The sequence below is a fragment of the Gouania willdenowi genome, chromosome 6 (genome assembly GCF_900634775.1).
Source record: "Gouania willdenowi chromosome 6, fGouWil2.1, whole genome shotgun sequence".
NCBI lineage: Eukaryota > Metazoa > Chordata > Actinopteri > Blenniiformes > Gobiesocidae > Gouania > Gouania willdenowi.
In genome coordinates, this window is record NC_041049.1 from 3,114,935 (window position 1) to 3,259,113 (window position 144,179).

Here is a 144,179-nt window from a genome sequence, read left to right on the forward strand (position 1 = left end):
TGTGTCTTTTTTTTTTTCATTTTCACTGTGTTTTCCCCTAAACGGCCTCCCTTAAAAAAATGAATAATTTAAAAAAACTTCCAAAAAAAATTATATTTATCCTTGCCATTGTTGTTCTGTTTATTTGTTTATTTATTTATTGTGGCTCCCTTTGTAAATACACTTATTGAATTTTTTTTTTTTTTTTTTTTGTATCTTGCACCACGGATCTTAATTTCATTGTACCTTGTATATAATGACACTAAAAACATTCTAATCTTTTCTAAAAATGTAAGTTTATACCTCTCAAATATTAATTTCTGCTCCTATTTATTTACATGTGTCTATAATCTTCTATCCATCCATTTTCCAACCTGTTTGCCCCTAATTTCAGTGCCATGGGGGTCTGCTGGTGCCTATCTCCAGCTGCCATCAGGCGTTAGACGGGGTACACCCCGGACAGGGCGCCAGTTCGTCCGTCGTATTTTTGTTTATTTATATCTGTGTATTTATAATTACAATATGTTCCTGATTTAATAATTAATTGAATAATTGTTCTGAATCACTTCTGAACAATATTTGTATACTAGTTTGTGTAGTTTTACTGTTTGAATTTTTTTTTTATTCACTAGATTTTGTTCTCATTAGATTACAACTTTAACTAATTTTTCTCCATCTGTAATAAAAAAAATATGTTCAAATCATTTTAATCAAAAGCTAAAAATGTTCTGAGTTCTTGCACAAATAAAGAGTTTATAAATTGTGTTTTTTTTTTTTTTGTAAATTCTGTTTCAATGATTTTAAAATGTTTATTAAAATTGACTGACACTGACGTGTTGGTACAGTTGTGTCCGTTTTTTATCTGATGAATTCAGTTGGAGGCTAAATAAATAATAAATACATAATATCAGCTATAGAATATCATAAGTGTAACATTATCAACAACGACTGTCAGCATTTACATTAATGTCCAAACTGAAATTCATACAAGAAATAACAAAGGATTTGTGTCTATTTCCATCTGTTGTGTGTTTTTCTTCCTTTCAGTCATTGTGGAGTCCTTTGTGTTTGTTCTTTTTGTGTAATTAGTGAGGATGCCAATACATCCTCACTATTGTATTCATTCCCCTTTATTATTCTTCTACGTCCGTATCCTCAAACACATCCCACAAATTTCAACTAAATTCAACAATTAAGATATCAAACTTTTCAGAAAATTCTGCACTTCTCTGCTGTGTTCCAGCTTTTTAAAAACTTTTCAACTTTTTGAGTTATTTCTCGTGGAACTTTTTGCTCTCTTCCACTTACATTGAAAGTTCCAACTTTTTTCCTCCTTATTGGAACTTTTAAGCCCTCATCGTCAGCCATTTTGTAACTGATCCAAACCATTCAATCTTTAACATGTTCAGCTACTACAACCAACCCATTACGACTTATTTCAACTTTTTCAACCTATTTCAACTTTTTTTAACCTATTTCAACTTTTTCAACCTATTTCAATTTTTTCAAAATTTTTCAACTTTTTCAACCTATTTCAATTTTTTCAAAATTTTTCAACGTTTTCAACCAATTTCCACCATTCAAACTTTGAAATGTTTAGAAAATTCAGCTCTTCATCACCAATACTTTTGTGTGTAGTTTGCAGGTTCTCATTTCACACTTACAAACTAAATTGTTTACTGCTCTGCCATTTTTTATGGATTTCCACCATTCAAACTTTGACATGTTTAGCTGTTTGATCACTTTCAGCTCAAACTAGGAATTTACATATACTACTGTATGAACTGGACTTCTAACTGGTTTGAATGGTTTTTCCTCTCCATACTAGTAATGTAACATATACTACTGTGTAAACTGGACTTCTAACTGGTTTGAATGGTTTTTCCCTCTAAACTGGGAATGTAACATATACTACTGTGTAAATTGGACTTCTAACTGGTTTAACTGGGTTTTCCTTCCATACTGGGATTTTAACACATAATACTGGTATAAACTGGACTTCTAACTGGTTTTAGCGATTATTGCTAAGTTATTACAATGTTAACGCTATTGCTAGGTTAATAATATGCTAATGCAGTGCGATGCGGGCCAGCACATGCATCCTCACTTGCATTTTCTTCAGGAAATGCAAATATTCTAGTTTCTGTTGTTGTTCGTACTCTTAGCGTCAATTTGACTATTTTTGTTATTTATGTTTTTTTAATCATTTCATAATTGTCATTTTGTGTGTGTGTTAATTTTTGTCAGCAGAAAAAATATACAAGAGAGCAAATTAAATCTCTGTACAATAATGTGGTTTATGAGAAAAAAACATGGAAATACAACATTTAGAAACTCACTGTAATGGATTATCTAATCCAGGATAACAGCCCCCAAGAAGAATCTGTTGAAATACAACAAATAACAACAACAACTGTTTTCCTTCATTATTGATCACAATCTGATTGATCGGGGAGAAAAAACTGAAGCTGATGAATAAACAGGAACATTTTTTTACAGGTGTGTGTGTGTGTGTGTGTACAAAATCATTTCAGTTTACAGAGTTCAGCATTATCTCCATTATAATGAACAATAAATCCAGCGTGTAGAGGTTCAGTGAAGGTGGTGATGACTCTGTGGAGGAGAGTCATTGTTTCAGAGACGCTGTAGAAGGACAGAATACCTGCTGTGTGATCCACGTACACTCCTATTCTGGAGGACTGAGGATCTGACACTGGAGACTCTATGCTGTTGTGATAAAATGTGTAACTGTTTGGAGAACAGAATAACATCCATGATTTGTTATTAAATCCAAATCCACATTCCTTCCCTCTCCCTGCTCTGCTGATACTCTTGTATGCGACTGATACGCCAACTCCTCCCCCTCCCACCGCCACTTCCCAGTAACAACGACCAGTCAGACTCTCTGTGCTCATGACCTGCCACCAATCAGTGAACCTGTCTGGATGACGAAATTGATACAGATCTACTAACATTCTCGTTACTTTTCTGTTTCCTTCCGATAATCTGAGACGTTTGTTAGCTGTCTTTGGATCCAGAGTGATTTCCTGTGAATACTCTAAAAATTCAGCTCTGCTCCTCGGCTCTGGTGGTAAAACATCTACTCTCTCCACATTGTGACAGACTTTGGTCCAGTTCTCCATCAGGGCTTTGTGGAGATGTTCTCTGAGCTCTGACACAGCTGCTCTCACCTCCTCAAAGCAGCTTCCAGGACCTCTGTGGATGATGGAGGAGTGTGTGGACACACTGAGCACTGACAGGGAGCTGTAGCTGAGGACAAACTGGATGTGATCCTCAGTGTGGGAGAGCTGCTGCAGCTCAGCGTCTCTCTTCTTCAGCTCACTGATCTCCTGCTTCAGCTTCTCCCGAAGCGCTTGGACTGCACTCACTTCAGTCTGCTGCTTGGATCTGACCTCCTTCTCCAGCTCAGAGCTTCTTTGGTGGAGGAGACGGATCAGCTCAGTGAACATCTCCTCGCTGTGCTCCACTGTCTGATCAGCAGAGAGGTTGATGGTCTTCTCTTTCTCTTTTAGCAGCTCCACATCTTTCTCTCTGTCCCGGATGTTCTTGTGGATGTCAGCTAGACTCTCCTGCAGCTCTCTCTGTTTCTCAGTCCTTTCTGCTGCAGCTGAAACTATGTTGTGGTCTTTATGTTCCTCCGTGGAGCAAAGAATACAGATACACTGCTGATCAGTGCGGCAAAACATCTTTATCACCTCATCATGGCAAGAGCAGATTGTGTCCTGGATCTTCTTGGAGGGATCCACCAGTTTGTGTCTCTTTAATGCAGCAGATTCATGATGAGGCTGAAGGTGTTTTTCACAATAAGAGGCCACACAGTTCAAACAGGACTTGAAGGCTTTCAGTTTCCTCCCAGTGCAGAAATCACAGGCCACATCTTCAGCTGCAGCAAATCTTTGATCATCAGGATCATCTTGAAGTCTGTTCTTCTTCAGCTCCTCCACTAACTCTGCTAACATGGTGCTTTTCCTCAGGACAGGCCTCTGTCTGAATGTCTCTCTACACTGAGGACAACTGTAGGTCTTCTTCTCCTCTTCTGCATCCCAGTGGTTGCTGATACAGGTTCTGCAGTAGCTGTGTCCACAGGAAGTGGTCACCGGCTCCTTCAGGAGGTCCAGACAGATGGCACAGGAGAAGGTTTCTGTCTGTAGCTCAGCTCCTTGCTGCTCCATTTCAGCAGTCTGTCACTGTCACTCTCTGAAACCAGTCTGAGTGCAGTTATTTTACAGCATGTGTCAGCGCTCAGCACTTCCTGGTTACACACACATACACACACTGTAGGTATGAGAGAGGAACAAAGAGCTGTGGGCTCAGAGCCAAGGAATCCAGGAGGTGAACTGGTTCGACAGATACTCAGAGTTTAACGTCAAGAATCACTGAATACTTTCTGCAAAGGTTTGGCGTTGAGGGGAATATTTTATAGTTGGATTCACCTTTTTTACTCCAACCAACAAGACAAAAAAACAAAAAAAAACAATGGCCTTGTATAAAGTAATTAAGGTATGAGACGAGACTGTTCTTTATCTCCTTTTTGGTTCACTTTTGCCATTGAGCCACTGGACGTGACTATTAGCAATCTCAATAACAGCTTCCATTAAGTTTATGTTAAAGCTGCTGGACACGATCATGTTATAATCAGCCTTTTCACACTCTGGAACTGCACATGCGCGACCTGGGGGTTCCCAAGTCGAGAGGGATATAAACAGGCTTGTTCACTCTGTTGATATATCCAACCTAACAGAGTATGTAATTTTATTCCAGAGATTTTAGTGTTTTAATAGTGTTTATATTATTAATATTACACACATTCAGACTCAGTGGGACCAGGGTTTTCCGCTGACGCCACTTTCGGCCGATCCGAGCACTTATATAAATCAATGGGAGCAGCTCAGCAGCAGTCCTCTCACTTCTACACAGGTGACCCGTGGTGGACGAAAACACAGACTACCTGGATCTCCAGCGGGCGGGATTCGGCCTTTACCCGGGAATGATGCACATATTGGTGCACTTTTCTGAACCGATGTTAGAAACAGTATCAAAGCGACAGATCTGCTTCCACACTCCTTCTCCCAAGCTTTTAACTTATGATTGCTCTGTATTTACCTATAATGTTGTTCATTTATTTTTGTGACTTGAGTAGTTGTTTTTACAACTGTAAAGTGTCTTTGAGTTTTTGAAAAGTGCTTATAAATAAAATGTATTATTATTATTGATGGTAAAGCAAGATTTCTGAGTGTGAAAAGCACAGTATGAGTTCTCACTTTGAAAAGATACATTTACAAGGAACACCATCCACTAACCAGGTCCATGATTATTTTTTATTAAGCTATTATTTTAATTAAATTTACAAATCTGAAGGAAGTGCACAAAGATGGACACTAAACAGGCTGATAAGTGAAACAGCACTGTTTAGCTGATTGGTCACCGTTTGAAAAGTCAGGAAAAATTTCAATTTTTAGCTCGTGTGCAGCATTAGCTTTAGCAGCTAACTCGGCCTTTCTACCTTGGAGACCGATACGTTCAAAAAATCTTTCAAGTAATCAATGCTCTAACAGGAAAAAAACTAGATCTCCATCAGACTCACTGCCTACACCGTCAGCCAAGGCAAGTTTATACCTCTTGACCTTTGACCTCAAGCGCGAGAACTGAATGAGAGCTAGATTTCCCAACGTGAAAAGGATTATAAGATAAAGACAGCGTAGGGCTTATTTTTGTTCTAGTTTTTCTCCTGTGATATCGCCTCAATGTCTGACCTACGAAAAGCTTCATAGCGTGCGACCCAAAGCAGCACCACCTGGCTTGTCTGTTTACCTATTTGAACGTTTCTTAAACCATACTGGCAGAACTGTTTTGTCCATACTGCCCAGAAAAGGCACCATCTCTCCGGACAACCCGACGCAGACGAGGATGCACCGTTTTCACATTGTTGACATGCTATCATGCTAGTTAGCCGCCTTCAAAGCAGCGACTCCACTGTCGCCGCCAACTGTCCCTGGAATAAATCCAGCTACTATTGTGTAAACGGAGAATCATAAATGTAGCACCTGCACACCACTCTATATGAAGCCCTTCTTGAGAATGGAGGGGTGCTAGGGTTCAGTTAAATTTGTAAAGATAGATACCACAAAAGTGTACCTCAAAAGTGTATGATCCCACCAATATACACAACTAATTCACTATATAATCCTAATCAATAACACTGAGATCCAGAGATGAAATATGTTTAAACAACTTTATATGAACTATATTTTAAGATGGATGAATAACAGTATACAAAGACACACACAATGGAATCCAACACGTAAAATCGTTAACCAGCAGTGGCCTCCTCCTCGTCCGCGGCTCTCTTCACCTGGTCCTGCACGGTACGACCCGTCCTCCGCTCTCCACGCTGAAGTCTGTCAAACTCGTCAAAACTCCTGCAAGCCTTCACTTAGCTTCACTCCGTCCCTACGTCTGTGTTTCTCCGGTCAGCAACACACCTCGCATCAAGTGATTTTTGATTGAATGAATGTCTTAGCAGCAGACTCAATGTCTATAGAAATACACTATTACATACAAAAATAATCATAAGCACAGTTCAAATGAACATTAAATTAGACAAGGCATTTGTTTCATTTACTATGTACTAGTACAGTGCCAGTCGGAAGTATACATTAACGTGGGAGCATAAGGGGTATAATTGCGGGTGCAAAATGTGGGTGCAATGTTCCTGGTTTAATTCTATGGGACATGTGCATGATAAATGTGTTTGTTGTTTGTTTTTTTTACTCACTTTTATATTTTTTTTGTTTGGTGTATTTTTCTGTAATGTATGTTTTTTGGAGTCATGTGTATTTTTGTATCTTTCTGTTGTGTTTTTGTGCATTTTTTGTACATTTATTGTTTTTGTTGCCATTGTAGTGTGATTCAGGAGTCATTTTTGTACACACTAAGAGAAGTACCACGAAAAATAAACGTTTTGCAACACAAAAGTCGCAATTCTCTCTAAATGGGTCTGTGTGATCCGCATCAGCCGTGTGTGTGTGCGTGCGTGCGTGCGTGTGTCTTTACATTGTAGCTGCTAGCATCCTTTCTTAGCACATAGAATAATATAAGAACACTTACCCTTGCGCAGAACAAACAATAATCAAAGTAGAGCCGTGTTGTGGGCCCACAAAAATGTTACATTCGTCTGTCTGAATAACCAGATAGTTTGTGATAAGGTCGACTAACGTCCGTCAGCACAGCCACAACTCACAGTCATGAGACGACGGAGGAAGTGAAGTCCGTGACCGGAGATTTAAAGGAAGTTTGGAATCACGGGAATAATATTGAATAATCATGAAATATTAACTTTAATGACTTTTAGCGGTACAAAAACGTTATTAATATTGACCTTTTTTTTTTTTTTAACCCAAACAACCTGCGACATGGTGGCGTCATGAACCCGGAACCGGAAGTAGCGCGCTGTTACCGAGGGAGCCGTAATTATAAAATTAATGTTTTCACCAAATTACTCCAAAATAACAGATGCACACACTCGGGGTATTTGGAACGTGGATGAATAGCAGTTGATTCACAGTTCATCTGTTTTGCCAAGACGGATGCCGGAAGTCGTCTCTCAACAGATGGTGCGCTAGCGCCCCTTCACACCCTGTGGTCAAAAGATGAATAGGTTTCATTTCGGGGCCGTCCAGAAGTGAAATAAAATTCAAATAAACATTTTGAAATGACCAAATTACTCCAAAATAACAGATACACACACTCGGGGTATTTGGAACCCGTCGACCGAGTTTCAGGTCGAACTCGCACTGTGTCGGGGAGATATTTGCTCCACACACACACACACACACAGACCTCCCTTGCTTTTATAAGTAGATTTATGCTGATATAACCTACAAGTGCAAGTCAGCTACTAGCAGTGTCCATAACACTGCTAGTAGCTGAATAAGAGTTTTAATTAATTTAAGTTCATGTCTAGCACAGACAAAAATCATATCACGATTTATTCTTTGTAAAATCACGATCACAATTTTTTTTCATTTAAATCAGTTAGACTATTTTAAAGTTATTTACTTATAAAACAAACCAATTCACCAACTTAAACTCATCGCCCTAAATGGAAAAAACTAATAAAAGATAATTTAAGACAAGGTATTTTTCAAATATTTTTTAAAATTGTATGTAAGCAATTTATCAAACTGGTTCCAAGTACAATTAACATCAAACAAAAGGGCTGATATGTTCTTTTAGTCACACACAGTCTTTTTACTTTGTTTAACTAAAGTGGTGTAGCATTAGCATTAGCAACACTTGCTACATAACAAGGCAGCATATCAATCTAGTGATTTCCATTTGCTTTTTAGGTAACACATTCATATTCATAAAATCCTACTTTAAGCAGTGTTTGAACACCTCATTTCACACAGTTTAGACAATCATATCCTTTACAGGATAAAACGTTACTGCTTTGGTTACATTAGGCCTGGGTGATATGGACCTATATTCATATCTCTATATTTTTTCCTGAAAATGGCAATAGGCGATATCAACCAAAAACAATAATGGGTCAAAGTCAGTGGACCCACAAAGACCCTTTTATTAATCACTAGCAGCACAATAACAACATTTTGGGTCACTTTTGACTTTTTTCTTCATTACTAACACAGAGGAAGCAGCTCAGCTAACTCTGTGTGAGTGAGAGAGAGACACACACACAAATTGTTAGTTTTTGAGATGAGTAAACAAACGCTATAACACACCAATATAAACAGTGAACAAAATTGGGTAGTTACATACCATCTCAGACGGCATCTGTCCTCTAGAAACTTTCTTTCTGAAAGCATGTCGACGAGTCGGTGCATATTGTGTGAGGTGTCGTTAGAGACTGCTCGTCAAGACCCACCTTACGTTGCTTCTGATTGGTTTATTATTGTGTGATGCCTGCCGTGGTTGTTAGATTTAGGCACAAGGAGACATGGATTGGTCTGGGATTGGTTATCTCCGTCAGTCAATCAGAGTTACCCGAGCTACGGCAAGCCGCGAGGACCAAAGTTCATTATCACGTAAAAATAAAATAAAGTATTGAATGGAGAAATATAAGTGTGAGAAATGTCAAGTGTGGCGTGTGGTGTGAGAATGGGTGAAATTACGGGGCTGCTACGCTGAAAGGGTGAGGCTTGGCAGCTCTGATTAGCATAACATTAGCATAGTCTTAGCATTAACCGAGCAATAGTATTAACCTAGAAATTAGCATTGATCTAGCATTAGCACTAACCTAGCATTATCATCAATTTAGAATTAGCATTTGCCTCGCAATAGCACTAACCTACCATTAGCATCAAACTAGCATTAACACTGACCTAGCATTAGCATTAGCATCAGCCTTGCATTAGCATCAACCTATCATTAGCATTAACCTAGCAATATTATTAACCTAGCATTAGCATTGATCTAGCAATAGCACCACTAGATTTGTTTTTATTAGATTACATTTTTTTGTAATCATTTTATTCAAAAGCTAAAAATGTTTGAGTACTTTGACAAATAAAGTGTTTATAATTTATTTTTATTTTTTTATTTTTTGTAAATTCTGTTTCAGTGATTTTACCCTGGCTGACAGTAACATCTTGGTACAGTTTTGTCTGTTTTTCCTTCAAAATTTTTTTTAATTAAAATTCAAACTTGTATTTGAAGTGATGAATTCAGTTTGAGGCTAAATAAATAATATCAGCTATATAATAACATCCAAGGGTCACATTTTCAACAACTTTGTTAATTAATGACCAAACTGAACATCATACAAGAAAAAACAAAGAGTTTGTGTCTATTTCCATCTGTTGTGTGTTTTTCTACTTTTCAGTGACTAGTACAGTACCCGTCGGAAGTATGTATTCATATAGTGGGAGCTTAAGTAGAGTTAATTATGACCAAATGAGTATGAGTATGTGTTTGAAGGTTGATTTCTGTTGTCATTTTACAGTATGTATTTTTTTTGTATAAATATTTAGCTTTGAGTATTTTGAGTCATTTTCATATTTTTGTGGTTGTTTGGTGTATTTTTCTGTAATGTGTGTTTTTTGGAGTCATTTTGAATATTTTTGTGCATTTCTGTTGTCATTCTGTGTACGGTTTGTATAAATATTGTTTAGTTTTTTGTTTTACGTCATTATGTGTATTTTTGTATATCTTTCAGTTGTGTTTTTGTGCATTTTATGTATAATTATTGTTTTTTGTTGCCATTTTAGTGTGATTCTGGAAACATTTGTGTATTTTTGTATATTTTTTAGTGAAGTTTTGTGCATTTCTGTTGTCATTTTGTGTATTTTTTGTATAAATATTTAGTTTTGAGTATTTTAAAATGTTGTTGTTGTTTTGTGTATGTGTGTGTATGTGAGACTCGCTACTCTGTGGCTCACACACGCATGCGCTTTCGCCGGCTGCTCAGACGCCCCTCTCCCATCTCTGGTCTAAACTATCTTCCTCTCTCACTCGTGTGTTTGCAGTCCGTGGCTGTGTCCAAAATGGGGCACTATGCACTATTCTCACTCATATTCAGTGCGTAGTGGTCCCAATTCGCTGGTCTGCACAGATTATGGCCGCCAGAAATACCCGGATGTACACTAGACTTGTAGTGCGTAGTGCGCCATTTCGGACACAGCCCGTGTCTGCTTGGCTGTGCGTGCAGCGATTGGCTCTGGTCGCACTCGGTGAGGAGCTGTGCAGTGAAATAAATATAGATGGTGCGCTAGCACCCCCTCACACACTGAGGTCAAAAGCTGAATAGGTTTCACTTCTGTGCCCTGAAGTGAAATAAAATTAAAATGAACATTTGAAAATGACCAAATTACACCAAAATAACGGATGCATAAATTTGGGGCATTTGGAAGCCGTCAACAAAGTTTTAGGTTGAACAGGCACCGCGATGGGGAGATATTTGCTACACACACACGCACACACACAGACCTTCCTTGCTTTTATTAGTAGACTAGTACAGTGCCCGTCGGAAGTATGTATCCATATAGTGGGAGCTTAAGTAAAGTTGGTTTCACTTCTGGGTGAACTTCAATGTGCCGTCAAGCCAAAATTAAATTAAAAAAAAACATTTGGAAATGACCAAATTACTCCAAATTAACGGATTCACACACTCCGGGTATTTGGAAGCAGTTTATAAGTTTTAGGTTCAACAAACACCGAGTCGGGGAGAAATTCACTCCACACACACGCACGCCCGCAGATCTCCTATGCTTTCATAGATAGATTGTCAAGTTCTTTGTTTTTGTCTAACTTTCGTTGTCGTTTGTACTCTCAGTGTCATTTTGTCTATTTTCATGTATGTTCATTTTAATATTTTTGTTTGACAGTAGCTAAAAATTTACAAAAAAGCAAAATAAATCTCAGTGCAATAATGTAGCTTATTAGAAAAAATAATAATTACATGAACATGAAACATGGCAATACAACATTTAGAAGCTCACTGTAATGGATTAACTAATCTAGGATAACAGATTATACTGGATATATCCCGTATCTAGGTTTTGTGAAATACCCCCAAGAAGAATCTGTTGAAGTACAACAACAACAACAACAACAACAACAAGCATTTTCCTTCATGATTGATCACAATTTGATTGTTTGGGAAAAAAACTGAAGCTGATGAATAAACAAAAACATATTTTACAGGTGCACGAGTGTGTGCGTGCATGTAAATACAGTCATTTCAATTACAGTTTGCAGAGTTCAGCACTACCTCCATAAACATAAATTCCAGCGTGTAGAGGTTCAGTGAAAGTCGTGTAGAGTCTGTAGAGGAGAGTCATTGTTTCAGAGACGCTGTAGAAGGACAGAATACCTGCTGTGTGATCCACGTACACTCCTATTCTGGAGGACTGAGGACCTGGGACTGGAGACTCTATGTTGTTGTGAATAAATGTGTAACTGTTTGAAGAACAGAATAACATCCATGATTTGTCATTAGCTCCAAAAAAACATTCCTCCCCTGCCCCTGCTCTGCTGATACTCTTGTATGCGACTGATACATAAACTCCTCTCCCTCTCACCTCCACCTCCCAGTAACAACGACCAGTCAGACTCTCTCTGCTCAGGACCTGAGGCCATTCAGTGAACCTGTCTGGATGATCAGGATGATGCTGATCTTTAAAAAGCATTGTTACTTTTCTGTTTCCTTTTGATAATCTGATCCATCTATGAGCTGTGTTTGGATCCAGAGTGATTTCCTGTGAATACTCTAATAATCCAGCTCTGCTCGTCGGCTCTGATGGTAGATCATCCACTCTCTCCAAAGTGTGACAGACTTTGGTCCAGTCCTCTATCAGAACTTTGTTGAGATGTTCTCTGAGCTCTAACACAGCTGCTGTCACCTCCTCAAAGCAGCTCTCAGGACCTCTGTGGATGATGGAGGAGTGTGTGGACACACTGAACGCTGACAGGGAGCTGTAGCTGAGGACAAACTGGATGTGATCCTCAGTGTGGGAGAGCTGCTGCAGCTCAGCGTCTCTCTTCTTCAGCTCACTGATCTCCTGCTCCAGCTTCTCCTGAAGCGCTCGGACTGCACTCACTTCAGTCTGCTGCTTGGATCGGACCTCCTTCTCCAGCTCAGAACTTCTTATGTGGAGGAGAAAGATCAGCTCACTGAAGATCTGCTCGCTGTGCTCCACTGTCTGATCAGCAGAGAGGTTGATGGTCTTCTCCTGCTCTTTAAGCAGCTCCACATCTTTCTCTCTGTCCTGGATGTTCTTGTAGATGTCAGCTCGACTCTCCTGCAGCTCTCTCTGTTTCTCAGTCCTTTCTGTTGCAGCTGAAACTGTGTTGTGGTCTTTATGTTCCTCCATGGAGCAGAGAATACAGATACACTGCTGATCAGTGCGGCAGAACATCTTCATCACCTCATCATGACGAGAGCAGATCATCTCCTGGATCTTCTTGGAAGGATCCACCAGTTTGTGTCTCTTGAATGCAGCAGATTCATGATGAGGCTGAAGGTGTTTTTCACAATAAGAGGCCACACAGTTCAAACAGGATTTGAAGGCTTTCAGTTTCCTCCCAGTGCAGGAATCACAGGCCACGTCTTCAGCTGCAGCAAATTTTTGAACATCAGAATCATCTTGAAGTCTGTTCTTCCTCAGCTCCTCCACTAACTCTGCTAAGGTGGTGTTTTTCTTTAGAACTGGCCTCCTCATGAATGTCTCTCTGCACTGAGGACAGGTGTAGATGCGCTTCTTCTTCTCTTCATCCCAGTGTTTGTTGATACACGTCCCACAGTAGCTGTGTCCACAGGAAGTGGTCACCGGCTCTTTCAGGAATTCCAGACAGATGGAACAAGACAAGGTTCCTTTCTGTAGCTCAGCTCCTTGCTGCTCCATTTCAGCAGTCTGTCACTGTCACTCCCTGAAAAGAGTCTAAGTGCAGAGTTACTTTACAGCGTGTATCAGTGCTCAGCACTTCCTGGTTACACCCACGCAGACACTGCCTGTCTGAGCGAGGAACAAAGAGCTAGAATCCAGGAGGTGAACTGGTTTGACAGATACTCAGAGTTTAATGTCAAGAATCATTGAATACTTTCACCTTTTTTACTCCAACCAACAAGACAAAAAAATAAACCAATGGCCTTGTATAAAAGATTGTTAAAATCAACTTAGGCATGAGACAAGGCTGTTCTTTATTTATTTTGTGGTACACTTTAGATATGACTATTAGCAATCTCAACAACAGGGATAACAATCAGAGATTCATAACATCATATTGGTTTTAACACAGAAAATGTATTATCGTTTGTTCAAACATAAAAAAAAAAAAAAAAAACGTCCAAACAAACTAACCTGATCCAAAAGGCCCTTTTGGTCTTTTTTTCCCCCAGAGTTATAAAATTATAAATAACAAGTCTGTTATGAATTCTGGATCTGAAAGGGAAGAAAAGTTTTCTGAAGGTCATCTACAATCATCAAACGAAGACATCTTGAGGACATTTGCTACATGTTTGATCAGCTGGCACACAGCCAATGGATCCTGATGATGCAGCAGAGGTGAAGATGGATGTGGACAGACAAAAAATGTTGATTGGTCGGTCAATTTACTCCCATTAATTTTACATTAAGGGCTTCTTTTTGTTTTAGTTTTTTCTTTGTGATATCGCTCAATGTCTGACCTATGGGGCACTTCACAGCGTGCGACCCAAAGCAGCACCACCTGGCTTGTCTGTTTACCTATTTTAACGTTTCTTAAACCGTATCGGCAGAACTGTTTTGTCCATACAGCCCAGAAAAGGCACCATCTCTCCGGACAACCCAACACAGACGAGGACGAACTGTTTCCCTCCATTCACATCACATTGTTGACATGCTCTCATGCTAGTTACTGTAGCTGCCTTCAAAGCAGCGACTCCACTGTCACCGCCTACTGTCCCTGGAATAAAGTCCAGCTGCTGTTGTGTAGATGGAGAGTCATAAAGTACTTTGGACGTGTAAGTGGGGTTTTCCTTTAGCTTGTAGCTGCTTTAGCTCAGACATAGTTCACATTTAATTACAATGTGCTCACCTTTGTCCTGTTCAAGAGAGAGAATGTAGGAACTGGTTTTGGAGGGTGTGGCCATGACAACACATTGTACAGCGTAAACAAACACGCACAATGTGTGAAAAAAAAAACAGGAAATAAGACATGGAACTGCGTTACAGACAAGAAATTATGAATTTACTAATCTATATAGAAATAACAATAACTTATGGCACGTTTCGGCTTTACTCTCTTTTTGCGCGTTTCCACTGGGAAAAAGTACATCCTCTGTGGTACCTGGTGCTGCTTTTTTTTTAGTATCTCCTTTGTTGAGGTTCCAAAAAAAGCATCCCTGGTCTGAAAATGTGACGTAGGCTCAAAGCAGACACTGATTGGTTCAGAGAATCATGGCAGCATATTCATCAACTCACGCACAGAGAGAAAGCATTTGGTCACCGTTGATTTTTGTTGGCGATCTTGTGAGGATGACAGCAAAAAAGTGCAATCCGTGGTGTCTGGCAGTTTCACGTGTCAGGTTGGTGCTCAATAGACCTTTTTCATGACAACCGGAAGTACCGCCTCCTGGTGCTGAGTAACTTCCTGTTATTGCGGGTCTAAGGGAAAATGGCTCTTAATTTTTCAACAGCGTTGCTGAACTTGCAAGCTTTTTCGTTCGCTGATGCCGAGGCAATCGCAGCGGCGAATACCAGAACAAATAAACTTGATAAGTGGTATAAGTTCTTCCATGAAGAATATATCAAGACAAGAAAAGAGGTAGCTTTGTGAACTAACTGCTATCTACAACCAGTGGCGTGCACAGGTAGACACTAGGTGGTGCGAAAGCACCTGCCCTTTGCCCTCTGGACCAAGGAAGTGCCCTTTTGAAAGTTTTTTTTTTTTTTTTGTGGCCCATGTTGACATGATCATCTGTAAGTGCTCGTCGATTAAAAGTGTGAGATAGTAGTGTTGTGGTAGTCGAGACCGGTCTTGGTCTCAAGACCAAATTTTAAAGGTCTTGGTCTTGTCTCGGACTCTGAAGCATTTTGACTCGGTCTTTTCCAGCACTAATTCCTGCTATTTTAAAACTTTTTTATAATGTGATGATAACAAGGAGAAGAACGGGATAAAACAATCCTTTATTCATTCTTTAATCCACCCCGTATAATGACAACAACCTTCCTTAATGTGACTGAGTGACGTGTGTGACACACTCGTACGTGTGTGTGGCTACGGTGTCAGTTTGGACCGCGGAGCGCAAGGGAGATATGAACTAATCACCGGTAAAAAAATCCCAGTAAAACTCCAGAAAACAATCACCGGTAATAAATATTATCTCCCTGGTAAAGACAGTAGCTTTAACAACTGGTAAAATGATAAACTGATGATATTACAGCCTGTGAAGGCTGGATGGGGACGCACTTACTCTGCTTCTGGGTCCTAGTGCCAGCCGAGCGGTGAAGCCTGTTCCGTTTACCGTGTTTACTGAGGTCCGTGTGTGTTTAATAAGTCCGTGTGTGTTTAATATGTCCGTGTGTATCCGTGTGAAAGTCTGCATGTTTATGCCTCTGTCCATCCACTCTTTTTATTATATCCATGTCTTTTAAAGGGGACATATCATGGTTTTAAATCCTTCCTTTTTACATATAAATCATACAGTTGTGGTCTATATAAAGCGGAACTGCAATGCTTGGGTCTGAATTCCTCATTATTATAGCTCCACCCCTTTTCTACCCCTTTTCTGATGTGCTTCTGAGAGCAACTCGTTTTGATGCTGTCTCTTTAAATGCAAATGAGACACTCCATACCCCGCCCCCTCTTCAGGTGACACTCGGTTCAACTCCACCCTGCTCGGCCATTTTTGTAGTTTGATAGAAGAGATACGGCTATGTAGCGGAGCATAAACTTTTTATTCAGAAGTTATTTACAAAATGTCAACAACAGAAGACTTGTCCATCCAGCCTTACATGTTCCAGCCAGAGTCTGACCCAGCGGAGCGAGATGAAAATGAAGATGATGAACCTGCAGAACCCTAACAAGTGAGCTAACACAAGCACCGAGCTAACGCTAGCGCCAAGCTAATGTCACGAAATGCATTTTAATACAGTCTTTTCAAAGACAAAAACGTCAAAATGAAATGACTAATAAAACTTTAGACTTAAATTAAACCACGTAGGCCATATCATCAAGGATCTAAAACGAGCACACAGCGCTAACATATGAAGTCTGAAGACGGTGCAACTGCTAATGCTAACAAAACAATGACAGGGACGTCTTATCATCACACTTTTTAGCGTTATTCACAGCTTACCGAAGTGCTCTGTTCGTCGTTTCCAAGATAGAAGGAATTGAACCCTCAATCAGACAAAGTCTTTCTGTAAATCCTTCTTTATACTGGTGGAGGTTGCTGAAGCAGTCATCATTGAAGTGCTTCACACACACAAAAATGACCTCAACCACAGATGTGGGTACATAAAATATAACTATAATATAAATAAACTATAAAAAATAAAACTCAACCAGGAACTTTAAAAAGGTTCTGATGCTGGGAGACGGTGTAATGAAGCGTGTGGGTTACTACATCCAACAACCCAACATTTTGACTTATCCTCTCGTAACTTCTGCATCCTTGAGCTTGGACTACAAAATAAAAGCGAGAAATAAAAATGGCGGATTGCTCGAAGTGTTGGACCTGGAGTTGTTGTCCTAATTTGGCAGTTCCGCTGCAAATACTGTGATGTAATAGTTCAAAAAACATAATAGAGAATAGAAAAATCAAAACAGATTGAATTTGATTTTTTCTGTACTTCTAAGCACTCTAAATATACAACAAAAAAAAAGTGGATTTAGCATGATATGTCCCCTTTAAGACTTTTATTACATAGTGTTGGCTGTAGTCCGGGCCGCCGCCATCTTGGATTATGTCGTCACCAGCGCGTCATCGCTTCAAGTTGCACATGCGCAGAATTACTCATATAACAGTAAAAAGGTCTTATATTAGTCTATTTTCTTTTTAAAGTGGTGTTTTTTTGTGGCTTTAGACTCCAATTACATTTATGTATATAATATGTTCCACACAATATAAACAGGTTCACAATGTAATTATTTTATAGTTTGTTTCCACTGTATCCAGAATAATATTAATATTTCAACAATAACTACAATAACTATTGATTGATTTGTCACATGACTGTTCCAGGGTTTGAGTTTGTTTTATTTAGTTTCACATCTATCTGTAGCTCTATGTTTTTTAGACTACTGACAACTTGTTTGTAGTTTTATTTCAGAAAGTTTTTTTTTTTTTTTTGTTTATTTGTTTTTTTGAGCAGTTAAAGTTCTGCTCAAAAGGAGTGGGCCGAAGCAAGAGCTTATAAGCGCCCACCCCCGAGATCATTACAATGAAAATAACATATCACAGTACAAGGGAACAAATTACAAGGAATAAAGTACGAGAGCACAGGAACACAGCATGCACACAACACACAACGGTTTGTGATTTAACCTTAGACATTATCAATGATACTTTTAGCACGTCATATTTTGATTGTGATTTTACCTCTTTAGCAAAAGAGAACCTGTTACACATCAAAGTGGCTGTTTTACCACGGACTACACTTACAGAGCACTGTTTAAAATGTTCATATAATTAACAGAAATTAACAGAAGCGAAGCACAACTACAACAACCGTCTCATTTCATGTACGATGTCTGTTACAAGGCAAGTGACAAAAGGCGATAATTTCTTACTTACGGATGGTTATCAATCAATGCCAAACATAGTGAACATTCGTGAAAGTCACTAGTTATGTGTTAAAAGAACATTAATATACATATTATCCGTGATCTTGCTACTTCCCAATTGTCATTTTCATCCTTGATATGGTATTGATTTGTGTACAATTTTGCTTTCTTTTTATTTTTTTCTTTTATTTTTTTTTAATGTACGATGAGTTATGTAATATGTAAGCCCTGCATAGTGTAGTGCATTAAAAAGCCAGGGTGTAGAGCGGGTCCCCTGAAGAGGGCAGTAGCTCAACAAACAAACCCCCACCCAGCTGCCCTAACTAGCTGATTTGGTAGATGATATTCCTATACTGTGTGGTGCATTTAAAGACAAGGTATACGAGTCCACTGGGAGGATCCCTCTGTTATGGTCATTTTTATATTCATCATCATATCCTCAAATGTATGTTCATGTGTACAATTTGTCATGTTTTAATACATGACGACTCCATTACTCTTTACACTTTTGAACAGCTGAATCATGATTAAACAGTACAGATCGTATTATTCTCAGTGCAGCACAGTCTCTGCTCACATGCAGATATACACTGACGCACACACTTATCAAGGACAGATAAAAGACTGGCACCAAACCTTCTCATAACATCTTCATCATCCTCCAACATTTCCACTATGGGCATCTGACTCCCTCCCTTTTGTCTCTCACTGCTGGGACCTTTTCTTATCTGTATAAAACCTTAAGCTGAAACTGTTAGAGGGCGCGGCACTTCCTTCGGACGTCCGCCTGGACGGACGCTAATTTTGTTCCATCTTGTACCTTTTTTCTTAGTTTAGAATAAACTATTTTTTATATAAAATCATCAATGCTTCTCCTGGACTCCATCATTCAACCAGAGCAATGAATCATGTCTTCAAATGAGGTCAACCGTAAATTCAGCCGTAACAATTGGCGTCACGAACAGGATCATCTTCTGTCCACCCCTCGGACAGAGACTGGATCACGAACCATCGGTTGAACCTCAAACACCAATTCGGACTAAGGTAAAGCTGCCTTTATAAATATATATATATATATATATATGTAAATTTTCATTTACATATATATATATTCGCTCTGTGTTGATTTTTTTTGGAACCAGTCAAGCATTGTATTGATTTTCAGCTTTGAGCTTTGATTTTGATCCTCAGCTGTTCTGTGTTCTGCCATGAGAAAGGCTCAAATGGTTGAGGTTCTGTGCTTTTTAATGCTGTAGGTTCCCTCTGTTTTTCTTCGGGCTCGGATATTTTGTTTAGGCATAAAATACGGCTGGTCATTATTTACTTTGGTTTTGTTCGGACACCCACAGACAGCCTGTGAGGTCCTGACCATAGATAGACGGGCAACCAAAGTTTCCAAAACATCCCAGCGGTGCCATGATCTGAGTTCACCTCTGTACCGAAAGCAAAATAGATTAAAACCCCGAACCTAACCTAAATTGTGTTTCTGTGAATCAAACAGATGAAGAATCCAATAAACAAATAATATATGCATACGCATATACAATCTTGGTATGATGTGAACTCAGATCATGCTTCAGTGAGTTTTACTTCTTCTTTTTTTTTTTTTTATCTTTGTTTTTATTTTGTTTAAACGTGAATCAGATTTTTCCCTTTGGGTGTTTGGCTTTAATGCTTTCATTTGGAAGAGTGTCAGCTTTTTGGCTTCTGTGCGCCTTGGTTTTTTCTCTCGCAAAGCCACACACACACACACACACACACACACACACACACACACACACACACACACACACAAACACACACACACACAAGACAGAGAGCGAGAGGGAAGCGCGCGCACGCACACGCACAGGCACGCGCACGCACAGAGAGCCACACCCAACAGAGAGAGAGAGAGAGGTGGCGCCCCTCACTGGCCAGTTTAGTGCACTACACACTTGTGACACAACATTGTGATTTCTCACCTTGCCCCCTGCCGATAGAATAGTGCCATTACACACAGACACTATTTTTATTTTTATTTTAAATTTTATTTTGATTTCATGTTTGATGGGTTCACTCTAAAATGAATATGCAACACACACTCAAACACACACACACAGATGAATACAGTATTTCATTTTATTTTATTTTAATATTACTGTTACCATCATTATCATTTTTTATTATTTAAATTGTTAGTTTCTGTTGGCTTTGTGGTTGCCCCCCTGAAGAAACGACATCTTCAATGAAAGAATGAAATCACCTTCAACTCTTATGCTAATGAAATGTCAACATCATTCAAAGGACCAAGCATCAGAAGGAAATGGACAATCAAAGGTCGGTGACCTTTCAGGACTCAAGGACTCAACTCCCATTCAGCAAAGCAATGCTGAAATAACTCGCTCAGTCCCAAGTCAACTCTTCATCGTCTATGAATGGGCCGCATGCCCCATCATCAAAGACTGAGAACCTGTGGGCGTCGGAGTGGACACTCCCCCACCAATGAGTTGCGAGTTAAACGCCACGACTACTGCCTGAACAATGGGCAGCAACTGCAGACTGGTCACACGTCTGATGGAATATCTTCACCAAAAAAGACACTGTTTCAAAAGCCACAAGGATACCAAGCCACAAGAAGTCCACCACAGCCTTTGGTGGTAGTGCTAAATCACTTTAGCCTTGAACTTTGGCATGGAGGGGGACAACTAGCAAATAGCCAACAAGCTTCTCCTTCGCACAATACTAACCCCTCTATCTTCTGACTGTGCACTAGATTATTTTGTTTTCGTTTATTCTCTCACACGCAGACAGACCAGACATACAGTCACACACCCACATTCATAACTATGAGAAACACAGGACCACCAGAACTTCACACAGAACCCTTCTGTTTGCCACATGAGATCAAGTGTGCCCATCATTTATCTTTGCTTTTATTCATTATGTTGCTCATTTATTTACACTGCTTTTGCCTTTATGAGAAAAGAACAAACAAAGGGGAAGAAAATAGTGTTACTGATAAGGTTGTTTTTGTTTGCTTTTCTTTCATTTATTTTCTTGATTGAGGGGAGGCCCCCCACAATGCAAGATATGGTTACATCTGCTGAAGAAAGAGCCCTCTGTTGCCTCAGCTTTTGGAGCTGAAGTTTTAATTTTTATTGGCCATGATTTTTTTGAGCTCACACATTTTTCTCCTTTGTTATTTCTGAACGATTCTTCTTTTTCTCTTTTGTTTTTACTCAATTTCAGGAAAATTGAGACAGAGATTGAGGACTGCAGCCTCAACCAAGTTTACATTTTGACATTTTTTGACCGATACCCTCGTAAACAATCTGTACCTTACCCTTTTTGAAGCTGCTTGCGACAGACAGCCTAGTTCAACATTCATTGTTTTCATTTTGCGCGCCTCCCCCTTACCGCGTCGTACTGTCTTGCCGGCCCAAAGCCACTCGACAGCAGGGGGGGGTACCAAATTTTTTCCTGAGAAAAAATGTCCCATTAGTTGCTATGAGTACATAGGCAATTACTTTTCAAACAAGAAGTCCTGGTTTAATGTGCAGAAAAAGGATAAACCTTGCTAGGGAAAGCGCTCTTTGGGGGATAGCGGTCCACCTGATTTGATACATGCTTGGTAACCGAATACCGTTCTGAACAAATTTCTACGTTCCCTTAGAGTGAGGGTTATTAGAGGTTGCGTGCTCCGTTCAATCTTAGAGGTGCCCAATAAAAGTCCTGACAGTTGTGCGAAATTTTACCTCGGTTTGGTACCGAGGTTGAGTTTATGTGTTTTCCTTCAGTTTGGTACTGAGGTTGTTTTCCTTCAGTTTGGTACTGAGGTTGAATTAATTCTCCCAAACTCTTATTTTCAAGAGCGGTGGTTGAGCCCTGCTGATTCAGAGATTCTTTTTTTACATTTCTGGAGACGGACGGCGGGTGAATTTCCCGCGGTTTGGTACCGCGGTTGAGTTTGTTGAGTTAGACACGGCTGTGCTATTCCTGCCTGATCAGCAGATGAGCAGACTGTCAGTACCACGGGCGATAATCTAAGACTCCGCCAAGGCGGAAGTAAAAAGGAGCGTACCTCTTAGTAATCAGACGATACCAGTAAAAAGCAATTAATTAACACTAAAAGGTTGCCAAGCATGGGGGGGCAATAAGAGCTCATTGACCCCGAGAGACGAGGTGGACTGGCTATCGCCATTGGTGGGTTAGATGAGACCTATATTCTACTTAGACACTATGCAACAAAACCTTGTGAATGCATGGACGTGAAAATTGAGGCATGAACGTGTGCGGTGCATGAGTGACTGAATGATGACACGTTACGTATGCCTGAGAGAACCGCGTTGTGAGTGCGAATGTGCCGTGGACGTGTCATTGAGTGATTGACCGATGAATGGCTGTTTGACTACACATGTTCCTCTGTTTCACCTTCCTTTCCTCCTGGGTTTTGATGCACTAGATCTTCTCCCTGTTTTTGCCAATTATGTAGTGGGGTGTTCAGAAAACACTGCTGCTTGTTAAAAGAACTATGGTTTTAGGCCTTGGGCCTTCTAAAAAGTTTACCAGGTTTTAAAGGTTTTTTTCTGGGTGTTTAAAAACACCAAACGACGTTTTTATATATGATACCACTTTCAGTGGATTGACTGGCTTTGACCTTGACTGACCTTACTGTTCATGTTCAGTGTCCATGTTTTTTGTTGTTTTATGTGTATACTCGTTGTTGTGTGCACTTGTCTATGTCTTCGTCTTAGTTGTTGTTATTGTGTAGCTTTTTCCAAAATACAGGTCGCTGGCTGTATACTCAAAGGAGACGAATCAGATCCAACTAAAGAAAAGAGATATTTTAAATTATTCATTTAAGTCTTAATGTTTTCCTCTCTTTCTGTTTCTGAGTGTTTCCTAACAGAAAATGCCACCGCCTTCTCGACTCCGATCCTACCTCTTCGCCGCCATGCCTGGTCACTGCTCTTATGATGAAGGATGAGAATTAAAGGGAAGTATTGTCCATAACTGTAACTGGGAAGCAAAGGGGAAATAGATTGAAATAGACACGTGACAATATGACATATTGTGGATGTTCTAACATAATATCTATTCCAGAGACTACAGAGACTTCCAATTCAACTGCAAAAGTGGGGACAGATCTTCAAATTTCCAAAGGGAGCGTACAGTTGACCCTGGCTTTGACCTTTTAAGGCTGAGGAGGAGGAGGTCGAGGAGGTTGGAGGGCACAAAGGCAGGCAGACACAAGAGAGAGGAAAACGGAGACACATCCAAAATGATCAGATAAGTGATTTTCCAATGATATTTATCATATGGTTTTAAGAATCCAAATGTATTCTTATGTAAAAAAGGGAAGGGAGGGACCAACGTCCCTCTGATTTTTGATTTATATTTTATCATAGGAAAATATACCTCAAACCCTTCAACCATTTTCTTCTTGTTCCAACAGCACTTAGCGTGCAAGACCATAAAACACCTTCACTGGGTGTAGACACTTTTAAGGGAAAAATTAAGTGTTCTCAACATTGGGTTGGTGGCCCAATCTGGGTCGCCTGAGATTTAAAAAGGGTCCTCCTGAAATTCTTGATAATTGATTGAAATAAGAGATAGTTTAAAGTTAAGTAACTTCCAAGCATTTAAGGAAGCTCTCCAAACCGTGCTGGGGCTCGTCACCCCTACGAATGGGATAAACACAGAGAGCAAAAGACAATATGATTGTTCGACTCAACTTAACTTTAATTCTGTCTAACCTTAAAGGGCCAATAATCTTGCTAAACTCTGGTTCAGACACAGAATAGGAGACACTTTTGCCACCAATTGACCTTCAAAATTAAGTAAATTACATCTCAAATAATAATTATGAGGGAAAATAATGAAATAAATGAACTGACAAATTCAGCTCTATAAAAGAATTAGGCTATGTAATTAGGTGTGGAGTGTTAACATTATTCAGAATAAATAAAGGATAGAATAAGATTTCTCCTTCACAAATAAGAGATAGCAAATAAAATAAACAAACAATTTAAATAAATAAATAACATTATTTATTTATTTGGTTAAACTCAGTTAGCTTTCTCACATCTCCATGTCTCCCAATTGTATGTATTCATCTTGAGAAGACATGTAATCACACTCCACACTTCTCCGTCTGACTTGCATGTCCTTCTCCGTCCGACTTGCATGTCCTTGTAAACAGTGGTTCTCAAATTGTTGCTTCTCACCAGGTAAGTAGACGTACCACAGATAATCACTGCAACTCCAGCTATGCTTCTTCTTACTCCAGGAAAAGAAAATCGAATTAATACTTCCTGCTTTTCTTTCAGCCTCATATTTTCCCACTCGCGTGCGAATGGGCTACAGAGCTAGCATGGCTAAAAGCTCACTAACCCACACCTAACCATTGTGTGATTGTGCAGCAGCACCTTTTAGGATCTGAAAAGCTCTCAGATCCTGACCTCTGACCTGTCTCTGCCTTCCTGGCCATACTAACTATTCATTTAGTTAGTTAACTAAACCTAACACCCCTAAACTTTTATTTTATTCTATTCTATTCTATTCTATTCTATTCTATTTTATTTTATTTTATTTTATTTTATTTTATTTCATTTCGTTTTATTTTATTTTGTTTTGTTCTGTTTTGTTTTTCCCCCCCCCCCCCCTTTTTTCTGTCCAGGTACCAGCTAAAGCCTACCAGGTACCAGGTACCAGCTAAAGCCTCAGTAGTGGGATCGCGCCTGTGTTCAGGTACCAGCCAATCCCAAGAGTTCTGTTTCGGTGTTTTTCCCCCTCTTCTGTTCAGGTACCTTCCGATCCCAAGAGAGGTTGCCAGGTGTGTGGAGACTACCCTTCCTCAGACAACAACCAATCATCTACAACGCCGACCGGAAACGAACGACCCACACGGCAGTGAAGGTCGCGGAGCAGGCAACATGGATCCAAGATGATTGCCGACACCAGCTGATGCTGAGACGGAGGCTGACCGAACAATGAAGGGGGAACCGACAAGGCCACTGAGACACACACAAGAAAACGCTCTAGAACAAGGGCCTAGCTTTGTTTATAAGCCACACCAAATGCTCATAGCTAGGTTGAGGGAGGACAACCTCACACCTAGCTGCAGGAATACAGTCATAAACCCTTCTGCTACGATTGAGGAAAATACTCAAGGTTCTTCACTCATGATGCTATTGGTTACCCCAGTTACCACTGAACTCAGCCGATGAAGACGAGTGATGTCCTTGATGCAAATGATGATTTTTGCTTATCTAGATGTAATAAAGGATGATTTTTGATGATTCATGCCATTGATAATAATGATGAAGTTTTTTTTTAAGGTTTATTTCCACATTTTTCTTGATATATCTGTGCCTCACAAAAAGAAGAATATATCCAATGTATGACAATAACGATGCTAATGGTTAACCCTGACAGACAGCAAAGGTGGAATATAATAATTTTGTTTCTTGATTTGGTCGTTGAGGCGACCAAAAGTGGGGAATGTTATGGTCATTTTTATATTCATCATCATATCCTCAAATGTATGTTCATGTGTACAATTTGTCATGTTTTAATACATGACGACTCCATTACTCTTTACACTTTTGAACAGCTGAATCATGATTAAACAGTACAGATCGTATTATTCTCAGTGCAGCACAGTCTCTGCTCACATGCAGATATACACTGACGCACACACTTATCAAGGACAGATAAAAGACTGGCACCAAACCTTCTCATAACATCTTCATCATCCTCCAACATTTCCACTATGGGCATCTGACTCCCTCCCTTTTGTCTCTTACTGCTGGGACCTTTTCTTATCTGTATAAAACCTTAAGCTGAAACTGTTAGAGGGCGCGGCACTTCCTTCGGACGTCCGCCTGGACGGACGCTAATTTTGTTCCATCTTGTACCTTTTTTCTTAGTTTAGAATAAACTATTTTTTATATAAAATCATCAATGCTTCTCCTGGACTCCATCATTCAACCAGAGCAATGAATCATGTCTTCAAATGAGGTCAACCGTAAATTCAGCCGTAACACCTCTCTACAGATTTGTAGCTCGCCTACTCTAAATCTCTATTTGCTATTTTGAGCAACAGAATGACAACCGTTAAGAGCAACAACACTCTTCCTTAATAAATAGAATAAAAATTGATCCTACTGCTCCCCCTAGTGACAACGCGTTTCTTCTTCTCTGTACTTTTCAAAAGCCTTTTGTTTGTATTTATATTTGAACAGGTTGATGTTTGGATATTGTTTCATCTCCATCTCCAAATTATTCCACAATTGTACCCCGTTAACTGTCGGGCTAAAACTTTTCAAAGTTGAGCTATGTTTCTGAATCCTAAAGTTCAATTCATCACGTAATTCATAACGACCAGTACGTTCTTGGAACCTTCTTTGTATTTGGCCTGGTAACAATTTGTATCTTGCTCTGTATAACATCTGTACAGTCTGGAACTCAACAATGTCGCAAAACTTCATGATCTTTGATCTTAAAAATAATGAGTTTGTGTGGTCCAAAAACCCAACTTTATGAATTACTTGAACAGCTCTTTTTTGCAGCATTCCTATTGGTTTTAATGTGTTTTTATAAGTACTACCCCAAACCACAGTACAATAATTCAAATAGGGCAAAATCAGAGAAAAGTATAAGATATGTAGAGCTTTGATATTTAAAATGTGCTTTGCTCTTGCTATTACTGCAATGCTTCTTGAAATCTTAGTAGTTATATATTTAATGTGAGATTTACAAGTAATTCTATCATCTATAATAACTCCAAGGAATTTAATTTCATGCACTCGCTCAATAACAACATCCTCTATTTGAATTGCTGCCTGGGCTTTGGAATTACAGCTGCCGAATATCATCATTTTGCTTTTACTCAGATTTAAAGATAGTTTGTTTTGTTTGAACCACTTATTGACACTTTTGAGTTCCAAGTTAACAATCTGACACAGTTGTTGTAAATCGTCTCCTGCTGCAAAAATATTTGTATCATCTGCAAACAAAATGAATCTGAGAATTTTTGACGTTTTACAAATGTCGTTTATATACATATTAAACAATTTTGGACCCAAAATGGAACCTTGAGGTAAACCACACACAATTTCTTGACAACTCGACTGATAATCACCTATTTTCACACATTGTTTTCTACTTTTTAAATAACTGGTGACCCACTGTAGCGCTATCCCCCTAATCCCATAGTGTTCTAGCTTATTAATTAATATGTCATAATTTATTGTGTTAAATGCCTTACTTACTGTAGGTCAAAAAATAACCCGATTGCATATTTCTTAGTGTCTACAGCATTAGTTATTTCATCAGTTCTATCAAAGAGCGCGTGTGAAGTTGAGTGATTATTCCTAAAACCAAACTGATTATCAGAGAGTAAGTTATTTTTTCGATAAAGCTGTCAAGTCTAGAGTTAAAAACCTTCTCTAAGATTTTGGAGAATTGCGGTAAAAGGGAAACAGGCCTGTAGTTGGTAAAGAGATGTTTATCTCCTGCCTTGAACAGAAGAATCACTTTTGCAACTTTCATACTGTCGGGAAATTGTCCAGTTTGCAACGATAAGTTACAAATATATGTTAACGGCTTAGAGATGCTGTCAATAACGGTTTTTAAAGTTTTCACATCCATGTCATAATAATCTGTCGAAGTTTTATTTTTACACCCTCTTACAATGTCCAGTATCTCCTTTTCCTCAACAGGTTTGAGGAACAAGGACTTAGGATTTGTGTCTATGAACTCACAACTGTATTTTTCAACGCTTGCAATTTTTGCAGCAAGGTTCGGGCCAACATCAACAAAGAATTTATTAAATGTATCGGCTACTTCATTCATATTATTAAGAGTTTTATCCTCATCTCTGAAATATAGAGGATACTTGATCATTCTCGGTTTATTTCTAATTAAACTACTTAAAATATTCCATAAGCCTTTAATATTATTCTTATTGCTATCTAATAATTTATTATAGTAATCCTGTTTACATTTTCTAATGACACCTGTCAATTTATTTTTATATTTATCCTCAGTTTCTTTTGTTCTGTTATTTATAAAGTTTTTGTAGAGATTATTTTTTTTTAGCAAACCCTTAGACATCGATGGGTTTTCTTTACACTTTCTGTTTTTATAATATTTCTTCATTGGGCAATTTTTGTCATTAACTTTTTGAAATACTTGCACAAACTCATCATATGCCTTATTAGTATCAATCTCTCTGTATACAATACTCCAGTCTTGAGCTAAAAGCTCCTTTTAAATGCATCAATAGTTTTCTCTGTTTTAAACCTTCTAAACCAATACATGTTTTCTTGTACCTTTCTTTGATGATTATTTTTATATAATACAAAAACTGGAAGGTGATCACTGATATCATTTATCATTAGTCCACTGACTGTATTACTTTCTATTTCATTAGAAAAAATATTATCAATTAAGGTGGCACTGTGGGTTGTAATTCTACTCGGTTTAGTTATTAGAGGAAACAAGCCTATACTAAATAAAGTATTTATAAATTCGTCCGTCTTTTTATGTTTATTTGGATTTAACAGATGGATATTAAGATCTCCTCCCACAAACATGACTTTCTGATTTGAGCTTGGAAAGTGCTCCTCCAACCAATTAGAAAAAACCTCTATATCAGAGCCAGGAGCTCAATAAATACAACTTACAATAATATTTTTCTTTTTCTCTCTTGTAAGTTCAACAGTAAGGCATTCAAGAATATCATCCACTACCATAGTCTTATTTTCTATCACTTTATAACTATAATTTGAGTCTACGAACATTTCACTTTTACAGTTACAGCTGGAAACCTTTGTTAATTGAATATCCTAGTTACATTACAGTAACCAAATGAAACTATATCAACTAAGTGAATTAATAAAAATAACCTGTGTAAAGGCTTTTTCAAACTAAAAAATTATCTTTTGAACTCTGTTGACCTGCACAACTCAAAGAATCAGAATCGAGAATCATTATTTCTTGGTAGAAATGCTTTTAAACACTTACTGTACATTCAGCTGACATAAAAATCTTGTTTTCAAATATGTAGAATAATTGTGAATTTATCAGTAGCAGTAGTAGTTTTAATATTTTAGTTAATTTTTTGCAGGCACCTTTTTTGTCCATCAAATGTATTTAAAAGAAACTAAAATTAAAGAGAGAATGTTATTTAACTGTTGAACCTTGTCATAATTGTATTTATTTATAGATTTTTTTAAATTGAAAAAAAAAAAATGTTTATGGTCTCGGTCTTGGTCTTGACTCGGTCTCGGCTCCCGAAAGTCTTGGTCTCGGTGCATTCTGGTCTCGGGCAAGTCTTGGTCTCGGACAGTGTGGTCTTGAACACAACACTATGAGATAATAATGCCCCAATAATTATTCTCTCCACCCCCACCCACCTCTGTTAACGTGAACGCGCAGAGCGGACATAAACATCTGCAGCCCAAACACACCTCCTCTCTGCCCACCAGCCAGGTAACACAGGTAGAGTTTGTCATTGGTATCCTACAGCATGTGAATCTATCAGTATACTTACTTAAGATGAATATTTAGTAGACTATTGTGTAGGTTTACATAATTAACACTTGTAGTAATTTATTTGCTAAATGACAAACAGAAAAAGTTACACACCACTTCCGGCATGAAATGCGGAAGTGTGAAAAAGGTCTATGGAAACGCTCCGGAAAAACAGTATCGGGTGCCGAAAGCGAGGAGTGTGGAGCCATTATCACCAATGGAAACGTGGCATAAGTTACTGTTTAAAGTTTAAACAATGATGTGTTACGTTGGAAGTTTACAACTGGTCAGATTACAAAAGCACAAGAAACACAGAAAAACAGGCTACTACATGTTTTACTCACAGAAACTTTGGGAAACACTTACCTTTTATAGTTTAGCATATGATCTTGACTAAGGTTCACTTGACTTAAATACATTTTAAAAACTTGTTGTTAGCAAACAACTATGATTATAAACCTCTGAATAAATTATTCACAACGTCTAAGTCGAAGTGTCCGAGCAGTTTTCCCCAAATCTACTATTTAAAAAAAAGACCTCATTGAAAAAAAAAAAAAAAGTATCAGCCTAACATTAGCATCAGCCTTGCAATAGCATTAACCTAGCATTAAAATGAACATCAACTAGCATTATCATTAGGGTACCATGTGCTGTGAATTTCACACATCTAGGATCTAAGAGGCCTTTGCACTGTCCCAGAGATGGCAGAGGAAGCTCGCGAGACCGAGGGTGAAAGTGCTAACCCCCAGCCGATCCTTGAAGCCATCAAAGAATTAAATACGGACTTCTGCAGCAGATTTGATGGAGTTTTGATGGCAATTGTCAGGAAAGAAGTTGGTGAATGTTGGGAACGAGTTAAGGGCACAGAAAATTGTATCTCCGAGGCAGAGGACACTGTTACTGGCCTAGTAACAAAGGTCCATAACCTCGAACACATAAACAAAGAAATGGCTGACAAGGTTGACGACCGAGAAGCAAGATCCAGACGACTAAACCTGAGGCTGGTAAACCTCTCCGAGGGCGCGGAGGGCAGCGACACCTGTTTTTTCCTTGAGGTGTGGATCCCAGAGACTCTGGGCATAGCTAAAAAGCTAACCATTGAAAGAGCCACCGAGTCGGGCCAAGAAAAGACCCGGCCACACCCCCAAGAACCTTAATCATTAAGTTTTTGTCTGACAGAGATAAAGTGTTGGTTCTGAAGGAGCTGCGGAACAAAAAGGAGATATTATTCAAGGACAGAGCAGTACAGTTTTATCCCGACTTGGCAACCAGGATGCATAAGAAACACAAGGCTTTTGACGGCATGAGACAGAAGCTTCGAAACATCGAGATCAGGAACGGAATACGGTTCCCTGAAAAGTTACTGCTGACCTACAAGGGCAACACACGGATTTTTGACAAGCCAGCGGATGTGGAGGACTTCATAAAAAGCATTCAAGACGAGGAAAGACAGACTGAGTAACTCGGACTGATGGATCAGCTAACTAGCATAACGTCTAGGCTGTCACTGACAGCCAGTGCTAATAAACAGAATGTGTGAAGTCAGGTAACCCCATAAACATTACTTTTAACAAAGCTATTCTTGAGATCCTTTGTACGAAATTTACCTCATAAGTCAGAATCTCATGATGGTGTATTTGTGAAAAGTTTAAAACGTGTTGCACTGTTTTCATAGGAAAGGGCACTTGTGTTGCCTGTAAACTAAAAGCTATTTAAAGATAGCCGTCAACCCATAGTTTAAAGTTTTTTTTATAATGAGACAACCAGTTTGGGTTTATTAACCTGCTTGTAAGTAACCAATTCATAAATGTTCGAAAGCATAATGTTACGTATACATTTCCTGACAAATGGCATTTCAGGGTTGATACAATTGTTATTTTAGTTTTTTTTTTCTGTGCATCTTTTTGAACAAACAATAATAAATTGTCTGCATTAGAGGCAATATGATGTTATGAGTCTCAGAGTGTTATCCCTGTTGTTGAGATTGCTAATAGTCATGTCCAGTGGCTCAATGGCAAAAGTGAACCATAAAGAACAGCCTCGTCACATACCTTAATTCTTTTATACAAGGCCATTGGTTTATTTTTTTGTCTTGGTTGGAGTAAAAAAGGTGAATCCAAATATAAAATATTTGAGTATCTGTTGAACCAGTTCACCTCCTGGATTCCTTGGCTCTGAGCCCACAGCTCTTAGTTCCTCTCTCATACCTACAGTGTGTGTGTGGGTGTAACCAGGAAGTACTGAGCGCTGACACATGCTATAAAGTAACTCTGCACTCAGACTGGTTTCAGGGAGTGACAGTGACAGACTGCTGAAATGGAGCAGCAAGGAGCTGAGCTACAGACAGGAAAATTATCCTGTCCCATCTGTCTGGACCTCCTGAAGGAGCCGGTGACTACTTCCTGTGGACACAGCTACTGCAGGACATGTATCAGCAACCACTGGGATGAAGAGGAGAAGAATCACATCTACACCTGTCCTCAGTGCAGAGAGAAGTTTATAAGGAGACCTGATCTAAAGAAAAACACCATGTTGGCAGAGTTAGTGGAGGAACTGAAGAAGAACAGACTTCAAGATGATCCTGATGATCAAAGATTTGCTGCAGCTGAAGACGTGGCCTGTGATTCCTGCACTGGGAGGAAACTGAAAGCCTTCAAGTCCTGTTTGAACTGTGTGGCCTCTTATTGTGAAAAACACCTTCAGCCTCATCATGAATCTGCTGCATTCAAGAGACACAAACTGGTGGATCCCTCCAAGAAGATCCAGGAGATGATCTGCTCTCATCATAATGAGGTGATGAAGATGTTCTGCCGCACTGATCAGCAGTGTATCTGTATTTTCTGCTCCATGGAGGAACATAAAGACCACAACACAGTTTCAGCTGCAGCAGAAAGGACTGAGAAACAGAGAGAGCTGCAGGAGAGTCTATCTGACATCTACAAGAACATCCAGGACAGACAGAAAGATGTGGAGCTGCTTAAAGAGCAAGAGAAGACCATCAACCTCTCTGCTGATCAGACAGTGGAGCACAGTGAGCAGATGTTCACTGAGCTGATCCGTCTCCTCCACCAAAGAAGCTCTGAGCTGGAGAAGGAGGTCCGATCCAAGCAGCAGACTGAAGTGAGTGCAGTCCGAGCGCTTCGGGAGAAGCTGGAGCAGGAGATCAGTGAGCTGAAGAAGAGAGACGCTGAGCTGCAGCAGCTCTCCCACACTGAGGATCACATCCAGTTTGTCCTCAACTACAGCTCCCTGTCAGCGTTCAGTGTGTCCACACACTCCTCCATCATCCACAGAGGTCCTGGAAGCTGCTTTGAGGAGGTCACAGAAGTTGTGTCAGCACTCAGAGAACATCTCGACAATGTCCTGTCAGAGCTCAGAGAACATCTCCACAAAGTCCTGATGGAGGACTGGACCAAAGTCTGTCACACAGTGGAGAGAGTAGATGTTTTACCATCAGAGCCGACGAGCAGAGCTGGATTCTTAAAGTATTCACAGAAAATCACTCTGGATCCAAACACAGCTCAGAGATGGCTCAGATTATCAGAAGGAAACAGAAAAGTAACAAAAATGGATGGTCTGTTTCTTATCCCATCACAATTGTCAGTAGATCTGAATCATCCAGACAGGTTCAGTGATTGGTATCAGGTCCTGAGCAGCGAGAGTCTGACTGGTCTTTGTTACTGGGAGGTGGAGTGGAGAGGGGTACGAGTTGGTGTATCAGTCGCATACAAGAGTATCAGCAGAGCAGGGAGAGGGAATGAATGTCGGTTTGGATTTAATAACAAATCATGGAGGTTAATCTGTTTTCCAAAAAGTTACACATTTATTCACAACAGCATAGAGTCTCCAGTCTCAGGTCCTCGGTCCTCCAGAATAGGAGTGTACGTGGATCACACAGCAGGTATTCTGTCCTTCTACAGCGTCTCTGAAACAATGACTCTCCTCCACAGAGTCATCACCACCTTCACTGAGCCTCTACATGCTGGATTTAGTGTTCATGGATGGCATGCAGGTAGTGCTGAACTCTGCAAACTGAAATGATTTTTCAGAATCAGAATCAGAAATGTTTTAATGGCCATGTACAGTTTTAAGGACTGTACAAGGAATTTGTCTTGGTAGTTGGTGCACAAAACAAAAACAAAGAAAAAACAAAGAACAATCCAGCAACAACAATAATAATAATAATAAATATAAAGGATGAGGGATAAATAAAGAATAGATAGAAAATAAAGGATAAATAGGATTAATATAAATATACATATATATATATATATATATATATATACAGTGCAGCAGATAATGTCATTATTGAGGTGGTGATCGGTTGGGGGGTGGGGTTCAGTGGGTGACTTGGGGTGTGTTCATGTGGATGGTGGCACAGGGAAAGAAGCTGTTTTTGTGTCTGGAGGTTCTGGTCCTGATGGACCTAAACCTCCTTCCAGAAGGGAGAGATTGAAACAGTTAATGACCGGGGTGGGAGGGGTCAGCCACAATCTTTCCTCCACAGTACTCCACAGAGCTCACTGTAGAGTCTCCCGGGGTGAGGGGGGTTGGGTTCTTCCTGAAGACACACACACACACACACGCAAGCACACACACACACACACACACACACACACACCCCCACCCAACCACACCCACCCACACACACACACACACACACACACACACACACACACACACCACACCTGTAACAATGTTCCTGTTTATTCATCAGCTTTAATTTTTTTACCAATTAATCAGATTGTGATCAATAATGAAGGAAAATGCTTGTTGTTGTTGTTTTTTAACAGATTCTTCTTGGGGGTATTTCACTAAACCTAGATACAGGATTTATCCAGTATAATCTGTTATCCTGGATTAGTTAATCCATTACAATGAGTTTCTAAATGTTGTATTTTCATGTTTCATGTTCATGTAATTTTTTTTCTCTCTAATAAACCACATTATTACAGAGATGTATTTTGTGCTTTTGTATATTTTTAGCTAGTGTCAAACAAAAATATTAAAATGAACAAACATAAAAATAGACAAAATGAAGCTAAGAATACAAACGACAACAAAAATTACACAAAAACTAAAAACCTGACAATCACTGAAAAGAAGAAAAACAGATGTAAATAGACACAAACTACACTTATTTCTTGTATAAATGTTCAGTTTGATCATTAATGTAAATGCTGACAAAGTTGTTGATAATGTGACCCTTAGATGTTATTATATAGCTGATATTATTATTCATTTATTTATTTATTTAGCCTCAAACTGAATTCATCACTTCAAATACAGGTTAGAAACAGAATTTACACACGAAAAAAAACATTGTAATCTAATAAGAACAAATCTAGTGAATAAATAGATGATAAATACTAAAAATTAAACAGTAAAACTACACAAACTAGTATACAAATATTGTTCAAAATTTATTCAGAACAATTATTCAATTAATTATTAAATCAGGATCATATTTTAATTGTATAAACAAAAATAAGATTACAGACGGACTGGTGTACCCACGTCTAACGCCTGATGACAGCTGGAGATAGGCACCAGCAGACCCCCATGGCCCTGAAAATAGGAGCAAACAGGTTGGAAAATGGATGGATGGAAGATTATAGACACATATAAATAAACAGGAGCAGAAATGAACATTTGAGAGATATAAACTTACATTTTTAGAAAAGATTAGAATGTTTTTAGTGCCATTATATGCAAAGTTCAACAGAATTAAGAGACAACCTGTGGTGAAAGATACAAAAAAACAAGTATTTATAAAGAGAACCACAATAAATACATAAACAGTGAGAACAACAATGGCAATGTTAAATATTTATTTTTTATCAGTTTCTTTGAGCTACAGATAATATTGTTATTACTGAACTTTAAAGTTTTATCGTAAACATTTGTGTTTCGGGCTGAAACACCTCAAATATCTCAACATAATTTCATTATTTATTTCATTTAAATAATTTTTTTTTTTAAATTAGAACACGTTTTAAAAAATACATAATTATGTTTTATTTCATTTAGATAATGTTTTTAAATTTAAATAACGTTTTTAAATTTAAACAATGTTTTTAAATTTAAACAATGTTTTTTTTTAACATAAATAATGTTTTCATAGCTGTCAAGTTTTGGACAGGTATGTACAATAAATCTAAAATAGCCACTTATCAACCACTCACTAAATACAATGATGTGATTAGAATCTGACAGGTCGACCTTTATTAACATTAAACTGCTGTGAATATTTTCTCAAAATGGTGATATATGATATAAATCTTGATAAATTTATCAAATAAAGTCTGACCAGAAAAACAATTCTGGGTTAAATTTGCTGATGCTAAAATGCTACACAGGGCCATCACTGTGGGATGATGAGCAAGTCCCTTAACCCCGAACAGCTCCCCAGGCGCCGCAAAATGGCTGCCCACTGCTCCTCAGGGGATGGTTAGTGAATTTCTCCATTGTGAGATAATAAAGTATACAAAAAAAATTAAAAATAAATAAATATTAACAAACAGATGATCAATATGTGTCACTCATTAATCATCTAACTGAGCTTTACATGTTGTTCTGAGAAGTAAAAGCAGCGACTCCTAAAACTAGTATTTTGATACATAATAAGCTATAATATAAATATATATTGAAAATAAGGGATATATATATATATATATATATATAAAATATTATAGTTTTCTATATCGCCAAAATAGAAAACTCGATACATCTTGAATCTTGATATATCTCCCAGCCCTAATTCATAAATGATAAAACAGCCTAAATAAAAACATAAATGTGTATATGAAGCACATGTGTTTATTTAATATACTTACAGTTTATATACAAGTCAACACGTTGAATATTTATTGTTAATTTCACATTGTTTGTCTTTAAGTTAGACATTAACATTTTATTTTATTATAATCTCATGTGGTTCTCTGGTATCCACTAATGACTTATTAAACACATTTATTACAGACTTTACATTATTTAACACTTTATAAACAGTGTATATTTGTGGAGCTTGTGATTGGATGATTTTTCATAGTGACTTAACGTGTTTCCTTCTGCTGTGGTAGACGTTAAAATATCAGTTATTAATCTAACAGAACGTGTAACTGTGTCACATCCTGATGGTCTTTATGAAGATAAACTCTGTCACATTTAACAACGTATTTACACCAGTTCTTTGTTTCACCAGAACGTCTTCATTCATCATCTCTGTTCTGAGTTGTTTCTGGGTTTGTTGCCGCTAATCTAATCTAATCTAATCTAATCTAATCTAATCTAATCTCGCGAGAACTGCCACTCAGACCATTTCAGGTGGCAGTTCTCGCGAGGCAAGGCAAGGCAAATTTATTTATATAGCGCATTTCATACTCAAGGCAACTCAATGTGCTTTACATGATAAAACAATCAATTGTTTAAAATCAATAAGAACATTTAAATCAATAAGAACAATTAAAATCATCAGTAAAATCAATTAAAATCATCAGTAAAATCATCATTACATCAACAACATGACAAAAAATCTCTCTCTCAATCATATGCAGTAGAGAAAAAAAGTGCCTTTAACTTTGATTTAAAAATGTTCACATTAGATACTGACTTCAGCTCTGCTGCAGTTTGTTCCACTTCTTTGCAGCATAACAACTAAAAGCAGCATCACCATGTTTACTGTGAACTCTGGGCTCCACTATCTGATCTGTGTCCATAGATCTGAGAGACCTGCTGGGTTCATACCTGACTAACATGTCACTGATGTATTCTGGACCAAACCCATTCACAGATTTATACACCAGCAGCAGAACTTTAAAGTCTATTCTGAGGCTGACTGGGAGCCAGTGTAAAGACTTTAAAACTGGAGTAATGTGTTCTGACCTCTTTGTTCTGGTTAAGACCCGAGCTGCAGCGTTCTGAACCAGCTGTAGCTGTTTGATGCTCTTTTGGGGGATTCCTGTCAGAAGACCATTACAATAGTCCAGTCTGCTGGAGATAAAAGCATGGACCAGTTTCTCCTGATCTTTCTGAGCCATTAAACCTTTCACTCTGGAGATGTTCTTTAGGTGGTAGAAGGCTGTTTTTGTGATAGATTTGATCTGACTGCTGAATGTAAGATCTGAGTCAATCAGAACACCAAGGTTTTTGACTTGGTCTTTAGCTTTTAAAGATCGAGACTCAAGATACTTGCTGACAGCAGTCCTCTTTTCCTTGTTACCAAAGACAATCACCTCCGTCTTGTCATGGTTTAGTTGAAGGAAGTTTTCACTCATCCAGCAGTTTACTTTTTCTAAGCAGTCACACAATACCTCAATGGGACCATGGTCATCTGGGTTCAGTGATAGATATAGTTGTGTGTCATCTGGCTAGTGACGACGTTCAGTTCAGTAAGGCATCTTTGCATTATTATTACATTAAAATACAGGATATTTACAGGAAAATACTAATACGGGACGATGGCGGGAAATAATAAAATATGGGAGTTTCCCAGGAAAACGGGATACTTGACAGGTATGTGTGAGGATGTCAGCAAAAAAGTGCAATCCGTGGTGTCTGGTTGTTTCACGTGTCAGGTTGGTGCTCAATGGAAACTCTCCTGAAAAACAGTATCGAGTCCCAAAAGCGAGGAGTGTGGAGCCAATATCACCAATGGAAACGTGCCATAAATTACTGTTTAAACAATGATGTGTTACGTTGGAAATTTACAACTGGTCAGATTACAAAAGCACAAGAAACACAGAAAAACAGGTGACTACATGTTTTGCTCACGGAAAATTTACACTTAACTAAAATTAGTGTTAGCAAACAATTATGATTATGATTATAAACCTCTGACTAAATTATTCACAACATCTGAGTTGAAAAGTCCAAGCAGTTTTCCCCAAACCTGCTATTCAAAAATAAAAGAAAGACCAGGTTACATTTTTTTTTTTTTTAAATAGCATCAGCAAACAACACTTTCATTATGATTATAAACCTTTGACTAACTAGAATATTTGTATTTCCTGAAGAAAATGCAAGAGAGGATACAGGTGCTGGCCTGCGTCACACTGCATTAGTTTTAGCTAGCATTAACATAAACCAGCATAAGCATAAACTAAAATTAAAGCGGACATATCATGGTAAATCCACTTTTTTAGCCCTTAAATGCATTTTGTGATTAGAAGTACAGAAAAAATCAAATTAGTCTCTTCAGGTTCTCCGTAGATATCTTTATATTCTGTTTTGCTCATATTTTTCAATCTGTTTCGATTTTTCTATTCTCTATTATGTTTTTTGAACAATAACGTCAGCTGAACTGCCAAATTAGTTCATCAACTCCAGGTCCAACACTTCGAGCAATCCGCCATTTTTACTTCTCGCTTTTATTTTGTAGTCCAAGCTCCAGGATGCAGAAGTTACGAGAGGATAAGTCAAAATGTTTGGTTGTTGGATGTAGTAACCCACACGCTTCATTACGTCTCCCAGCATCAGAACCTTTTCAAAGTGTCCGGTTGAGTTTTATTTTTTATAGAAATGTACCCACATATGTGGGTAAGGTCATTTTAGTGTGTGAAGCACTTCAATGATGACTGCTTCATCAACCTCCACCAGTATAAAGAAGGATTTACAGAAAGACTTTGTCTGATTGATGGTTCAATTCCTTCTATCTGTGGAGACAACGAACAGAGCACTTCAGTAAGCTGTAAATAACGCTAAAAAGTGTGATGATAAGACGTCCCTGTCATTGTTTTGTTAGCATTAGCAGTTGCACCGTCTTCATATGTTAGCGCTGTGTGTTTGTTTTAGATCCTTGATGATATGGCCTACGTGATTTAATTTAAGTCTAAAGTTTTCATTAGTCATTTCATTTTGCTGTTTTTGTCTTTGAAAAGACTGTATTAAAATACATTTCGTGACGTTAGCTTGGCGCTAGCTCGGTGCTTGTGTTAGCTCACTTGTTAGGGTTCTGCAGGTTTATCTTCATTTTCATCTCGCTCCGCTGGGTCCGACTGGCTGGAACATGTAAAGCTGGATGGACAAGTCTAACGTTGTTGACATTTTGTAAATAACGTGTGAATAAACTTTTTCTACGCCGCTACATAGCCGTATCTTTTCTATCAAACTACAAAAAGCAGGGTGGAGTTGAACCTGAAGAGGGGGCGGGGTATGAAGTGTCTCATTTGCATTTAAAGAGGCCTCACCAAAACGAGTTGCTCTCAGAAGCACATCAGAAAAGGGTAGAAAAGGGGTGGAGCTATAATAATGAGGAATTCAGACCCAAGCAGTGCAGTTCCGCTTTATATAGACCACAACTGTATGATTTATATGTAAAAAGGAAGGATTTAAAAGCATGATATGTCCCCTTTAAGATTAACTAGGATTACTATAGTATTAGCCTTAACATCAACCTAACATTAGCATCAGCAGAGCTGCCACGCTTTCAGAAAGGATGATCTAGAGATGGTATGTAACTACTCAATTTTGTTCACTGTTTATTGTGATTTTACAAAGAATAAATCATATGATTTTTATCCCCATATCGCCCACCCCTACGTGTGTCTGTGTTAGACATTAACTTAAATTAATTAAAACTTTTATTCAGCTACTAGCAGTGTTATGAACACAGTGTTTTAAGTGGGAGCCCCCTGCCTCTGACATCATCAACATCTGTGACAAACACCTACAACATGAGACATGTCCCCAGATAAATTATGGACAGTTGGTTGAAGTGAAATATTGACAAATAAATGTATTTTGTCAAAATTCTTGTTAGTTTTCATTTCTAATTTCTGGTTGATTAAAACTAGCATTAGGAGGCCACAGTGCAGGGAGAGCTGCTGTATGGAGGTGATGACATCATTCTGAAGGTAGAAATCAATGTTAAAACAGGACAAAACCATGTTAAAAAAAGAACACGTTTTTTTTCCCCCAGAACGCATCATGTCATTTAAGTCTCACTCGTCATTTTCTTAAACTTGGCAGCCCTGCATCAGGCTAGCATGAACACAAACTAGCATTACCATTAGCATAACATTAACAAAGTATTAGCATTAACATTGACTTGGCAATAGCATTGATCGAGCATTATCACTAACCTAACATTAGCATCAGCCTAGCATTAGCATTAACATTAACCTAGCGTTAGCTGCATCCTCACTAAATTATTCCCAACACGTAAGTGGAAGTGTCCCAGTAGTTTTCCTTAAACCAGCAGAACTCCAGACGCGTGTTTACAATAAAGAGTCGTGGGAACTTTTACAATGTACAAGTTTTATTTTTAATGAACTCTTCAGTGGTTGGTAGTCACAGCACAGCTTGCATGTTTTAAGCCACACCTATTTTACAAGATGATGGGAGGAATGGACAGAAAGGCTCTGCAGTGGAGGGGGCGGGGCTTCAGTAAAATGTGCTTAAAAAGGCCACTGAAATGCATAAAATGGGTTTCAGATGATGGGGATGACGTCACCACTCGTCACACGGCATCGACAGTGCATGTAGACTCAGTTAGCGACACCTAGCGAAGCTTCACTGTGGCTTCAGTTACTAAAGCTTTAACCACAACAACAGCACACAACCAAGGTGAAATGTAGCATTAGCTTCCTTTTTTCTCTCTCCCACCGTCGTCACACTTTGGAAAATGAAGCGGCGTTAAAAGGAAAGAAGTGAAAACAGTTTGACCTCTGGAGTTTGTATACTTTTTAATAGTAACAGACGGAAACCATAAACGCATGCCATGTGCTGCTCTCAAACAAATACGTACAGGTATATACAGCGTCACTCAGTACCTGCTAAAACAAAGTGAGAAATAACAGCGTATAAACCGACTACACTACAAACTTAAAACAAAAGAAGAAGAAGAAGAGGAGGAGGAGGAGGAGGAGGAAGGCCAGCGATGGAAGAAGCAGCGGTGGATAAGTGAACAATCCTACAGGTGATGGACATTAAAGCATTAAAAAAATAAAGAAAATAATGCATATTGCACATACAGTGAAAGCTTAAACTCCACCAAATCTGCCGCCAGAATGTTCCCTCTTGGAGGAAGACGAAGAAGAAGAAAGAAGGAGAGAGTGTTTGTGTTGATAAAATGTAACAAAAGCACACGACAGGACGAGAGGAAGAGGAAAAGAGAGCGTGGCACCATAAAAACCTGGGAGAGCTCCTTCTCTCTCTCTTCTATACATCTAAGGCTCGTGGGTTCAATAGTTGTCGCTTCTGTAAACAGCAGTGGTTTTAAAAAGTGGCGTCGTGAAGGATGGATGGAGCGAGAAAAGAAAGAGAGAGCGAGAGAGTGGGATTAAAGAGGAAAACGTGTGATGTCTGCTGCAATTAATGTCTAGATGTGCAATTCCATTAGTCACTGCCGTGGGGCGCTATAGAGGGGCGTGGCAGGGGGCGGAGTCTACTTGGAAAGCTTGCTAATGACTCGAATGAGCGCGCCGTTCTCGTCCTTTAGTCTCTGGTTGTCGGATTTCAAGTCTGGAAGCGTCTGAAAGGACAAGAAGGGACGGGAAGAGACGCTCAGGATTAGATCACACAAATACACACTAATATACACACATACATACGGACAGGTTTAGATCACACACGCACACACACACGTCTCACTTATAGACACATATACTGTGTATATATATATATACAGTATATATACACACACAGTTCATTCACATTCACACACACACACATAAACACATATGTATGGCATATGTGTTTATATATATATATACACACACACACTTATATATACACAGATACGAACAGAGAGGCTTTGAGGACCTGTCTCATCTTATATACACACAATATTGTATACACATATATATGTACACACAAATAAACACACATATACATACATACATACAGAAAGGCTTCGACCACACGTCTCAACTTATATAAATTATGTACAATGTGGCCAGACCAGCCTGTCATTGTCCAATCTGGTTAGATCTCTGAGGCTAAGCAGGTCTGGTTAGTAGTTGGATGGAGACCACTGAGAATTCCAGGGGCCACAGTGGGGGACAGTCATTGTAGTGGTATCTGTCATTGGCCACGTTTACATGGGAGCTTTAATTCCTCTTTAAAGTGGAATAAAAGTGAATTTCTCTTTAACCTGACCTTGTAAACACAGTAAACAGAACAGGCTTCACTGGACGGCTGGCTCTAGGACCCAGAGGTGGAGTAAATGTGTCCCCGTACTACATTCACAGGCTGTAATATCACCAGTTTATCATTTTACCAGTTGTTAGAGCTTCTATCTTTACCACGGAGCAAATATTTATTCCTGGTGGATGTTTTCCAGAGTTTTACTGGACTTTTTACCAGTGATTAGTTCATATCTCCTTCCGCTCCGCGATCCAAACTGACACTGTGTGTTATTGTCGAGCTGCTGCTTCAAAACTACAAAATAAATATTGTCGCCGACAATAAAAGGTTTGTTGTGTGTTTTTCCTGACGTCACATTCTCCCCCTGTCCAATCAGAGCCTTCCCAACCCCCAGACCTAAAGCAGAATTATCTAAAGCCAAATAAACCTGTTTTCCTTGTAAACACGAAGCAGAAGACTTTCATTCCAAATGATTTAATTCGGAATTAAAAAACATCATGTAATTGTGGCCAATATGTCCTTGGGCAAGACGATGGCAGCCTCGCTTCTGTCAGTCTGCCCCAGGGCAGCTGTGGCTACAGTAGTAGCTTACCACCACTAAATGTGGAGTGAAAGAATAATGCCTTAATTCTGTAAAGAGCTTTGAGTGTCTATGATAAAGCGCTATATAAAATCCAATACATTATTATTATTAAGGTCAGTTTAAAGAGGATTTAACTTTTATTTTGAATTAAAGAGGAATTAAAGCTTCAATGTAAACCATCCATTAAAAACCTCCCACTTTTCTATAGCAAGACATAATTCCTAAAGGCACTGCACTAGTTTATACACAATTATATAAACACAGAAATCACACTTATACACACACACACACACACACACACACACACACACACACACACCACACACACACACACACACACACACACACACACACACACACACACACCACACACACACACACACACACACACACACACACACACACAAACGTAAGCACGCACAAAAAACAAACAAGCACACGCACACAAACACTCTTGTAGAGAGTCACACTTATAAACACACACACACGGTTAATCTGATGGTCAAAGGTCAAAGGTCAGATACACTCAGCCATGCAGAGTCTCAAAGTGAGAATCCAGGAAGTGGTCACACATGCCTCACAATTAAAGGAAGAGGGAAGTGGGAGCACTTCCTGTTCTGCTCTGACTTCCACTTCCTGTGCTGATGAACAGCTGACGTACGCTGACTGAACTCCTGCTGATGGGAAGCTAAAGGCAGCGTCTGCGTGCATCTATCTATATATACATAGATCTATCTATCGTTTAAACAGGAGCTTCATGCAGAGGAAACAACGTTGGACGCTCTCCTTTTAAACGTTTAACACTCAAACCAAACCAGTCTGAGCACATTCATCTCATACTGGGAGGAACTGGTTTGATCAGCTACAGCAACTGTGACGGGACGCTGACAGCTCTCAATGTGTGCAGCACCCAAAACTTAATACACAGAGTAACTAAAATACACTCAAGGACAAAAAGAAACACATGAAATAACAAAAATACACTAAAGGACAACAAAATTAAATAGAAATACAGAAAATGAACCAAAAAAGTAGATGAAATGACTCCAAAATCATGCAAAAATTACAACAAAATACAAAAAATGATAAAATTACACAAAATGACTCCAAAAACACACAGAGACAAAAAATAAATACAAAAAAATGACAAAACACAACAAAATAGAAATACACAAAATAACAAAAAATACAGAAAATGACTCTAAAAAACACACAAAAAAACAAAACTGAAAGCTGATAATGTGACCCTCAGATCAGATAAAGTCACGTTTGTGTTTATAGTTTATAGTTAGTGTGAAGGGGCGGGGCATAGAGTTGAATGAGCCAATCAGAGGTGTAGGTAACTAAGACTAGAACTAATGAGAAATGCTACGACTGAAACTATGATTAGTGACAAATAAATGTTTTGTCTTATTTACAACAAAATTTATTTAACAAAACAAATTGATTAATTTGGAATAAAAATGTATTTATTTATTTATTTGATTTAACTTAAAAAAAAATGGAAACAAATGTGTTTTATTTTTATTTAAATGACATTAAATTGATAAACAAGGATAAATCCTTATTAATGAATAGATTAACATCTTTGTTTAGTTGTGGCTGAACTGTAGGAGGAGAGCGTCCCGTTGGGAAAAAAAGCACTTACAGGGTAAAAAAACTTCCCCAACCTTCAAAATAAAATAAAAAAGAGAAAGAGGAAGCAGAGGGACGCAGCACGGCTGAAACACCTGCCTGTCTACGATCACCGTGGAGCATGGAGGAGATGGAGAGAAAAGGAGGGACAACAGGGACCATGAAAACAGGGAGGAAAGGGGGAGGAGTCAGAGGGCGGGGGGCGGCCGGCTGCAGGCCGACTCAGAGAGCCTCTCCACCACTCGGGCCAGAGCTCGGTTCTCAGCCTGCAGCCGTTCTTTGAGCTGCCGCAGAGTCTGAACCTGCTTTACCTGAGGGAGGCTCTGCAGGGGACACACACACACACGCACACAAAGACAGACACACACACACACACACACACACACACACACACACACACACACACACGACGACAGGGTTCATGAAAGACACGAGGAGTGGAGGAAGTAAAACAGACAGAATAGGGAGACGTTAGCGATGAGCTGCTGATCAAAGCTTTCTACATACTGCACCACCACACTTTATCCCTCACTTCCTGTTACCGTCCCACCTCTGGACCAATCAGAAGACTGTGTGCACGCACGCTGAGTGAACGGCGTCCAAACATCCTGAAATAGTTCAAATGTGTCTCCAAATCCTTCTCTTCTAACATTTGGAACAGGAAATCTGAACTCTGATCATTAAGCGTTTGTACATGTGGGTGTTACGGTTTAACTAGTGATCGTGTTATGTAGTGGTGACTAGTGTCTATTGTTAAGGACAGATGTGTGAGTGTTAAGGAAAGCTGTCAGTGATACAGTTCGACTGGTGACCGTGTCATCTTGTGGCTGATTATAAAACCACATGTAGTAGAAACAGTTTTTATTGAATTGTGATGAACTTGTGCAGTGACTTGTCACCACTTATAACAATCACCATTTGAACCAATAAACCCCATATCTGAACATTTTTTCCCCTTTTCAACAAATTTACCTCCTCATGCTTCCAACATGTTGTTTTTCTCCATCACTTAAGACAGGGGTTCTCAACCTTGGTGTCAGGACTCCATTTGGGGTCATGAGACACTGGGAGGGGGTCACCAGATGCCTTCAAGAAACTAAGAATCTTTTTGAACAATTTGAGCCCATTTTTACTTATTTTTACCTTTTTTCTGAAACTACACCAAACTCACCATATTTTAACCTATTTTCATCACTTTTTCTTGCCATATTTTTGCTCCTTTTAAGGAATTTTTGCAAAATTTCTCACATTTCTGACACTTCCTTCTCAAATTTCAATGCCTACTCAGCACATTTTTTCAATTAGCATGTGTTGATCACATGATCATGTGTAATCAAATTCAAGTTACTTTTTGTAGCCTTTCATAAACATTAACTAAAAAAATCTTTATATAACATGAATAAATAAATGTGATTATCACAGATTCATAGAACAATGGACCATCATTTTGCTGACTTCAGTGATGGACCCCAGAAATGTCTCCCCTTTATTCCCCCTTATTGTCTCCACATGACTGTTCAACCACCTTCAGTGGGGGTCCCCCTCTCTGGAACCGTTATTTTGGGGGTCGCGGGCTGAAAAGGTTGAGAACCACTGACTTAAGACAAACGTTTGTTTGATCACCAACTAAACTACATAACCACCTTGTGCATTACACCGGTAGAAAGTCAGTTTTCATGAAGTATGTGGAAAGCTTGTGTTTAAATCTGTGCTTCTTTGTGAGGCTTGAACTTCAATGAGTGACAGACAGAGAAGATCAAACCTAAAACTAACACGTCATGGACACAAACCTCCAAACGTCTGAATCTACAGACAGCCACAACATTAGGAACACCTCCTGGAACATGTGTTCATGTAACTCATAATAATGTGATTGAAATATTAAGCATAAAAGATATAAACAAATAAATGATAGATTAAAACAGATAAATATATTACTAAATGAATAAATAAAAAAGATTACAGCTAATAAAAATTAAAAACAGATTAAAAAAAGATTACAAAATCAATAGATAAAAATAAAAACCGTATTAATAGATAAATAAAAAACATTGAAAACAAAAAAATGGATTACAAAATTAAAAAAAAGTTAATTACAAAATAAACTGCAAATAAAAACTACAAAAAATACAGAGGACAAAAAAAGAAAATAAATAATAAAAGGATAACATTATAACACGATATTGGAAAAAATGAATTGATTTCTAATATATAATAAACAGATTAAAGAAAAAGATAAATAAAAAAAACATTTACTAAAAAATAAATAAATCAAAAAATCTAAATTATAAAATAAACAAAACTAAAATAATGAAATAAATATATTATAAAATAAATATATAAGAAGGTGGAGCACCAACATCCACAGCTCTTTTACCTATTTATTTTTTAATAAATGGACACTAGAAGCAGTGAGAAAACTCTCGTCCTGCAGTGGTCTTAATGTTTTGGCTGCTGTGTGTGTGTGTGTGTGTGTGTGTGTGTGTGTGTGTGTGTGTGTGTGTGTGTGTGTGTGTGTTACCTTCAGTTCCTCCTCCATCTCAGAGATCTTCCTTTCTAGAGCTCTTTTTTCCTGCCAGGATCAGAGAAGTGGGTTAAACTGGATCTGATGGGAGTGACTCTCTCACACACACACACACACACTGAGTGAAGAGGTGAAGGCTTCACACACGGTGTTTACGTTGTGACACACACATACACACACAAAATGTGTTCAAGCATCAACCGCTTCACACTCAGGCTTTGTCCACACGTACGCAGAGTTCTACGTCAAATAAAGCTGAAATAATTCAACCACTAGGGGGCGACATAAGGACATATAACTGGTTTACTAAATGTTTCTATTGATCTGGTCTTAGAGGACTATAGTGCCCCTAGTGGTGAAAACACACACTTTAGGCAGTAAATCAGTGATCTATTAAAAGCCGTTTGAGGAGAATATTTACATTGATGATATTAACTAAAGTCCAGCTCTACTACACATGTTCAATTGTGGTTCACACTTTACTAGTAGGGATGCACCGACACCACTTTTACCCAAGCCGATACAATACCGATACCTGTGTACGTGTACTTGCCGATACCGAGTATTGATACTTAAACCACAAACAAAAAATGTGGCCTAATACCATCAAAATGTACTTATTAGTAGATCTAGGTCTAACAAAACACATTATTATGCAACATATTTGTTTAATGAACTTTTAAAAATAGGACTATTTTACAGTTTTAGAGCCTGTGTTCCTCCATCTTGAAATCACATGATTGATGATGTCACACGGCCCCACTGCCTGTAAACATCCCATTGTTTTCTATTGGAGTGAAACATTCAGCCTGATTTTTACATCATTTACCAGCTTTTTAAGTCAAAATGACAACTTGTGCTGTGCTTGCTTGCTCTAAAAAAACCAGGAAAAGTTAAAGATGTAGATATAAATCTATTTTGTTTACAGAAAGAGGATAAAAACAGTTAATAATCTATGACCACAGGGGGCGACAGTTCCAACTCTGCGGTTTGATAATAGACAATGAAACAGAGAAGAAGAGCTCTCCTAAGGGACCTTTACTCTCTCTTAAACAGTGTGCTGACATGCTCTGGTGGCTGAAGTTAAGCAACTAAATCACAGACTGTTGAAGGAAAATTACGTCTATCCTCAGGGTTTGTGCGTCTTCAACCGTCCGTGATTTACTCACTAACTTCAGCCACCAGAGCATGTCAACGCACTGTTTAAGGGAGAGTAAAGGTGCCTTAGAAGAGCTTTTCTTCTCTGCTTTTCCCGATTATTTAGAGCTAGCACAAGTAACTATCTAAAAATCAGGCTGAATGTTTCACTCCAATAGAAAACAATGGGATGTTTACAGGCAGTGGAGCCGTGTGACATCATCAATCATGTGATTTCAAGATGGAGGAACACAGGCTCTAAAACTGTAAAATATTCACATTTTTAAAAGGCAATTCAATGAATATGGTGCAAAAATAATGTCTTTGTTAGACATAGATCTACTAATAAGTACATTTAGAAGATTTTAGGCCACATTTGTAAAAAGAGTGGATGATAACTTTAAGCAAAACACCATGAACTGGAAGACAGATTATATTTTCTTCTCTGCTTGTTACAGCAAATGTTCATTATTAGATACTTTTTTTTAAATGACTATAAAACTGATATTTTAAATTTGTTCACCATTCAAAACCATTGGATAGAATAGGTATACATTAACTATTACGAGTGTATCAGTACAGTATCGAACCGATACCGGATACCAGTATCGTTATCGGTGCATCCTTATTTACTAGTGAAGCAAAAAGCGCTACGCTACATTTCTAAGAATTAAAACCCCTCATGGTTCCGATCTGCGTCTACTCCAGCTATAAATCAATATTACAGTAAACAAACAGTGAGTATTTGCTCCCTAAAGGTTGGAACTCAGAGAGCTGAGAGGCCGTTTACGTGTGGACAGAAGGAAACGCGTCTTTCTGCTCAGACGCCAAAAACACTCACATCACCAGATCATTTATTCCACCTGTAATGCAGTCTGAGCCTTTATCAGGAACGTTTGGTTCTGACCGCTGACATGTTCACCTGCTGCCCTGGGATCACGGGAAAATCTTGCTTTTAACAATAAAAGGCAGTCTTTTGATACATTTTTAGCATTTAACTACTCCTAATGTAATTTTTAAAAGATTTCTCTTATCACTTATGTTTCTTAGAATTTTTTTTTTTGTAAATCTTTAAAAGTTCTTTAAATTTCTGAAAATATTTAAAAAAAAAAAAAAAAAAAAACAACTTTTTTTTTTTAAATTTCAGCATTTTCTCAATATAAAGATTTTACCTTTGAATTCAGAGTAAAATTTATTTTAAAGGAACTTAACTTTAAACTTCTTTAAATTTTTAATAAAAAAAAGAAAGAAAAAAAATTCAAATATAATTTCTGTTTAATTCAAATCAACTTTATTTATGTAGTACAAATTTTATTGAATTGAATTTGAATAAGATTTACTCATGGAGTGGATTAAATTATTGAGACTTACTGTATTTAGCATCTAACTACTAATAATATGGACTTTCCCCCTTTAAATATACATGTAAAAAATATAATTGTGTTTTAAATACAGGTATTAAATGTAACTGCTGGAACAAATTTTGTGTAAATGTTGCAATAATAATAACAATTTACTAGAAAATGGTCATTTTCATTTTTTTCTGAACAGTTGAGAAAGATTACGTGCTTTTATTTTAAAGATTCACACACAAAGTGGCATATATACTTCTACCAACAGGAGGCAGTAAATTACAGTTACATTTTTAACAAGATTCACTTTCACTCTTCAAATCAAATTTTGTTCATTATCTATGATTTTTTTTTAATGAAAATGATTATTGTTTGTTTAATGTTCTGGCTGAGCCATAAAACGCTCCAGTTTTTGCTCTTTAGTCGCATTAAAGGTGGAAAAGCTTCTGAAATGATTCTTCCTGGTCTTTGATCTTAAAGTTGTGACATCATCATGACATAAAAACTAGCGCTGAATCAAAAAAAAAACAGTGTGAAAACAAACGTGCAAATCATCCTCCCCGGCCTCGCCTCACACACATGTACTGAGAGAAATCATCTAAACACACACACACACACTGCTGGTGAAAGGAGGAGAGAAGGTGGCTGTGTGGGGCGATGGCGCCCCCTTTAGGTGAGACGACAGCCAGGAGCAGCAGCAGCAGAGAGACAAAGATAAACCCTGAAAGCTCAGGGCAGCTCATACCCACACCCAGCTGATACTGAGGCCTGCTCGTTCCCTTCAGACATAAAGCCAACGGGAGAGTTACTGCACCGTCACGCACCACGACACACACACACACACACGACCGAAACGCACACACACACACACACACACACACAGAGGTGACCGAAACAAACACCCACAAAAACAGTCGCCTGACAAAAAGGACAAGGACAAAAACACAAAATCAAAAACATACATGATTCCAAAAATACTAAAAATATGAAAAAACAAAACGACAACAAAAACACAGAAGATGACTATAAAAATATACATTCCCCTCCAAAAGTACTATAACGACAAGGTCAATTCCTTTGTTTTTGTTGTTTAAACAAAAGGTGCTCTGTCCTGTTTAACATCTAGATGTAAATACCATAAAAATAAAAGCTGGAATTCTGAACTTTTGTCTCATATTCATGTTTTGATCTGAAACCCAAATGTCTTCAGTAAACAACAAAAACAAAGGAATTGATCTTGCCGTTACAGTATTTTTAGAGGGGAATGTACAATGACTCCCAAGATGATTCCAAAAAAACAAAACACAAATATACAATTATATAATTAACAAAATAAGAGACACAAAATGACTCCACAAAACCCACAAAATGACTCCACAAAATGCTTCCAAAATATGCAAATGCTTCCCAAAATACATAAAACGATGGAATATACTATGATTCTAAACATACAAAAAAGAGAAAAAAAACAACAACACAAAACGACACCAAAACAGACAAAATTATTTCAAAAATAGACAAAAATGAAAACAAAAACACCCAAAAAAGCCAAAAAATAATGATTCCATACGCACACAAAATGACTCCAAGAAAACAGAAAAAGGCAACAAAAACCCACATCCCCACAACAAAAACACACAAAATAACATAAAAATACACAAAACGATGAAATACACAATACAATTCCAATTGTACACAAAAGAAGAAAAAAAAAAAACACAAAACAACACCCAAACACTTAAAATTACTATAAAAATAAGACAAAATGAAAAAAACACATACAATGGCAGAAAAATACAGAAAACGACAAAAACACACAAACAAAAAAAAACAAACTAAAAAACACACAAAATTATGACAAAATACAAAATGGCAGAAAAATACAGAAAAAGATGAAAAAAAAAAATACACAATGATTCCAAACGCACACAAAATGTCTGCAAGAAGCAACAAAAACACACAGAATGAGTCCAAAAACACACACAGCCTCTGTTCATTATTCTATGAATGTTGATCACGTGATCCTTGGTTTTGTGTGTGCGTCTCATGTGTAACAGATGTGTGTGTAGTATTTACCCTTTTCTCCATCTCCAGCTGCGATCGCTCAGCGTATCGTTCCTGCCTCTGCAGACACATCATCATCATCATCAAACACTGATAAAACAACGTGTGTGTGTGTCACAGTTCCTTTAGTGAGAACACATTATATATCTATATATTTATAAATATGTATATGGTGCAGTACCTGTGTAGCCTTCTCTAGCTGTAGCTTCAGGTCTGCCAGCTCCAGGTCGGTGTCACGTAACTGAGCTTTCAGCTTCTCGTTCTCAGCTAAGATCTGCTCGTAGAGCTGCAGAGGAAAGCCAGAGGTCAAAGGTCAGACCTGACACGACACACAGCTGCTGCTGCTGCTGCCACGTGATTGGCTGCACAACATACAAATTAACCCATGTGCTGATATCTAAAATATTATTTATGGAGCGGTAGCATTTTCTTTTTTTTTACCCATGCTAAAAAAATTCACACACAAACAAACCTTTTTGTAGTCAGTGGTGTCGTCCCGGTCGAGTCGGCTGGAGTACGGCCGTCGACTCTCGCCGTAGCTGCGGCTGTAAAAGCCGTCGTTGCGTTCTGAAGACGAAGTGCTTTCGTTCCTGCTTCAGAGAAAAGGAGGAGACGACGTTTAGAGAAACTGATGGAGTGAAATCAGATGAAAAGGAGGAGGAGGCGGAGTCACGTACCTGGACAACCTGTCGCTCTGTGAGGAGACAAAGAAGGAAACAGTCAGAGCTCCAGATGCACCAAAGCACACATTTTAAACGTCATCATCTCATGCACCTCACGTGTAATGTTGGTGAAACTTTAGGATCAAACGTGACGAAAATTGTAATAAACTTTTTACCTTTCAGATTTTACAAAAAAGCAGAATTTTCTGACTTTTATTTGAACATCTGGGCCTCTGGGCTGCAGAAAAACTGCCTAACGAAACAGATTTCAAATAAACTTTTGTCCAAATAAATAACGACTGAAAATCGGTATTTCATTTTATTAATTAGATATTGGCAAAAAATTCGCATTTTTTAATTTATTTATCTATTTGAGTGCTTAGAGCACAAATGTGAAACTTAAGGCCTGGGGACCAAATCTGGCCCTTTAAAACATAAAAATCAGCCCGCAGAGAGATGTAAGAAACACTGAGAAAACATGAAACATTGTGTCAATAAGTATTGGTTGTAAAGAGGCGTAAAATATAATAAAAACAAAAATATTTTATTAAGATTTTATTACCTTTTATTATCTATTTATTTATAATTTGTTTCTCATTTAACCTTTTAAGCCCCAGCCACTTTTCTCTGAAAATTCACATACCCATAACAAATAACATTTTTCTAAGCTTCTACATGACCTACACGACTCATTTGATGTGAAATTTTGGGAATTTGTGATACTGAGTGACAATAAATTAGGTTTTAAATACAGAAATCTGTAGTCGGCCCAAAAAAAAAATAAAGCTCTACATTAACAGGGTATATGTAGGAATCCTGAGGTTAATTTCAATACCTTTTCAAGACTTTTTTAAAAACATTTTCACAAAAAACGTGCACACACACATTTCTTTAGATTATAAACAAAAATTATTGTTTGACCTCATGTTATATAACTTAACTTTTGGGCAAAAATGAAGATGTATTATGCGCCTGCACGCATTTGTTTATGTATTTATAATTTAATGTATTTTAGTGCTCTTATTTTGGTGATGGTGCAGTACCTTGTTCCCCTGTAAAGGTTGATGATAAAGCAGGAGTGGATCAGATCATCAGTGACAGTAAATCACTTACCTGTGGCTCTCCTTTGGTGCTGCCCTCCTCTGAGTCCGACTGCTGGTCGGGGTCGTTTTCGTCGCCCTAAAGGTGGAAAAGAAACATTTAACAACGCTTTAAAAACTAAAGACTGGATATGAAGTGATCAGTTTCTCACATCTTGAGTCCAGAAGGAGACGCCGGTGGAGCGTCTCTTTTCTCGGGGCCGCCTGCGATCCCGGATGGAGCGAGGCTGGGTTTTATCCTCGCCTTCCTTCTCCTCCTCTTTTCTCTCCGTTTCTGCACGTTAAAGAAAAAAATACGTGAAATGTTGCCACAACAACACTCCTGCGTCTCCGGTGGGAACGGACCTTTGTCTGCGTCCCTGGAAGAGCGGCTGTAGGACGAGCTGATCCCTGTCAGGCTGTTGGGTCGGTTCAGGCTGCTGGAGGTCAGCGTGGAGTAGGAGGAGGTGGATGTGGTGGAGGTGGACGGAGGTCGGTAACGCTGCCGGGCACAATTCACAAGAGTAAGAATTTAATACTTGCAGTAAGTATGGCGTTAGATTTGTGCCACAACTATGAACAAAGACAAATATAATGAGTGAGCAAAAACAGAATTCTGCACAAGAAATAAAACTGCAAGCAACCACAATGTGTGTGTGCAGACATTTTGCACCAGCAAATACATTTTGCGCAAATGGAAAATATTTCTGCAGGAACAAAAACAAAAACTGTGTGAGAATTAAAGTAATTTTGCGCTAAAAAAAGACAAATTCTGCACAAGCACAGACAAATTCTATATCAGAAAAGTAAATCTGCTCGAGCAAATTGTGAGGGAACAACAAAAATTTTACTTATGCGAGAGCAAAGACAAATTTAATGAGAAAAAGGAGAAATTTTGCATGAGTAAAAACTATTCCTGCACGACTAAAGCCAAATTCTCCCTGCGAAAAAGACAAAGAAAAGAAACTGTGCAAGCATCCACAAATTATGTGTGCAAAGCTAGTTTCTGCTCGTACACAGTTTGTAGCACACAGTGTGTGACAACAGCTCAGGGTGTGTAAAGGCATGTGTGTTTGATGGCAAAATGGTAAATTGACTTTTTTTAAATGCGCTTTTATAAGCACAAATTAGTCCCAAAGTGCTTTAGGATATCAGCTAATTCCCACACCAATCAGACAGAGCTGCCATCCGTGGCACCAGTCAACCATTGTTATGTTACGGTTGTTTCTAATGCCGTTACATCAGTGTGTGTTACGTGATAAAAGAATGAAACGGTGGTACCTCCTCAAAACTGCGGTACTTGGATCGATAGTCGTCCTCCTTGGTCTCCGCCTCCTTCCTCTCCTCCTGTTTCTCCTTGTCCTGCTTCTCCTCTTTCTCCTCCTCGCGAGGTTTCACGGGGCGAGTCCGGCCGATGGTCTTCTCCGCCTCCTGCAGGTCGGTCAGCGTCACGCCCTGAAACGCCACGTGGAAATAACGGTCCTCAAAGATCACGTTCATTAAATTTTATGAATTTGATATTTTTTCCTAATTTAAGTGAATACTAAAAACATTTTATGTGGCATATCATTAATATCTAATAATATTTAATCTAATTTTTTACAAGCAAGAAAAAAGTTGTTTTTTTTTTACTTAGCATTATATTAAAACCACTTTGTGTTCCTAAATTTGTTTTAATTCAAAATAATTTCATTATCATTACAGTTAGAATCTACAAAATCCTTTAACAGAATTATTTCTTGTGTATTTAAACTTGCCAACACAAATGCACTCAAACTAAAAGTAAAAACATGCTTTTTAATAGAAGAAAAAGAACAATTGGCAAACTTTGTCATTTAGAAGGAACTAATCTGGAATTGTTCGGGTTAAAAAACAAAAGCAACTGTAATTTATGTGAAAACGAAAAGACGAGCCCATTAAAAACAGAACAATTGCTGACATTTTGAATGTTCCATCATTGTGGCTTTGACCCTTAACTTATCTTAAAGAGACTTTGACTAAAATGTATTGTTGGTGAGTGAAAAAATGGTGTGAAAAAAAAAATAAATAAATAAAAAGGAAGAGGAAGCGTGATCTTATCAGGAATCCCTGGACTTTCTTAGGCAGGAGCCGCTTTCTGACCTGTGTGGACCTCCTGGACTGTCGAGCCTGCCTGGATCGGGCTTTCCTTTGAGACTCCGACTCCTCGTCCCGCACAGGCGTCAGATACGACCTGAGGGGAAAAACACACACACCTCCTTAAATCCAGGAATCGATGCCTTAGTTTAAAAATGTGTTTTCCGTATGCATTTTGTAAGGTGCCAACCGCCGCCCTGAGAATGTTCGTGTTAAAGGGATCCTCCACTGATCTTAAGTTTAGCAAGTTTAGCCTAAAATCTTCTAATTAATAGATCTATGTCTAACACATTATTATGCAACATTTTTGCTTCAGTGTGGGGATAAAGCGCTATATAAATCAAGTCCATTTACCATTTTTCAGTCAAAATGAGAACTTGTGCTGGTTTTGATTGATCTAAATAATCAGGAAAAGTTTAAGATGTCAATCTTAAACTTTTTGACTCCCACCCAAAATTACTTCTATCAGCAGGGTTTGGGTGTCATGATTACTCACTAACTCCAGCCACCAGAGCGTGTCAGCGCCCTGTTTAAGGGAGAGTAAAGGTCTTTTAGGAGAACTCTTCTTCTCTGCTTCATCGTCTACTACCAAACTGCAGAGTTGGAAGAGTCGTCCCCTGCGGTCACAGATTTTTCACAACTGTTTTTATTCTCTTTCGATAAACAAAATAGAATTACATTAACATCTTTAACTATTCCTGTTTTTTTTTAGAGCAACCAAAACAGCAAACATTATCATTTTGACTGAAAAAGCTCCCAAATGATGTAAAAAAAAAAAAAAACAATGGGATGTTTACAGGCAGTGGGACCGTGTGACATCATCAATCACTTGATTTCAAGATGGAGGAACACAGGCTCTAAAACTGTAAAATAGTCCCATTTTTAAAAGTTAATAAAACGAATATGGTGCAAAATCATGTGTTTTGTTAGACATAGATCTACTAATAAGGACATTTAGAAGATTTTAGGCCATATTTGTAAAAGCAGTGGAGGATCCCTTTAACTCCTTAAGTGCCAAATTTTCAGTATTCTTTTCTGGGGAATGAACGAATGAACAGTTTTGACTGGTGTGCGTTACCTGCGTCGCTCCGACCCAGTGACGATGCCAGTGGTGTTAGTAGTGGTGGTGGTGGTGGTGGTGGTAGTAGACACGGTGGACGTGGAGGACGTGGTGGTGGAGCCAGTGTTTATTGTAGGAATCACTGCAGCCGACTCCTTCTCCGAGCTCTCCTCGGACCAGAACCTGCTCACACACACACACACATTAGTCTATACCTGACGGTTCTTCACCGGTGTTCACGGTAACCTACCTGCTGGTGATGCTGGGGCGGGTGGAGGTGGTGGTTGTCAGGGTGGAGGAGGAGCCCAGGCTGGAAAGGAGGCTGCGGTGGCTGCTGGGCGAGGTAACCGATGAGGAGGTGGTCGTGGAGGACGAGGACGAGGTGGAGCTCAGGTCCTCGTGTCTTCTGCCAAAAGAGCCGCTGTCACAGAAAACAGGATTCACGAGTCTTTCCGAATGTGTTCAGGAGGAACTTTGTCTCATTAAAACTAATTTTAAATTATTCATATTAGCTGGATATAACTGCTTCAACATTAGTGGGAATCTGGAAATTAACTTTCATGCTAAGCTAACACATGCATGTGCTACACTGAGATATGTTAAGAGAACATATGCCAAGACAAGATGTGCTAAGATAATATAAGCTAAAATAAGGTAAGCTAACATACCTTAAAATGAGATACCAAAAAAAGGATATAATAAGATACTAAACAATAAAGATACTTTAAAATAAGTTAACATACCACAAGTTATCCAAAGAATTGCTAAGAAACAGTAAGATAATATATGCTACAAAAGATAGGATTAGAAACGCTTAGATAAGAATAAAAATATATATAGGATGACAAAATATGCTAAAAAAAGTGCATGTTGATGAGCGTAGAACACAGAAGACGTGGTGGACACCTGTAGCGCACAAAGAGTGAAGGGGGGAGGGGGTCTGTGTGTACCTGCGGTAAATGCTGTATGACTGGTAGTGGGCGGGGGGGCGGCTGCCAGGCTTTAGTGTTATAGCTGTTAGGCTCCAAGCTGGAGGTGGACGAAGACTTGGCCGGCACGTCCCGCGTGCTGCCGCTCCGCCCTAATGCTAGCGTGTGGGACGTGCTGGCGTGTGGGTGGGAGAAGCATGTTAGCGTGGAGGTGTGCGCACACATTTATATACACAAACACACAACAAACATCTGAGCTGAGAAACACAAGTGCTGCGTTGATGTCACATGGGATTAGAGATCTGAGCATCTACCGCAGTTCACTGCGATGCAGCTAAAATCTGTTTGAAAATTAGTTTTTAACTTAACTTAAAAAGTCACAATTTCTATTGCCATCAATAATCCCAGTGGGACGACGGGTGGAGCTTCTCACCTGCGCTGGTAGCTTGGAGTCCGGTTGGTGGAGCCACTTCCTTCACTGTTCTTCAGGTCGTCGTCCCAACGCCTCCGAGTGTAGGAGCCGCTACGTATCAAAGCCGAGGAGTCCCTGAATTATCACGTGATGCAACACAGGAAATATGATTATTGATTAATGTCCGACGCAATGAAGTTAACATGCAGCGTTTAAACTGGTAAGAACAAAAACGTCTCCACATCTTTCTGGACTTTTCATGACACTCTGTGCAGCGGCCGTCTCGTCTCATATTCCTTCCAATTAATGCTGAACGATTAATCTAATTGCAAACGTGATATGAGAACATACGATTCTATAAACGCGCGATTTAAATAGACATGTGGGTCTTTTCTCTGGATGACGAGCAGCAGGTGCATGAGGAGTTGTTCGGTCCCACTGGGCCAGGGAGGGGGCCTCGTCCCAGGGTAGAGTCCTAGATGGTGGGGCCCGTGTTTCAAGATGGGTCAGGTGCGTGGCCAATAGGGGTGGGAACCTCTGGGTACCGCACGATACGATGCGATACAAAGCTCACAATAATGATTGTCTCACAATATGACGATACTGCAATTATCGATATATTGGTCAGAAATCAATCTACGATAATCTATGACATAAGAAAAAAAAAAGATTAAGTGGAAAAAATACAATTTTATTTTATATCTCTGAAAGACAATAAATTGAAAAAGTGTCCTATGAACAGTGACACTATTTTAGTGCAACATTTCTGTAAATTAGTGTTAACATACAAATAGATATCTCCAATAGTGCTTTATGTAAACAAAAAATAGGGTCTTTCTTACCAGTGACACCATAATAGTGCAATATTACAGTAAACAATATATTGGTTCCTTCAACAGTGACAAAATTTCTGTGAAGACGTACCTGCACATTTTAGTGAAAAAGACGAAAAGGTTTTGAAAAAAAAAAAAATATACATATATATATATATATTTTTATTTATGAAAATCTATATATACATACACCCAATTGCATTTCTACATTTATTTATTTACATATTTCTGTCATATGTTAATTAAGTGGGTGGTACTACATAAACTGCACATAGATCTAACCAATCCTGCTTCAATTATATATATATATATATATATAAAGAACATCATGAATATATATGAATAAATAAATACATACATATGAAAGCATGCATAATTGAGGAAATAATTAAAAATAAAAATGTGGTAAATGATTTATTTATTAATTTATGTATTTATTTTTGCAATTTATTCTCGTATATATTTAATTATACATTCATTTAATTCAGTATTTATTTATCTATTTGTAATAGTGTCATTGATTTTATGTAAATGTTTTAGTTCATCTTTTCATGATGGAAAACGTTTAATTTTGGGCAGTCTGTGCAGCAGCCGTTTCATATTCCTTCAGTCTCTGAGAATGGGAAGGAACTCGACACCATATTTGGGTTAGCTTAGCAACTAGCATCGCTGGCGAAGCATTATCGTTCATCTCTGGTATTTATTATTTACTTGTAACATGAGGTAGACGAAGGCTCACCTGTTCTCCTTCTCGTCGATGTCGGAGGTGCTGACCAGTCTACGGGGGATGGTGGGGGCCACGTAGGCCAGACGGGTTCCTTTGTCCTTCTCCTGCACCACAAACAAACGCTGGTTTACAACCATCACACACACTTTCTGATAGAAACCACACACAGTATGATTTTCAAAATAAAAGCCAGCAGATGAAAACTAGAGACTTGGTGAAGTATTATTGGAACAAACCTTATCTTTGTCCTTGTTGTCCAGAGATGAGGACAGGCGAGGACTGGAGGCGGACCGCATCACCCCCGTGGTGTCCTTCTCCTTCTGTGCTTCTTTGGTGGCCGTGATCTCTGCCAGCGCTCCGTAGCTGCCAGTCTTCCTCAGGCCGAGCCGCCACGACGCTGGCGACTCGTCCTTCCTGTCATCGTCCACTTTCGTAGACGACTTCCCGACCGGCACTGCCACCTGAGGCCAGATTAGAGTCCAGTTAATGATTGTTTACCAACAGTAGCTAGAAAAGATTAGAGCGGATTGGTCTGGATTACAGGCTGCAGTCTTTAGTACTTTAAACTCAACAGAACATACATGCCACGCTAGAGAGAGTGGACATCCACTGTATCCTCCACGTCCCTCAACCAGAACCAGAAACTCAGTGTGAGACCTAAAGCAGGCCCAACCAGTAAAACAATAGCTTTAAAACCATTAAGTTTTATGTTCCCCTTATTTAACAGTGTGACCTCTAGTGGACATGGTAGGTGTTACAGTTACTCTTATGGAATAACTGCACATAAAGAGTTAATTTTTTTGAATTACTAAAGTTACACAAACATCACAAAACATTCCAACAGCATAATCTGTAAATCTCTGATATGAGCACGTAGAAATAAGACGCACTCGCGTGGAAAGTTTAATATTACGTAGCATAAATGTTTGACCAAGGCAAAACTCCAACTAATTAAAAACGGTAATTTTATGTCATCTCTGGAGTATTTTAGCACAATTTTTAGTCAGTCTTAGATCTTTTTTAGTCTGTTGTAGATAGTTTTTAATCTGTTTATAGTCTGTATAAGGTCCTTTGAGTCCATTTTTAATCCGTTTCAAGTCTTTTGTGCGTTTTTGGCTTCTATTTGCCCGTTTTTAGTTCAAGTCTGTTTTCACTCTGTTTCCAGTCCTTATAGTCTGTTTTTAATCCATTATAGGTCCTTTAGGCCTGTTTTAGGTCATAATTGCTTGTTTTTAATCTGATCGAGGTCTATTTGTTTGTCTGTAAACCATTAGTAATGTTTATAATCCATTTTAGGTCCTTAATCATTTTAAGTATGTTTTAGGTCATTTTTAGTTTTTATCTAGTATGTTTTAGGTCTTTATTGTGTGTTTTCTGCATTTTTGCCTGTTTCTAATCAGATTTCGATCTTGCCTTTTTTATGGCCCTATTAATCTTTTCAATGTACTTACTTTCTGTTTTTAATGCGTTTTCGGTCCCTTTAGACCAGTTTTTTATTATAATTGTCTGTTTTTACTCGTTTGGGGTTAAATTTGCCTTTTTTAGACTTTTTTTTAAATCAAATTTAGCTGCATTTTGTATATAAATTGCACTGGTGTATAGGTTGCATTGAAGAAGAAAAAAAGTCCCACTTTCTATTGCAAATTCACATGTCTCAATGTTCATGTGACGACGAGAGAAGAAGAAAAACCAGAGGTCACAGAGAGCAGGTGAAAGCAGGATTAGGACAGTGCTCCATCATCACGGGTGAACACGTGACGGGTGGGGGAGGGTGACGGGTGGGGGGTTGGGGTACCGTGGTTTGGGTTCTTCCACTTTGACTGGTTAGTGCCGCTCACACTGGTTACCGTGAACAAACACTGCATGATGTGCAACACACAAAGCAGTGGAAGAACCCGAGCCCTCGTGTGTGTGTGTGTTTCGTGCGGTGGATGCAGGCCAACAACAACAAACACCGGACAAACAGCGAAGCCTCACCATCAGCTTTTTGGGCACAAGAGAAATGCCAGTTTTGCGCAAACCTTGACGCCACAATGCAGGACAGCCGGGCGCCGAAACAGGCGTGAGGGCTGCATTACAATCAAACTAAAGCAGCAACACAGGGGCCCGGGGCGGGGCCAGTGGGGGGGGGAGCAGAGGAGGCCAGCAGAGAGAGAGTCACAGTGAGACAGAGGCTGCAGCGACACCAAACACACACACACGTTACGGCCTCGTCACAACACACACACACACTTTCTCTGCACAGATACACACACAGACAAACACACACTGACTGAAGCCTTTGTGCAGTGTGAACTTTCACACAAACACCAGAAAGGAGAAGCTTATGACAGAAAAGAATAAGATCTCCTTTTTACTCCTTGTTTTATCTTAAGTACTAAATGTATCCGATGTTCTTTAATTCAACTTTGTGCATCTTTTTTTTCTCCAACTACATAATTTTTAATTTTTTTCTTGTTTTAGTTTGATGTGGTTTATTTATTAATTATCCAGAGTACCCTTTTTAAAACAATGTTTATCACACATTATATATATATATATATATATATATATATATAGTTTTTTTTTATTCAGTCTTGTCGAATTGTTGTGTTTTGGCAACCTTTTAGATATTTGTTAAAATTATATTTTAAAAAAAACTTAAAGAAGTATTTCACATTAAAGTTTTCCAATTGTTAAAGTTTGTACAGTTTTAATAAAAACAAGTAAAGAAACCTGTTTGAAAATGTGTTTGTAAATGTAAATGTGCAGTTGGTTTTGGGATCATTTGTCCAGTAGAGGGTAGCAGACTCACAGCTGAGAGAAAAACAGATGATGAAGGCTACCAGAAGCAGGTTTAAGAACCTTAATAAATTAAGTACTTAACACAAATATGTGTTTTTGACACAAACGTGTGCATGAAAACGGAGGAAGCTATGGTTCTTGTTGAACGTGTGATGCGGGGCAGACTGGAAGCCGTACCTTTTCATCTGGCAGGGTGGATGCTGTCACCTGATTGGCCGAGCCGGTCGGGGTCGTCACGGTGACACTGGTGGGGACGGATGTCGTGCTGTTGCTCACGGCCGACGAAGACTTGCTCTTGTCTGGAGGAGCGAAGACAAATAAGTATGAAGAAAGGCAAAGAGAAGTGAAGAAAAGCAAAGAAAAGTGAAGAAAGGTGAAAAAAGGAGAAGAAAAGTGAAGATAAATTCAATAACATTGCTTGTTAAATTTTGGTTCCAATATGTGAAGGTTTATTTAATTCAAACAATATTTTTCAAGAAATTTACTTTGATCTCCTGATCAAAGATTAAAATTTACTTTCATCTCCTGATCAAATTTACTTTGATATGGAGATAAAAATCCCCCCCCTGGTTTGAGTGACGGTGGCATGGCCAGCCTTGCCTCAAGTTGGCCACTCCCAGAAAAAACTGATGAGGACACATAAAAGCTATACGTAAATGCCTCTGAGGAAGACTGACAGTTTGCAGTCGAAACATGTCAGGAAAACAGATAAAATTTCAATGCAAATTTCCTGAAAAAAGTTGTCTGAATAAATTAAACCACAACATATTCTTTCAAAAAAGAAGACAACATTAACTTGCTGGACTTATTACAAGATAATTGCTGTCAGCAATTATCTTGAATCTCGATCTTTAAAAGCTAAAGACCAAGTCAAAAACCTTGGTGCTCTGATTGACTCAGATCTTACATTCAGCAGTCAGATCAAATCTATCACAGAAACAGCTTCTACCACCTAAAGAACATCTCCAGAGTGAAAGGTTTAATGGCTCAGAAAGATCAGGAGAAACTGGTCCATGCTTTTATCTCCAGCAGACTGGACTATTGTAATGGTCTTCTGACAGGAATCCCCCAAAGAGCATCAAACATCTACAGCTGGAGCTCGGGTCAGAACGCTGCAGCTCGGGTCTTAACCAGAACAACGAGGTCAGAGCACATTACTCCAGTTTTAAAGTCTTTACACTGGCTCCCAGTCAGCCTCAGAATAGACTTTAAAGTTCTGCTGCTGGTTATAAATCTGTGAATGGGTTTGGTCCAGAATACATCAGTGACATGTTAGTCAGGTATGAACCCAGCAGGTCTCTCAGATCTAAGGACACAGGTCAGATAGTGGAGCCCAGAGCTCACAGTAAACATGGTGATGCTGCTTTTAGTTGTTATGCTGCAAAGAAGTGGAACAAACTGCCAGCAGAGCTGAAGTCAGCATCCAATGTGAACATTTTTAAATCAAAGTTAAAGGCACTTTTTTTCTCTACTGCATATGATTGGGAGAGAGATTTTTTGTCATGTTGTTGATGTCATGATGATTTTACTGATGATTTTAATTGATTTTACTGATGATTTTAATTGATTTTACTGATGATTTTAAATGTTCTTATTGATTTTAAACAATTGAATGTTTTATCATGTAAAGCACATTGAGTTGCCTTGAGTATGAAATGCGCTATACAAATAAATTTGCCTTGCCTTGGGTTCTGCTTTTTATCTCGTTATTTTGCTGTTATTGTTCATATTCCACTTCAATATGAATGTAAATGTTAAACAAATACCATGTTGTATCGTAGAAACTAATATTTTGGTTGATTTCGACCACCGTGCCGTTTCTAAAGTAGATGGTGAGTTGAACACGTGTGGACATTGATGAGATGTTTGAAGGCGTTTATGGAGCCCTACCTGCTTCATTCTCTGACTCTGAATCTTCCTCCTCCTCTTCCTCACTGGAGCAGCTGGACTCGTCCTTCTTCCCCTCCTCCTCCTCCTCCTCGTCCACCTTCTCTGGCTCCAGGGTCTCGATACGAGGAGCGGTCTTCTCTGGCTCCAGGAGCACCATTTCTTTACTGCAACACACACAAGTTAGAGACCCGTCAGTAACTGAGACAAAGCGAAATAACAAATTAACTAAGTAAATGAAGAGGGAAGTACGTGACTATGCGACAAATTAGGTATGTAAATATTAAGGAAGTCGCCAACTAAGTAATTAAGTATCTAAGTATCTAAGAGAGCCGTCCTTGCGCCGTCTGGGGCTGTGCAGCCCTGCTGGAATGTGGCCTGTTCTTGGGCTGGGGGGGTGGGGGGTGCACCTTTGGGGGTTCCCGGTCCCGGGGGGTGCTCTTGAGGTCCGACGGGCTTGGCCAGCTGGCTGGGGCGGGCCTGACAGGGGTCTTGCGGGGAGGGTGGCCCGGGCCGTGCCCTTGCATACCTGTGGGTGCGGCGCTTGGGCTCTGCCAGCTCGGGGCTGCGCGCACCGCATGCCGGTATGGCTGGGCCCTTGAGGGGGGGGTCCTGACTTTAGCAATAACTAAGGCTCATCGCATGGCGGCATCAATAAAAGGTGATCTGAGGCGCACTGGGGGGCTCTGTTGGTGCACGTGGGGGCCGACGGGGCGACATGCAGCATCCTCTTGGTGCCCTCGTTGGCTGGGGATGTGGTCGTCGTCCCTGGGCGGGCTGCTCCCGGTGCTTCTTCTATTCCGGGTCCTTCTGGCCTGGGGTCCGGTCCCTGCTGGCTCTGGATCCACCGGCGGGTGCCCGCCGGCTGCCCATTCGGCGCGGCTCTGGCCGTCTGCTGGGGTCACGGGCAGGGGGCTCTCTGGGCCCTCCACTCGGGGGGTTGAGTGGCGGGGTGCGCCGGGTCCTCGGCTCCTTGGGGCTTTCTCGGGTGTGTATGTGGGGGGCAGTGATTGCCTCTCGGCTTGGGATCTTGGGGTTGTCTGGGGGCTGCTTGGCCATGGGGGGTGGCCTGGGGCTCCCTGGCCCCTGCTCTTTCTGCTGGCCTGGCTGTATCTTGTGGCCCGAAGAAGCGCTTGTGTTTGCAGTAGAGGTTCTTGCACATACATTGGTCTATGATGCACTGGCATGGCTTGGACTGTGGGATAAACTCGTACTAGGCTTAACCTTAAACACATTGATCCCAAATACCAGTTTTAGATGTTACCACTCACTCCTTCCCTCTGTCAACAGCCACCACCATTATACCTAAGTTTCACACTGGTCACCAGACTGGGTTGATTAAACAACACAATAAGCACTACTACAACTTCACATTTCACTCTCACTTTAAAATAATCAACTCTTTCTCACCCTTTCCATTTCCTACCTTGAGTCTCTCCTCCTAGTTCCCCACCCCCACCACCCCACCCAGGTGTAACACTGCCCTCTCTTATTACCCTTCCTTAGGGAGGGCTGGTGATGGTCACAATTATGCAATAAAATAATTCTTTGCAAAAACAAAACATGCACTGCTGTCTTAAAAAGATTGCACTACTTGTAGTGTTGATCTTTGACAGCATGTGCAGACAAAGAAAAAAAGTAACTAAAAGAGTAACTAAGTAACTGAAGTTCTATTTTAGTTACTTTTTAAGTAATTAAGAAAGTAAGCAACTAAGTCATTAGGAAGGTAACTGTTACTAAGGTTACTTAGTAACTAAACAAGTAACTAAGTAACTGATAAATTAAAAAAAGAATGAAATGTGAACAAATGGATGAATGATGAATTCAAAGCTAGTGGATGGTGATTGGCCAATCAATACGTAAACAAATAAACCAGAGCTCCAATAGAAAGTCAGTCACATTCACCTCTTCAGTGGCTTCAGTGATTGATTATTATCGCCTGTGGTCGTCGTTTCAATCCAAGATGATTTCTTCACGTTCTTCTTCTCACTCATCAGCTGAAATCAGAGAACACATGTTCATCTGTTCACTTTCCACCTCCTCAGGTGAGTAAACGCTATGCGTTCTCATGTCCTCACACTCACCAGGTTCTGTTTCTTCTGGAGTTCTTCTAAATATCCCAGAACATCTTCGTCTGCCACGTCCAGCGGTGTCTGGCCCTGAGAGACGGAACCATCAATGCTTTCTGCCACGCACACATTTGCTTTTTAGGACTCACCATTTTATTAATGAGCTCCATGTCACACAGGTTCTCTACCAGGATCTTACAGGCCTCCTCCTTCCCCCAGTGAGCTGCAGCGTGCAGAGGAGTCCAGCCATCATAGTCCTTAATATTTACATCATACCCCGCCTGGATTAAAAGCCTGAAAAACACAAAATATAATTTATTAATATTTACATCATACCCTGTCTGGATTAAAAGCCTGAAAAACACAAAATATAATTTATTAATATTTACATCATACCCTGTCTGGATTAAAAGCCTGAAAAACACAAAATATAACTTATTAATATTTACATCATACCCTGCCTGGATTAAAAGCCTGAAAAACAGAAAATATAACTTATTAATATTTACATCATACCCTGCCTGGATTAAAAGCCTGAAAAACACAAAATATAACTTATTGATATTTACATCATACCCTGTATGTAATGAAACCAATCAAATGAAAAGGAAGAAAGAGGAAGTTCCTGCAGACTTCAGAAAAACTAAAGTCTCAGTGGCTTTAATAAATAAAAGCATGAGTTATTAGGACAGTTAGAGATTAATAAAGGTTTGATCACTGTAAACCTCACATACGACTGATTCAGAGGCGCTGACAGGTGGGGGGGGGGAATCGGCCTTTCAAAGTACGTCACCATGGCGACCCCCGGGTCAGATTGAGCCGATATTTAATCTGAAGATCTGAGCATTTGAAAATCCTCGTAATTAAAAGCAGTAAAGCTGCCGTGGATGGGGAATTGTTTCCACGTGTCCATCACAAGCAGATGGAGCACAGTGTGTTAGCCGTTCTCATGGCGATGAGGATGATGCAGTACCTCCTTAACTTTCTTTACTTCCAGACTTTCATTCAAAAAACTGCTTCATTACTTCGTTCAACTCAGAGTCTTTACTTGATATAAGAAACATAGAAACTGTGTTGCCAGGATGGATTTCTGAGTGAGACTCACTTTAAAACCTCGGCGTAGCCCTTAGCAGCGGCCACGTGGAGCGCCGTCCCTCCTGACTTGGTGTGCCGGATGTCTTGTATCTGGCCACTGTTGAGCCACTGCCGAGCGTCTCTCAGCATGATGCGTTCCTCCTCCTTACGCGCCGCTTCAATGTCCACCCCTGGAGAGACAGAGGGAGCACAGAGCCACCATTAAACCATCGTGGAGCGTTTAATTGCTCCTTTAAAAAAAATTAGATTTGATTAAGAGAAATCACATGTTTTGCAGTCTTTTCTCTTCTAGATGTTATTCTTCAGCACATTTACGCTTTTTTATTGCACAAAACAATTGAACATTCAACAATCTGACAAAATAAATTCGCACAACCTTTAAAATACTGTAGCTTTTGTTTAAATAAAGGTCTAATAAGCAACATTTCTTAAATCAAGTTGTTCTCAAATGGGGGGGGGGCGTGCCCCCTGGGGGGAGGGGGCATGATGTCAAAGTTGCTGAACCTTGAGCACTTAATTAATTAATATAGAGCTTTATTACTGTTCTAAAGTTATTAGTTATCAATAGATATTTCTATGAGATTTTAAGAAAAGTCAAAAATTTTCAATAAAAAAAAATGGGGGTGGGGGGCTGAGAGGCTTATTTCTTTGCACTTTATTAATAAAGAGCTTTAGAACTGTTTTACAATGATGAGTTAATAGTTATTTTTTATGAGAATTGAAGAAGAGTCAACTTTCTGAGAGTTTTTCATTCTTTGGGCAGCTGAAAAAGTTTGGGAACCACTGGCTTAAATAAAACAGTGCATTCACATAAAAAATGTAACTAAAGTTTTTTCCCCCAAAGTTCAACAATAAAAAAATCTAAATTTACTTTTTAAATAAAAAAAAAAAACTTAAAATAATAATGTATAATGTTGGTTTTAACCACACTATCTGTTAGGGGTGTGTCCAACCACAAAAAATGCAAATGCAGCTTCCTTTAAATATTAAGAGAAAATAACAGTACAATTGTGTGTTTGATCATTATTTATGCACTTTTTCATCTAATATCATACTATGAAACAACTTTAGACACTCAGTCTTGTCCTGTTTTTGGTGAACTTTCACCTCTAGTTCAAACACACTCAGCTGACTGCTCCATGCTTTTTTGGGTAACCATGACAACATTTCCATAGCGGACAAAAGGGAAGTGATGCTTCGAGGAAATGCATTGACACATTTACTGAGACGCACAGTGCGAGTCAGCTGAGCTTTAACTGAGCCGCTCCACAAATACTCAGAGACACAATAGAATTGATAAATCAGTCAATAATTCCCATTTTTTTTTAAGTTGATTTGAATCTATAACAAGCCCCAATCAATAAAAACGTAGCCGCTCAGAGGTCTGAGGAAGTGAAAGCAAAGAAAAAGGCTGAGGATGAGTCTGTGTCTGGCTTTATTTTTATTTCCCAGACTAAACGATTGACTAACATCGTCTGTTCAGTCAGAGAAGTGACGACCACATAAAAGCAGTCACTTTCCAAAAGCCTGAAGACGAGCGTTACAAACCTTTTCTGAGAGCTGGCAGCACAAAATCCAGTGTTCAAGAGGACAGAAGAACGGAAGAAACATCCTCTGATCGCTGGAGGAGCTGCCTACACCGTGTCTATAAAAAGCAGGAAGTCTCATGGCCTCTAAGTAGAAGCACAGAGTGCTGGATTTGGCAGCAGTTTCAGTTTTTTTTTGTTTTTTTGTTCTATGAATCTGTGATAACCATATTTATTTATTCATCTGAACAATATCCACTGTTATCCAGGAATGTTTATTATTTGCGCCATAGTATTTAGTCATCATAAAGATGTAAATCCTTGTTTTAATCAGAAATACAATGGGTTAAAACTGGGAAAAATGGTGGTGAAATGGGATTTAAAAAACCACAGAAATTGGTTAGAAGTTGGAAATTAGAGTGGACAAAAACAGACAGAAAAAGTGGTAAAAAGAGTTCAAAGTGTAAATATTGGAACAATTAGTTTAAACTGGTAAAAATTGGGCATGACAAATTGTGGAAGTGGTTAAATTGGCAAAAAATAATGATGAAATATGGTGAAAAGAGGATAAAAGTGAGAATAATGGGTCAACATATGTGACTTTATTTAAGAAAAGTGGTGTAAAGGGTTTATAAGTGCTGAAAAATTATTTAAATTGAAAAAATGTGCAGAGTACAAATACGGAGCAAGAATATGGCAAGAAAAAGAGATGAGAATAGGTTAAAATATGGCAAGTTTGGTGTAGTTGCAGAAAAAGGGTTAAAAAAAGCAAATTATTAAAAAAATATTCTTAGTTTCTCGAAGGCATCTGGCAATCCATGTGTTTGTGTATTTATTTACTAAATATAATTAATAACTAAAATATAAATTATAACTTTTCCTCTTGGGGAACTTTTGAAATGAAAGCTGATATGATATATTGACGAATCATTGCAAATACAACTGAAAGTACTTATGGTTATTTCTTTCAACTATGACAACTTTGTGAACCCAACTATAAGTACCGTATATAAGTTAACTATTAGAACGATCGCCACTAAATCAGGCTTTTGTGCCGTTTCTTCCCATAGGTCAGAATAATCCTTGTTCAACATGATTTTGTACATGTATCCACTCACATACCTTCAGTTCATTCCTTCTACAATCTGAAAATAAGACTGTTCAGCTAAAGTGGACCAGTGGTGGCTCACTAACAGGTTTAACCCCATGACTGGTGTTTCTTTAAGAGGCAGAAAATCACATTACAAATATACAGAGGCGTTACACAACCACCAGTTGCATAATGGCGTCAGCGTGAGCCGTGCTGTCCCGGGGTCAGAACGGCTGGAAATCCCTTTAACTGGAGATAAGTGTGTAGGAACCAACGTACACATCTCTGTTTCAATCAGGCCTGTGATTGGTGGGAAGGATGATTGGTGAGCATCTATGGGAAGTGGGTTTGGGATTGTAGTGGTTTGGGTGAGTAAGAATCTCAGCAGCGTTACATATGATTAAATGTAAGCTGCTGAAATCACTCCAGTGCATCTTCTCACTCCTGATTGGACAAAATGTTCAAGGCAATCTCCCACAGGACTCCATTTAGAAGATGGCAAACTTGTCTTTGTCATTCAGTAAAGTCAGCTTGATGTGTCATTCATTTCCCATTAGCATGTTACCATGGCAACGGCTGCCTACCAAATACACCCAGACCTCAAAATATATTCATACAGCATTTAACAAAAGATGAAAAGAAAAAAAAAAGTGCCTGATTGTTTCTTAGGAGGGAAGAAATGGAGATTACTTCTATTTTTCCTTGTATCTATCATAATTTTGACCCTAAAATTCTGGGGTCAGGACCCCATTTGGGGGTTCGCAAGACACTGGGAGGGGGTCGCCAGATTCCTTCAAGAAACTAAGAATATATTTTGAACATTTTGAGCCTATTTTTTGCTTATTTTTTACCTTTTTCTGCAACTACACCAAACTTGCCGTATTTTAACCTTATTTCATCACTTTTTTCTTGCCATATTTTTGCTCATTCATATGCATTTTTGCTACATTACTCCCATTTCTGACACTTCTCCATCAAATTTCAATGCCTTTTCTGCACATTTTTTTTCACTTTCAAGACATTTTCAGCACTTATGAACCTTTTCAACCACATGTCCCATTTGTTGACTCATTATTGTCTCTTTTACCCTCTTTTCACCATACTTCATGATTATTTTTCCCAATTTAACCACTGTCACGATTTGTCATGCCCATTATTTACAGGCTTAAACTAATAGTTCCTACTTTTTTAATTACATTATCCCAAACAGGCTGAAAGGGTTGGGACCCACTGGTCTAAGGTAGGGCTAGTCACTACTTTGTAGCTAGAGCTTCTTCATGTAATTGTATTTCTAAGAATATTGATCGCACCGGTGTATCGGTCGCTTTCCAAGAAGTTCATAATTTTTCTGGAAAAATCCAAAGATATGTCGCTCTGGACTATAAGACGCATGTCCGGATGCGAGGCTGGTTTAATTCGGTTTGGAGCAATCATGATTGACACCTTTTTCAGCCAATGGAAAGCCTTTAAAAATAATTTACCAGCCAGTATTAACTCATTCACTGCCAGCCATTTTCAGAACAGCTACCCCCCTCACTGCCAGCCATTTTAGAGCATTTTGACTGATTTTTAAAGTTCCACAGAATATTTTGTACTATGACCATCTAAAATTTGAGATTAGACTCTACTTTCATCAGAATTTGTTTTTTTTTGTTTCTAGCTTGTTTCGTTCCTCTGTAATCAGCAGTTGAATATAGGTAAGTTTCACACAAAATACCAGTTTGTGACAAAAAGCTGAGAAAAAAAGCTTTTTCTGAAAAAACCTGTCAGTGACTTTGAGGCAATTTTTATTTTTTGCGTTCGTGACAAAAAACAACACTGAGACCAGACACATGCTCTGCTCGAGTGTGCGCTGCTGTTAGCTTCACCGTCTTCTCTCGTTGCGCCATTTTCTCCCTGATCAACTCTTTCCTCTCCCTCTGACCTCTGCTCATCACAGGTGATCTCTCATCCAAAGGTGCACTGCTGTCACCTACATGGCACCAGTTGGTCACTACATCATAGTACAAGGCTGATATTCAAAGGACAATATCCTGTGTATCCTAGCAACCCCCATTGAAAAACACAACTGACGTACAAATGCGTCAGTGGCAGCGAGCGATTGGATTTGAAATGACGCAAATATGCCTCAATGGCAGTGAAACGGACACACAAATACCTGCGAAAGTACATTGTTTTGAATGATTAAGAGATTAAATAAAAAGAGTTAATAGCTTTTACTAGTTTTACCAGTAAGTACTTATGCATCTCTGAGGATTATTGATATTTCACTTGTAGACGCAGATAAACCATGTCTTGTCCCAAACGTCTGCGATAGTCTGAACCGATGAAAGAGTGGAGTCAAAAATAGTGGGCACTGATGTGTTGGAGTGGTTGGGGGAGGGGTCACATGAGGTCTCACGCCCCAGCTGGCTCACTGCTGTGAGTTATGTAAGCCTCTGACTGACAGACGGACAGACAAACAAGGTGCTGATACTCATACGTACTCATACATGCATGAAACACACGCTCTGCTTCCTACAACATGACATCAGGGCTCTTCATAGACATCATGTGAATGGGTCAGATTACACAACAGCAGGTAACACTGAGCCATCAGTCAATCAGTCAGGGCACGCACACGCACGCACACACACGCGAAAATACGGAATTCACCTCCTGAAACAGAAATACCCCAGAATATTCCTCACCTTTATGTTTTAGGACAATATCATAAAATTCCACAATATTTCTTCCAACCAAACAGGTAGCTAAATATCAAGCAAAATGTTTGCATGTGCTCTTTTGAAACATTAAAATCAATAACAACAGTAAACTAAATTAATACCATTAGGTATCTTTCATAGATATATATATACAGATGTATTACACAAGCCTACTAACTAGCATTGTTTTGTATAAAATCTACCTTATAACATTTAAAGATGTAACCTCTCAACGTACGCACATTCAAACAAACGTCTCTGAGTGTTTAACGCACACTCAAGGCCCGGGGGTCAATTGGAGCATCCAATCCGGTCCGCAGGAGAAAGTAAAAATGACAAAAAACATGAATTATTGTGTGAATGAAACTCAACAATATTTGTAGAGGCTCACAGTTTTGCCAGTGTTTATATCACACATTTTTAATGCTGAACTGTTGAAGAAAAAGAAAAAAAATCTAAATTCTTATAAAATCTTTAAATTTTCCTCAATTTATTACAAAACATTTTCCTTAAATAAATAAACATTTGTCACAAACTCAAGGAAATTTAAAGTGAAGATCCAGTTGGGACTGACATCTGTCACTTATTGCATAGATATTGTCGGTTTCTTCGCAAATTTAAACGAAGTCATCACAATGTGCTTTACAAAATATAAAAATCATAGTAAGAAAGAAAAAACCCAACAAGCTCCACATGAACAAGCATTTAGCGACAATCGGAAGAAAAAACTCCCTTTTAACAAGAAGAAATCTCCAGTAGAACCAGGTTTAGAGGTGGCAGCCATCTGCTGTGACTGGTTGGGGTTAGTGGACAGAAGGACCAACAGAACAGGATGGAGAGATAGAACATCAGAGTGTCCAAGACTAGTCGAACCGCGAGTAGTACACGTAGAATTGTAAACTAGGGAACAATAACGTTGAAACTACTCGTTTTCGTGCATAAAATCTGTGGCCCACTTGAGACCAAACTGCTCCGTATTTGGCCCCTCAACTAAAATGAGTTGTGACGCCCCTGGTCTAACGTCTCAGCAAAAAACCTAAAAAAAAAATTGAATAAAAAATGGCACCAAAATCACTGAAGTTCAGAGACTTCTGAACCAGAACCACTGCTGAACCAAGAGGAACCAGAAGGGGGTGGGGTGGGGGTAGGGGGATCAGTTCTAACCTTGTCGGTTGATCTCGTTTTGCAGCAGCTGTTCCATGGCTTCTTCTTCAGCGATGTCCAGAGGTGTCTCACCTTCACTGTTCACCACTCCTACACTGGCCCCTTGGCCAATCAGATACCTGACAAACAAACACACACACACACGTTTATACACAATCAGCTTTGGAGATTTTTAAGAGGAGGCGTTTTATCGCAGAAAGAAACACGCTTAAATCAAAAATCTTGTGCTTGAAACGTAATCTCTGGTGATTTACGTAAGATCACGATGCCTCCGAAGAACTAACAGCTTTCGCCTCCATTGCCCCAGGACTTTGCTGAAAACCATGGGAGACGGAGCTTTTCAGGCTCTGGAACACCCTGTCTGACCACCTCAGGGCTCCACAGTCTCTAGATTGTTTTAAAGGGGACATATCATGCTAAATTTAGCCCTTAAATGCATTTTGATGTATATTTAGAGTGCGTAGAAGTACATAAAAAATCAAATTAGTCTCTTCAGGTGCTACGTAGATATCTTTATATTCTGTTTTGCTCATATTTTTCAATCTGTTTTGATTTTTCTATTCTCTATTACGTTTTTTGAACTATTACATCACAGTATTTGCAGCAGAACTGCCAAATTAGTTCATCAACTCCAGGTCCAACACTTCGAGAAATCCGCCATTTTTATTTCTCGCTTTTATTTTGTAGTCCAAGCTCAAGGATGCCGAAGTTACGAGAAAATAAGTCAAAATGTTGGGTTGTTGGATGTAGTAACCCACACGCTTCATTACACCGTCTCCCAGCATCAGAACCTTTTCAAAGTGCCTGGTTGAGTTTTATTTTTCACAGAAATGTACCCACATCTGTGGGTAAGGTCATTTTTGTGTGTGCGAAGCACTTCAATGATGACTGCTTCATCAACCTCCACCAGTATAAAGAAGGATTTACAGAAAGACTGTCTGATTGATGGTTCAATTCCTTCTATCTTTGGAGACGACGAACAGAGCACTTCGGTAAGCTGTAAATAACGCTAAAAAGTGTGATGATAAGACGTCCCTGTCATTGTTTTGTTAGCATTAGCAGTTGCACCGTCTTCAGACTTCATATGTTAGCGCTGTGTGCTCGTTTTAGATCCTTGATGATATGGCCTACGTGATTTAATTTAAGTCTAAAGTTTTCATTAGTCATTTCATTTTGCTGTTTTTGTCTTTGAAAAGACTGTATTAAAATGCATTTCGTGACGTCAGCTCGGCGCTAGCGTTAGCTTGGCGCTAGCGTTAGCTCGGTGCTTGTGTTAGCTCACTTGTTAGGGTTCTGCAGGTTCATCATCATTTTCATCTCGCTCCGCTGGGTCAGACTCTGGCTGGAACATGTAAGGCTGGATGGACAAGTCTAACGTTGTTGACATTGTGTAAATAACCTCTGAATAAAAAGTTTATGCGCCGCTACATAGCCGTATCTCTTCTATCAAACTACAAAAATGGCCGAGCAGGGTGGAGTTGAACCGAGTGTCACCTGAAGAGGGGGCGGGGTATGGAGTGTCTCATTTGCATTTAAAGAGACGAGTTGCTCTCAGAAGCACATCAGAAAAGGGGTAGAAAAGGGGTGGAGCTATAATAATGAGGAATTCAGACCCAAGCATTGCAGTTCCGCTTTATATAGACCACAACTGTATGATTTATATGTAAAAAGGAAGGATTTAAAACCATGATATGTCCCCTTTAAGAAACATTTGAAAACTAATTTATTTAAGCAAACTTTTTGGCCTTTTTATTCTATATTGATTGTTCTTTGTTTGATTTTATATTACTGTTCTCACTCCCTGTAGCACTCTGAGATTTATGTACAAATGTAAAGTGCGTTACAAATGAAATGCATTATTATTATTATTTCAGCATGTGCTTTTGTCCCACTGCTGCAGGATTCCTCATGTGGATGTTGTTGGGTTCTTTCTTTCTCACTATGAATTGTATATTGTTAAGCACTTTGAGATGACTGTGTTGTATTCTGAGCTATATAAATAAAGTTAAATTGAAAATGATATTACATATATACGAGTTAAAATTTAAGACTTTTGAAACATTGATTTAAGACATTTTAATGACAATTAAGGCCTTATTTTTACATTCATGAATTTAATGCCTTTTTTAATAGTTTTTAAGGATCTGCGGGAACTCTGAACCGTAGCATAAAAATATTAATTTAATGACAATAGTTAACTTAATTAACCCTACTAAACAGGGAGTTTAATAACCTGTAACACCATCTGATTAGAACAACAACAAAATTGAAACGAAATGGAAATAATAAACTGACGTAGAAATGGCACCGAAATCAGTGAAGTTTTCAAACGGAAAATCTGAATTAAGTACACAAAACAAACAGAGCTGTGCTGCTAAATTACATGTATGATCTTTTTTTTTGGAATTTATCTTTGGTCATTCTGAGCAGATTATGATGTGTTAAAAGAACCAATAAAATTAAAAATAAAACATTTTTTAAATATATGAACAAAGAACAAAAAAAAATGGACAGGGGGGAATTAATAAAATAAAAGAAAAAAAAAATACTGTACCAATACCTTAAGTTACTGTTTAAAAGAGTAAATAAAATAAAACATAACAAAAGTTAACAATAAAAGAGAAAAATATTTTTAAATTAAAGGTATAAAAGAGTACTAATGATAGTTAAGAGGGATGTTAAAATTCTAACTAAAATAAACGTTTTTCTATATTAGTGGGGGGAGAAAAATCTAATAAATTGCAGTAACTAGATTAAAAAACGTTCAAAAATGCTAACAAATATAGATAACATAAAAAGGTAAATACATATATAAAGACAGTGAAACAAGAATACAATAAAAATAGTTAATTATTTACAATGAGATGAATAAAAATATAGAATTCCAGGATTCTCACCAGGATTATTTCACAGCATAGGGGGTCAAAATAAGTGAAGTAAAGCTAAAGTTGTTTTTTAATCTTTGTTACGGCCTTACTTACAAGTCGACGCATTGACGGATAGTCAGCTAGGGCTGTGATTGGTCAGCTCCAAACCTCAGCCCCGGTCACTGCCTTTTCCAGTCACACCGCCATGTTTCAACTTTTAGCGTAGCGATACGAGAGTTGTTTCTACAGTGGATTGAGTCACAGAGAAAACCCAGACGGACTATAAAAGTACCAGAGTTTTATTATTTCCTTTCATGGCTGCAGCACGTGAAGCACCGCCAAACGGAGTCAATCACAGATAAAAGGTGTGTGTTTCCTGTTATAATCACTACAACTGCTTCGTCTCTGTACCTACAGTGTGTGTGTGTGTGTGTGTGTTTCATTAACAGTATACAATGACCAACGTGCTGTGGAGGCTGATAGAGGAGCAGACAAGACGTTATGTTTAAAGCAATCTTTACAGCGCTATCCCGCTCCAACTCACTTTTTCATGGTTACCTCGCTGCTCTCGCTCCACTCTACTCCCCTCACCTCATAGCGAAGCGTTCCCTCCCGGCGGGAGGTGCAGAGTGTTTACAACAGTGACATAACCAAAAGGGACCTTTAGGGGGAGCACTAAGCGCAAGTTACTTAGTTCTGCTTTAAATAGATGGTGCGGCTGATGAATGTGTTTCTCGATTATGAAGATTAAAAAGAGGATTAAAACAACTTGTGCACACCTGGAAGTGCCTTTAGTGTCAAAGTGTGCAACAATTATTACCGATTAAAGAAATGAAGAAAAAAAAAAACAGAAAATCCCCCATACGTTGTTGTTGCTCCGTAGGGGAAACAAATGACAACATCGGGGGTCCCTAAGCTCAACAGCGCTGGACAGAACCCTGCATTCTGTATCTAATCTTCAACAGACGGATCAGATTGTTCAATTGTTATTATCAAGGATAAATGATGACACAATGACATGAAAGAGAAGGCGTGGCTTGACTCACTCTGCGATGTCCAGGTATCCACAGGAGGAGGCAGCGTGCAGGGGGATCCAGCCCTCGTTGTCAGGCTGGTTGATGCAGGCTCCATGCTCCACCAGGAACGTCACCATGTCCACGTTATCGTCTATACACGCCTGAAAAACACAGAGACGTTCAATCAGCTAAATCATCAATTAGTGTAGTTATTATTAAATATTTAATTATTTCATATATTCTTTTAATATACTAAACCATGTATTTAGTTGAAAAATACAAGTAAAACCCATCATAACACTAAGCATCAGTTCTGCCACACACCTGAACTAATGCCACACACACAAACTAATGTTGAATTTAATCCAGACATGAGGAACCTTAACCACAGCGGAGTCACAAACATTGGACTACATCCCACTACATTTTGTTTTCTCTGTATTTTTCTTTTTTAAAAAATCATTAGGGATGTCACGACAACTTTTTCACTTCCGATACGATACCGATATCACAGCCTTAATTATTGGCCGATACCGATCCGATATGATAACAGCATGAATCCTACATACTTTTATTACTTATTTTGTAGTGTTGAATGTTAGAAAAGGCTTGATTATTAAAAAAAACAGACCCATTAATTATAAACCAATGCACGGTGGCTTAGTGGTTAGCACGTCCGCCTCACAGCAAGAAGGTCCTGGGTTCAAGCCCTGGGGCGGACACTTGGGTCCTTTCTGTGTGGAGTTTGCATGTTCTCCCTGTGCTGCGTGGGTTTCCTCCGGGTACTCCGGCTTCCAAAAACATGACTGTAAGGTTGATTGGAGTCTCTAAATTGCCCATAGGCGTGAATGAGTGAGTGATTGTCTGTCTGTGTTGCCCTGTGATGGACTGGCGCCCTGTCCAGGGTGTACCCCCGCCCAGCGCCCTATGAGAGCCGGAAATTGGCACCGGCAGACCCCCGCGACCCTGATAAATGGGAATAAGCGGGTATGAAGATGGATGGATGAAGGGATGGATTACATATAGTTAACCTCTTAGAATAACAATATTTTATAATTGAATAAAATAAATTAAAAAAAATAAAATAGAAGATATTGAAAAAATAAATTATATGGGAGATTTTAGATGCAGTCCGATAAAATCCGATATTCGTTTGCTGGCTGATATCGGACCGATATCAATATCGGATCGGGACACCCCTAAAAATCATTCTGTTTTTTTTTTTTTAGTAATTGTGTGCTTTTGTTGTCATTTTGTGCATGTATCACGTCATGAGAATCCTTGCTCGTTGTGGACTGTGAAATTCTCTGCCACTGGTTCTACGCTGAACTAACTCTATTGACTTTGTTAAAACGCAGCTAAAGACACTTTTATACAGACAAGCTGTTAATTAACCACTTTTATCAACCTGGTGTTTACATTGTATTTTTTATTTATTTTTTGCTTTATTTTGAAGGACTGTCTTGCATTGTATCTTTTGTAAATCACTGTTTATTCTGTTTTGTGAAGCATTGTGTTTTTACTGTACAGCACTTTGTGATTTCTATGTGAAAGGCGCTTTATAAATAAAATGTACTTAACATATACAATAAACAAAAAGTGCTGTTCTAACTTATATGATATATACATTTTATTATAGATATTAAGCGTAATGTGCAGCTCAAGTACCATAGAGCTTTTAAAATATCAGTTCATCCAATAAAATGTCCTTCCAGAGCATTTTGTGTAATTTACAATTTAAATAAACGTTTATTGGAAATGTACGTATAAAATGTCGATTACTGTCAGAATGATTATTTCTCCCAACCTTAATTTCTGTTATTATTTTGTGTATTTTTCTGTCATTTGTAGTATATCTTTGTCATTTTGGAGGTCATATGATGTATTTGTTGTTTTTCTGTCATTTTGTGTATTTTCCATCATTTTGTGCATTTGTTATTTTTTGTGTGTTATTGTCATTTTGTGCATTTCTGAGGTCATATGGTGTAATTGTTATAGCTGGTGTATTTTTCAGTCAATCTGTGTAATTTAATTTTGTGTATTCGTTATTGTGCACAGTTCTCTGTCATTCTGTGAATCTTTGAAGTAAATCTGTGCATTTATTTTGTTTTGGAGGCTAAACACAACAAGGCTGAGGAGCATACATGTGTACCACAGGTCACCAGTTGCGCACAACGTCTAACAATAAAATGCCAATATTTTATAAACCCTTCACATCATGTTCACTGTTCTCCAACAGATCTTGATTTTGTTGTTTTTCTTCTGCTGCGTCCCGTCATCCTCACTAACATCACCTCTATATAATATAATACAGTCTGTGTGGTTAATAAATGAGTTTATTTGATTAAAACAGTTCCAGTTTCATGTTGTGGTTAAAGGCGTGTGCAGAGGAGACGATACGAGGTGCTCGGCATTCACAGCTCGTGTTGAGCGTGTCATTGTGGCTCTTAGCAGCGTTCCCTGAGTGTCCGGGGGGGTGGGGGGGGGTAATTCCTAAAATACCTCCACATATCCAGGCTGCCTGAAATGCCACTGGGCATAACGCTGGGTTACAGTGCTGTGAAGCTATTCCTGTTACACATAAACTTCTGACCCCGTGTCACCTTGATTACTACATCAAATTACAAAACAAAAAAAGAACGAGCAATTTTATAAAATTTTTAAAAAATTATTGCACGAGCAAATGGAACAATTTTTAATTTTTTTTAAATCCATGAATATCTCAACAGCAGAAGTTCTGCCATGTTAACTGCATCCAAGATAATAACAGGAAAGTTATTCCTGCATTAAAAAAACAAAACAAATCTTTGGTAAATTTCCACAGGGACTGAAGCTCTGAAATTCTGGAAATATTCAATATAAAAAATATAAACTGTTCATGGGAGATATTCATTGGAATTACCTGGAAATTTGGACAAAATTTAAACAAGAAGACAGTCATCAACATCCCCAGCCAAAAAAAGGAACAAGGGCAATAACTCCAAAAACAATAATTGCGCACTTCTCATTTTCGAACTCTATCAAGGTATTGATACCCTGAAGCCACACACTGAATTTGATTATCCTATCTTAAACAATTTCTGAGAAAAGCTATCCCCTTTAACTCGGACGGACACACGGAGCCCAAACCTACATCCCCCTCCCATACTTTGTGGCAGGGATATAAAAAAAATACCACTATACAAAAAGTCAGCTAGCTTCATGCTAAAGTCTATGGGAAAACTTATGTATATGCTCATGCTGGCATTTACCGCGATGGGCAGCGATTTATATGACACACCGTTTATGCTTAACTTTCACAAACACAGTCTTAGGAGTGTTATCAAACAGTACTATTAAACATCAGTGTTTGGAATAACGGCGTTTAAAGTAACGGCGTTAGGTAACGGCGTTTGTTTTTCAGTAACGGGGTAATCTAACTAATTACTTTTTAAGCCGTTACCGTTACTGAACGTTAAATGCCGTGCGTTACATGTATTGATTAAATAAAATGTTATCCGAAAGCATCCCCGGCTTCTGACTCGACTGTTGTGAGGAGGTGGGTTAAAAACAAGGTGAGCGATTATGATTGGCTTAGGCTGCGTCATGTTTCATGGTAGCCAATCAGAGCCAGTGTTTTTACACATGTGCCAGCAAGAGGAGGCGTGTTAAAAACAAGGTGAGCGATTATGATTGGCTAAGGCGACGTGCCAGCACCCGCGACACACACACACACACTACAGATTGGATGAAGCAGCAGAGATGGTGAGCGTGGAGCAGTCTGATGAAAAGTTGACATTTTTAAGGTGACGATACAAACACTACTTTAAATTAATTGTGGTCTAAGGCAAGAACGTGTATGTGAAGTGTTCATTATATCCAGGAGAAAAGACTTTGTCCACATCTGTTGTAAGCAACTCAAAATTAATGAAGCACCTCACGACACACGCATCTAAAAAATGTGAATTCTTTGACATATAGAAACTTTTTTTATTTATTTATTTTTTTAATAGTAACGCAAATAGTTACTTTCCTTGGTAATGAGTTACTTTTATTATAGAGTACTTTAGTTACTAACGCGGTTACTTTTTTGAACAAGTAGTGAGTAACTATACAGTAACTAATTACTCTAGTAACGTTCACAAAACTGTTAAACATACTCACAAGCATATGTTTTTACAAGCCGAAAATACACAAACTCAGTTAGTAGAAACCAGTAGGCCATGGGCTTTCAAGATGGCGACTTCCGACAACTACATCAATAGTGGTAGATCAAAACACACAAACTCACTCAGAGTAAAAAAAAACGGAACAAGGGCAATAACTCTGGAAAAAATAATTGCGCACTTCTCATTTTCAAACTCCATCAAGGTATTGATACCCTGAAACCACACACCGAATTTGGTTATCCTATCTTAAACAGTTTCTGAGAAAAGCTGTCCCCTTTGACTCGGACGCCACTTTGTGGCGGGGGATAAGAACTGATGTTGATATTTTAGATGATACTAAATTATATTTTACCAGCTATATTTAACATTCCACAGTAATTCATTCAATTATTGAATGGTTATGTTTGGATATCGGGGTTCTCAACAGGACGTTTTCACAGTGTAGGGCGATCGCGGGCCAAATTCTGTAAAGTAAAGGTGAAGTTGTTTTTCTTTTTTTTTTTTTTAAATCTTTGTGCAGTAATATTGGGAACTGTTATAAAAAAGGAAAAAAACAACAGAAAAGCCCCCTATGCTGGTTGAAACACAGCGTAGGGGGCGACATCACAATGTAGGGGATCAAAATCCTAGCGTTGGGAGCCACTACGCTCAGCCTCGCTAGCGAGAACCCAGGATATAATAGTTATTTAAAATCAGGCCCAATTTCTGGCTAATTCCAACAAATAATTACTATGAAAAGTTTATATTTTTGAATATTCCCAACATTCTCAAGCTTAATTTCCCATGGAAATGTACCCCTTTGCAACCCAAATCAGAACCCATTTCTACATAATCATCTCGGTCAACCTTTGACCCCATGCTACCTTTATGAATGATGGATGCTGTGATGCCAACTCATGCTAACAAAAGCAGAGAAATCTTTAGGAAATCCTGGTTTTTATGGACCTGCTTCCAAACACTCAGGCCCACATGTATCGACCTCAGGACGCTGTGATGAGGAACAAACATCTCCAAACACTAAGATACCAAATGTAGAAGAAGCTTGGCAGCACAATGAAATGAAAGCACACGCTGAGATGCTCTCCTTATTCTAGACGTACAAACATGGATCGGACACAGAGATAAGATCCCATCTATCAAAGCCCCTCCAGCTTTCACATCTCTATCCTCTGTGCACTGACAGTAGAACGTTGAAGCTGAAGGCGGGCGTGAAGCTGTAGAAAGAGAGGGGGGGGGGGGGGCACTGACTCACAGCGTGGGAGACGGAAAGGTTTCAGAACCAAGTGGGAAGATCAGCTGCTGACATGATTCCACTCAAACTCTTCCACAAACCATGATGAGGACACTAAAACATATTCTAATGTTTTTAATAAGTAGAAATTAAAAAGTGCAGCATTCAACATTCAATCAAACAACAATAAAGTGGAGGATTAGCACGTCCCACTCTGAGGTTCTACGTCTGGCCTGTGACGCCCTGGACTTCCTCTATATCAGTGATTCTCAAAGTTTCAGCTCCCGACCCCCAAAATAAAGGTTCCAGAGAGCGGGGACCCCCACTAAAGCTGAAGGTGGTTGAACACAGACATGAACATTGACGAACAGTCATGTGGAGACAGGACCATCTATAAGGGGGAATAAAGGGGTCAAAAGGGGTCAAAAGGGTTCAAAGTGTCAATATTGGCTTAAGAGTTGCAGAAAAAAGTAGGAACAATTATTTTAAACTGGCAAATAATGGGCATGACAAATATGGTGAAAAGGTAAAAAGTGACAAAAATGTGTCAACATATGTGACATTAAGTAGAAAAGTGGTGGAAAGGGTTTATAAATGTTAAAAAAATTCCACAAGTTATGACATTTTGAACCTGATAAATCACCTGAAATGTTCAGAGAAATTTGATCACCATTTGGGTAAAAGCATTCTTGCTAAAATGTGCTTCATGGCCTCATGATGACTATTCTTTGATTATCACATATTTGTTAGGTATTTATTTACTTATTGATAGTATTCATAAGTATTTTTATTAAATGTTTAATGTAAAATATTGCCAGGTTTCTATAATTTTCCAATTTATGGATGTATATAATTCTCAGGTATTTATTGTATTTGTATAAGTATTTATGTATGTTTCCTTCCTATTTAAAGGTGCAGTTTGCGATGTTGAAAAGTTGGCAAGATTTGCGTCATAGTAATACCTCCTCTAAGCTCCTCCCCCTCCCAGCTTGCACAGTACTTTGATTCAAAGCACTTTATGAATACAATTATTATAATTATTAATTTTACTAAAGATGCTCATTTCCAGAATAATTCTCCTTTAAAGAAAGCTCATTTACTCTGTGGTTCACTTACTATTCCATACACTGAAGAAAAGTTTGTCACTGTTTAAGACATTAAACGTCTTTAAGTCCCATTCAATATTTAGATCAATCACAATATTAGGACCGTATAAATGTGTTTATAATTATTACACGGAACAAACACTGAAAATCTAAATTAATCTGCACTTTAACCCAAAATTAAAAACAAACTTTGACAGTCGACCCTGGACTGTGTCGCTCTATGCTTGCTCCGGCCCGACGTTGCCATGGTGTCACAGGCATGGACAAAGGGAAACACACACTAACACACACACAGGCTCACGTTTGGGGCACACGACTCTCTGGCTGCAATCCTTGTCCAAATTTGGGCCGTTTACAGCAGGCGAGCCTGGAGGGAGCCACGAAGGCCCCGAAGGCTTATCTCACTCTATGCATGTGTGTGTGTGTGTGTGTGTGTGTGTGTGTGTGTGTGTGTGTGTGTACGACAAGTATATAAGGTAAAGAAAACATAGTATAGAGCATAAGTCAGAATGTACCTCTAAATTAAAGATTTAAGGCTGCGATAAAGTAAAGAACATTTCTAAAAAGTTCAATAAGACAAACATTTTAAAGTGTTTCTGAGAAAACTTACAACAAAGTGAGTGAAAGCCCAAAATTCCCGAGTATCAGGATCGTCTCTTAGAAACTAATATGAAACATTTACCCGAGAAGAGTTTAAATAATGTATAAAATCTGCAATCAACTGCTTACTTTCTAACAAAGTGCATCACAAACATGTTTCTATGCTTTCAAATGCATTTCTTTACACACATTTTAAAGTTTTAGACAGTAGAGAGAGTCTTTGGAATAAAGTCAATGAACTAATGACACCAAACCAAGCACTGACACCTGAGACTGAAATGATATTTCACCATAGACTCTCTATGGGAGCTGAAATATGAAGAGTACTTCATCCTGTGACCACAACATGATACATGAACTTAGATTGGCTGAAATCTCCAAAATGGCAATGCCAACATAAAATGGGCGACACCCATTCTCTCTCAGTCCAACACGGAGATGCTAACACATGCTTTTATCACTAGTCAAATTGACTACTGTAATGCCCTGCTTTCTGGTCTTCCCCAAAAAAAAGTACCGTATTTTTCGGACTATAAGGTGCACTTAAAATCCTTTAATTTTCTCAAAAAATCAACAGTGCGCCTTATAATCAGGTGTGCCTTATGTATGAAATTAACTACTGTGCTTCAACATACTGAACTGAAAAAGTGAGTGTATTGTTCTGTATTTTATGTGTTAAACTGGAACAATGTTGAGAGTTATTGTTAATGAGTTGAATAAAGTTTGACTTATCTGACTATTTTATTTCGCTTAATGCGTCTTAATTATAATAATAATAACAAACCGGTGCGCCTTAGAGTCCGGTGTGCCTTATGTATGAAAATAGACCCAGTCAGACCCATTCATTGATAGTGTGCCTTATAATCCGGTGCACCTTATAGTCCGAAAAATACGGTATTACAAGTTCACAATTATTACAGAATTCAGCAGCACGTGTCCTGACATAGACCAGGAGGCGGGAACACATTACATTACACACATTTTAAAATCATTGCATTGGCTCCCCGTGTGTTTCAAGATCGATTTTAAAGTTCTCTTACTGGTTTTTAAGGGTCTTAATGGTATTGGGCCTTCTTATCTTTCAGAAGTGCTTTTCACCAATCAACCACCCGAAACCCTGAGGCCTCCGGGCGCTGCCCTTTTAATAATCCCCAAAGTCAGGACACGGACACACGGTGAGGCGTCCTTCCAGTTTTAAGGCGCCCGTTTGTGGAACAGTCTGTTGGAGCACCTCAGGGCTGCAGAGAACGTTCATGTTTTTAAGAAAAGGCTCAAAACCCACCTTTTCAAATTAGCATTTAACTAATTATTTATACTTTTAGGATTGTTATTTTTTATGTTGTTCTTATAGTTTTATAATTGTTATCTTTTATGTTGTTTTTATAGTTTTAAGATTGTTCTTTTATGCAATTTTCATAGTTTTAAGGTTTATCTGTCAGGATTACTATCCCAGTGTTTCCTCTGCACTGGGGGCTGTGATGGGCCGTGACTACAGTGGTGCCGTCTGTCTCGTGGCCCTCAGTGATGGTAAATAGAGTTTGCTGTTTTGCTGTGATGGGGCTCATGATCTGGGTGCTGCTGCTGGTGCAGATGGTTCCTTGTCTCCTTACCTAGATCCTCTTTGCCCAGCCATGTGCCATTGTCCTTATTTTAACTTGTGTGTCTGTGTGCAGTGGATGAGGTTTGTGCAGGGTGGGTGTACTTTTAAATATGTAAAAGCACTTTGAGCTGCATTTTCTTTGTATGAAAAGCGCTTTTTATAAATAATTGATTGATTGATTAAAAGGAGAGCGCCTCTTTTTCCTGAAGGAATTCCTCAAACTTCAGGTCCTGAGAGGTTTCTACAAATGTTTTATTCAATCATTCATCACCTCCAATATCTCAGCCTAACCATCATCCATCACAACCCACTAAACAATAAGAATGAGCAGGAAAATATCTGGTCTGCAGCAAGAACCACTCATCATCATCGATAACCAAAGAACCAAATTAAAAGGAACACATACAGTAGCTTCAGACACTGTTCAGTGTGTGAGTGGTCTGCTCCCCTCTGGTCAGAGATACAGGTCTCTCACCTTCTGGACCAAGTATTGTGGCTGCATCTATCAGGCTTATGAATGCAGAGCCTTTTTTAACCACCTCAAATATTAAATACATGTATATATGTTGCAGATTTTTAGGAACGTACATTTTTAGAGCTTTTTATGTACATGAGATACGTCATGTGAATGTACAGTATGTGGTCTCTATAGCATTTATGCTCCGTTTGTAGCACGTACACTGTCACAAAGAAATAATCGAATTAATATTATGTGTGTTTGGAATCATTTTATATCAACTTGAAGCTTTAAAGACATTTCTGACATTATTCAGCTTTATAGTGATCATCTACAGTGCATTCATGGGATGTGTTTGCATCACATGAACAGATCTAAGTACTCCTCATTAAGCCTAACCAATATATCAAGATATATCTAGATTTCTACTTTGGCGATATAGAAAATTACAAAATCGTCTATTTGAATGTATTTTTATTTTATATCTTATTTTGTATTAAAGTACGTGTGAGATGAATTACTGAGTCCGTCCCAGCCCAGACCTTCCCCTGAAGAAGCCACACTACAGAACTCACTCACACGTGCTGTCCCTTAGAGGAGAAAAAAGCCAAAGGTGCAACATATTGTGTAGCTGTTTGTTAATAAATGTGCCTGTGTGGCATTTTGTATCAATGCATTTCTGGTGAGACTTTGAGTTAAAAATATCCAGATCAATATTGTCGCCATTTTGAGACAAAAAATATTGAGATATGAGTTTTGGTGCGTATCATCCAGCCCTACTCCTTGTATTTGATGTGGAAAACGAGTCAGAGGGACGTGGTCAGACGGGCTGATCCTGAGTGACACACTGGCCACGGATACATGATGTTTTTTAATTCGGAATTAGTTATTCCGAATTCTTTTTTCCGAATTAAATCATTCGGAATTAAAGTGTTCGGTTTCGTGTTTCCATGGTAATAGTAATACTAGTAACTTTATTCAATTCCTCTTTAGGTCTGGGGGTTGGGAAGGCTCTGATTGAACAGGGGGAAAACGTGATGTATCACGTCTATCAGGAAAAACACACAACAAACCTTTTATTGTTGGCTACAAGACAGAACACCACACGAGAACTGTTTTCACCTTTATTTTGATTGTAGTTTTGAATAACACACTTTGGTCTGCTGAGCGGAAGGAAGATATGAACTAATCACCGGTAAATAAAGCCCAGCAAAACCACGGAAAACAATAACCAGGAATAATATTTGCTCCCTATTAAAGATAGAAGCTCTAACAACTGGTACAATGATAAACTTTGGTGATATTACAGCCTGTGAATGCAGTACGGGAACGCATTTACTCCGTCTCCAGGTTTTAGTGCCAGCCGTTTGGTGAAGCCTGATCTGTTCGCCGATGTGTGCATAATAAGTCTGTGTGAATATCTACATGTTTATGGTTCCGTCCAGCCACTTGTTTTATTATATCCATGTCTTTTAAGGCTCTTATTAAATAAATAGTCTCGGCTTTAGTCCGGGCGGCCATCTTAGATTTTGTCATCACCAGCGCGTCATGTCGCACAAGCGCAGAACAACCGAAATTAACTTAAAGCAGAATTAAGTGTTTACAAGAAAGATAAATGATCTAATTAAGAATTAAAATCAGAATACACAGCCACGTAACTCAGATTTAAATGTAATTCGGAATTCAATTAGCATTAGAAATTAAGTGTTTACATGGTCAGTTTTAAAGAGGATTTAACTTTTATTCTGAAATAAAGAGGAATTAAAGCTGCCATGTAAACGTGGCCAATGAGCGTGTAGACACGCAGTGACTCACTCACTCTCCTGCAGACACGTAGCGTTTGAAACCAGTTGGGCCGGTGCTCCTCGCAGGTTAAGATAAGGATTCTTTGTCAGACACGAAGCAGTAAAAACTGAGGAAATACATGTGAAGCAGGACAAAGCAGAGATAAGAGGAGCAAAGGTGCAACTGGACTCTGTGTGAGAGTTTAAAGTAGTAACACTAGTCCAAGGAGGATCCAATCCGTGCTACATGGCTGACAACGGCTTTAACAGAAGCTAAAAGTGAATTTATATAGAGTTGTGACATACAAATGGGTTTGTAATGAGTTGTGAAGTTGGCAGAAGTGCGACACCAGAGAAGAAGTGGCTGTAAATGGAATATTGAAATGTAATAAAGACAATTCAGATGATGGAATGTTAAGTTGATTTTAAAATAAGCACAAACCTCTAACAATTACTCGTTTTAAATGTAGATTTTTGTCATTTCCAATTAGTGTGAGCATACTGGAGAATGAGCTTTCCTTCAAAGTGCTTTATTTTATAAATTATTTACAGCACAATTTGGAAATAAAATGTTTTGAAACTACTTAGTTAATACGAAGCTTTAAAGAAAAACACACAGCATTCATGTTCCTGTACTTCCACATCTTTATGTTTGATATCCACATTGTTCATCAATTCATTTATTTGTTATATTCCTATAGGGTCATTCCATGTTATTTCAAAAAATGGCGCAACCACTTTGGTCTCAAAATTCGGAATTTTTTTTACCAATTGTTCTGTGATTTTTTAATATTCAGTGTAGATTTTTAGTTCGATCTGATTCATAGTTTTTGGGAAATAGACAATTTAGTGAAGGGGGTGTGTCCTTATTTTTCTTCCATATTCAGCTTCCAATATCTCAGGAACTACATCACATAGGAAACTGAAATTTGGTATAATAATAATAAGCTCCACCCACTCTCTCAGAATATATAAACAGATCTGCTATACATCCTATCTGGTGGACATGTCAGCTCCTCTAAATAGTCAAAGTCAGTGTGTGTTTGGGTCTGGAACATGTTTGGTCCTTCAGGAAACTACTTAGCATATGTCTCAGCTCCCTGTAATGTGATAAGCTTAGAGCTATGAACATAGACTGTTCACATCACTAATGATTAGTCACAGATATGCATTGGTTCTAGGCTCACACGCTCTGGAAATATGAAAATACATTATCTGAGTCCATTGTCCCACCCCTAAATAAATAAAACATACAGAATCTCTATAAATATCCCCCAATTTCCTATAACTAAATATATATAACACTGTTTTCCATTTTCAATTAAAATGATAAAATTGGACGTTAACCGGCTCAACATTTCCAAGATTCATTTTGACATTTCTTTGACATTATTGAATAAAATCTGGGTTAGTGATTGGTTCTCGCTAGAGCTGGGCAATATGGACCTAAAAGCCCATATACGATATAAATCTAGATATTTTTTACTCAATAAAGTCTGACCAGAAAAACAATTCAAGGTTACATTAGCTGATGCAAAATGTCACACAGACACATTTGTAAATGAACAGCTACACAACATGTGCTACTTTTGGCTTGTTCTCCTTTAAGGGACAGCACCTGTGAGTGAGTTCTGTAGTGTGGCTGGTTTAGGGGAAGGTCTGGGTTAGAACACACTCAGTGATCATCCAACTATTTATCCATGCTGTTCTGAGAAGTAGTGAAAGAAACCACTCCCAAAACAAGCATTTTAATACAAAATAGGCTATAAAATAAAAACATATATTCATATAGAGCCAATATTATAAATATTTGCATTATTTAGCAGGAATACTTGTTTAAAGTAAGACTCAGATACTTGATGTCTAACTTCATTCATTCAGCAGCGTTCTCATGATGAATACAGACGTACAGATGTAGAGCTGAGGTAACGCGTACCATGTGTGCGTGTGTGTGTGCGTGTGTGGTCTGGTATGATAAGGATGGAACTGGGAGCACTGGTTGTCTTTATTTGGACACTTCTTCCTGCCACCTCGACTATTTAAGGACATTGAAGCAGGTTTCACCGTCACATTCTATGGTCGCGTGTGAAATAAAGTTACTTTAGCACAATCAGTTTAGCTTATTTTTATTTATATTGTTTCCACATTGGAAATGCTCACATTCAATATTATTTTTAATTGATTTGGCAGATAATGCTGAGCTTGCTGAGTGACACAATTTGGTTATTAACTTATGAGTCGGGACCTAAAGTTGGGTCTAAAACATTTGCTTAGGAGGGCACGATTATGGTAAAAATGCTAATCACAATTATTTATCATGTTAGGTAAAAATCTGTGTTGTTTGTACACATAATTTGTTCAAATATAGTGTAATGTTTACAGTGCAAAATGAAACTTTAAAAAAAATTTTTTTTTAATATAATTCCATTTTAAATTAACCCGAGAACTTAAAATGTACCAAAGGCAAACTGAATAAATACACTATTTCAGACTGCAAAGCCCATATTTTAAATGTAAATATTGCAGACGATCAGGTTAATTTAATCATCGCAATCAAAATCGTGATTTCTTATTTAATGTAATTTCATAAAGAATGTATTCAGACTGTGTCAAAAATGTAGCATTATTTACTTAAAACTTTGTGGTTTTACATCTTTATTTCAATGTACTTTATGTTCAAATCGTTTAAGTTCATTAAATAAAGCTGATGCTTTTCTTTTCATCCTGAAGATTCACTTTTTCGCTTTTAATGGAAAGAAAATAAAGAATGAATAACTGAGGCTCTTTTCTAATCTTTTCTTTAGTTTAATTATTTAAATTTGGACATTTGTCATTGTATGAGTCTTTGTGTGAGTAGTGATGGTGACTAATGTATTACATGAGGATGCTACGCTAACGCAGGCTAACAGCCTCATATTTTCCTCCTCCTGCTGCTGCTGCGTGTGTAGGAGAGCTGCTTCCTTATCGTGTGGGATATGGTAGCCTAATTTAGCAGCACTTCACATCAAGGTGACGCTCTAAGAGTTTCTTTAAGCATCAAACACACTAGTAACAGAAAAGGGACTCACTGGGATCAGCAACATTACACTGGAATTAGAAATACACCAATATAAGGATGAAGGATGATATATTTCTTGAAAAGTTACCAGGGTTCTCACCAGGAATTTTTCACAGCATAGGGGGATCGTGTGGCGCACGAGTGAGTGTGGAAAATTTTGAAATGTATAACTCTCTGAGGGCCAAGTAAAGCTAAAGTTGGTTTTTGGTGATTTTACGGTTACCAAGCGGAGGATGCACACGGGCAGCATCGGGGCAGCTAAAAGGTGGCAGGGGTCCTCAGGTAAAGACTGGAGCATCCAAGCAGTTGAATGTGTTCCTGGGTTATTCAGATTAAAAGGAGAGTAAAAACAACCTGTGCATGCCTGGACATCCCTTTTTTGTGAAGTGTGAAACAATTATTACAATACAATGATTAAAAAAAAAAAAAAAAAAAAAACAGGAATCCCCCCCCATCACTTCGTAGAGGAGCAAAATCACAAGGTTGAGCTGGAGAGAACCCTGGTTAACACCATTATTTTCTATTTTATCTCCTTTCCCTAATTATATGTCATTACTGCTTATTCAACTTCCCTAAAACTGAGCCAAACATGCTTATTAAGGTTAATTGAGTTATTATAGATTTTTTTAATGATGCTTTAGATGAAGCGAAGGTACAAACACTAAATTATGTAACATTATGTTTTGCTACACTTGCTAAAAATGAAACCACTCGTTTGACCAGATAAAATATAATGATGAAAATTCACTATATTGTCCCAAAACATGTATGTGAAGGATTAGTTTGTGTCTTAAAGCTATTTTTAGTTAAGTTAAATCAATTCGCGTAATCAGCTTCCAACAGTTAACTAAATTTATTAAATAATTAAATTAAGTAGTTAAATTAAATTATAAATTAAAACAAAATGTTAAAATTAAAGTTAAATAGTAAAGTTAAATTGGTAAAGCTAAATTTAAATTAAATTACATTTAGACAAGTTGAGTTTGGGGGAACATTTTATGATTTAAATGAGAATTAATTTATTAAAGTTTATCAAAAAATTTGAATGAAATTTTTAATTATAACAATGTTGGGAAGCGATTTTATTTTATGTTTAAGGAATCTTTTACAGTTCATTTGCTTATCCTTTTTGAAAAAGTGAATATATTTCAAAGCAAAAATATAATTTGTGAGGAAAAAACATTTAACTCAAGTGTTTAAGTGCTGACATTTGTTTGTTTTTCTCTTTAAAAGTCAAGGTTTATCACCTGAGAACCCTCACCGTTAAATGTTCAAATCAACATATTCATCAATTCAAAAATAAAACTACTTCACTGGAAATCAACTGCTTCATTTATCGAGTGGAAGAAAGATGCTGAAAATCCCTTCAAGCGGGAATTTAAATCAATAGCTTAACATGTATCGTGAGATTTTGTAGGAGATGGGTTCGGTTTCCATGTGTTATTGACCCAAAACATACAGGGTTCATTCAGTAAATAAAAGCGATATTTAAGTATAATTGTGCTTTGAAAGTGTTTCCATTGAAGGTTGTTTTGGAGCCTGGAAACTCCCGTGAGACTTCTCTGTTGGAAGATGGACGCTCCAAACTTTTCAATATGGAAACGTCTGACATATCACCTCATGAAAGCGTAAAAACTTTTTAGCGATATTTGATTGTTTATTCTAAATTCAGGTGTTTCCATTACCAGTTTTTATTGTGCTATTTAGATTTTGCGCATTTCCAACGGTAATGGAAAAAAAAGCCATTGACATATGGTCGTTTGCGTTTCAGGTATAATTTCTGTTCATTTTTGGCCACTAACCGTCGCTTATTTCTGACAGTTTCTTACCCGGGGTTTCCACTGGATGCGTCTCCTCCACGACTCAGATGCGGTTTTGCTCCGCTGTCCGGCAATCCCCACCGGCTGTGTTTTGAGTGCGTCACGGTGCCGTCCAGTTGACGTCACAAGACCAAGGAGTTCTCGCGATATTTACATAATTGCGCGAGAACGCAGTTAAAGGAAGTGTTATAAACTTTTTTCTTTCTTTTTTTTTTAAATAGTGAATTACAATGACATACAGTATACAATAATACATAGAGGAAACAAACTAACAAAAATGAATAAATAATGATAAAGGGGTGACAGGGACACACATTAACATTTAATTAACAGACATATGTATACATTACATTATTTAGTTTCAGAGCTTTTTGTTTGTTACATGTTTCAAGGTATTGAAATATAAAATTTACCTTTTGTTGTTCTTGATTTAAGCCACATTTTTTAGCTACAGCCAACAGAGATATTATGATCTGACGTGTTTTATTTTGAAAAGTAACCGGATGTTTTAATGTTTAGTATGTGTTTAACTTCCTGTTTCACTGTATTTGCTCTGTGCTGAGTTGTTGCGTCGTGCTCCGGCATCCGCCAGAAATAGAAGTCCTGCGTATCTCTGGCGGACGGCTCTGGACTGTCGCAGGCAGCTGGGACGGAGCAGTTACGCAGCGCACCGTAGACTAAAGTGTGAACCTATCAGCTCCAGTGCCATGGCGGAGACGTAACGCAGCGGACCCGCATCCAGTGGAAATTGGGGGTAAGTGTTTGTCCTTTACTTTGTCAGTCTACAGGTCTGACCTTTCACCCTGAGATCTTTTATAAATTACAGGAAGTGAAAGTCTTTTGATTTAACCTAAATAAAGGTAAGAACTCCAGGCTGTGGAAAACCTGGAGTTTTTAAATTTCCTTTGTAGATTCCTCATGTTAGGGGTTTCCTTTGAGATTTATGTGTGAATGACGTTGTAAATCATGCAATAAACTATTTTGTTTAAACCTATTAAAACGCAGGTCAGTTTCCATGCGACTTGGTCATTTTGTAAATACTGCCAACATTCTGTTGACTGGAGAAGTATAAACACATGCAAAGACCAGAGGTGTCAAACGTATTTAGACATTTAGAGCTACACACAGACATCACATCACAGTCAGTTTTCATAAGAAAAAATTTAACTTTTTAACAACAATGTACACTTATTTGATGTGGTGGCTCCAATCAAAACTAAGAGAAAACCAAACACACAGAAAACACCTTGGAGGAGGACTGAGATAATGCAGAATTTGAAATCTGACTGTAGAAGAGCTGAGCGTAAATGGAGATCAACAAAACTCCAAATTCATCTAGAACTGTACAAAATAAGTCTGCGAAAATTCAATGATGGCTTGTTCAAAGCAAGGCAGCAATACTTTTCTGAAATTATTGCCAAAAATGTCAACAACTCTCGCACGTTGTTTTCTGTAATTGAAAAGCTCACAACCCCCCCAGATCAGATAGCCCCTGAATTACTGTCAGCTGGAAAATGCAATGAATTTGCTGTATATTTCAATGAAAAAATACAATCAATAAGGTCAAACATCAGAACAAACCAGCAAAATCACAAAAAGCTTGAACAGCTTCAACCACTGAGGGATGAGTCAACTACAATGTTAGAGTTTATTACAGTGAACCCAAAAACAATAGAGGAGACTGTTCAGCAGCTGAATCCATCAACGTGTTGCCTTGACACAATACCCTCAAACTTCTTTAAAACTGTTGTAAAGTCAATTGTCACTGATTTGTGTCAGATAATTAACTGCTCATTCCAATCAGGCACCGTACCAAAATCCCTGAAAGTAGCTGCTGTGAAACCGCTGTTAAAAAAGAGAACACTGGATGCCTCTATACTGGCTAACTATAGACCAATCAGCAACCTTCCATTCATGGCCAAGATCATTGAGAAGGTGGTCTTCAACCAACTGAGTCAATTCTTAACATTCAACAAAATATTTGATAAATTTCAGTCAGGTTTTCGTTCTCATCACAGCACTGAAACTGCTCTTATCAAAGTGATCAATGACATAAGGTTGAACACTGATTCAGGAAAAGTATCTGTTCTCATTCTGTTGGATCTAAGTGCTGCATTTGACACTGTAGATCATACAATTTTGTTGCACAGATTGCAAACATGGGTTGGACTAAATGGAAAAGTAATGCAATGGTTTAAGTCATACTTGGAGGAGCGAAGCTATTTTGTAAGCATTGGAAACTTTGAATCTGACAGATTACCAATGTCCTGTGGGGTTCCTCAGGGATCTGTTCTTGGACCCCTTCTGTTTAACCTTTACATGCTTCCTTTAGGACAAATTTTACAGAACTGTAAGGTTGATTATCAGAGCTATGCAGATGACACACAACTATATCTATCACTGAACCCAGATGACCATGGTCCCATTGAGGTGTTGTGTGACTGTTTAGAAAAAGTAAACTGCTGGATGAGTGAAAACTTCCTTCAACTAAACCATGACAAGACGGAGGTGATTGTCTTTGGTAACAAGGAAAAGAGGACTGCTGTCAGCAATTATCTTGAGTCTCGATCTTTAAAAGCTAAAGACCAAGTCAAAAACCTTGGTGTTCTGATTGACTCAGATCTTACATTCAGCAGTCAGATCAAATCAATCACAAAAACAGCCTTCTACCACCTAAAGAACATCTCCAGAGTGAAAGGTTTAATGGCTCAGAAAGACCAGGAGAAACTGGTCCATGCTTTTATCTCCAGCAGACTGGACTATTGTAATGGTCTTCTGACAGGAATCCCCCAAAAGAGCATCAAACAGCTACAGCTGGTTCAGAACGCTGCAGCTCGGGTCTTAACCAGAACAAAGAGGTCAGAGCACATTACTCCAGTTTTAAAGTCTTTACACTGGCTCCCAGTCAGCCTCAGAATAGACTTTAAAGTTCTGCTGCTGGTGTATAAATCTGTGAATGGGTTTGGTCCAGAATACATCAGTGACATGTTAGTCAGGTATGAACCCAGCAGGTCTCTCAGATCTATGGACACAGATCAGATAGTGGAGCCCAGAGTTCACAGTAAACATGGTGATGCTGCTTTTAGTTGTTATGCTGCAAAGAAGTGGAACAAACTGCCAGCGGAGCTGAAGTCAGTATCCAATGTGAACATTTTTAAATCAAAGTTAAAGGCACTTTTTTTCTCTACTGCATATGATTGAGAGAGAGATTTTTTGTCATGTTGTTGATGTAATGATGATTTTACTGATGATTTTAATTGATTTTACTGATGATTTTAAATGTTCTTATTGATTTAAATGTTCTTATTGATTTTAAACAATTGAATGTTTTATCATGTAAAGCACATTGAGTTGCCTTGAGTATGAAATGCGCTATATAAATAAATTTGCCTTGCCTTGCCTTGCCTTATTTATCATTAGAGAAAACAGAATCTGGAACCTAATGCGTCACTCACATCTGTAGCTAAAAACGTCTGTAGTGTTTTGACCCAATGACTAATGCGTTTACGTGTGATTTTACTCCTTAAACTTAAAACATGGGCTGAATTTGGACCTAGGGCCTTGAGTTTGTAACATTGTGGTCAAAGTTTGTTAGAATAATACATGATTTCACAGGACAATATTTTCAACCTATGGTTTCAGAAATGCCATAAAAGCCCATTTCTGCTCAGTTTTGAACCGAAACCTTCAGAAAACCATATTACTCCTCGAGCATGGCAAATGTTGACGTAATCAACTTTAAGTCTAAATCTCAGCAACCACTGGCCCTCCTGATGCTTGGTTCTCAGGATCCCAGTGACTTTCATCCCTTATAAAGCAACAGCAGGAACTTCCCCTTCCAGCCCTACAACTGTTCCGTGCAGCTACCTGCCTAGCTGCTAAGTAGCAAAAAGGCCCTGGACTAGCATACCAGTGCAGAAATTCCCGGATAAGTAATACTCCTAGCCTTGGGGCTTCAGTCATCAACGCTTCAGCCACTCCCCCAACTAACCCTCCCCAATGACTGCGTCATTGGCTCAGCAGCTCACAAGCACTTCCACAAAAGGAATTCCTTCTTACTGCCTGCGTGTAGGTATGACAGAGCTGTGGATCTGTGTGTGTTTGTGTGAAGTTAGCCAGCAGAAACAGCTGGAGAGACCCTTAAAGTACGAAATAAAACACTGACAGGAAGATGCAATAACGGCAAGAAGTGGTTTGTTTGGTAAGGTGTGAGTGTGTGTGGCAGAGGTGACTTAAAGACTGGAGTTTGCAAGTTTTTTTTTGGTTTTATTTGGTCAAAAATACATAATAATACATACATAATGCCTCAATGAAGCCTGTTCTGTTTGCGAAGTCTGTGCGTGTGTGTGACTGAGAGCGAGCGTACCCGTGCATGTGTGGTTCGCGTTCCTGGTCGTGTATCCGTGTGTGTGTGTCTGTGTCTCTTTAACTCTCACGCACACACACGCGCACATGCACGAAGGGAGAGAGAGAAAGGAACAGCTTTGTGCGTGTGTACGTGATAAGTCCGTGTGAATGTCATCATGTTTATGCCTCCGTCCATCCATATCTTTTAAGGCTCTTATTAAATAAATATCAGCTCTAGTCCGGACGGCCATCCTTAACTATTGTAAGAATTTGAAATCACAAACTCAGAACTGCTTTCTTTTCCTTCTTTCATTCTTTTTTGATGATGTGGGCATAGGCTAGTTTTTAAATCACTCTCCATGTTTAAAAAAAGGAGGTGTCATGTCTTCATTTTTTTTCCCATACACTTACCTGTTTAAAGGATGGTGTCATGCCTTATATTGCACTCTAATTTTTTTTATATGATTCAAAATTGTATTTAAGCATTGGATTGACACCTCAAGTTAAATGTTGTTTGCATTTAATCAGCAGAAAAATATTGCACTGAGTGTTCTACAAAATAAGTGGAGAGCAAAGTTATTTGTCTTTTTTTTTTTTCTGCTGATCCGAAAAATGATCCGATCCGTGACTCAAAACCTGACAGAGTTTTTTGATCTGTTGCACCACTACCAATAGCACAAAATAAAGTTCCTACATTTGTTACTCGTCTCTGTGGAGACAGTTAGGTTTCATTCAGGAGGGGAGGGGGAGAACCTCACGATTCTACATACCCCAGCTTTAGGTCATTTTTTTTGGTATCTGTACTTTACTTGAGTATTATTTTTTTTGGTGACTTTTAGTCCTTACTTTCTTAACCAAATATATACTTTCTACTCCGCACATTTTAAAAATGAGCTTGTTACTTTTAAGACCTTCAAAGATGACGTCACGATGTAAAAAGACACAAAATGTTGGTACAGTTTGAGCTTTTTTCTGTTATGCATGTCTTAGTTTTATGGTGTTAGTTCTAGTGTTAAACTTAAAGCTGCTCTGGGTTTTATTTGCAATAGTTTTTTTTCTTGAAACATTTTATTTACAAATTGTATTTATAATGAATGCTAAATTCTCCAGATGTTTAAAGGTAAGAGATTTAATTTATTTCCATGTACTAGATTTCTACAAGATCTTAAAAAAATAAAAGATATAGAATTTGCTGGTTTAAAACCCCAGTTTTATTATTATTGAAGGGACATTTGTTTGACTTTTTTTTCACTTAAGTGCATTTAGTACCATGTACTTTTTTACTTCATTCTTGATTCAAGTATCTATACTTTGCCTTGAGTACTGAAGACTAGTACTTTTACCACCTCTGGTGTGTAGGTGTGTGTGTGTGTGTGTGTGTGTGTGTGTGTGGGGACAAAGTGCTCACAGCTCCCGTGCTCTTGGCAGGGTTCAGGAGGCCACAGTGAACGAGGGGGAGGGTTTGAGCATTGCAGGGCGACCAGCTGGGTTCCTCCACTATAGATGAGCTCCACTAGGAGCTGTAACCACACTGAAAATACACACACGCAGCCTTCACTTCTGCTACCGAGGACGACCATATATGGCTCTGGGATTCCCATGGAAAAAGAGGAGCGGGATGGTGGAAGAGGGAGGGGAGGGGACATGAAAAATGCCGGCCAGACTGTAAGTGTAGGTTTGACCCAGAGAACAATGGCCTCGCTTCAGAGAAACGTTGTTTCCAAAGGCAAGAAGAGGGCGAAGCCGAGAGGTCAGGCAGACACGGAGAGACCCGACCTCTGCTGATATTTCCAGAAAACAGAAGCGTTGTGTGTGTGAACTTCTATACAGAGCACAGCTGGGTTAGCGCTCATCAACAGGCTACAAGATTTAGCCTCAAAGTGACAAAATAAAAGAGCTCAACATTAAAATAGGTTGTGTTTATTTACTGTATAACATCCTGTGAGCTGTTGTTGTTTGGGACACCGTGTGAAATTGAAGCCGCTAGCATTAGCCACTTATAGGGGTGTTGTTAAGGATGTTACAATACAATACGATATTATCACGATGTTACAGTATTCTACCCAGTTAATATCAAAATTAAAAAAGTTGTGATTCCACAGTGTCAGTATTTCTAATTTTAGGAGTTATTCAATCAAAAAAGGAACAGAAATCAAGCATAAACAAAACAATATTAATGTATTAAGTGCAAAAGGTGTAAGAGTACATCATGATACCTGCTCACAACAGCAACAAGCAGATCAAACATAGCTTCTAAACAACATGGGAACAGATGGAGATCATGAGTCTATCTGAGCAAACTGAACATGGATGTTTTTTAAAAGGCAAACAACCAACACGTGTTCATTCATCAGTGAAACATTCTCAGCAGCAGAGTCGAGGCGGAAAGGGAAAATAAACAGTCTCTTCCTGTTCCTCTACGACATCATTAAACCCTGTGCCATCAGCACCTCGGTAAAGACTATACCTAAAATGAATAACAAAAACCAACTAAAATAAAGCAAAATAACCAAAATTGATTTATATTTATTTAATTTAAGCTATATTTCTAAATCTGATTCCATTTGTAACCAATAAAGAGTAAAACATCATGTTACAAGTTATTTAATGTTATTGGGTTATATGGGGAGTAATAAAGAGGGCTCAATTTTCCAGTAAATAATAAAAAAGGACAAAATTACAGCTTAAAAATAAATAAATACAAATTTAAAAAGGAAGTAATTCAATACTAACCCTAAAATGTGAATACATTCAGACTCTCAACACAGCCAAATAAACATTTAACACAAGATTAAAAATTAAAAAGAATGAAATCAATTTCTATGTATGAATCATTTTGAGACAATAAGTATGAAATTAGAAGATTTTTGCATTAGAAAAAGGGCAAGTGTAATTTGAAGTGAACATATGACCTATTAGTATCTTATTTGTTTATGGAGCAACCAAATATAGTCGCATTAATCAAATATTAGTGGATATTAAAGAATCCATTTAAATACAGTTGACAAGAGTCCAAAAACAAAACAATGAAAAGATATAGGGATGTACACATGGAGTCCTGCAGTGTCTTAGTATGACAGTCTGAGTGGTTTGAGCTCATTTATTATTCATTTAATGATCTTGTAACATCTTGCTTTGATTGGACTCAGTGACCTCATGTTTATGCTCCATAAAACACATGAAAAACATCTGATCAGACAAACAAAAGGATGGCGTGACTTTTACCTTTTAATTAGGGATATTTTACTTTAAATGTGTCAGTACGAATCCCATCAGAGGAAGAGCAAAAACAACCAGGAAGTAACCAGGAATCATTCAAGGTAATAGGAAAAATCATTAATACATTAAATAATAATAAAAATGATAAAAACGTAACAAATTATTATAGTCAAAACAAACTCAGTGTGTTCTGGGAGTTTTTCACTGCAGAGGAATTCCCATTAACACCTTGTATGAACCAGTTCCAACCTGCAGCAGCTAAAAGCTCATTTATTCAACTTTTTTAATTCTATTTTTTAAATCTCTTGACATGTTTTGACTTTCAACTGCCAGTCTTCCTCAGAGGTGTCTGCTGATCGCTTTGATGTGTCCAATGACAGTTTTGTCCATGACTTCCAAGCAACAATTCCAGCAAATTCACCCATTCTTCTTTTTGAATAATATGTTAAGGTTTCATTTATTCAGACAACAGTTTTTTTACTTTGATCTCCTGACATGTTTCGAATATCAATTGCCAGTCTTCTTCAGCGCTATCTGCTGGTCGCTTTGATGTTTCCTTGACTTCTGCGCAATAATTCCAGCAACTTCACCCCGTCTTTTTAATAATATGTTAAGGTTATATTTATTCAGACAATTTTTTTTTCCAGAAAATTTACTTTGACCTCCTGACATATTTCGACTGTCAACTGCAAGTCTTCTTCAGAGGCGTTTGCTGATCGCTTTGATGTTTCCGCACCATAATTCTAATAATTATTGAGCAGAAGTCATGGAAAAAATGGTGTCCAAGCATCGGACACATCAAAGCGATCAGAAGAGGCGTCGATGTGTCTGGAGATCAAAGTAAACTTTGGGAAAAAGTGGTCTAAATAAACGAAACCTTGACATATAAGTTACTGTACTGATCATCATGCATCACTTGTTTAGAGTCTTTGATTTGGTTAAGTCTGTGAAATATTCTGTAATTTTACTGGTACAGTCACTGAATTATAATCAGTTTGACAAATTTGTGGTTTTCAAACAATAGAGAGAGAACAAAATATGATAAATACACATTCAGACAAGATGTATTACTTATTAAAGCATGTTGAATTACATTATGATTTAATGCCTCAAACTGGTGAAGACAGACAAAGAGCAACAAAGACCGTCTGGGTTCCATTTCATCAATTATTAAAATATAGTTTAATGTATTCAGAACATCTCTCACAAATTCATGAGTGTGGATCTCAGAAATACACCACAGGCGTAGAAACAATACAGACACACCTCGGCCCACATTCCCGTTCATCGCATTTGAGAACAAATTTTTCATTAGGGGCACATTTCAGAAAAAATATGTCTGGGCTAAATACTGTAAAAAGTTTTCATGGAAATATTTTACCCACTAAAATATCAAGTGTGTGTGTTGCTTAATAAAGCATAAAAATACTAGCTTTCTAGTTCCGCTAGTTTTTTTTGTAATGTAGGTTTCATTGATGATTTCCTGCACTTTTCTCCGTTATCATCAACTGTATCCATGGAAACCAGATAACAACTTTATGACGTAGAACAGAAACCATTGAGGTGTACCTCAGTGCAATCACCAACTTTCATGTTTTCTACTTCACTCCGTTACCTTTCATGTTAAACAAAAAATAGGAAGAATTCAACACATCTAACATGGAACATTAAGTGAGACACTGCAACCTTTAAAGTCCATGACTTACAACATCTCAAATGTGCTCCAAGCGAAAATCTTGCCATTATTCACGCACTAGTTTGCTGTCTAGAAGGGGTGTATGGATACACTCAACCTACGATTCGATTCCCAATTTAAAAAAAAAAAAACGCCAGTCAAAGATTGGGATGTAATGAATGATGCACTTAACTTTTTCAATTTGAATACACATTAATCTGTTTTTTTTTTTTCAAAATATGATTTGTCTAAATAGATTCTTCTTCTTTTATTTAAATGTATTATTCACATGTTTCTTTTTAAACTAAAATATACTGCACAATTCTTCATTTTCCACCATGCAAAGGTAAACAACTATATGTAATTTAAAAAAAAAATAAAAAATTTTAGAAAAGTATGCTTATGTTCCTGGTTCGGAATAAACATTTTTCTTCAGGTGTGTGGGTGTCGCTGAGACTCGAGCCTGGTTTGGACATTGTGGTGTGAGGTGTTTCAATTAGCACGAGAAAGACACAAATGGATGCTGACTCGCCTCGGATCATTCTCAATCATGTATTTTGTGGCTTTGTGGTTTAGGTGGTTGTTTTGTGTGTTTGATGTCTTTTTGTGTGTATTCTGAGTTTTTGTGTATTTTTTTTAATCTTGTGTGATTTTTTTGTGTTGCTTCGTGTGTTTTTGTTGAACTTCTGTACATTTTGCTGCTGTTTTATACATTATGTTGGGCTTCATATTACCTCCAATTTCTTGAATTACAATTTGTGGTGGATTTATCTTGACGGACGCACAGAATTAGACTGAGGGCCGCCAGGCGCAGGCGCAGGCGCAGGCGCAGGCGCACACACACACACACACACACACACACACACACACACACACACACACACACACACACACACACACACACACACACACACACACACACACACACACACACACACACACACACACACACACACACACACACACACACACACACACACACACACACACACACACACACACACACACACACACACACACACACACACACAGAGAGAGAGTTTGTCTGTTCTTCGTGCAGAAACGTGGCGCTAATGTAACACCGTACTGATCTTCCTGTCTGACATGTGGAGTAGCAAAACAAGAGATACAAACACACAAACACACACAGAGGGGCCTCTGCACATGAGACGGCAGTATTTTCTCCCTCCAGCAGACACAGAGTGGAAGGGCGAGTCAAAGGCATTCACAGGCCTGTGCTGCGACTGAGATCCACAGTGATTACGTAACGCCTTAATGTAACTGATGATGGCGGCGTGGATCAGAAGAAAAACACGCCTGCGTCTTCCACCATTGTTCCATTACACACTCTCTCTCTCTCTCTCTCTCTCTCTCTCTCTTTCCTGCTGTTACGTAACTCGCCGTACACTGTCCGTGTAAATCCTCCAACGCGAGCCGCTGGCAGGCCTTGTGCCGCCGCCGTTGCTATGGAGATAATGTTGGGAGACGTTAGGCCTGTAGCAAGGGAGAGTAATGTCAACAGAGTGACTGCATTGTTGGAGCGTAGTGGGGATCAGCGCGGGAGAAAGGTTCAGGTGTGGGTCAGCGAGTCTTTGCGGCGCACAAATAGTCGCCGTCTGACAAACGACTCAGACACACACACTTTACCCTGCAGCCATCTCACAAACTGTGTGTGTGTGTTGGAGGAAGCAAACAATGAAACAAGACAATTTGAGGAGTTTTGATGTTTAAAAATTTTGGAAAACTTTGAAACCTAATATTTGACCTTTTTTTGATGTAATCAACAAAAATAAATTTATTTTTTGTTGATTACATTTGTTGATTATAATAATATTCCAAATAAGAGTGTGCCCAGCAAGATTATTTTTGTCTTCTTTTGGAATAATATGTTAAGGTTTCATTTATTCAAAAAGCCATTTTTCAGGAAATCCACCTTGATCTCCAGACATTTTTCAACAGCGACGTCTGCTGATTGCTTTGATGTTTCCTTTGAAGTTTCCATAAATTCCCCATAATAATTCCAGTGAAGATTCTGGATTTATGAAAACTGGCAGTTGTCTGAATAAATGAAACCTTACCATATTATTCAAAAAGAAAGCAAGATGTTTATAACAATAATAATGAATAATAAGCATTAGCCATTTGTTCAAAAACTGAAAAGCTTTACCGTTACTTAAAGTCTGAATCCAGACTACGTTGTATTTTTTAAAAAAGCAGGCGTTTACATCCTCTCAGTTCACATTTGAACCAATCTCATCTCAAGTGTTAAGGTTCAACTACCGATTGCATTATTTTGTGACTTGTTTCAAGGTTTCTTTGAAAATAAAAAGAAATGCATGTCATCTCACCTGTGTTTTATTGTGAACAAGAGGCTCAGATTAATGTAGAGTATTAAAGGAGAGGTTCCCAAACTTTTTCGGGTCATGACCCCATCTTGATATCACAAATGTCCGACGACCCCATAAACATTTGTTCTCGGCCTAGAATTTGTTTTTGATCAAGTTTCTTAAATAGGGCCCTATAAAATCCGCGTTAATGGAATCGCGAACGGAATCACGGAATCGACCAATAAAAACGTTAAAATGCGGAAATAGACAAAATTGGCATGAAACGCAGTTACCGTGGGGCAAAGAACGTATTTTATGGGGAAATGTTTCCAAGGACCGCTTATTAGGCGCACCACCCTCTCTCCTCCTGTCCTGGCTGCATTAAACTCATCTTAAACCACCACAATCACCCTCTGAAACAACACAAATCATCACTGACTGCTAACTACAGAACCTCTAGTGCCAGTTTAACTTTGCTGTGCCTGTGAAGCTCCATTACACAGAAGATAGGATCATTTAAATTAGGTTAATTTAAACTAAATCAGAACCTGATCAATAAACCTCATCAGATTCAGTAAAACATTGATCCCTGAGAGGAAATCAGGTTAATGCTGTTCTCATACATCTTTATATGACATGTGCATTATTCTGACTCCTCCTTTTAAAGTATTTATGACGCTACAACTTATAACTACCTTTTAATTGTGTGTACTTAATTTTTTACTTACATTTTTGTTTAATTATGAGTTTTTTTTTGTTTATTATTATTTATTTTGTTTCCTCACAGGAGTTAAAAACTATTTTCTTAAAAAAAATTATAAATATTTCTAAAAAACGGAATTTAAAAAAATCAAAGTGGAAAAAACGAAATTTGGAAAAAAATAAAATGGAATTAGGAAAAAAATAAAACGGATTTCATAGGGCCCTACTTAAAGTGTGTTACAAATACAGAGTAGCTGGGATTAGTGCACAAAGGGACCTCAGATATTTTTATACTGCATTTTGTTTGAACTAGATTTATATACGAGAAAGTTAAGTATAAGATACAGTTATTTGGATATTTATTGTGAATTTAGTCTTCATTTAAAAAATGAGTAAAAAATTTTTTAAAATAGAATATGAATCCGCTTTTCCCTACGTTTTTGTTTTACCAATTACTAGACATTTCAGGTGACCCACAAGTCCAAGGTTGAAAAAACACAAATTAAAGCCTTGCTGCAGACGTGAGGCATCACAGATTATAATGAGCACCAGTTAAACCGATACACCAAAAGACAAACTGCTCTTCTTCCCTCTGCATGCCTTCAAAGATAAATACTGCTCCTCAGCTGATTCCAGCTTCTCATTTTCCTCCATTACTTCATCAAAACAGCTTTTTTCCAAAGTTGACTCAGTTTGTTCCATACCTAGCATTAGCAACAACATTTAGCTTGTTTTTAGATTGATTTTAACACCGTTTTCAATATTTCCTTCTGTTTGTGGATAAAGTTTGGTTGAATGATGGCAGGTGTATTGAAACAAAGCGAGGAAACGTATGGTGTCAGTGATGGCGGTGCGTCGTCGCAGCGCTACAACCATCAGCAGCCTCTTCTTGGTATGCAGGGAACAGTTTGGGAGGGGCTGAGGTGACAGCTGAGGAATGTCCTCTCTACACTCGCTCTTTGCTATGGTTTCCAACGACCGTCATGCCAGGAATGGGACTTGGAATGTTTCCCTCTGAGATGGGTTCAACCGACAGGATCAGGAATTTCTACTCTGGAGGGTGGGTGGGTGTGTGTGCCCCCCCTCAACCCCACCCCCCATGCACTTGTTGTCCACCTGAGTGTTATTACTGCATTGAATCTGAGGCGGTTGAACACGTTTGAAAGTAAAAACTTCCACTTAAACCAGATTTTCGCATTTACTATGAAAACTTTTAGTTTGTGCCTGCAGTGAAAATATTTCAACAGCTCTTTTTTATTGCAATAATTCATCAAAGTACACTGCATTTTTAAAAGTGTATTAAAGAAACAAAAACAAAAAATTTTAAAAATGGGGAAAGCAAAAGTTAAAAAGATATACATAAAAGGAAATTGGGGATAAATAAAACAGGTAATCTGTAATTGTGTATTCTACTTAGTCTATTTCCAGAGTACATTACAGTGATTTTTTGCAAGTTATCTCTAATTTTTAATGTTATTTTTTCAACATCTAAAGTTTGCTCCACTATTCACAACCAAAGATTTATTTTGGGTTTGATTTGTTGTTTTCATGTCTTTGTCACCTGCTTCATGGCTGTATGTAACACAAAACATTAAAAAGTGGGATATTCTCCTTGTTTATTGTCAATGATCAATTGATTCCCAAAAGGTTTTCTGATTTCAGCTGGAAAAAAAAGATGTAAAAATTAAATATTAACCAAATGAATTGTTAAATGACTGAGATGTGATAAAGTTAATTATTTCCTGAAGCTGCTGTTACACAGCAAACAGGAAGAACCTACACTGACCCTGACGCATGGACGAAACAAAGTAAACAAGCCATTGATCCATCGAGGAGAAACCACTGAAAGAGGAGAGTCAGCGTACGCTAACAAACACAACTAACTGAACCAGGAACTCCAGCAAATTAATTCTGAGATTTTAGAAAAACACTTTAGTCTTTGAAGGAAAAATTTTCTAATTCTGAACTTGAACAACAACTTCGACATCTTTATGGCTCTATAATTTCAACATTAATGGAATCACAGGATCGACCAATAAAAACGCACAGTTAAACGTGGAATCTGACAACGTGGATGAAAAGTTGTCATCGTGACGACATGTTTCCGGGGACCACGCATTTGGTGCCCCGCCCACACCCCTCCCATTCTGTTATGCCGAAGCAATAACTTGATAGCTTCTTATACTGTATAATATTCTGGCCACTAATAAAATTTAAATGAAGTGGATCCAAACTTAATCAATAAACCTGCTCAGACTCAGTAAACCATTGATTACTGAGGGGTGACATTAATGCTGCGCTCATACATCTTTATATGACATGATTATGAATAATTTAAAATAATCCATGTCAGTATAACTTATATCTAAGTTTTAACTGTAGCTTATGTATGGTTATAAATTACACTTTTATTTTGACATACATTTTTGTTTAATTAGGGTTTCCTGTTTTTCTTTTTATTGTTGATTTAGTTTCTAAAAACAATGTTTTCTGAAAAAAATAATAAAATATTTGGAATTTTTTTTTAAAAACTATGTGGAAAAAACAGAATTTGGAATAAAATAAAATAGAATTTTGGGGGGAAAAAATTTGATTTCATAGGGCCCTACCGTTTCACCATTACTGTTCAATTAGAATAACCAATGCTGAAGCACGTACTTGAATGCCACACTCTACTTGATCCACTCTACCCAAAATGCTGAGCTACAGTTATGTGTGTTCATGTGTGACTGGATCCTGATCAGTTTAAACTTTAATCAATGATGTTTATGAAACCTAAAACCTTTCTGACACTTTGTGCAGTGGTTTATTCATATTCCATCCAAATGCTCTCATGTTGTGAATCTTTTCAGGTGAGAGATAAGGAAACTCAAAGATAAAGCTTTTTTTCACGTAATGCAGGCAGTAAAAGAGGGGTCTCCACTTTTTCATGATTGTGGAAAACAGTAAATACGGAATTCACTTCCTGAAAAAGAAATGGCAATTTTTTTGTTCTATTATCTCTCTATAAAAGCAAGGAATCTCTGTCTGTCTGTCTGTGTGCGTCTGTCTCATATCTCTGCAAATCAAGCTCAGACTGACCTGAGACTTTCAACATGGCTGCTGCTTGGTTCAAGGGTGTACAACGTCAGATTTGTTTGGACGCCCCACCTCCTGAGTCGACAGACTCAGTAATGATGTCATCAGTCCTAGCTCTAAAGTGATGATGTCATCAGTTAGAATATTAGAACATTGCAACATAGGAATGACATCATCACTGTGGAGGTAGGACAGATGACATCATCACTGTAGCGGTAGGACCAATGCTCTTAAGCAATACATACTTCCTACGGGCACTGCACTGTAATATAGCTTCACATGCTGTATAGCGAAAATATCACAGTTTTTCCCCAGTAAACATGTCAAAGAGAAAGAAATGTAAACTCACAAAATCTGAGGGAACATGACAAAAAATCTCACTCAAAATTTTTGTCACGGTTTTGGGAAGTTTAATAACCTGTTGTGACGTCGAATTACAGCAAGACGATGTGGAAACTAAACATAAATGGATACACTGTGAAACGGTGTTTGGGATATTCTGAAATGGCTCTGCACGTTTTGATTAGCTTAGCATGTAGCCGCACTAGCTGAGCAGGGTCAAAGGGTAATGGTTATAGGGTCGACCCATCACTCCCAGTCGAAACAGTTGTTGTGCGTCTGTAAGTGAACACAGGCTCAAACTAACACATGAACTCTTCAGCTCTTTATTTGGACTGAGCAGCGATCAGTGGGAAGTTTGTCCTGAGCTCCGGACATACTGTGCACCTGAACGCCTCGTCCATAGTTAGACTAGCAGCCAAAAGCCTGAGTGTTGCAGCGATGCTCACAGCAAAGCAACCCAAACATGGAGCGAACTTATACTGCCTATAGTAGGACAGACAGCAGGACGAGAGTGAACAACATGAACATCTTTAACCATAATTTTAGGCCCACATATACAATTTCAAACCTTTGATTTCTAAAGATAGTGGAAAACAGACGTAAAATTAAATGCACTTCCTGATATGGAAACGGCAATATTGTTATATTATATAAATGTTTCATTTTTTTTTAAACAAAGTAAAGTGGAAATTGCAATATGACTATATATCCACACCTACATACTGTATTTTAGGTCAATATCATGCATTTAGACAACCAAGGGGAAAGAAAGATCATTTCTCATGCAAAATGTGATGTAATATGATTGCACTCCCCTCCTAAATATATATATATATGACAGGGACTAACACCAGTTCCATCTGTGATACGCAACTGTTGTGGCTCCACTGGACATGAGATTTCTCTAATTTATGCAATGAGTTGTAGTCAATACAAAGAGAACCACAAAACCATACAAACAGTTCATTGTGTCTGTGGAGAAGAGCAGAAGGAAATCCACTCGGTCCTGCCGTGTAGATCTTTTTGTGGAGGTTATTGTGATTCCAACCACAGATATGGTCAATATTTATATGTGAAATAGTGAAGCACTGAAATTCTGTCCGAAAATGGCCCCAAAAGTGCATTTTTGGCTGAAACACTTTTCTGAACCAAACAAGATGTTGTGATGCCACGAGCAAACAGCACGCAGACTCACGACGCGTCTGGATTTCAATACATCTGAGCACTAAAGCATTTTCTGAGCAAAGTTGACAGAGCAGCAAGTGTTTTGCTGTGTGACGTCGACACTAGTTACGGGTAGCTCTCCATTAACACGGATGTATTTAAAGAGATATCTGCCAAAAACGTAATCTGTTCAGAAGCAAAAACCAGTGACGTTATGAAGGAGGGGAGCATTCAGTCCGTCTGTGGCTTTGAGGAGCTACGGAAACACATTAGGGCCAGTTTAGATAGAGACTGTTGTTGTATAATGGTGAATTTGAAATTTCTACTTCAATCTCAACATTATATTATAACTGTGTTCTCGACATTTCGACTTTAATCTTGATTTGCCCAAAATCATTTTCTCCATCAAGATTGGCCCTAATCCTCTTCTGTACATTTGAGGCTAAAAACCTGCAGGTTGCAGCCGTTTGTTTTGACTTTTGAACGCGTCTCAAGTCCTTTTTGAGAGAAACGGGGGGTCCGAGGTTAACAGCCTGCTGCATGAGTGTGAGATTAGAGCGAGGCCGCACTACAGAGCACAGCTTCAGACTCTGACTCATACCCAAACTTAGTATCATCTGCTGAAACCCAGTTAGGAGAACTTGTGGCGGTGATGGTATTTATAACCCTAGTCACACCAGTGATGAGAGCGATAGCAGCAGTGGAGCAACAACAGCAGCACACACTTCACAATAAAAGCCACAGGTCACAAGAGAAACAACCGACCAACCAACGCCACTACTATTCTTTCTACGCTCAAAACTCAATAAATCTCACACACACAACCAGAGATGGTGAGGTCTCATCTCGTCTCTGGACGTCGGCCCAAAAAAAGGCAACATTTCCCCCCACATGAATGCACACGGAGAGGAGGAGGAGCTTTGAACAAAGTGTGAGCACACACACACACTCAACAGTGATCACCTATACATCTCCAACCACATTAAAATCATTATTTTCCATACAAATTCTGCACTAACATGTGAAAAAAACACATTTTACATATATGAAAAAACAGGCATCACATTCACTGATGTTACATAGATTCACAAGCTGTATCGCTCTGAAAACGAGGGATATTTAGTCGTAGAATGTCAGAGAAACATTGTAAACAGAAGAATTATTCGAACCAATAAAAAGACCAGCATTGTCGATAAGGAAACGAACAAATTCCAACTAAAAGTATCTGATTATAAATGATGGTTTTACTTCATTGTCAATATTAGATTAGCAAAATAATAAATCAACAACTGCTTCATCCACAATCTTGACAAACACCTTTGAAAACAGATGCACAATAATACTTTTTTTTCTGCTCAAGGCCAAATCCGGCCTTTTAGAGCATCCATTTCAGAAAGTTAAATAAGAAACGTGCATCATTGTGTAAATTACAAAATAATTCAGTAGTAGATATCCCAGCACCTCCAAATACACATGGATACAACAACTTTTTAAAGAAACCCTGCAAATGTCTTGTAATTATTTTATTAAATTAAACAACAATTATACATAATTGTAATAATATCAAGGAAATGTAAATTAACTCGAAGTTTAGGGTCACTTAATGCTTGGATATTGTCAGTCATACATAATTTGATATAAACTTGAGATCAAACCGGTCTGTATTTGGAGCCTGAACTAAAATGAGTTTGACAAGAAGAAGAAAAAGAAGTGATGACAAACAAACAATCCTTATACTAAAAGGTAGAAACCATAATCTAATTTTTGGCAGAAGACACTCATCCCAGGGCTGCTAATCTGTTTTTTATTGCCTGGCAATGTGAGCCACAACTATAAAGTATTTCTCTATTAACTGGAGGCAGCAAAATTCAGGAAAAACAAGCAGTAGAAGCGTCCCAACTTATGTTTTCAAGGTATTTATTCAGAGAGAACATTATGAAAAGCTGCAATAGTGTGTATTTGCATATGCAGACTTCTTTAGCTGTGCTCTGGTATGTGTTCTTTAACTATATACTGCATTAAATGAACATCATATTGTTATTATTAACCTCACATTTGATATTAGTGGCCACACAATGTAATATCTGGTGTATATCCACGGGTAACAATGTAACAAATATATAAAATATGCACATTTAACCAGAAATGGTGATGATAACGAGTTCAATGTACGTTTTTGACGTTGCTGCGACCTGTGTAAAGTCCCAGTCTAAGTACTGGACTGTGGAGGCCACTTAGCAGTTAGCATAGCACACACAAAGTTGTTATATTTTGTGCCAAAAATGAACAACAACAGCCACATGTGTCCCGGGAACAATTGGTTTAATAGTAAGTTTACTATCAATTGTTGTTGACTGGCAAATAAACATCAGATTATCCACGGGTTGACCCCAAAAACGATAGTGCTAGTTAGCTTTAGCCGCTAACGTAGCATTAACATTCACAGGGCTGGTTTAGTTAAATTTACTCGGAAAAGTTCACAAAATGGACGTAATTACCGATGCACAAGGCTATTGGCTTAAATGTGTGTGAATGCCAGTGCCATACGTCTTTAGTTCGTTAAATACAAAGCAGAGCCGACTTTAATTGCTAAGCAGTTAGCAGCTTTGACGGTGATCTCAATCAATGACACCTCTTAGCATTGATCTACAATCATTAACGACACCCGGCACAGCTTCAAACCAACGATCATAACACGTAGTGTACAAAGAAAAAGTGTAGACATGATTTATTAAGTGACAAAGCGTAGTGAAAGAACGCATTATCTTTAAAAAGCTGCAGCTCAGCAAATAGACTGTACCCAGATGATCGGATATGGACTACTACTGGTGTAATGAATCTACTGGCGCCCTCGATAGGTGGTGATCAACACCCGGTTGTTGCACAGAGACTGTTACAAAAAACATGTAAACGCGTGCTTGTTTAACAGTTTTCTGACCGGTTGTATAATTTATTTAGACAAAGATGGAATAATGTGCTAATATAAAGCTGGAAAAATTAAAAACGTCACCATTTTTTTGTTGTATTACACCACCGTACTTATTTGTTTACATTTTCTGAGCGTTTTTCCTGTTAATTTCAAAGTAAACATTTGCTTAAAATATTTATTTCACGCTGTAAAATTATTATTTTTTTATTAAGCCAATTAAAAAATAAATATCAGGTTATGATTATTGTCTGTAATCATGCAAGGATGGTTAAATACACTAAAATCTACATATGGTAGGAAGAAAAACAGCAGCAGTGTGGCTTCGTTGCAGTGTATTTACACTGACAGGCCTGCAAACAAGAACCAGGAGGGGTTTGTTGACTTAAAAATTGCTAAAATATACATTTAAAAGCAGACAGACGAGCTGCTTTCATCTTGTTGTTAAAAAAGCAACAGTGTAGCTAATCGAGTTTAGTGCAAATATCACTGAAATGTCATGTATTAGTAGTTATTTAATCATAAGTTCTCGCTTTATGCAGTTTTCTAATCGTTTCTGAAGTCGGAAGTCGACCACTTGCTAGCAAGGATACCAAGTAAAGCATAACAACAGCTAGTTTTGGGAAGCAGGAAAGTAACTAGTGGTGTTATGATTAATTTGGACACTCGTTGAAGTCCACACAGGGAAGAGTTGGTGTTTGGTTAAGCAGGTTAAGGAGTTTGAAGTCGGTGGGTTAGTGGTGGCCTGTCAGAGGAGAGTAAATGGAAGGTAAACAGCGGAATGGCTTCCCTTTGACAGGTGTTGTGCGCTGACTGGTATGTGGTGTAAACGGTGCGGAGGGAACACGGAGCTCAGACCTGGTGCAGGGCGGTCAGGCCGTCCACATTGGCGTAGTTGATGTCGGCTCCTCGGTCCAGCATTCGCAGCACCTCCTCGGTGTCTCCGCTGGAGCAGGCGGCCAGAAACACGGCGCCATCGTCGAACTTCACCTTGGTCTTCTTCTTCTTCAGCACGGGCGGCTCCTGGTCCGTCTCCGAGCCCAGCCAGCGCTTCAGCTGCTCGTTCCGCTTCTGCTTGGCGTCCGCCATCTTCATCCCCCTCCTGCGACGGGCTTCTTATCTGTGTCCGAGCTTGGATATACTTTATAGGGACTCGAACCCGCAGCGCACCGGGGCGTGGGAAGGGAGGGCCGCGGACAGCCGAGCCACAGGGAGGGCGACGGGATTGTTTCCGCCAGATCTCGCGAGACGTGAGGGCTGCAGCGTAACGTCATCACAGAGAGAGAGAGAATGATGAAAAACAGGGTTTGTCAACCTTGGGGTCGGGACCCCATGTTAGGTCGCCTGGATTTACAATGGGGTCTAGTAAGTAAAATTCCTTGTATTGTCTGAAAACTCTACTTGGCAATAAAACTTATTTTGATTCAGATCCTGAATTGGTATAAAGAAAAAGAAAGAAAGAAAGAAAGAAAACAGGTAAAAGCGTACAGAAGCCTATTTTATTCACTGGAGTGAAAGAAAAAAAAAAATCTGTTTTTTTTAAATATTTTATGTTTTGGCTTGTTTTTCAGACTATTTTGTTTTCTGTTTTTCAGGGTATTTTTTCAGTTTTTTTGGACTTTTTTTGTTTTTAGAATAATTTTTTTCTATTTGCCGGACTAATTTTTTTTTCTCTCATTCTAACTAAAGGAAGCTAGCTTGGTATCGGATGTCCCACAGATCTGAATGGGATTTCCTTCTGTACAACCGCAAAGTTCTCAGGTGTCTGTGTGAAGTCGATAGAATAATTGTAATACCATCAATATAATGGCTTAAAGACATAACTATCTCCCAGTGTCTTAAACCAAGTTGAAAATAATTTTGTAAGCAAGTTGGTCATGTTTGCTCTCAATAAAGAGACAAATACATCGGTTGTTTCAAATGCCCTCAAAGTTCAGGAAAAAAATAGTCTGAACATCAGAGGAAAAAAATAATTATTTCAAAAAACAGAAGTAAAAATTACACACACACACACACAATACTTATCAAATAACTGTATCCTATACCTAAATTTTCTCAAATATAAATCTAGTTCAAATAAAATGCAGTATAAAAATATCTGAGGTCACTTCATGCACAGATCCTGACTACATGTACAGTATTTATAACACACTTTAATAAACTTGATCAAAAACTAATTCTAGGAAGAAGAAAAAATGTCTCTGGGGTCCCTGAACATTTATGATATCAAGATGGGATCACGACCTGAAAAAGGCTGGGAACCTCTGGATTAAAATATTATATATTATATATATGTGGCATGTGGGTCACATACACAAAATAAGGGGAAAATACTCAAAAAGACTCCAAAAGTACACAAAATGAGAAAGGATACACAAAAAAGAGAAATAATAATAATAATAAAGTAATAACACCAATACACAAAACAACTCCAAAAACACACAAAATGGGAAAGGATACACAAAAAAAGAGAAATAATAATAATAAAATAGTAACACCAATACACAAAATGACTCCAAAAACACACAAAAGGACAATAGTAAATACACAAAAAAGCTCAAAGAATACACAAATTGTGAATTTCCCTACTGTGGGAAAAAAAGTATCATCTAATCAAATCAAATTGACAGGAAAATACATAAAGTACACAAAATGATAAAAAAAAAAATGATTCCAAGGAAGCACAAAATGAAGAGAAAAAGTGATAATTTTAAAAATAATAATAACATTACAAAAAAAAAGGAAAATGCACAAAATGACTCTAAAAACACACAAAACAATGAAATGACACAAAACAAAGGCAAAATGGTTTTCTAAAACAACCCTGTTGCAGAAACAGCAATGATAGTCAATGTACACACATCCTCAAAACACAATCAAAGAAACTTCACGACAGCATGACAAAGATAAACATGACTGAGCTACAATATAAATACCTAAGTACCATTTATAACCAACATTTATTTCTTCATAAAAAGGCAGAGGACGTTACACCTATTGATCTTTCAGCACTGGAGCCTGGAGCTGGTGGTGGTCCACATTACCCAGGAGCCAAAGTGTTTTAGACTCTGGCACAGCATTGTATGGTTGTTGGCGTACAGTGGCGTGGGTGTGATGGAGCATCTCGCACGGCACAGTCCTTTGTTTTCACACACTGACGTGTAATTAGCGTTGATGATGGTGTCAGTCTCTACAGTTGGATGGCTCTGCTTGATTGGAACCAAACTTAATAACACGACCCAGGAGATAAAAACACTGGTACCCTGAACGGGTGGTGACAGCGCAGAAGTTTATCTGGTGCAGAGTCGTTGTGTTGGAGGAGAGTCAGGGAAAACCACTGTGTGAGTCACAGGGAGTCAGGAAGTCGTTGGCACAGGGCCTCACTCTGCTGATATCAGAGAAACACACACACACACACACACACACGCACACACACACACACACACACACACAAGGTACCAACAGCCAATATCAGACACTGTGAAGCTCATAACACTGTGCAGAACCTTTTCTGAGCAGGCAGCTTCTTAAAGGGCCAGGACACTTTTTAATGTAAATATCAAGTTAGTGGAACTGATTGACCTAAACCTGTAATTCCTAGAGGGCTTCAATCCTGCATTTCTTTTTTTTTTTACCTCTATCCGGCCAATAGAACAGTAGTCGAGTAATTTATTAAGTTATGCTCAGTCATGTTTTATTTCACACAGCTGATTAAACACCTCTGCCTACCTAAGTATTGTTTCAGTCATAGTTTAAAAATCACACCATATCCAGGTATTAATGCAGCGTCAATGATTGAACACAACAGCCTACCTAGGTATTTATGCTGAGTCACATTTGAACCCTACGGTATGTGAATACTGTTGCTGAGTCATTGATCGAACACTACAGCCTACCTGAGTATTTATGCTGCATCAAGATTTGAACCCTATGGTCTACTGAGTCAATATTTCAACTCTATGGTAAGTGAATATTGTTGCTGAGTCATTGATTGAATACTTCAACTGACCTAGGTATTAATGCTGAGTCAAGATTTTAACCCATGCGGTCTATGTTATGTGTCTATGTATATGAACACTAACGCCTGCCTGCTTACAGAAGCTGAGTCATGCAAGTATTGTTGCAAAGTCATGGTTTGAGTTAAGATTTGAAAACTATGTTCTTCATGAATATTTTTGCTGAGTCATTGATTGAACCCCACTGCCTACCTGACTAGTGTCACAGAGTGAACCTGTGCTTTAACACAGCCCTTATATGTTTTTGGAGAATTTTTTTTTATTTTGGTAATTTTATATATTTTGCATCATTTTTGTATGTTTTTGGAGTATTTTGGTTATTATTTTGTATATGTTATTTTTGTGTATTTTGTAGTAGTTTTATGCAATTTTGTTATTTTTTGTAATTTTGGATTAGTCAGTGTGTATTTTATTTTGTACATTCTCTTATTTTTGTAGTCATTTTGTGTATTTTCAGCAATTTGGTATGTTTTGGAATAATTTTTGCGCATTTTGCTTATTATTTTGTATATCGTTTTGCTATTTTTTTTGTTTTTGTAGTATGTTTTTGTAGTAATTCTTGTGTATTTTGGTCGACATCTTGTCCGTTTGTGTGTGTTTTTGGATAAATTGTTTTGTATTTTGGTTATTTGGTATATTTTCACTTATTGTTGTGTATTTGTGAATGTTATTGGATTAATTTTGTGTATTGTAGTTATTATTTTGTATATTTTCTGTTATTAATTGTGTATTTGTAGTCGTTTTGTGTAATTCTGTATGTTTTTGGGTTTTATTTTTGTGTATTTTGGTGATTATTTTATATATTTTGTTATTTGTGCACTCTTTTTGTGTATTTTTGTGCGTTTATGTCTGATTGATGATATGATGATGTGAATCATTGATCAAACACTCTCTGAGCACGAATGTACAGCAGTTTCAATGCTCAGTGCGGCCTTGAACTTTGTTTCCTCCTCCTTTGCCGTCGCACAGATAAAGACGTTCAACACGCTCAGCATCTTCTCCCTGCTGCACTTTGACTATCATGTTCAACAGCAGACACAGACGAACCATTTTTCCACGGTTTACTCAGCATCGCTGATTCTTAACCCTCAGCAGGCTCCACTCCAGCTCTAGATTGGAACCTATTATTAGCTTCTTTTCTGCAGGAAACAAGGTCACTGAGGCAGCCTCGTCTCATTAGGCTCTTACTGCTGGTTTGGCCCCAAAGCATTCACTGACTCAGCGGTTTGTCCTTTCAAAGGTCCAACACAACATAAGCTAATTGATTTAGCAACAGTGCTGTCACACGAGCATAGCGGTCTAGATAATTGAACTTTTTCTGTCTCACACTAACCTTGAAGTATGAGATAAAAAAATCCTACATTTCACATCATTTATTGAGTTATTACAGCTGCATAAACTACTTAATCAGAAGCCGTCATAGTTAAAGGAATGTTTTTCATGCTAATACAAACCTTAAAAAGTAGCTCTGTGCAGATTTATCAACACATTTAGCATCAGAATCACATCAACCAACCAACTGTCGACCCAGCCATCGAAGCAACCAACCAACCAACCAACCAACCAACCAACCAACCAACCAACCAACCAACCAACCAGCCAATCAACAAACCAACCAACCAGCCAACCAACCAACCAACCAACCAAACAAACAAACAAACAAACAAACAAACAAACAAACAAACAAACAAACCAATCAACAAACCAATCAATCAACCAACCAATCAACAAACCAACCAACCAACCAACCACACAAACAAACAAACAAACAAACCAAACAAACCATTATAACCACCAACCAACCAACCATTCAACCAAACAAACAAACAAACAAACAAACAAACAAACAAACCAAACAAACTAACAAACCATTATAACCACCAACCAACCAAACCAGCCAATATATTCACCAACTAACCAATAGAACCAACCAACCAACCAACCACCTATCCACCCTGCCATCCAAGCAACCAACCAACCAATGCAACACACCAACCAATATCACCTCTTATCAACCAACCACTTATCAACACAGCAATCTAAGCAACCATCCAATCAACCAATGAACCAACCAACCACCTACCCACCTAGCCATCTAAGCAACCAACCAATATAACTAACCAACCAACACACCAACCATTATCACCATCTATCAACCAACCAACCAACCAACCAACCAACCAACCAACCAACCAACCAACCAACCAACATAATTCAGGAATCAAGACAAATGACCAACTAACAACATTTCAAATATATAAACTAACCATCCATCCATTTTCAAACCCACTTGCTCCTGTTTTACAGGGTCTGATAAACTAACCAGTTAAACAATAAATTAATTTCATTATTGTAACAAAGTAATTAGCAGAGATTGTTTGTGAACTTCTTTTCCAGGAGATCTTTTCTCACCACTATCAGCCTATTGCTTAACAAGTCTATTTAAAAGTCTCGAGATAACATCAAAGAGCGACTGTTTCCATCTGCCTGACAACACTGATGAGGCGTCCACACTTCATCAGCCAGTGTTGAGTGAGATGTTCCAGTCTGGGTCTCCAGTACGCCCAGTCTACATCACTTTCACACTCTGAGCACATGTAGTTTTCATTCTGTCAAATAATATTTTCACCATTTTTTCAGCCACTATACTTTTTTACTTGATTAAATATAGTGTAAGTATGAGTGCAATGAGGGACACGTCCAGCAACGTGTTTTTGTGATTGTATTGTGTGCTTATCTTGTCTTTTTGTGTTTTCTTATTGTCAATCATTTTTTCTTCTTGCATTTTTTGTGTTTTTGTTGTTGTTCCATGTGTCATGAGTAATTTTGTGTATTTTTGTTGTCCTTTTACATGTTTTTGGAGCATTTTGTGCATTTCTTTGTCATTTTGTATATTTTTCTGTAATTCTGTGTATTTCTGTTGCATTTTTGTGTGTCATAATTCATTTTGTGTTTTTTGTTGTCCTTTTATATGGTGTTTGTGCATTTATTTGTCTTTTTGTATATTTTTCTGTTTTTTGTTGCATTTTTGTATATTTTTGTTGGTCATAATTTATTTTGTGTATTTTTGTTACATTTTTGTATGTCATAATTTATTTTGTGTATTTTTGGCGCATCTTTGGAGTAACCTAAAGATTAAAGATTAAATCTGGGCTTTCGCCTTTAATTGGCCATGTAATGTTATTACATTAATGGCATTTGTCCTCTACATTTAACCCATCCCTGAGGAGCAGTGGGCAGCCATTTTGCGGCGCCTGTGGCTCAACATCCCACAGTGATGGCCCAGGTGAGGCTTGAACCGGCAATCCTCCGATTACAAGCCCAGCGTCCTTAATCACTAGGCCACCACTCCCTTATTTTTTTTTTTTCTTTTAAAGAAGACTCTTGTATTTTGCATATTTTTGTGTTTGCCTTTTCTTCTTTTGTGTGTTCTCTCTTTTGCATGCGTGCTTTGCGCTTCAGGGCCACCGTAGGTTTACACTTAAATCCAGCTGTAACGTGTGGTAAACATTTAGAATATATGTGTACCTGTGACTCTGTATGGTTGAAACAGGTTGTTGTTATGAATGTAAACAACTTGTACAAACACAGACTGAAGTAAACAACATAAACCTGCTGCAGGAGTCGAACCCATCAGGCTCAGAGGAGAAGATTCCCTTTGGAAACTCGTCAGAAGGCCCGTAAAGCCAGGTTTCCTCCCAGGAATGAGTCCCATGCACTGAGGGCTGATGTCATACTGACGAACACATACCTACAATACCACAGCCTCTTCTTTGTGCTTTAATGAGCCTGTAGAAGCGCTCGTGGATGATTCTACTGTTGAAGGCAAACATTGAGCGTGTGCCAGAGTCATCATGTGCTGTCAATAGGTGTGAGTGAGTCACTCTTAGCCAGGGATCAAAGAGCTCCGTCACCTTACAGCACTGACAGTCAAAGGCAGAGTTTCTCAACCTTGGGGTCGCGAGACACTGAGAGGCGGTGGCCAGATGCCTTTAAGAAACTAAGAATACGTTTTTGAACATTTTTTCTTATTGTTTTTACCCTTTTTCTGCAACTGCATGAAACTTGCCATATTTTAACCTATTTTCATCACTTTTTCTTGCCATATTTTTTGCTCCTTTTAATACATTTTAGCTACATACTCCCATTTTTGCCACTTCTCTTTTAAATTTTAACACCTTTTCTGCACATTTTTTCCACCTTCAAGACATTTCTAGCACTTATAAACCCTTTCCACCACTTTTCCCACCAAATATCACATATGTTGACCCATTATAGTCATTTTTAACCTCTTTTCACCATATTCCATGGTTGTTTTTGCTAATTTTACCACATTCACGATTTGTCATGCCCATTATTTGCAAGTTTAAACTAATTGTTCTTACTTTTTTCTGCCACTTTTGAGCCAATATTGACACTTTGAACCCTTTTTACCTATTTTCTGTCTGTTTTTGTCCACTCTAATTTGCATTTGCATTTCTGTGGTTTTTAAAATTCCATTTCACCACCTTTTCCACAAATTTTGGTCACTTTGAACCCATTTCATTTCTGATTAAAACAAGGATTTCCATTTTTAAGATGACTGTAATAATAATAAAGGTTCCTGGATAACAGTGGATATTATTCAGATGAATAAATAAATGTGGTTATCACAGATTCATAGAACAATGGACCATCATTTTACTGACTTTATGGATGGACCCCAAAAAACTCTCCCCTTTATTCCCCCTTATAGATGGTCCTGTCTCCACATGACTGTTCTTCAATGTTCATGCCTGTGTTCAACCACCTTCAGCTACAGTGGGGGTCCCCGCTCGATGGGACCTTTATTTTGGGGGTTTCAGGCTGAAAAGGTAGGGAACAAACATCTCCACTGGTCAGTTACACTCAGTGACATCACTGAGGTAAATGCAGCTGCTTCAATGGGGGGTAAACAGGAAGCATAAACAGGATGCTTCCAAGACATTTCCACAGCCTGAAGGCCAATATGTGGAGAAACGGTAAAGCTGAAGATCCAGGCCTTTGTCGCATTGAGAGGCCCTGGTTACATAACTTGGTTCAGTAGATGTTTGTTATTTTAATATCTAACAAGCAGATTAAAAAATTACAACTTTACAATGATGAAAATGCACTTTAAAGCAGACTATATCCAGAGTTTCAGAGAAGTCTATGTTTATGTATAATTTTTTTGAAATTCCAAAAAATCCCTTACTAGTTTTTTACTATGGTCTACTGCCAGTGGTCATTCATACACATTAATGTATATAAGTCCCTCCTTCTTCCTATAGACCCCTATACAAATGGAAACAAATGCCGACTGTACACAGCCAATAGGCTTCGACTTCCTGTTTGTCAGACTGTCAATCAAAGTGAATGCAGAACTGTGCACGGAAACATGGCCGCGCGACACAACAGCAAATGATTTTGGCTCTTACCTGACCCATAGACCTAATCCAATACATAACACATAAATCCAATAAATATTGACAATATTTGCCAGGGAGCACAGTTTTCCCATGTTTTAATCACATGATGACAGTAGTTTTTCATCACAATATGTTGAAAATCCTGCAATTTTATCAAAATCCTTCCACAAGATTTTCCTAAATTAAATGAAAATCGGTTACAAACTCAAGGAAATTTAAAGATTGGATATTGTCTGTAACTTCCATTACTTTACATATATTTATCAGGAAGATTAATGCATTAAGCCATGCATATCCCTGCTGCCCTGGCTCACTGGGAGCACATAGACACAGCATGTGAACATATATGTCCACGTACTGTGTGAACATTCCCAGATTGTGGAAAGAAAAATCACAAACGGGTCATAGTAGAGATGTTCAAAACTTTGAAATAGTTCCATACAGGGTTTTATTCAATGATGAATGTTTTAGCAGTTCATTTCTAGCTTTGCTAAATCATACCAGGTGATATAAAGGGTATTTGTAACTGCGTGCATTACTCCTATAGGATTTATGCACGCTTCTGTACCTGCAGATGTGTTTAAAATGGGACACAATGATATAGTTTTTGCATATTCGACACTCTGGAGACCAAGCTGACCCAGGACTAAAGCGGGTCTGAAACTGCAGGTTTAGGGTTTAGGGTTTCTCACTCACAAAGTGGTTCTTGACTCGTTTGGTGGAAACTATAATGAAAAGAAATATATTTTTTGCTATTTTGAACACATGAGTCCAGAGGACATCTGCAGAATGTGCTTGGAAAAGTGGGATTGAGAGAGTATGTCTGTTTGATTAGTGAAGAAGATCAAACCAAGTTGAGTTCTTCTCCCTGAATCGAGGGGCTTTCGACACTGCTGTCATTGCTGCATTTCCTCCTCTGAAATAAAGGGAACCTTGCAGTGGTTGCACAACAGTTAGCAACTGAAAACAGTTGAGTTGAAGCAGGCTGAGCAAGCGCAGCGTGGTGGAATAACTCCACAGCCAGGAAATCCTATCTTTCATAATAAGCCTTTCCAGGCTTCTGATGGAGGGAGGCCTTATTTCAGCCCAGTGAAGTCATCACAGTCGTGTGTTTCTCTCATGTGTGTGATGAGTCTGTTGACCTGAGCCTGGCTCAGGAGGGAGGGGGCGGGGGGTTCACAACCAGGAGGGGGAGGGTGGGTGGATGAAGATAGAGTCCACGACATCATCTCTCCAGGCCTTTTAAGGAGCTCAGAGAGCTCTGGCCCACTTTCTCATCACAGCTTCCCAGCCTTGTCTCCGTTCCCCTGGGAGCCTTCAGCTCAGAGTGACTGAGCACAGGCACCACGACAACCACACCAACACACAGCGGATGGATCAAAGTACGGAAATGTGACGAAAAACGACAACCAACAGGATGCCGTGGTCGATTCCAGCTACAAAACCGACTGCTGTGTTCAGATTGATGCATGAATGAGTTTAAGGCCTGAAATCAGTCTCTCATAAAGTACGAACATTTTTAGTCATATTTATTCAATTACATCCATGACATTGGTTCACTGCATTTGATTCATTTGCAGATGTGGGATGAACCCCGATATTGGTCTCACAAGATTGATAGGATATTTTTCATCAGGAAGACAACATTATATATTTTATTTATTTGAAAATATATATTTGAGTTTAAACTTTTTGTGAGCTGTATAACTGAATATAAAAATTTTAACAAACAGGGAAGAGTTTGTTTTTATTGTTTTTTAAAAAGAAAAAACTTAAAGTGCCACTGCCAGACTGACAATCCATGTCCGTCCAAAACTAGAAGCTAACAGCTAATACATGGTCATCATCGCCATGACAACCACACAGTTCACATCATAGGCTGTTTATGATCCACACACACAGTTCCTATGCTGGCCTATGGGGGCAGCAGTAATACTCTGTTCAGTCTAGTCTACTAGAAGAAAAAGAACTATGGAGGGTAGGGTAGAGAGAGTCAGCAGGTGCATCCGAATATTCCCTCCTATCTCCTTTCCGATCCACTTTGACATTACTTACCACCTAATTCCTCTTTATTTGCCCATTTTTTGACCACTCTTGACTGATTTTGGTCCATTTTAGTCACTCTTCTCTTGTCATGTTTTTGACACTGTTAGATGATTTTTCGCCACCATGTCTACCTCCACTTGCTCATTAAAGAGGGGACCGGACCGGCCCACTTTGGGTTGATGGCCCATTAGGACAATGCCCGGTAGGTATGCCAGTTGGCCAGTCCACCCCTGGACAGATCCCCAGCAGCTCTCAGTCCCGTATCACTCCACAGCTTGATCCAAAAGCCAGATGGAACGGCACACACCACTGGCATGATTTAAATAAGTGCCTAATGGAAGAGCTGCAGTCCAAACCACAGTTCAATAACAAGCCGCTGTTGTTTAGATCTCTGAGGTGTCACATACAAGTCTTTGTTTACAAGACAGCATTTTCACAATGTTGTGTTTCAGATAGGTTTGGCAGGAAGCGTTTCATATTGTTGGCCTGGAGAGTCTAAATGTTGAGTTTTTAAGCACATCCAATAAAATTGATATTATTGTTACAGTGAAACTATGATTCAAACCAGAACACACGCTTCCGGTGTCGACAGATTTAACAGCTTAACGAACTGTGTGTAAACCTCTAAAGCTGTGCTCTCCAACCACTGGGCCATGGACCGATACCAGGCCATGGACGATTTTGTTCTAGGACTCAATATTATCATGAGTGTTTTAGTTGTTTTATTTTGAAAAATGACTGCTTGCACTTTGGTGTGCATTCCTCCTTTACTTAATTACATTTGATTAGACGTAGTGCGGAACTGAAGCGTGCAGTTACTGTCGTGAATTCAATGGGCCTCATTTGTTTCTCTCTTTGAGTACGTTTGAGGAGTTTAAAGTTTTGTACGATTGTATTTTATTTTGGTTGTTTGTGCTGAGCTAGCCACATTCTGCAAAGTATGAGCGTGCTAGCTTTATTTTTTTTAGTAATGTTTGTGTTACAGCTTTTAAAAATGTAAATATTGACAGTTTTGTGTCTCTCAATGCATTGCAGTTTTCTTATTGATGATCTTATGCTATCTTATTCTTGCTATGCTACTTTAGCTGGAACCCAGTAACAGATGATTATTAGCCAGCCTGTGGGACAATGCTAGTTTTTAAAACTGTATTTTCACTGAGCAACACACATTCTTGAATTTAATGATGATATGTTGCTGTCTTTTGAGTTGTGGCACAGCTCTTTAATCTAGGTTTTAAGTATTTTTTGCATGATTGTTTTTAGTTTGGCTATTATGTGAGCTAAGCTAGCTCTGGTACACCAGCTAAATTGGTGTTGGACTGGGATATAATGTTTGTGTTGCAGGCTTTTAAAAATGTAAACATTGAGAGTTTTGTGTATTTCAATGCAATGTTGTTTTCCTATTAATGATATGAGGTGAGCTATGCTAGCTGTGCTACATTAACTAAATTCCACAATGTATGAGTGTTAGCCTGTGAAGTAATGCTTGTTTTACAGGTTTTTTCATGTAAACATTGACAGTTTTGTGTATCTCAAACTTTTAACAAGTTTTTTAAACAGTTTTTCTACCAGGCTAGCAATTATTATTTATCAATTCAGTCATTTGTTTTTATCTTTCAGTGCTTGTGAAGATTTTAAGGCTTTGCATGATTGTGTTTTGGTTTGGCTATTGTGTGAGTTAAGCTAGCTCTGATACACTAGCTGTTAACTTGTGATGTTTTACAGGTTTTTAGAAATGTAAACATTGACAGTTTTGTGAATCTTAATGAAAAATTGTTTTCATATTGAAGCTATTAAAGGTCCCATATCATGCTATTTTTCTCCATTTGTTCTAAGAACCCCAAAAACATAGTTTTTGAGGTTTATTTTCCCAAACTCCCCTGTTTTCCAGAGTCTTAGCCTCTGAAAAGTCACTTTCTGAGCAACTCTACACAAACAGGCTGATTAGTGTCCTACTTATGCATGTTCATGAGTGGGCGTGTCAAGAGATTGGACACTGACTTCCTCCTCCCCGCACGGTGACGTAGGGCCAGAGAATGGCCCGCCCTCCTCCCACCCACTCCGTAGCTGAGCTCATGCTTAATGCGCACATTTGTGGGCGTGTCTGTTTACTTGTTATTCACGGCAGAGAGCTTCCTGGAGGCGTGGCTTCTCCACCTCAGTGCCGCATCAAATTCGTCATCAAAGTGGAAATGCGTCATCAAATTGTAGCAAAGTGTTTGGGTTCGCCCTGCAGTAAGAAAGGAGCAAATCACCCACTAACTAACGACTGAGGGAATCAATGAAAAAAACACTTTGGGCATGTGTATGAAGACCTAATAGCACTTTATGATATTTAAAGCACAGAAAAGTCAATTTAGCGTAACATGGGCCCTTTAAATGTGAGCTACGCTAGCTGTGCTGCATCAGCTAGATTATGTAACATATAATATCTGACAAAGACTGATAGTTGTCAGTTGAAAGTGGATTTCCTGAGGAACAGTTGTCTGAATAATTAACTAAATAATAACCTCAATATATTATATAAGATTGTTAGCCTGTAGAGTAATTCTAGTTTTATAAGGTTTTCTAATCTAAACATTAACAGCTTTGTGTATCTCTTCTCCCTTCTATTCTTGTTTCTGAATTCAGTCATTTCTTTTAATCTTTCAGTACATTTGATGATTTTAAGGTTTTGCATTATTGTTTATTTTGACTATTATGTGAGCTAAGAGGTAGCTCTGACACACTAGCTAACGACTGTTAGTGTTACAGGTTTTTAGAAATGTAAACATTGACAGTTTTGTGAATCTTATCGAATGATTGTTTTGTTATTGATGCTATTATGTGAGCTATGCTAGCTGCGCTGCAATAGCTAGATTCTGTAACATGTAAGAGTGTTTGACTGTAGAGTAATGCTAGTTTTAAAGGGTTTTCTAATGTAGGCTAAACATTGACAGTTTTGTGTATCTCAAACTTTTAACAAGTTTTTTAAACTGTTTTTTCCCATTTCTGAAATTCAGTCATTTCTTTTTATCTTTCAGTACTTTTGAAGATTTTAAGGTTTTGCATGATTGTGGTTTATTTTGGCTATTATGTGAGCCAAGCTAGCTCTGATACACTAGCTAACGAGTGTTATGTTAGTGTTACAGGTTTTTATAAATGTAAAAATTAACAGTTTTGTGAATCTTAATTAATGATTGTTTTCATATTGATGCTATTATGTGAGATATGCTAGCTCTGCAGCATTAGCTATAATCTGTAACATATAGGAGTGTTAGCGTGCAGAGTAATGTTACAGGGGTTTCAAATGTAAACACTGACATTTCTGTTTATCTCAAAACTTTTAACAAGTTTAAGAAAATGTCTTTTGAGGTAAATTGATCAACTTGCGTTGCAGCTTGCATATTTTGGTACACTTGATTTCTAAGAAAATGCTGAGTGTGAGCCAACTCTTGGTGGAGCTTCGTACATGGATATAAACGGTAAGAGCTGCTGCTCTGACTTGTATTTCCCCTGTCTTGTAGATCGAAGCTGATTCTTAGTGAAGACACTTTTTCTGCTTCGTGAGCCTAAAGGGGTTTTGCCCGGTTGCCGTGGCCACAGCGCTTCTGTATACCTCACAAAACCTTTTGCTCCCCTCTAGGCCTCTCCGCCCACTGGGCTTTAGCAGATCTTCTCCTTCTGCTCAGGGAAACTTCAATTACCAGCAACACTTTTTCAAGCCCCGTAGGCCCTATTATGGTCAAAGGAGACACTATGGCCGGCCGGGAACGGCATCTTCTCCCTTGTAAATCTGAGCGCGTTGTCTTATGTTCACGGTGCTGTGACAGGACAAGGTCGAGGGGTCGCGGCTCCAGGTGATGTGTTTCCATAAGGCCACAGAGAAGAGCTGCACATATATGGTGCGCTCTTTATTTATTGTCGGCTCTTTACTGGAGGACTTTCCTCTCTCTCCGAAGCCTGCTGACTGCTGACTGTGTGGGATTGGAGCCTCAGATCTTTTCAAAACACTGGTTTTATCTGCCGTGTGTAAACACAGCATGGTATGGCTGGTTGTGAAGATGATAATAACTAAACAGTGTAATCTCTGAGTGTGTAAATGCTGGTGTCTGGATATTGTAGGATCAACTTGGCAGTTAGTAAAACAAAGGAACGACTAGACTTTAATACAAGCCATGTTAGCTACTCTTAAAAATGTAATCATTGAAACGATGAGGTAAGACGGGAATATCTTACAATGGTAACGCGAAAAAAGACCCATATAGCGAAATTTCTTCTGGTCCATATCTGTCCCAGGGGGCCCACACCTCGCATGTTCATCTGGACCACATACCGCCATCACAAAGCCAGATATCAGCCAAGAACAGACCAAAGAGATATGGCACCTTATATATGTACCGCTTTTGGCTTACATTTTGATTACTCTATGCTAATTTTCCACAATTCAGCCAAAATTGGCCAAATTATGTTTCAAGATAACTAGCCTACATTTGCATTATTATATGTGGGCCACTTTGGGCTCACATATATTTTATACGGGCCAGAAGAATATCAAAAATTTTGGATCATTGCTAGATGTTGGCCACATTTGTATCCTATCTGAGGAGCCTCTTAATTGGTGGATTGGGACCCAAAAGTCGGTGGCAGACCTTTTTTCTGAGGGTTTTCGGTTATAGGGCTTGTGTAGCTTACTCCCTTAAAACATGGAGGACTCAAAATACCCATGAGCCGGACACAGTCAGGACTCAAACTAGGGTTGAGTGAGTCAGATTAACCATTAAATGAATCAAATGACTCAGTATGTCTGTGTGAGAATGTGTAGACATTTCTCTCCTGTCTCCACTCAGGTGTTCCTCACATTCTCATTACCTTCCGTGCTATACTTAAGGGGTGTTTGAACACTCCTGTATACATGTGACAGTTTTTGTTTCTTCCTGCTTCCTTCTCCTTAACCAAGATGGTGCAGTTTGAACATGAAAAAATATGAAACATCTCACAACAACATAGCAAAAAAAGAGTTCATGTTCTTTTAAGAATGTTTAGAACAGAGTTGCTAGATTGTGGATCTTTTCTAATGTTATTAAAGATGAATTTCTTTTTCCTCAGCCATTTCCACAGCAGAGCCACTCCTGGGTTTTAGTTGAGCCAGATGTGGCCCTCAGGCCTCCAGTTGAACATTCTCTCTTGAAACTCCTTGATGTAGCATCAGGAACGGCACAGCCAGTGTTTGGATTCCTCAAAGCAAACAGTGGTAAACTTCAGGCGTCCTGTGATACAACTCGAGTACGGTACTATACTCCCACCACCAATAAAAGAGGATTCACATAAACACTCTCACTGTATGAAGGAAACTCCCATGATGCTCTCTGACTACAGAATTATCCCACGTTTTCCCTCCTTTAGGATAACTTTAATCTTGTGCCTAAAAAAGATGAAGGTAAAGAATGAGGAGTCCAAAACCAACAGAGACAAACTGTATGAGGAGATTTAATGGTTGTGGAAACATCATTTCATGATGTTGAATTAAAGCCCAATAAAGCACTTTTGTCACTAACAAACCTGATAAAATAGTCATTGAGGAAGTCGATTCCAGCTTCTTTCCTTCCACAATCATCAGGGTCTCACTGTCCGGCCAGATCAAAGGCTGCCTGTGAATCTGAACTTGGCTTTGATTATTTTTGGTGCTTAAAATATCCCCATTCCCCTTTTCCCACATCATGGCCCGGTCTTCCCATTCCCTGATCCCACAGCAGAGAGAACAGCGTGATGTCTGATCACATTAGGAACAGTCAGTTTTGATGAGACTTGATGTGATTTGACAAATCCAAAGTAACCCAAATGTCTGTTGCTGTTCTCTGCTAAACAGTTTCTAGGTGATGATGCAATGTCGACTCAAGCTCAGTGCACTTTACAGACACTAGAGGGCGCTGCTGTTCAGCAAATGCTCTCTACTAGTGTCCAGCTCTAGTTTAACAGTCCCAATAATTTATTAAGATGAACATATATTGTCCTCCTTTGATTTTAAAATGATTTATTTACCTTTTTCATTTTTTTTTTACTTTTTTGTAAGTTTTCTTTTTAGGACAACATATTATGTATTTTCTGTTAAGCTTCACAAATAATGTTCTTGTTTTTAATTTAATTTAATTTTGTGTCTTGCTAAACACAAGCTACATTATTTATAATATGTCAAGGCTGTTTTTTGTTTTGTTTTTACAGTTGTTAAAGATTTTTTCTTTAAGTCTAAAATCCCTTAAGAAAATAAATACTGAAATAATGTATAAAATTCATTTTGTCTTCTTTAAAAAAAAATAAAATTATATATTAAGGTCGAAGAAAGTTGTACCTTAACATGTCATGATAAAGTGTTTGGCAAGAAATTGTATTTTATTTTATTTTTTTTGTATTTTCTTAGCACCCCTTATTTATTGACAAAATATTATATTTTGTTTAAAAACTATTATTTTTCTGATATACAGGTTTGAAAAGTTTACTTTAAAAACAGGGACAAAACAAACAAAAGTTGCAATCTTAAAAATGTATTGTATGAATTAATATAATTTATTATTTTGAATTAAGTCACTCTGGCTTTTGGAAAAACATATTCATAATTATTAATCGCTAGTTATACAAAATTGTTTAATATTTAAATATTTTAAGAAGGAATAATAATAATTAAATTCCGTTGCCATGGAACCAGCCGTTTTTTAGGAAACTGTCGTGCATCTTACCCCAAAGTAGCCGGAAGTGTCGCAAAGCAGCCCCTGATTCTCCGCGTGTGAAACCCCGTCGGTCTCTCCGTACGGCACCCTAGCTGTAGACGGTAATGTCAGCCCGGCGAGGCCCTGAATAATCAAAGAAACACACTTTCTCACTGGTTTTTAACGCTCCTTTTTCACTGTTTGTGTACAGAAAGATGCCGCCTAAAGGCCCACTGCAGTCTGTCCAGGTTTTCGGCCGAAAAGTGAGTAAAAATGTCGATTTTGACCACGTGTGCTGCTAGCGCTAGCTGCGTAGCTAAAACCGAGAAGCTAAAGGTCCGACGAATTAACATTGTATTATACCATTACTTAACAACTTTAAACTGTTCCTACTCACTTGGATGTTTGTATTCTTTATGTATTAATACATTATTGACGTTTTAATGTTGCTGTAGGATGTTAGCTTTCTGGTTTCAGTCATAAAACGTGATTACGTAGCTGCTATTTTAGCTTATTACACTAAATGTCTCTAATTTAACAGAAGTAATGAGTTTCTTAGTGTTATAGATGCTCATTAATCTCTTTTTTGGTGCTTTCAATAGTAAGGTTATTAGTTACTTCTACTTATTAGTGTTAAAAGCTCAGAATTAGTCGTTTTAAGTTTAATCAGTATAATCTGCATGCTAATATGGTAATTACATTTTAAAGCAATTTTTAAAATGATCAAATAATTGAGACATGGCAACATTTATTCTCAGTTTATAAATGTGCTCATACATGCACTCGTTTCCAAACATAAAGTCATGGGATGTAAATAAGATTAAATTAATTAATAAATACATTAAGTAGCAATTAATTTTATCATTAATATGTATTTCTTACACTTTCAGTTTCCAATATATCAAAAATTGTATCGGCCCATAACTGTATCTCATACAGTTATGGGCCAATCACAAAAGTTTTTTTGGGGGGGATTTTAAGAAGCCATCACCTTAGAACCAATGCATATATGTGACTAATCATTAGTGATGTGTACAGTCTATGTTCATAGCTCTAAGCTGATCACAGTTCAGGAAGCTGAGACATATGCTAAGTAGTTTACTGAAGACCCAAACATGTTCCAGACCCAAACACACATGTGCTTTTTTACTATTTTGTCCATCAGGAAGGATGTATATCAGATCTTTAGTATATTCTGAGTAGATGGAGCTGTATTATTATACCACATTTACCTTCCCTGTGTGGTCTAGGATCTGAAAATGGAAGAAACATTGACGTAGACCCCCTCACTAAATTGTCTATCTCAAAAGTTTTCATCCAATCAAATAAAAAAAGTGACTATAGAATGATCACAGAACAACTGGTAAACATTTTCACATTTTTTAAACGGACGTGTGTTGGCTATTTGTTGAAATAACTTAGAATGACAATTAAAATATCACTGTGTCATGAGTCTCTATCATATAAATATGGGTTTTACTTTTAGAACTGAGACCAAAAATATTGCACATTTTCATAATCTAGTTTTTTTTTTTTTTAAGATGTACCTGTAAGTTGAGAGAATCTAATTTAGCTTTAATGTTGTGTTCTCCTGTGAACTGACCATGTGGTGTTTGTGTGGCAGAAAACGGCCACGGCGGTCGCTCACTGTAAACGAGGCAATGGTCTGATCAAGGTGAACGGCAGACCTCTGGAGATGGTGGAGCCCGCTACTCTGCAGTACAAGGTGAGTGCGTACTACGTCTGTAGCGTCTGTGGTTCCCTGTCTGTGATGCTGACCAATGCAAACTATTTCCATTTCCAGTTATTCTTAATATACGATGCAGTAAACCCACTGTTCACACACACTAAGGGACATTAAAAAATGTCCGAATCACCTTTTTTAATGTTTTTTAATAAATAAATTCAATTGTGCTAACATATGCATCCTCAATGCATTTTAGCTGGAAGTTGATGGCACTTTATTTTTAGGAACTTAACAAAATCAGAATTTGTTATAGAAACAACTTAAACTTTTTTTGAAAAATTTAATTTGACAGTGTGATAAACTTACCACTTGTTTTTAATATTTGTACTTAAATAAACTTAAACTCAAGTTAAAAAAAAAAGAAATTGTACTTCTAAAAATAATTTTTGGCGATAAATATCATATTGTTCAGTATCGGGATATATCGTATCGTGACATACAAATCGTGTATGGTCAGATTAATGCCAATGAACACCCCTAACACACAGTCTGGTTTTAACACAATTATTACACAATTCTGGTTTATTTTTGACTCATTACTTTAGGAGTTAATATTAAATGTAGTAAATGGCAATACATTACTATTTAAATATTTTTGATCATTTAAAAAGACTCATGGAATAAAACAAATGTATCATGGAACGTATGACATCATAGTTGTTCCTCAGAGTAGATCTTTCAGGGTTTCTACAGTTATAGTCTAATTCATTTCAACATTTTTAAAGACTTTTTTGTGCCATTTGAGACCAACTTCACAGTAAACATAGAATATATCACAGAAATAATAATTTACTTTGATCGTACTTTTGAGGTGAATTTAACAGAAATGTGGTTTTAAGAGTCCCTCATTCAATTTAAAACTATGATTAACAATAGGAAATATTTAAAATGCAGTAAATCACACACTAACTTTTGAAACTGTTGCTAATGTTGCCACTTTTTTTTTTCAGAATCAGAATATTTTTATTGCCAAATAAAGTTTAAAACAATACAGGGAATGTGACATAATTTATAGTGTGAAAAAACAAACCAGAAACACTATAATAGATAATAAATAAATATCAAATTAATCTTTTTTTGCTTTCTCTACACATACGCTTGTTGTTTATCTGTAATAGACCATTTTACAGTAAGATCAGGTTCCCACCGATCCTTAAAAACATTAAACTTATGAATCTACAAAAAAGTCCTTAATCGTCATTAAAATGTCTTAAATCAATGTTTCAAAAGTATGGCAGTTTAACACAAGTAACATTTTATGATTAATTTAAAAAAAAAAAATGTATAATTTATTGTAACATCACAACAGCGGAACCAACTACGAAACAGTGACGCGGTTGCAGCGTGACTCTGCAACTTACAACAACATGGAAAAATGTAAATTTAACCAAAATTGCCTGATTTTGATTATTTTAGACCATTTTATTTGTGTATTTTACTTTTTTATTTTGTGTTTTTGTGTATTTTACTTTGTGTGCCACCAGTTGCACGTCTGGACTAGACACACGATTATGTTTACTGTGAAGTTGGTCTCAAATTTATTTCAAATGGCACTAAAAAGTCTTTAAAAATCTTGAATTTAATTAGACTAAAACCCTGAACCCTGAAAGATCTACTCTTTGAAATAAGATGTGATACGCTCCATGTTAATAGTGTGTTTGTCCTGTAGCTCCTGGAGCCCGTTCTGCTGCTGGGAAAGGAGCGTTTTGCTGCCGTTGACATCAGAGTCAGAGTGAAGGGCGGTGGACACGTGGCACAGATCTACGGTGAGCTCAGCGTTCTCTGGGTGACGATTAAACCATGATGTTAACGTTTTTATTTGTGTTTTGTGTCTGCAGCGATCCGTCAGTCCATCTCCAAAGCCTTGGTGGCGTACTACCAGAAGTGTGAGAACTTTAAACTTTTAATAACGACAAAAACATGTAAATACTTGTAAGACAATTTGATATTATTATTAAATACAATATTCTCATTTTAAAATTAATTAAATTTATTTAAAAAAATTAAATGTAAAAATTTTTTTAAAATTTGGAAATAGATTTTATATTATTTTTTAAATTAGTTAAGTTGAAACTTAAATTTATAAAACATTTTTTTTAAATGTAATAATTTTTTAATGAAATGTTCTCATTTTACATATTTATTAAAAATTGCAAGAAGTAATTTTTATTTAAAGTATTTTTAAAATAAAGTTAAAACTAGGATTCATACATTTTTCTACTTTTAGATATTTAGAATAAATTAATTTCAAAAATTTCAACATTACATTTTTTTTTTAAATGAATTGTCATTATTCCTCTTTCAAAATAAGGTTAACATTTTAAGTGCGAGTATTTAAGGCTTATATAGTTATTATTGAATATAGTAATATAATTTCAAAGATTGGGCGAGAAAAATTAAATGCAGAAAGTACTTAAAAAAATAATAATTTTCTCATTTAAAGAATTGAGTAGAAAATTTAATGTACAGATTTTTATTTTTTAAATGTTCTCGTTTTAGAAATTATTAAAAAAATAATAAATGGGATAATGTAATAATATTTATTCAAAGTAATTTTCAAATGAAATTAAATGAACATTTATATTTTAATTATTAATTTTAAAAGCATGAAAGTTAAAAGAAAGAAAGAAAGAAAAACAGAAATTAATCGCAAAAAATCTGAACCTTAATTACCTTTTAAAAATAGATAAATTCAATATTCCAGTTAAAAAAGTAAAACATATTTAGATGAATGTTTTTCCTAAGGCTTATTTTTTTAATCTTCGAAATCTGAATTTTGTTGTATTTTCAATAAAATATTTTAGGCTTTAAAAGAAAATGTGATCATATGTAAAGAGTTTTTTTTAATTATTGTTAACTGATCCTACCATAACACATTAGTTTATGGCTGTAATAATACAAAGCTAACGCTGAGTGAGGGAAATGACTTATTTCTGAGTTTTTATAGATGTAATTGTAGTTTTTTTATTGTTTCTGACGCCACGTCATCACAGGACAGACCTGCACGTCTGTTGCAATAAAAACATAAATGTAAAAATAATAAATGAAGGATACATTAAGATAAAGAATAAATTAAGAATTTAAATTTTCATCAATAAACCACAAATATTAGTAAATGCAGAAATAAAACCAACTACGCTTATTGTGTTTCTTTTTTTTTTTTTTTAGATGTGGACGAAGCCTCCAAGAAGGAGATCAAGGACATCCTGATCCAGTACGACCGCACGCTGCTGGTGGCCGACCCTCGTCGCTGCGAGTCCAAGAAGTTTGGTGGACCAGGAGCTCGTGCTCGCTACCAGAAGTCCTACCGTTAACCCCCCCACATGCTTTCATAATAAACTGGAGGAACCAAACACAGCTTTCTCATGTGCTTCACTGTCTCTGGGATTTTTATGCTTTAATAATCGAAAATAAAAGCATCAATAATATTCACTCATAGGTTTTTAGCAATTAAAAAAAACAAGCAGAGATAACATAAATTATTCTTTTATGTTAGAACATTTAATACCCAGCAAAAATAATTAAAAAGTTACACTCTTTGAGCTTAGATACCAAAACGGTTCCCTTATTCAGTGTTGGGAACGTGACTTTTTAAAAGTAATTAGTTATAGTTACTCCATCCAAAAAGTAACTGAATTACTCTATAATAAAAGTAACTCATTACCAAGGAAAGTAACTATTTGTGTTACTGTTAAAAAAAAAAAAAAAAGTTACAATGTCAAAGAATTCAGATTTTTTTAGATGCGTGTCATTGTGAGGTGTTATATTAAATTTGAGTTGCTTACAACGGATGTGGACAAAGTCTTCACTCCTGGACATAATGAACACTTAACATGCAGGTTCTTGTTTTTGACCACAATGGTGTGTGTGCTGGAACCGTGTAAAAACGCTGGCTCTGATTGGCTACCATGAAACATGACATCGCCATAGCCAATCATAACCACTCACCTTGTTTTTAACCCACCTTTTCATTACAGCTGTGTATGAAGCCAGGGGTGCTTTCAGATGACTGTTTATTTAATCAATGCATGTAACATTAACTTTTCAGAAGTAATTAGATTACCCCCTTACTGAAAAACAACGCTGTTATTCCAAACACTGCCCTTAAAAAAATTGTCGTAAAAATATATCTAAATATTTTTTTCACATCAGATATTTTCAACAACTCCAGACCTAACATAGATATAAGGTTTTCATTATATATCTGTATTTTGTGCTTTTCTGTTATAAAAACACATTTAAAAAAAAAAAAAAAATGACAAAAACACAAAATGTGCCTTTTTTTCTTTCAACAAATAAAGTGGAATATTTGATATGAAGTTATTACAGACTTGACTAGGTCAATAATTAATAGGAACATTGATTTTGAAGCATTATTACTTTTTGAGTAACGATCATTTACTGAAAAAAAAAAACGTACACTGAGGTTTTACCAAAATGGTATCATTCATATAATTGTAATTTTTTTTCGACTTTTTTCTCTTCAGATCTTTTTTAACAGCTCCAGACCTAACCATAGATATGGTTTTCATTATATATATATGTATGTATATATATATATATATATATATATATATATAATTTATGTTTTTATGCCCTTTTTGTCAGTGAGAAAAACAAAATATGCATTTCTTTCAACAAATGAGGGGCAAAGTGGATCATTTGGTATGAAGTTATTATAGGTTTATAACTGATAGGAACATTGATTTTTTATATTTTTTATATTGCTTTTAAAGCTATGAGCATTTATTGAAAAATACCTACACTATTCTATTCATGAATGATACCATTCATGAATGTAGTAGAAATGTCAAATATAAATATTTTTTTTACATCAGATCTTTTCAGTAACTTTAGACCTAACCATAGATGTAAGGTTTTTCATTATATTTATATACATTTGATATTTTTATGCCCTTTTTGTCATAAAACACAATTTTTTCAATCACTAAAACGCAAAATGTGCATTTTTTTTTTCAAAAATAAGATGCAAAATGAAATATTTGGTATGAAGTTATTACAGCCTTGACAAGGTCAATAATTGATAGCAACATTGGTTTTGAGGCATTATTACTTTTATAGGTATGAGCATTTATTGCAGAAAAAACAAAAAAAACCCTGGTGTCAACAGAGTCACTGCTTGTGCAGGGGCGGATCTAGGCAAAACCTAGGGGGCAAAAAGATGGACAGTCATTTTTCTGAGGTGGCAACAAATGGCAGATGTGTGTAGTAAATTTAACCATAGTGTGATGAGAAACAGACAAATATCTATTGTTAAAAACTCCAAACTTCATTTCTCCTCCACTCCACATGGTGGATCAACTGATCAACCAATCAGTGTTTTTCTTCTTCTTTGGTTCAGCCAATCACTGCTCTCCCTACAGCCCTGAATGGGCGGGGCTTCCTCTTTAGCTGCAGCTGGAATTTTCAGTGCCATGTGTCTTTTGAATGACTTCATTGTAAGTAAAGTTTCATTAGTTATTTTTAATTAACCAAATTAATAATTGATTCTTGTTCTGAGTTGTAACTCATTTTGATCAGGTTAGTTTGAGTTGACTAAATATTATTTTATATTACGCCTACATTTTCTGTCAAACTGCATTTCTTTCAGTTAAAAAAAGGTTTCAACATTCACTCCATTTGAATAAAAAACATTAATTGTTGACATCAGTAAATAATACAGATTATAACTTATCTTATCAAACTTATCTTAATTTATCCAGTCTGATCTTATCTCAACTTATCTTATTCATTCTTAACTTAACCGAACTTATTCAAACTTATCTTATTCAAACTAATCTTGTGTTATCTCATCAAACTCATCTTAACTTGTCTAACCTTTTCTTAACTTATCCAATCTTGTTTTAGATTGTTAGTGTCTTGTTTTTTTTTAATTTTATTTTTAAATTTTGGCCAGGTGTGCATCTCACAATTATTATTGCACTAAATCTGCACTAATGCAGAATTGAACATGTTTTCTAGTCGTTTCTCTGTCATTGTGGTTTTGCTACTGTTTTAAAAGCTTTTAGAGTTTTGTTCCTCCAGCAGAGGGCGCTGTTACACAGAGCGACATCACTAATGAGTTCACTGTGATTCACACTCATCTGTTGATGAATTAATGTTGCCCTTGATTTAATTACAGAATAGAAGATTAGCTTTGATAGCATGAGATTAAACAGGATCAGATAAGTTAGGATAAGATACATTAAGAAAGGATTAAAAAAAGATGGAATTAGACCAGATAGAATTAATCAGATGGAAAATAAGTTCAGAAAAAAATAAAATTAAGTTAAGTTAAGATAAGACAAGATTGGATAAGTTAAGACAAGACTGGATAAGATAAGATAAGATTGACTTAGTTAAAAGAACATTGAATAAGATAAATTGGAATTAAGATAACAAATGAAACAATAACATAAAATAGGATAAGTTAAGTTAAGAAAAATAAGATTGAATAAGATAAGATAAGATTGGATAAGTTAAGATAAGATATGATTGGATAAGTTTGGATGAGATAAGATACAAAGGTAATGTCCTACACACATCCATCACTACACAACTACAACAACAACAACAGCAACAACGTCAACATCATCAACAACAGCAGGGCTGTAAAGACAAGAGACGAGGCCCAGATGTGCTGGTGGTGGTGGTTTGGGGGAGGTGGTGTGTGTGTTGGGGGGGTCATGTCTGTTTACAACCGTCCAATCACCATCCCAGCAGGGAGCCCCGCCCCCTGCTGCTGTTTACTGCTGTTTGTTTTCTGCACCTGTGGTCAGACAGAAGCATTTCACTGTTTATCAACCCATGCTTCACTGTCTGTGCTGAGGCTGTTCCAGGTTACCTCCACACGGCCTCATTCTGAGGCTCCGGATCAGGAATAATGAAGAGGATTTAAATTTTTCTCTGGGAGTCTTTGCGTTCCACGTGTTGCAGATGTAATTTGACCATCATCATCCTCATCTGGGGACAAACTCTAAACTAGCGCCAACATGATGCTAAACAAAGGATCAATAAATAAACATAATTAAAGGAGCATTAGGCAGAATGTATAAATCAGTGACACCACGGTGGTTAGTGGTGTCAGCCAAGCCGCCGCGGAAAAGCTCTTCGTTTATCACCGGAGCTGATACTGTGGTTGGAGGATGGATACTAAACTAAACCCTGACGGGACCCGACGACACCGGACAGGTCAGGTTCAGACAGATATTTATAACTGGCAGTCGGCTTCGGTCACATAGTGTTGTTTGCGCTGCAGCGTTCTTCATTTCCTGCTGCAGCAGCCACGCAGTGATCCACGGTGGATGTAGAATGGAGCAGAGAACAATTATAAAGGAATACGTTGTTAAAACATTCCTCTTTCTGCACAATAACATGAATTATCCTTATTTTTGATATATAGATTATGTAAATAGATCCGACGGGTCTCTTGCGTGTCTCTTGTTTGTGTTTCACTTTCTCTTGTTACCCGTGCGCTGATCTGATGTTGACATTAACAGTCGTGTGTTAATAAAATCAGTGCTTACCACTAAAACAAATGTACGTGTGTCATTTCTTTGAGAAACAAATTTGGTTTTCACTGTTTCACTGTTTCCTGCTAGACCTGTGCACATGCCTCTGTGGAATCAAACAGTAGTTTAGTCCACTGTGCTTGTCTACTTTCAGTCTCTAAGACGTCTTAGATGTCATTTTTTTTTAATTGCCAGGTTATTGGGACGCCTCTCCAAGCCGTTGAGAACGTGCACTAGTGTCATTTGACTCCAGGCCCGCAGTGTTCGGACCATAACCAACAATACAAAATGTAGCACAAAATGTGTTCAAGGCAACAGGTAGAAATATGTGTGTGAACTCATTCTCTTTGGTTTAGAATGCTTCATCACCCGTTAGCATGAGAAAAACTTAAAATGAATGTTTATTTTTTCTCAAATCCTGCCCTATGCTCCTTTAAATGAATAGTTAAAGGAAGTCACTTAGAATCATAGACAAAAAGATAGATGGGTAGGTATATATATATATAGATATATATATATATAGATAGATAGATAGATAGATAGGTGGGTAGGTTTGTAGATAGATAGGTAGGTGGGTAGATGTATAGATACATAGATAGATAGATAGGTAGATACCTGTATATAGGTAGATGTATAGATACATAGATAGGTAGATACCTGTATATAGGTAGATGTATAGATACATAGATAGATAGATAGGTAGATACCTGTATATAGATTGATGGGTAGATGTATAGATAGATAGATAGGTTGATACCTGTATATAGATTGATGGGTAGATGTATAGATAGATAGATAGGTTGATACCTGTATATAGATTGATGGGTAGATGTATAGATAGAAAGATAGGTTGATACCTGTATATAGATTGATGGGTAGATGGATAGATAGATAGGTGGGTAGGCTTGTAGATTGATAGGTTGATAGATAGATGGATGAAGAGTGTGTTATTGGGCCTTAAATGGATCGTGTTCAGCTCTGTAAATTTGTAACTCCCTCCACATTTAAAATGTGTGAGGTCACACACACACACACACACACACACACACACACACACACACACACACACACTGAGCACACCTTTCTCTGTTAACACCTCGTCTCTCCCAAACACTGAGGTGTGAGCTCAGGATGCTTTTTGTCACCACTTACACACACACACACACACACACACACACACACACACACACACACACACACACACACACACACACACACACACACACACACACACACACACACACACACACACACACACACGTTAGCAGAAAGTGCGTCCAAATGTTTACACATTTAGATGTAAGTGTGATCGTCTCAAACTGTGCTTTCTCAGTCCCTGACAGTGTTTAACAATCTATTTTATTTTATTTATTCTATCATATATTAGCTCATTTCCCGTCTAATTAATGCCTATATTTCAAATAATTAAATGTCACTTTTTAGAAATATGGATATTTTCCCACCGCATTTAATTAGCTCGTATATTATCTAAATAAATTGACTAAGTGAGAAAAATGAGAGAAAAAGAAATGTTTTTGGTAAACACGTGTTTATTTCTTTTATGTAATAAAGCCAAAATTATAATTAATTTCAGTGAACTTTTCTACATTGTAACTGGATCTAGGTGTGATTTACTGTTACTGTTTAAATGACCATCACATGCTTGAAATAAGATGATTTTCTGTGTTTTTTTCAATGCACATAAAGGAAATAAACACATGTATACCAATAACATTTAGAATTTTAACTATTTCTGGGAAAAATGCTTTAATTCCTGGAAAAATTCCAGGGGTGCCAATACTTTATATATGTGTATATACTGTTTTAGTCATTAGTGGGGTACGTGACACTGGCAGTTTTTTCCAAATAAAATGCAATGAATATAATACTTTTCATTCTTTGTTTTTTGTAAATCGATATTACGTCTTTCACTACAATCACTGTCATATAACTACCACTCTTTGATAAAAATACCTGCTTTATATTAGGGGTGCAAGATAATTACAGGTCTGATAATTTATTAAGCAATAATGGCACATTTGTTTGTCTATTCATGAACGGATAAGGAAATTTCAACAACACATTGTCAATAAAATGTCCAAACTTATGTTAAAAAAAGTTTTTATTGTTTATAGACCATAGAACATCGTCATCTAATCAAAGTTAGCGTGCAAGAGATTAGTTTTGGCCCTCTGCCCATATTTCAAAATGTTTTTTTTTCATTTTTTTACATTTTTTTAAATATAAAAATGTATGTAGTACAGTACAGTGATTTATAGGAGAAAAAAATCAAAATCTGACATCCTATTACATTATTTTTCTTGAGTTTTAAAGGATTGTTCAAGGCAGTAACAATGTAGTGTAATGATCGTATATAGGTGGGCTATGTTGACATATAAATGTTTCATAATGTTACTCCATGAAACACAATAAAGAAACATGTTATTCAACTTTAGGTGTTTATTTTGCACAGTGATGTTATTGGTTTATGTTTAGTTTTGGCCCACGGCCCTCCACCATGATTCATTTTTGGCCCTTCAATGAAAAGAATTTGGGCACCACTGCAATATAAGTTCTAAATGCTCCCTCTAGTGGTCAGAGTGGTTATAACATCTAAATAAAAGAGACATTAAGGATAAAAAAGAGACTTTTAGCTTGTTTTTCTGGCTTTACCTCCTGGAGCTCAGTCATTAGGCCTGAGCCCAATCCCAGGGTCATAGGCTAACACACACACACACACACACACACACACACACACACACACACACACACACACAGAGCTGACCCCAGGTCAGCCTGGATCTATTTTAGTGAAAACACAGAAACGCGCTCCTCCTGTGCAGATTATCAGAGAGGTTCGAGGACGCCTTTGAAGTTTGGAGGTTATTTTTCAATCCTGACACCTTTGTTATTGTTTCCTCTAATGGGAGAATGAAGGCGAGTGTCGGGATTGGTCGTTTTTTCCAAAGAGAGGAGATGAAAATCATCAAATCTTCACTTTAATGCCTATAATA

General features: G+C 37.9%; 5 protein-coding genes across 6 annotated transcripts; 2 read left to right on the top strand and 3 right to left on the bottom strand.

Moving 5' to 3' along the window:
- Nucleotides 1–2,432: 2,432 nt before the first annotated feature.
- On the bottom strand, nucleotides 2,433–4,252 carry LOC114465527 (E3 ubiquitin-protein ligase TRIM16-like). The gene has a single exon (XM_028450599.1). The coding sequence runs from the start codon at nucleotides 4,170–4,172 to the stop codon at nucleotides 2,505–2,507; it is 1,668 nt and encodes a 555-aa protein (XP_028306400.1). The 5' UTR covers nucleotides 4,173–4,252; the 3' UTR covers nucleotides 2,433–2,504.
- Nucleotides 4,253–11,536: 7,284 nt separating this feature from the next.
- Nucleotides 11,537–13,380, bottom strand: LOC114464859 (E3 ubiquitin/ISG15 ligase TRIM25-like). Its single transcript, XM_028449484.1, has one exon. The coding sequence runs from the start codon at nucleotides 13,362–13,364 to the stop codon at nucleotides 11,706–11,708; it is 1,659 nt and encodes a 552-aa protein (XP_028305285.1). The 5' UTR covers nucleotides 13,365–13,380; the 3' UTR covers nucleotides 11,537–11,705.
- Nucleotides 13,381–32,045: 18,665 nt separating this feature from the next.
- On the top strand, nucleotides 32,046–33,910 carry LOC114464828 (E3 ubiquitin-protein ligase TRIM16-like). The gene has a single exon (XM_028449426.1). It carries the CDS (start codon nucleotides 32,068–32,070, stop codon nucleotides 33,790–33,792), a length of 1,725 nt encoding a protein of 574 aa, XP_028305227.1. The 5' UTR covers nucleotides 32,046–32,067; the 3' UTR covers nucleotides 33,793–33,910.
- A 7,508-nt stretch (nucleotides 33,911–41,418) lies between these two features.
- On the bottom strand, nucleotides 41,419–114,985 carry ppp1r12a (protein phosphatase 1, regulatory subunit 12A). The gene is given in 27 exon segments (XM_028449399.1): nucleotides 41,419–42,223; nucleotides 47,577–47,627; nucleotides 52,145–52,192; nucleotides 52,314–52,418; nucleotides 52,605–52,725; nucleotides 52,810–52,826; nucleotides 53,908–53,973; nucleotides 54,047–54,168; nucleotides 54,240–54,375; nucleotides 55,155–55,328; nucleotides 55,995–56,085; nucleotides 57,067–57,231; nucleotides 57,299–57,469; nucleotides 57,999–58,036; nucleotides 58,038–58,152; nucleotides 58,411–58,524; nucleotides 59,962–60,053; nucleotides 60,186–60,410; nucleotides 62,911–63,032; nucleotides 64,624–64,787; nucleotides 66,526–66,617; nucleotides 66,705–66,779; nucleotides 66,839–66,983; nucleotides 67,795–67,954; nucleotides 74,270–74,388; nucleotides 78,183–78,313; nucleotides 114,595–114,985. Coding segments are annotated over 27 exon segments (3,183 nt in total). The 5' UTR covers nucleotides 114,832–114,985; the 3' UTR covers nucleotides 41,419–42,136.
- Nucleotides 114,986–131,949: 16,964 nt separating this feature from the next.
- rps16 (ribosomal protein S16) lies at nucleotides 131,950–137,011 on the top strand. Of its 2 annotated transcripts, none has more exons than XM_028449613.1 (6): nucleotides 131,950–132,029; nucleotides 132,119–132,170; nucleotides 133,532–133,633; nucleotides 135,324–135,420; nucleotides 135,493–135,540; nucleotides 136,823–137,011. In XM_028449613.1, the coding sequence occupies exons 2-6, from the start codon at nucleotides 132,123–132,125 to the stop codon at nucleotides 136,966–136,968; spliced, it is 441 nt and encodes a 146-aa protein (XP_028305414.1). In that variant the 5' UTR covers nucleotides 131,950–132,029; nucleotides 132,119–132,122; the 3' UTR covers nucleotides 136,969–137,011. The 2 variants fall into 2 exon arrangements, with proteins under 2 accessions (XP_028305414.1, XP_028305415.1); XM_028449614.1 differs by having other exon boundaries at nucleotides 132,008–132,029; nucleotides 132,119–132,174.
- Nucleotides 137,012–144,179: the final 7,168 nt, after the last annotated feature.

Coding starts and splice junctions, on each gene's coding strand:
- LOC114465527 (XM_028450599.1), bottom strand. CDS start 4,172: ATGGAGCAGCAAGGAGCTGAGCTACAGACAGAAACCTTCTCCTGTGCC.
- LOC114464859 (XM_028449484.1), bottom strand. CDS start 13,364: ATGGAGCAGCAAGGAGCTGAGCTACAGAAAGGAACCTTGTCTTGTTCC.
- LOC114464828 (XM_028449426.1), top strand. CDS start 32,068: ATGGAGCAGCAAGGAGCTGAGCTACAGACAGGAAAATTATCCTGTCCC.
- rps16 (XM_028449613.1), top strand. CDS start 132,123: ATGCCGCCTAAAGGCCCACTGCAGTCTGTCCAGGTTTTCGGCCGAAAA. Junction 132,171..133,531: donor TCCAGGTTTTCGGCCGAAAA/GTGAGTAAAAAT, acceptor TTTGTGTGGCAG/AAAACGGCCACGGCGGTCGC. Junction 133,634..135,323: donor CCGCTACTCTGCAGTACAAG/GTGAGTGCGTAC, acceptor TTTGTCCTGTAG/CTCCTGGAGCCCGTTCTGCT.